We start from the raw sequence: 115,120 nt of genomic DNA, 5'->3' as shown, positions 1-115,120 counted from the left end.
TTTTTAATTCAGCTCAGCTCCAATCCACCCCTATTCATACTGTATTAAACTGTGAAAGCTTCCTGGTTTGGCTGTCAGTGGAGTTTGGGGTCAAACTTTCCTTCTTCAAATACGTCTTGCAGTTTGGTGGAAAGGGTGGCTTATAAACCTGATTTAGATACAAATCATCTTACAATTCTTGATTATATGGCCCTATTGCTTTGGAATATTTGGAAAGCAAGGGATGATTTTATTTTTAATCAAGTGCATTCAAATCCTTATACCGCAATTTTGTTCTCTAACAAGATGATGGCAGTAGTGTGGAGAGCTTCCCATCAACGATGCAAAGAATTTGTCCAAATGAAAATTCCTCCTAAAGGTCAAGTCTTGTGGTTTCCTCCAGTAGTTGGTATAGTCAAAGAAAATATGGATGCTAGTTTTGTCAAGAAGAATTATGGAGGATTTGGTTTAGTACTTAGAGATGCTTTGTGGTCTCTCTTGCTTGAAAAGAATGGTCCATGTTTTGCTCCTCTTGAATATGCTGAGCTTTTTGCAATTAGGGAATGATTGTTTGGCAAAAGATTATGAGTTCACTAACTTGCTCAAAGAATTTAATGTTAAATCTATGGTAAACTCTCTAGTAAACAGATCCTTTGATATGGATACACGTGACTAGCCTATCTTGTTGGATGTCTTAAACTGTTCAGGTCTGAATTTGAGTTTCCCTTTCATGAGAAGGGAGGGCATCCTTTGTTGGATGTTTTCAATTGTTCAGGTCTGAATTTGAGTTTCTCTTTCATGAGAAGGGAGGGCATCCTTTGTTGGATGTTTTCAATTGTTCAGGTCTGAATTTGAGTTTCTCTTTCATGAGAAGGGAGGGCAAATGTGTAGCCCATGTAGAGGTTTAAATTGGGATGTGCCGCCCAACACGATTTTGAGCCAGCCTGGCTTGATAGTTCATGGGCAGTGCTGCAGCCCGACAGAATTGTATGGGCCAATGGGTTGTATCGGGCTTGGGGTTTCAAGTCAATGGATCGGGCCAGCAGGGCCCGCATTGTCATTTCATTCCGCTTGTGGCCTACGGGCTGGCATGAATTTTATTTAATTATTGTATATATAAGTAATTGTATACATCAAAATTCATATAAATTTAAAATTTTAAGTTTTTCTTTCAATTTTTTAAATAAAAAACTTTGGTCCGGTCCACAGCTAGGCCCGATAGGGGCCCGCACGGGCTTGAGCCATAGGTCATGCCAAGCCAACCCAACGACCCAACCCACACTTTGCGCAGGTCGTGTCGTTCTGGCCTAGCACGGCCCGTTTTACACCTCTAAGTCCATGAATCAACAAGAAGGGGTGTTGATAGTTAGGAGTCTATATGGTCTGCTCATACTCTTGAGTGGCTTTTATCACCCCTAGAAAAGGATCAATCAAATTTTTTTATTAGTAGCAGCCTCTAACCTCCTTAAGAGTTGTTGGTTTATTTGTTTTTAGTTGTTTAGTTCTCTAGGTTGCTCCTTTTGGTTTTACTAGTAATTAAGTACATGCATTGCATGTGAGAATTTTTTCTTCATATTTACTTGAATTTTAGATACATCACAATTAAGATAGAAATTGAAAATTAACATAAGTAACAATATAATTAAAACTAAACTTAAATGCTTGTTGTAAATGTGCATGTGCATTGTACATGGAAATTTTAAATTATAATAACACTTATTATTATTATTATTATTATTATTATTATTATTATTATTATTATTATTATTGTTGTTGTTGTTGTTGTTGTTGTTGTTATTATTATTATTATTAAATTTTTGTATTCCATTTCTATCATAAATAAAAATAATTTTTATTTTAACAATTATGTTTATTTAATATCATGAATATAGAACATTAGAAATGTTTCCAAATGTCTTCAACAAAATTCTGCACTTTATTATTTTTTTTTTGTTTTATCCATTTTTTTAAATGTTTATTATTCAATTATGAAATCATGAGTTTCTTTCAAAAGTTGGACCATTGACCCACTATCTAAAAAAGAAAATAGCTTTTCTTTCAGATTAGTTTTAAGTTATATATTTCATCTACACTATGTAAATATTTTCTACTTATGATACTTAGTTTTTATTTGACATAATTAATATATAATTTTTATAAATTCTTTTGATTACTTGTATTTTTTATTTTTAAAGATTTAACTATTTAGCTATCATATCATCGATTAGTCCATTTGACCCAAACCACTAACCCACCACCCAAAAAAAATTGTTTGATTTCTATGTTGACATTAAATTTTGTATTACATTGCCATCATCGATAAAATAATTTCTTATCTATAATACTTATTTTTTTCAATATAATGAATGTATAATATTAGATATTATCCAATATTTTATTTTTTATAAATATATAACATTAGATATGTGCCCAAATGTTTCTCTATTTTTTATTTTTGTGATTCTTTGTATTTTTATTTTTAAAAACTTTATTATTTGACTATGACATCATTTCATTTCTAGGTTGATTTTAAATTTGGCATTCCATTTTCAACATTAATAAGATTACTTCTTACATTTCATACTTATTTTGTTTAGTATAATGAATATACAATATTAGATATATGTCCAATTTTTTTATTTTTATTTGTATTATACATTTCATTTATTTATTATTTAATTATGACATTATTTATTAACTCATTTAACCCCATGTGGTAGAATTGCTTACCCACCACCGGGAGAGAAGAAAATTGTTTTGTTTTTAAATTCCTTTTTTAAAGTATTGATTTTATACTATTAAAATTAATGTTATAGATTTAATTAGTAGAAATTAATGATGAGAAAAATATATCTTAAATATAGGGTTTAATGAGAGAATATACCTTAGATATGAAATTTAATGAGTGAAATTTAATTAGTAGAATTTAGTGATGAGAAAATATTCCTTTTTTACATTCCATCTCTATCATTAATAAAGCCATTTCTTATATATCATACTTATTTTTGTTTAATGTGCCAAATATATGATGTAAAAATGTTCTCATTTTTTTAATTTCCATATTTTTTGCATTTTATCTATTTTTTAATTTTATTATTTAATTGTGACAACATGGATTTTCCCATTTGAACCAAAATGATTTAATTTCTTACCACCACTTAGATCAAAACACTTTTTCAAGGTATATTTTAAAAGTATAAGTTTTGTGTTATTGAAATTATTAATTTATTATATATGGATTTAATTAATAGAATTTAATGATGAGAAGAAACAAAATGTCCAAAATGTATGATTCAATGAAGGTGAATGCAAGTTAGTACCTTAAATGTTGGATTTTATGAGAGGGTATTGAATGCATTGAATATCTCTTAAAATTACATATTTTCAAGTCATTTAATATCAATAATCAATTACCCTATTTTCCCTCATTTTATCAATAAATTTAAATTTGGAGGGGTAAATTTTTTTCTTAAAAAAATTCAAAAATATTATTGAGACTATTTGCACTTTTAGAGTAGTATCGATATAAATTTGCTATAGTTTTTTTTTTTCTTTTCTTGTCTTTTTTTGCTTTGCTTCTTGTGGTTGGTGTTGGTTTTCTATTCAAATGAATCTTTTCTTTACCAAAAAAAAAAAAGAATATTAAGGTGTTAAAAAATTGTTATACCTTAATGTCAAAATTGAACAGCATTTATAATAGGGTTTTTTATAGTTGAGTCCACCTTAGAAATCTCAGCCCCACAATGAATCCTATACGGGGGTGGGGAGTAGGGGGGGGGGGGGGCTACTAGTAGGCTAGGAGGGGGCTGTAATTTCATATTTCTAAGGTGAACTATAGTCTACTTATCCCTTTATATATAATAAGGGTGAGTCACGGTATCAAGTGGATGACTTGTCAAAATCAAGGGTAATGATTGGTTGTTTTCATATCATACAGTCAAAATTTCCCATGTATTCTATCATCTCTCTTAATACAATTGTTATCAAACACCTAATCAAGAATTAGGGATGATCATGGGTTGGGCTTTTCACAACTGACAAGGGCTATAGCTTGGGCCGGGGCACAGCTCAGCTGGAGTTCTAGGCCTGAAACATAAACTTATATATATATATATTAATATGAAACTTTATGCATAATATGTAATATATGTCACTTATATAAACTACTTGTATATACCTTATTGACCTTTCAAACGTTAAATCTAACAAAGTATAACAAATAAAATTTAAAGGACCAAAATGCCATTAATTGTTCATTAAATTTTTAGAACATGTCATATTCTTCTTCTTTTCTCCTTTCTCCCTTATTCTCTTCTCCCCTACTACAAACACTATATAGTGACAACAGTGGTGTTTCAACACCAAGGAACGAATGAACGATGATGGTGTTTCAGAGCAGTGATGGACCCCTTGTACTTCTTCTTTTTCTCTCCCTCTTCTTTGCTCTTGGATACACCATGGAACAATGATGGTAGTGTTTTTAAAGCAGTAATGGATGCCCTCCTTTGAAACTAGAACGAAGAGAGTTTTGCTTTTAAGGATGTGGTTATCAAAGAGATGAGCCATGTCGTTATCTAAAGATTGACAACGCCAACTTTTATTTGTTGAAGTCAAAACACTATTCATTTTGCCCCTTGTAAAAATTTCTATAAAATTTTCCATCAACTTGTTCTTTTAGGTGTGCCCCGTGTAAAACTTAATCAAAATTGATATCTCACCAATGGAGAGAGAAATAAAGGAGTACTTATGCGGGCACACACATGGAGAGAGAGAAGAAGAAGAAGCATGGAAGAAAATGGTAGGCTGTTGATGGATAAAAATGGGATTATGACAAAATTAATGGACATGCTAAATGACCCTAAACATTTTCTTAATGTTTTAAAAATGATCCGGAATTGGAACCATTCTGGCTTTGGTTTCTAGGTTGACGGTTCGAATAGATGGTCAATTTTGACAAAAAAATAAAATAAAAAAATGGCTAAAAACTATTGAACTAATCGATGATTTGATTGCTTGGGTCAACGGGTCATTGACCAATTCAACGGTTTTTTGCCAGGGATTGAGTTTGGGGTAAAATGGAACTGGTTGCCAACCAGTTCCAGGGCCGAACGGTCCAACCATCTAGGTCAACGGCAGTTCGAAAACCATGCATTTTCTTACTATCCATAATTTATAATACTATTTAATATAATTAATTAAGTAGTTATTATTTTAATTAATTAACATATTATTTATAATAAATAATTATTGGTTTCATTATAATATTATTATAATTGGAAAATAATATTCTACATAATTAATTATAATAATTAATATAAATGGTTATTAATGGCACTATAAGACGATAATTAATAATATAGTTGATTAACTATTATTATAATAGTATATATATGAATATTATAATATATTATAATAATATTATGGGAAGATGAAAGATCAATGGTGGGTCTTCATTTGAGACATTATAGGTTAATTGAACATTAGAGGGGCAATATGGGAAAAATCATTAAAATAATTAACCTCTTTAGCGCTGAAAGTGGTACGAAAGCACTTCAGCGCTAAGAGAGTGGAGGCACCGAACACCTTTTCCTTCCATTCCCTACTTTTCTTTCCTTCAAACCAAGCATAGCCTTGATCGTCCTTGGTGCTTTACTTCTTTTACTAACGGGCTGCCTCTTCGTGGCAAGGCTAATGATAGGAAAATGTGCAATGTAAAAGGTCATATTTAATTATAAACAAAACTATATAATTGCCAAACATCAAATTAGACCTCGCTAAAATAATACTAAACCAAAAGAAGTGATAATGTAAATTAGACCTCACAACTCTAACTGCATTACAACTTAACTAATATTAAAATAAGTTGTAATTATTATTATTATAAAGTAAATAGTTTATTTTATCATTTTTAAAAGTTTAAGTAATTGTTATTTAGCTTTTTGTTATTATTAAATAATTGTTGTAATTATTTAAATAGTTACCATAATTTTAATAATTAAGTAACTAATTTTGAACAATTAATTAATTTGATCATTCAAATTAAATAATTTAATTTAGTGATTTTAATTACAAAATAATTATTTTTCAATATTATTACTTTATTAATAAATAATAATTATTTTTCATTTTAATTTAATTTAACGATTGCCCTTCTTTGGTGGTAAAAGGAGATTATAACCAACGATGATAAGATTGCAAACCTAAGAGACAAAAATCAAAACGTTCCATGTTTCAAAACCAAGCATGATCAAACACTCACACGTCAAAACCTATTCTCCAAGTTTCTCTTTCCAAGGCTCTCTAACAAAGTCTCTTGGCGTTGGCAGAGTTTGTTAGCGAGGAGGGAAGTCCTCCTGAAAGGCATTTGCTGGAGTGTCTGCTTTGGCTAAAGTTAGGATTTAGGACGATCATTGGCTTCCCAGTGTGGATGGGTTTAAAATAGTGGGACCAAGGTTAGTAAATTAACATTGTTTGGGTCAAGAACCTCATGGTAGAAGGGAGAAGAGTGTGGAATGCTCCTCCCATACAATCAACTTTTCCTCCAGCCTCTGCAAACCTCATTCTAAAAAATAATCTTGCTAGAGGCCGGTGGGAGGACAAGCTTTACTGGACTCTAACCTCTAGTGGAAATTTTACTGTTAAATCAGTTTACTATGTGGTGAGACATTTAGCAGTGTGTTTTGGTCCTTGTAATGCTACTTCCCCCTTAATGGCTGAAACTTGAACTATTTGAAAGCTATTCATCTAATCAAAAGTTGTGGGTTTTCATCCTTTTGTGTGGGAGGGGATTGTCTCCCTCTCCTAAACCTTTTCACCGGGGCGAGTAGCAGTGTTCCAGTCAACATCCTTTTCTTGTTCAAGGACATTTCAGAGGAAATCCAAGGTTTAAATGTTCACTTTAATTTTGTTAAAAGACAAATGAAACATTCAGCCCATTATCTTGCTAAGAGAGGTCTGAGTGAATCGGGTTTCTTTGTGTTTAATTGCCATGAATGGATTTGTTGGGAAGGCATGTTGTTTGATTTCCTCTTTTTAATATATACTTCTTTATTACCGAAAAAAAAAAAAAGTCTCCATTATTTCTGAGATTTTTAATTCCAAAATTTCCCCTTGTCATACAACACTGCCGACCCAGAAACCACCACTCCCATCGCCGCCGGTCAACTACCACTGCCCATGACCACCGCTCACCACCATCGTCACCAACAACCATCACTGCCTCTCACCACAAGTTTAGGAAATAAAAAAGGGCAAAAACATAGCACATCAACCGAGGCAACAACCACCACCATCATCGAAGCTCGAGAGGTAACTATTCACATCCGTTCACATTTCATTAAATTTATAGGGAAGGAAAAAAATCAAAAAAGAGCTCGAGAGGTGACTCGTATAATTAGTGGTAAACTGGAGTTGCACTGAGAGAGAGAGAACCGCCATCTGCCGGTGGTGGGAGTTAATACGGACCAACAGGAGATGGAATGAGAAAGGCTGGGGAGACTAAAGAAAGGTTTTGGGACAGAGAAAAAGTAAAAATAAAATGCAAAATCAACACTTAATGCCCGACGATTTGAACGGACAATGATAAATTCCAAGGGCAGCCACGCGTTGGCCCAATAAGAATATGTAAATTCTTATTGCAAACTCATTTTGTCTCGTCCCGTCTCCTGCACTACTCATTTGCTCAATGACAATGAGATGGGTATCTTGTGAATGTAACAACGGCTGCTTTACATGTACAAAAGAAACTGACAATCCTTCAGTAACCAAAATTATATCCATGCATAACAAGTTTGTATCCAACGCCAACGCCAGATCAAAGTTTGTAGAATTCAGCGCTTGCACAAGGGCTAGGCAATATGATTCCATTATTATAGCTTCTTTCTTAAACATACTTATAACCTCCAAACTACTGAGAATTACCATTGCTTTGGCTTGGATGGGGGAGATATTGAGAATTTACCAAAAGCTAACACTACTATAAATCCTGAAGAATTTCTCAACACTGCACCAAACCCTGAACATCATGTATACAAAAAACTGCCATCAACATTAGGCTTCAACTGGTCTGGTTCTGGGGCTTCCCAAAATACACTAGTAATTTGTCTAGGATTCCGAGGTTGAAGAGAAGAAGAACTTTACTATTCTGCTTGGGAAATCTTCGCGCTCTCTCTCTCTCTCTCTCCCTCCACTTCCTGTAAGTCACAACAAGGGTAGAGTTTGGATTTGGATCAGTATTTTCAAAGACCTTTAGATTTCTTTCATGTCTTCCTTTCTTTCATGCAAAGATCAAGCTACGAAGATAACCAATGCTTAAAAGATACAAAATTGCATCCTCTTACAAACACAAAATTTTAAAGAGATTTTCTTTAACTGCAACAACATTTAAGCAGGATTTCCAAATGAAGATTTTTATCTTAGGTTCAATTTTTGCTTTCTACATTTCAGCCCATCCAGACTTCACAGTGTACTATCCACTTGAATGAAGAGTCCATCTAAGCTTATCTTCCCAAGAGCCCACAACCAAGTTTATGCTAAGGATATTTCTTGTTATAGTCTCCCCAAAATTTTCTTCTGTTAGTCTAACATTCCATCTTCTCCCATTTTCATCCATGAGGTCTTTTACCCAGCTTAATCCTAGAGAATTTGGCCTAGGTCCAATTATTCTAAAAGACTCGACCTGTTGAAGCCAAGAATCCTCCCAAATCTTGACTTTTGTTCTAGAGTCTAACAAGCCCCTTTCTGGAGGACTTCTCTTGCTACTAAAAGGCTTTGCTAGCCCCAAGAGCCCTGATTTAAGAGCTTAGCAGCTAGAAAATTTTTACCTTTCAGATATCTAGCCTTAATGAGTTTTACCCATAGGTTGTTCCCCTCATTGTAGATCCTCCATGCTTGTTTTGCTAATAAGGCTATGTTAAATTTGTATGCGTCCCTAAAACCCAAACCCCCTGCTAGTTTGTTTTTACTGAGAGCATCCTAACTAACCCAATGAGTTTTCCTTAACTCTTTTGAACCTCCCCACCAAAATCTAGTTTGGATTCTCCTCAATTCATTACAAACATCTTTAGGAAGCAAAAAACAGGACATGGTATAATTGGGGATAGCACTAGCAATAGCCTTTAAAAGTATTTCCTTTCTTGCTTGGGAGAGTAAAGATTCATGCTACTTGGACAATAATTTTCCTACTCTTAAGAAAATTGAATAAGGTTTTTTTTTTTATTTACCAATTTTTGTAGACAGTCGCAAATAGATAGATGGGGACACCACTTTTTTCACTTTAAGAAATCTGGCCATCATTCTTTGGATTTTAGGATGCAAGTTTCTGCTGAAAAATATCTCAAATTTTGAGAAATTTACCTATTGTCCAAAGGCCTCTTCATAGTGCTTGAGAGTATCCAAGAGAAACTGCCCCCCCCCCACCCCCCCAAGTCTGTTTTAGTAAGAGACAATTGGATAGTTTCTGGTGATTGAAATGCCAATAATCTTCTTTTAGGTAACAAGCTCAGTAAGTTTAGCAGACAAAGCTTCTAAACAAAGTAAAAATAGGTAAGGGGACAGTGGATCTCATTGCCTTTATGATAGAATTTATTACTACGATTTCCATTTACCAACACTCTATATGAGACTATGGTTACACAATGTAGAACCCAATTAATCCATTTATCACCAAACCCCAGCTTCAGTAGCACCTTCTCAAGAAAGATCCATTCTACCCTATATTGTCCTGGATGTATCTATGTGGAGTAAAAGCACTTTGATTCTCACTGATCAATTTTCCTAATAGATGTTTGACTCCATTTACCATGACTTTTGCAATGTTCTTGTACACTATGTTACATAGGCTTATAGGTCTATAATGAGAGGCAGAATCTAGATTCCTTTGCTTGGGTATCAGAGCTATGAATGTTTCATTGAATTCCCTAAGCATTTTACCAGTTATAAAAAATGTTTGACTATTTTAATCACATCACTACCTACTAACCCCAAAAATTTTTGGAAAAATAAATTTGTATACCCATTCGGACTAGGAGCCCTTCTTGGGGCCATTTGAAACAAAGCCTCCTTTATCTCTTCCTCAGATATGTCTTTTTCTAAATCTTCTCTATCCATCTCACTCAATTTGAGTTCTACACTGGATAGGATGTCTTCATGATGGGTGGGAGGTTTTGAATATACTTTTGAAATGGTCTTCCAACTCTTCTAAAGTCACCCACTCTCCATTGACTTTTTTAATGTGCACAATTTTATTTCAACTTTTCCTACCTGTTACTATTGAGTGGAAGAACTTAGTATTTCTATCACCATATTGCAACCAATTCACTCTTGATTTTTGGAGCCACAACAGTTCCTCCTTCTCAGCCAAACATTTAATTCTGACTCCAAATTCCTCACTATGTTTTGGTTAAAATCATATCATTTCTTACTTGACTCCCTACTTAGTTGAGCTTTTAGATCCGTGATCCTCTGCCGAACATTTCCAAATCTACACTTGTTCTAGGCCCTAAGACTTTCCTTCAGCTCCCTACATTTGGTCCCCAATTTAATTTGACTGGACCCCTTCTTTTCTGTTCTCCATGATTTCTCCAACAGGTCTGAAACTCCTCATGATCGCTCCACATCCCTTCAAATCCAGAATGGCTTCCTATTTTTAACTCTCTTAGCATTATTTTATAGAAGATTTAGCAAGTGATCAGATCCTAGAGAGAAAAGAACTCTTACTTGGAAGTTGTTAAATAGATTTTGCCATTGAGCATTGCATACCACTCTGTCTAATTTTGCTCTAATTAAATTATTCTCTTCCCTTTTGTTTGACCAAGTAAAGACATGTCCCTCACTTTGCAATTCCTACAACCCACAGCTATCAATAAATGATCTATAGTTATGTAATTGGATTTCATTAGAAGTCTTACCCATGTAGAATGAAATTTAGGTCACCCAAACAAACCCATGGGCCCTTAATCAGACTTTCCAAAATTTTCCATCTTTGTAGGAAGATTCTTCCTTTGGCTTTCTTTAGTTCACAATAAATGAAGGAGTAGTGCCAATCACCACTCCATTGATTAGCAAAACAAACATGGATTAGATTTCTATCAACATAGTAGACATTCACCTCAAATTCCTTTTTCCAAACAAGAGCTAAACCCCCACTAAGCCCAATTGCATCTACTCCCTAGCAATTCCAATCCTTAAACATTTTTAGTTTTTCTTACAGTTTAGCAGTGAAGTTTTTGTCTCCATTAAAAACACACAATCCACCCGCAAGCTTAAATAGGTCTCTCTCAAAGATCGAGGCTTGTTTCGGGGCAGGACCCCAAACCCACTTATTAACCGGGTCACCCAAACCAATACACACTAAGTTTCTTAAACCCACTTTTTTATTGATACAATCCTTAATAGCTATATAAGCAGGACCCAAGGGCTCTTTATTAGGTATATGAGTCTCATCATGTATTGGGTAATCTTTTCTTTTTTTTCTTTTTTTTTTTTTTGAATTTTGTATATGTAATTCTTATCCCCAAATACTTTAGTTTGAATTTAATGAGTCCCTATCTACAACCTTCTAGAATAGAATCCTTCATAAAAACACTCTTCTGCAGACTTTTTTCCTTGCTCAATATTATAAACAATTTTTTCCCTTATATTCCCTGTTCTAAAGCAATTCAAAATCTAAATATTTAAAAACTCATTGCTATTCAAAGCAACATTAGTAAATTTAAATAAATAACAGTGAGATAGAAAAAATTGTAGAATTTTGTCTTACCTCTTCATTGCCCAACTCATTGTGACAATTCCTCATAGCCAATTATGTTGTGTCGAACTCCATATCGTTAAGGCAAAGTCATCCCCTTTGTCTCCTACTCCTATACCCACTAGGTCTTCAGTGTTATCTTCTAGTAAATCATCTATGTCACTGACCGTCTGAACTTCCTTGTTTTCAAATTCTCTTTGACCCTCCCAATTTAGCCCAAACCAGTATGGTTCGCCCAATTGATAACCCCTTGATTTTTTGGTAGACTTACCAACTTGGTCTTCTGAATTAGGGTTCAAAGCTTCTAATTCTCTAATAATCATCCCATCCACTCTCCTTTTCTTTTGGGTACTGAAATAGTACACACCCTTCATCAGCTTAAATTCTCCCATGGCATCTTTTCCCTTCGCCTTTTTTCTTTCCTTCAAAATTATTTGGTCCAAATCCTCATATCCGAATCTATTTGTTGTAGCCTCCCCTACCGCCATGTCAATATTTTCTGTCAACTCCAACTGGTTCCGCTGACACCCACTCCTTGACTAATGTGCCCTCGTCATCATCATTTCTCTTTTTGAGCACCCTCCTTTAGCAAGCATCAAATCCGCCTCCGTACTGTCATCTTCCCCAACCTCAACCTGCCAACAAAATTTCTCTAGCGAGATGATCATACGAAAAAGTGCCCTCAGGTGGGAAGAAGCTCTGGAAACCAGGATTAAAACTGGATGCGTTTTGGAACAATTTCCTTCTACAAGATCCAATCAATCTGGGAAGCTCATTGCAATTTTGCACATGCTTGGATGAGGCCTTTTCAGTTTCTACAACCCCCATTGTATCTAGGTTTCCTTCCACTTCGAAGGCCGCTGACAATCTCTCTTGCTCATTGTCCCTCATCTCTCCTTCATTTGATTGTGTTGTCCACCACGTGGCCTTTCTCGTTCTTTCCTCTCCTCTAGACAAGTCGATGAACTTGAAGTCATTTCTCTCCAAGGAAGCCTTGAGCGATGGACCATAGGTTCCCATACCATCCTCTGAGTTTAAGTTCTGGCAAGCCATCATATTGGCTAACTCCGCCATTGCCTGAATGTTTGAAACCTTTTGGCAATTCAATTCTTTATGACCAATGATTCCACATCGATAACAAAATTTTGGTAATTTTAAATATTGAAAACCATACCATTCCTTTCCTCCGTTCTCATTGTCATCAAAGTTTCCAATTGCCAAAGGTTTACTTATGTCCAACCTTACTCTTATCCAAAAATATCTCTCTAAAAGAGGTTCTTCATCCCCTGTTTCTTCCTCTTCTTTTTCCTCAATAACTTCATCTTTAATTGCTTTCTCCTGCAACAACCACCATTTTTGCACCCCATTCCCAGCATCTTTTTTCAACCGTTGCTTTTAGGCCCCATTAGTTTTTCGGTAAGTTACTTATCCAGGGAAATGCAATTACCTGGGTAAGTTTTTCTTGGGAAACACTTACCCAGGTAAGTATGTTTATCCATGTTCTTTTATTTTCTAAGTAAAAAAAGGAAATGACTATTTTAACTATAAAAATTCATTATTAAAAGGAGTATTTTTATCCCATTAATATGTTGGAAACTTTTCTCTAAGTGAGAATGCTATTTAGCTCCACTTTGTTGAAGGATATGTTGGGTTCAATTTTTGCAGTAATATCGGATACCCATTCATTAAACAGGGTTCAGCACCGTGCAGCAGCTGCAGGAGGTATTTTGTCTTAAAAATAAAAAATAAAATAAACCTTTTAACCCGGTCGGACTTTTTGGCTCAATATCATATCTGGTTCTTTGATAATTCGGCGTTATTATAATGAGCTCATTGGTTACCTTACCACTTTTATATGGTTACACGTATCATAGTCGAACTCTTTAGAGTTTAGACAAACAAACGTGTCTGATTTTTTATTTTCTTATTTATTATTGGTAAAATTACAAAGATAGACCGAGAAGCAAAGAGTGTCCACTGCACAACCCTGGCCCTGGGCGTCTGCAATTGCAAACCTCCCTTATCCTTCACTTCCTCCCGCTCTTTCTTCTTTCTTCTTTCTTCGTCTTCTTTTTTAACTGATGCGGTGGTAACTATCTCCTTTTTTCTTTCTCTGTTGCACGCCATGGCAGTTGCCACCGTGTCTTCACGCTTTCCGCTCGATTTCCGAATGGTGTCGACTCCCCAATCAACAACAAGTACAAATTCGAAACGAACCCTAGCTTCTTCGGCTGGGGTTTCCGTCAAAGCATCTCTAACCAGCAATCTCACTGCCCCTCTCATCGGTGGGAGCGTTTCCGCAGATTTTTGTGGTCAGAAAATCCGTCCTGCGTCCCTCAACCCGTCGTTAACTTTCTCTTCTGGTTCTCGCGGCAAAAGAGGGGTCGTCACCATGGTAATTCGTTGAGCACATGCCTCTGTATTTATCATCTAGGGTTTCGAAGCTGTTATGATGGGATTCGTTGTTACCGAGAGTCCATGCTAATTGTTTCCCTGCATAGAATTTGCTCAATTGTGAACTGAACAATGATATGGATACCCAAAAGGTTGTCTTTCCATTCGTTCATTTCGATTGTATTGTTTATTGGTAAATTGGCAATTTTAAATGATTGAACGTTTTTTTTTTTTGCTTTTGGAATGGTGCCTCACATTGTACCTGGGTGGTAATTTGTATTTTCCTAATTTACTAGCAAATTGGATTGTCTCCCATGGGAGGTGCAATATCTACTCGGTGTTCCTTCTCATAGATGTAATTAAAGAGTTTCACTTCAGACTTTCTGGTTGTTTTCAATTCTATACTAGAATGTAGCTGCATATGATAATAAAATTGCTCCCAGCTTTCCTTATTGTCCATGTATTTTTCTTCTTTGTAAACAATAAAATCTATTTCTGTTGTTGGTTGTTTGGACTTGATGTGGCATTTGACTGGAATTTTCTTATTGGAATCTGAAGAGTTCTGTTTACCTGTCTTGACTTATTGAGGAACAAACCACATCTTTGCGATTGGTGTTGGTTCCTTACACTTATAGAAATTCTTTCTTAATATTTATTTGGAATGGTTCACATTCAAAGTTTACATTTACATCTATTGTACCAGTTATACTGTTCAGATGTTATATTACTTTGCCTTCTTGATTCTCACTGAGTTGTGGAAGGCAGCTTGTCTTTTCTGCTTCATTTTCTTGTTGGTTCCTGTTGCATGTAATTATATATCATGTTGTTTTATTTGTAGTTACAATCCTTTTTTAGGTTTTCCGAATGTTTTTGTCTGAAACAGGTCATTCCTTTCTTAAGAGGAAGTGCATGGGAGCAACCTCCTCCAGATTTAGCATCTTACTTGTATAAGAATCGAATTGTATATTTGGGCATGTCTCTTGTTCCTTCTGTCACAGAATTGATCCTAGCAGAATTCTTATACCTTCAGTATGAAGATGATCAGAAGCCAATTTACCTCTACATTAACTCCACTGGGACAACCAAGGTAGGTGGTGCCATAGTGGTCTTTATTCAGACAAATCAAAATTTTCTCTTCATATCTAATTCAGAATATTTAAAAAATTGTAATCTACTAAATGTCATCTACTCACATACCCAAAGAAGGATGCTTAGGGTGTTGGATGTTGGAGCAATTATTTAAATACAAATAGCATGACTAGGCATATAGACCATGAAATTTCATTGGCTGCATTAGGTGGCCTTCCTTGAGTCATTTTAACTACATAATATTTCCATCCATAAAGGTTCAAGATGCAGATATATTTCACGTGCAACAATCATATGATGCTTTTTATCCTTGAGTCATTCATATTATTACACATTACCACATGGGTTGTTGTGGTGGCGGTTTTTTCTCAAAAGCTTTTAATACAAAGTCTACCTCAACTTCATCAATCATCATAGCTTGCATAGAACTTTTCTCCATATGGTGCTGTTATATTTATTAGAGTCCTTTCTTTTATATTTTTTTCTCCAATTATTAGGACATCATTTCTTTCTTATGCATATGGGATTCCCTAAGCTTGTCAATATATTTCTTACCTTTGATATTTTTTTCCTATTTTTCCAGGGTGGGGAGAAGTTGGGTTATGAGACAGAGGCATTTGCAGTCTATGATGTAATGAGGTCATAAATCTTTACCTTTTCACTAAATTATGATGTTGGACACAAGGATCAAAGTATCGCTATCGGGTTTTGTATCAGATAGCTTGGATACAGTCATACAGATAAGCTTTGGTAATGCATGGATACAAACATAAGATATGGAAGCCCTTGGATACACTAGGGAAATGCATACAAGTCACATAACACCAAATCTAGAGCTGAATTATCTATACATACAGTATAAACACATTAGAAATGCACACTTTAATAGGTTATATGAAGAGAAGGCCTTAGCAAATCAGGGGTTTTTTCGACCCTACAACTTTCAGGTGGCCTAAGAAAAGAGGGAGGGTCTTATGGAGGTGTGTTAGGGCTGCTTTACTTTGGACAGTTTAGGAGGAAAGGAATAACAGAATTTTTAATGATATAGAGAGGCATGAGGATTCTGTGTGGGAATGTTTGCTGTTTAGGGCTATTAGCTAGGCTAAAGCTTTGGACCTTTTTTCACTTTTCTCCTTTGATGACATACGGAGAAATTGGGAATTAGTTGCTAAAGCTTCTTCGGTCAAGGGCAAACCTGTTATAACCTGGAAGCCTCTGGAAAAAAGCTTGACAAAACTAAACTTTGATGGAAGTAGCCTTGGTAATCCTGGGCCCTCTGGGGGAGTATTTAGGAATGCAGAGGGCCAGATGGTTGCTTTATTATCCAGTCCAATTGGAGTGGGAGATGCGGTTAGTGCAGAGGTCCAAGCTGTTTTACAAGGGGCTCAAATCGCTAAAGAGGTGAACATCAGAGATCTGATCATAGAAGGTGACTCTAAAGTGGTAATAGGGTGGCTGAAAGAACTGGAGACAGCAGCTTGGCCTTTAAGGGGAGTGTTGAAAAGATTCAAATGGCTAACTTCTAATATAACAGTCAGAGTTCAGTGGGAGAGAAGATCGGCAAATAGGCTGGCAGACCTACTAGCTAAATAAGGGGTGAATAGGGGTCAATTATTCTGGGCTACACTGTAATTTATATGGTTTTTGAGGCTGCATCTCACGGCTCTTGGGAAAACTAAATGCTGTATCAGTTGTAAACCCAACTTAAAAATTTTTAATGAAATGCTTTATTATTCACAAAAACAAAGTTATATGAAGAGAAACATTACAATCAACAATACAAACACTCTAGAACATGCAAACATTAGACAATGATTGCCACTCTATTTGGTTTTTAAAATTATAATTTTAATTATATTAATTTTTTGGGGAAATTTTATTTATTTAGTATTTTATACAAATAATAACTCTATTTATTTCAAATAATAAATATGTTTTCATTTGTAACATATAATTATTGTAAAATAAATCATATAAATCATTTAAGGTAGATAAAATAAATTGTTTTTATGATTTTTAGTTCTTTTTTTTTTTATTTTTGGGGAAAATTAAATCTTAAATTATTTGTTTCAGTTTTTATAATTATAATTTTCATTTTTACTAATTTTGTTTGTAAAATTTGTTTATTTAGTATTTTCATATAAATAATAATTCTATTTTTCAAATAATAAATATGTTTTCATTTTTTCATTGTACAAAGGACCAGTTATTAATATAATCATACTTTACCTTCTTTCAAAAAAAATATTTTTTCATTTTTAACATATAATTTATATGTAAAATAAAACTTATAGATAATTTAAGATATATAAACAAATTATTTTTATGGTTTTTAGTTTTTATTAATTTTTGGGAAAAATAAATCTTAAATTATTTATTTTAGTTTTTATAATTATAATTTTCAATTTTTATTAAAGTTCAAAAACAGCCCAAAAGTGGCCAATATTTCAAATTCGGCAAACTTAGCACCAATACACTTCCATATTGGTGCATATCAAATCGTATCCACTGATACAACGCGATATGGCCTGGTATAGAGGTGTATCATGTCAATACACACAACTTCTAGGATATGTACCCAATCATAGCATATCCTGTATCTGTGGCCATGGATACGGATACAATATGCCCCGTATCAGGAGTATTGTATTGATACTTTAATCCTTGGTTGCACATAGTTGTCAAGGCAACTTGGTGATTCTATGTGATAGTGGAGCGCCTAGTCACCTAGGCAAGTGCCTATGCCATCGAAATTTATAAAGAAAAAAAAAACTAAATTCTAGGTCAGTTCCCTAATTTTACATACCAATAACATGCATATAAATTAAAAAAAAAAAGAACAGCAATACACTTTCTTAATAACATTGATTTTCCACTCAAAACATAGCAAATCATTGCAAAATGACATTTTAAATAAATTTATTTTAATATATCAAGCATAACACTATATGTTATTAATCATTGTTTTTTGTGTCTTGAACTTGTCATACTTGTAACTATATGTAGTTGTATGGGAAATTTCTCTCTCAATTGCTTTCTGCAAATTAGAAAGCTTTACCCATTTTGAAATTTCTGACAAGTTTTCCCCCCATTTATTTTGCTTTTCAAGGATTGAAATCTTGCCAATTGAAATTAGAAACCCTGAATGGAAAATTAGAAGGGACAATGTTAATGCCTAGAGGAGCTTATTGATGACAAGCAAATACTTGGGGATGCTTTTCAGTTATTTATCAAAAAAGAAAAAAGCAAGTACCTGGGTATCAATATCCAAATTAAGGAGTACTGCACATCAAGACATAGGAAGATCTTGTCAAGATCATTAGAATACCATAAACTACCTTGCTCCCAAATCTTAAACCAATACCTTGAGGTCCTAAATGTCACATTGAACCTGATGTTTCAAAAATAGTGGAATGATGCTGACTATAATTTTACAAGGACAAGTTCTAGTAACTTTGTGTGCTTAGAATCCCAGTGTTTTAGATACAAACTTAGGGTCCGATTGGTTTGCAATTGGAATCGGAATTGGCTGGAATGGATCCTCACTCCCTACGCCCTAGGGATGGGGAGGGAATGGCCATTCCCTCAAATGGGAGATAGGATTCCAATTCCGCCCAACCAAATGGTTGGAATCGGACTGGACCATTCCAGTTCCGGTTCCAGACCCCTATTCCTGCAAACCAAACAGACCCTTGTTCCTGATAATTGAATACCATAAACTCTGTTTTGTTGGGGGAAAAAATGAAGCCACTTTCTTGGCAGAGCAACTTTTCTATTTTGAACTTTGCTCAAGCCAAAATCATCTCTTGCTTTCAAAAACTACCTGCCAAATAATCATATGATCCTTTTTAGGCATTCTGACTTGTCTTTTGATGATATATAGATTATAGAGTGCACAACCATATATGTATATAAAATCTAGGGTAAATTGCTGAAACCTCTGCCGAAGTTTCTGACTGTTGCTGAAACCTCCCCCAAAGTTTGGTAATTGCAATCACCTCCCCTGAACTTTCTAGCACAGTTGCAAATAGATCCCTTCTGTTAGAATCCTCTAGCAAAAGGCATGAAAATGCCCAAAATACCCATGCAGTTACTTTTGACCAAAATGTTTATTTTCCATATTTTCTCTTCATATCAATCGCTACCCAAAACCCTTCCAATCTCTTTTCCAAAATTGATCTATTTTCCAAATTTTCCCTTCATATCAATCACTCAAAGGTAAAGCTGCAACTTCAAACTCTCTTTTTTTGTTCATAAAATTTGTATTATTCTTTTTTCCATAGAAACCAGCCTCAATAGTAATTGCATGGGTATTTTGGACATTTTGTGCCTATTGTTAGAGGATTCAAATAGAGGGTGTCTACTTGCAACTGTATCAGAAAGTTCAGGGGAGGTTTTAGAAATTTACCCTAAAATTTATAGAATATGTAACTTTTGTGCAGGAGGGTTGCCCTTACATATTTCAGAAAATGCTAGTGTCCTGAGTTTGGTTAACATAGCCCTTAAATCAGAAAAGGAAAGATGTAACACTCCAAAACCTCCTTGAGTTTGAATGAAATCATGTATATGCTTTGTCCTTTTGTGATTTTAGGGTTGTGTGATGGGCAAGGCCTGTTGACATTGATCTACATATCAGAAGTTGGAAGAATCAATACCCTTACAAAAAGAGACAGAAACTGCCACATGAAGACTTCTAGAACAAATAAATAAATAAGAATAATGTCAATATACTTCTTTGCACAATAGTTTACTGATAATAGGAATTGCTTATCCACAAAGTCTAAAGCCTAGATGAGGATATTCTTTTGTATATTGGTTGCTGAGAAATACTAGTGTTTTACTTCGGGTTATAAGTGTATAACTTGTCAGGAGGTGGGGGCATAAAGCTTTATTGGAAGCCTGGAAAATCGTCATCATCATCTAAGCCTTATCCCAAATATATGGGGTCAGATACCTGAATCCTATTTTGCCATTCCATTCTGTTTAGTGCCATATCCATTGTCAAATTATGAGTGCTTAAATCATTTCTCTACTTCAATCCATGTCCTTTCTAGTCTGCCTCCAGCCCTTCTAGCCCCTTCAACTTGCAACAGATCACTTCTTTGTTACATATATTAAAATATCATTATGTCAATTCATATGTTATTTTTATATTTGTGAAGGATTAACCTTGTTGACTTGTGGGCTGATAAAAGCCGAGCTTCATTTCCCATTCCAGGTATGTTAAGCCACCCATTTTTACACTGTGTGTTGGTAATGCTTGGGGAGAGGCAGCTTTGCTTCTGGCTGCTGGAGCAAAGGGAAACCGTTCGGCTTTGCCCTCTTCTACAATAATGATTAAGCAGGTCTGCCCTCACAACTAGTGGGTGCTAACGTTTTAAACTTTGTTGTGTCATGTATGTATTGTTCTATAGCTTGGCTTTCCACTTTGACTATGCATTTGTTTCTATCTGGTTGATCTAGCTAAGTTGATTGGATATTAGCATGAAACAATTTATTTTTCCTCAACCAATCTGCAGCCAATTGCAAGATTTCAAGGTCAGGCAACAGATATTGATCTTGCAAGAAAAGAAGTGAAGAATGTGAAGGAGGAGTTGGTAAGTTTTGAACATCACTCCAACTACATTATGCAATTCTTCCCTTTGTATCTACTTTTTTCTTATTAGTAATATATTGACATGAATATGAAGAAAGATTTGCTATGATTTGGCTTTAGTTAATATTTTCTATTGGAAAAAGGATAAAAAGTTTATTTATGATTTAAAATCCTTCTGGTTATTTATTTTCATTCTCACAGCATAACGTATGATAACTTGTATTCTACCATTGCTTAAGGGTAGTACCTTGTTGAAATTACCTGAGGCAGATCTGATATAATTTTTATAAAAAAAATTCCTTGTTTAAGTTATCCAACTTAAGAAAAATCCCATCGTATAACAATTATAATTAGCATTGTGTTACAACCGCTTACATCAGGTTGCCCATTAGAATCAATTTAGCACACAGGTTGCACCTTTTGTCGCTAAAGGTTATACACTCAACTGGTTTTTTGCCTCCAATCTAAATTCACTAATACTTTAAACCTTATCCTGATAAAGGTAATAAATCTTCAAAAACTTCATTTTTCCTTTGTCCTAAACCCACCAATATCCTCCCTAAACATTACTAAAACCAATAAAATCAATTCTCAACCATTCACTTAATTTCTTCTATAGTCTACAAATTGTATTACTTATCCATCCTGCCTATCAGAGATTTTGATTTATGGTTTCAGATATGGTCTCGAAACCATATCTGTTGTATTACCAACCAGGCTGACAACTTGAATCCTTCTATTGAACCTGGTTTTTGCAAACATAGATTTTCTGTTTGACCAATGTCTTTATTGATCTATTATTGTAGATACAGGTGGGATTTGTGAAAAGCAACTTTAGCATTTACTTATCCAAACAACAAGGATTTAAATCTGTAGTTCTGCTAAACCTTTGTGCAAGCTTCTTATTTGAATTTGACATATATTTCAAGTTTTAACTCTGGTTTGAAATTGTATCATTGGCTGCAAGTACTTGCCTGTTAGTGAAGTTGGCTGACATTTTATTTACCGTACTTGGAAACAAAATTTTTTGGGATAAGTGGACTGCAATCCACCTCAGAAATCTGAATTGCAGCCTCCTCCTAGTCTACTAGTAGCCCCCCACACCCCCCTATAAACCGCATCCTGCCTGTGAATTTGGCATCAATCCACAGGCAGGATTCAGTCAACCCCTAGAAATCCTAGCTCCACCCTAGGGGTGGACTAAACTATAAAAACCCCTTTTTTTTTTTCCTTCCAAAGGTTTTCAATCAAGAATTCATTTATATGCAGAAATTCTATGATCAGTTAGGCCATAAGGAATGGCTTTGCTTGAGTGAGCAGTTAATTGATGAGTTTTGAAATAAATTTTGGATATTTCAAGAACACCTCCAAGAATGAAGTTTAACACACTATCCTTTTTTTTTTGGTAACTTAACATTATCCTATTTATTTGTCTATTTCAAGGTTAATCTCTACTCAAGGCATATAGGGAAATCGCCAGAGCAAATAGAAGAAGATATCAGGCGTCCAAAATATTTCAGCCCTAGTGAAGCGGTTGAATATGGTATTATTGACAAGGTATTCCATGAAGAACTTAGAAATGTTTTCTATTTTGTCTTTTTGTCGCATCAACATTTTCTAACATCATGTTTCTCTGTAGGTATTATATAATGAACGGGCAAGTGAAGATCGTGGTGTTGTTTCTGACCTGAAAAAAGCAAACCTTATTTAAGCAAATCTCAAAATCAGGTGGGAAATTGTATTTATACAAGCATTAATGCAACAATAAGGTTGAGGTCGTTGTCTGATTGTTGAATGATTTGGAAAAGAACTGCATTCATGTATGATAAATTAGGTTAGCTTAACTGTCCAATAATTAGCTCATTACTGGAATTCTGTTGAAAATAGTCTGCGTTTTTTGTCAGAACTCCTTTACAGGGTTTATGAATAGTTGGCATTATACCGTTAATACTGTTGAACAGATTTGAGAGCCCACACCACTAAGCTATCTGGTTTAGATAATTGGGACCAAATGATCTCACCAACCAGTTTTATCTCTCACTAGTGATTGTAGAATGATCATAACTATCTATTGTGGTTCCTTCTTTCCTCGATGTGGGACTTCAATAGACCTATAGTCACGCTCACCAAGTTGTTTTCCTCCAACAATCAATGACATCAGTTTTCCTTGAGGAACTTGTCCGATTGTCCTCAAGGTTCAAAGTATCGGAAACGCTAAGTGTATCAGAAAGATAATTTTAAGAGACATATCGAGATACGCTTTGGATACATATGTATCAGAGAAAACTAAGATGTGCATAAATATGCATGGAAACATTATAAATATTTTAATAAATTATAAAAACACATCAACAATACTAAATATAAGACTTCAATGAGGTGTATTTATATTATATTAATATATTTTATTGGTTTTATAAAAAAATATATTGTAGCTAATTATGATTTCATTAAAAATGTTATGTTTAACTATATATTATAAATTATAATTCTTAAGTTTTAGTGTTTTATGGGATGGAAAAAAAAAACCAACTCTCTTATTCAATCATAAAACATGCATTGTCACAATTTCTAAGTGGAAATATAATTAATAACTATTTATTATTTATTTCTAAAAATTATAAAAAATAAATAAATATTATATAATATATTCAAACAATAGTTATTAAAGAAGAAATTTCAATTGCTTTGTGGATATCATAGATCATCTATAGAATTATAATATATTCAATCATTGTGATCAAATGATAAAATATAATTAATTAATTATTTATTTTTTAACTCTAAAAATATAAAAATAAAAAATAATTATTAAACAAGAAATTTCAATTGGTCTATGGATATGATAGATCATCCATAGAATTATAATATATTCAATTGTTGTAATCAAATGATAAAATATAATTAATTATTATTTATTTTTTAATTTTAAAAATATAAAAAATAAAAAATATTAAAGAAGAAATTTCAATTGCTCTATGAATATGATAGATAAATCCAGTCCTAAAACATATTTATTTTTTATAGATAGAGAAAGAATTATATTTTCAATTTTTTGTTAATTTATATTTTCCCCAAATATCTCCATGAAATTTCCATAAATCTACTGATAACACAAAAAAAATTGTGATTTTGAATGTAAGAAATGTAGATCAACATAAATTTAAACATTCAAGAAAAAAAGAACTCACAAAATATTATAAAATTTTGAAAAAAATTTACTTATTTTTTCCATATTTTTTCAAAATTTGAAAAAACTTAAAAAAAAAATTAACGATTCACACTTGTGTTTTGCAAATTTTTGCAAATCTAACATTTTAGGAATGAGATTTCGAGTTTTAGAGTCATTTGGGGGTGAAAGAAACACTATTTCGGGAAAAATAAGCTTAATTTCCTTCATTTTTTTTAATTTTTGGTTGTATCTTTTTCATCGATACGCTACCGATATGCCCTGATACACCTCCGATACGGGTCCGATATACATAAAAAAATGAAACACCCGATTTCTATGTATATCCCGTATCTATTTTTCAAAGATATGATATAAGGCGTATCGTATCGAAATTTTAAACCTTGGTTGTCCCTCAAATAATTTCCCATGTCGAGCATGCCAAAAAAGATTGAAAAACAATTGCAACTCCCCCCCACCCCCTCTCAACTCATTTTTGTCTCCAACTTTGATAATAGGGCAATTTTCGTTGTTGCCAATCCTGAAGAATTAAGTGAGAAGAGTGAACATTAGTCTCAAAATGTACATGTAAAGCCAGCCACAGCTTGAGCAGAAGTACAGGTGGTGAACTGATTTTGTTGTGTCCACGTAAAAAGAGCCTATCGCACTTGCATCAGGTGGACCGATCGGTCCATGACTAACACGGACCATCCAATCATATTTTTCCATGTCGATTATAAACTTAGAGTGAAACTTAATAGCAGTTAAGACCCTTGGAAATATAGATGGTGAAGGGCGGTTTCGATGCCAATGTAGAGCAGCAACAGTAACCTCTTCTTCCCCCTTCTCTTTTTCTTCTTTCTCCCCTTTTCTTTCTTTCCTTTTCTTCCACTCCCTCTCCAATGCTACAGGATAGCCACTGGTCATCGTCTTCACCACTCCTGAACCAGAAATCGCTGCTACACCATCCTTCTCTCTCTCTCTCCCCACTACACCTACTTGTAACCCGTTTCTCCCTTGATCTTCTGTATACAAACCAGTCTAGTGTGTTTTCATTCCTCGTCAATAAATTGCCATTAAACAACATTGGAGAAGTATCATGTGGTCCTGCTTGGAAGCTTGAATCATCCCGTGTGAAGGTGCTCCTTCATCGAGAACTTAATCCTGAATTTTCCATCCCTTTCCATGAATCCATGCTAGAGGACTAATATTGCTCCTCCCATCAGATGCTAGCTCAATCCAATTGAACCCAACTTACATTTCAAACTAACAAATCCGGGTTGACCTTTGTTTCTGTTTCTGCTTGATTGGGATTAAAGAGGGAGAAAGAGAGCGATAGAAAGGGAAAGAGTAGAAGGAGATGGACTGAATGATCTGCCGGCCTGATGTGAACATCCCAATATAATTTTTAAAGAAAAACTTGAAAATGAAAGTAGATCTTCAGCTTCTATATGCTATACGAAAGCAGGGGTAAATTCGAGTCAAGCTAAATATCTAACTATTCAAGCTTGACTCACCAAAAAACTATGAAGTCGTGCTCGAGCTCGACATAGATTTGAACTAGAGACTTAGAATTACAATTCGGAAGGTTGACTCAAAAGCTTGACTTGAATTCAACTATGAGCTTGAGCCAAGCTTCCTGTATACTATATAAAAAATTATGCTCGATTATACTCACGAGTCGAATTTGAATAACTCGTGAAAAACTCCATCTACTCGTATTCCAAGAAACCTGAATAGAATTCAGAAATTAGATTTGGTCCTCACAAGACTCTGCTTACACCATATGCAGTCATTTACAGCGTGCATTAAAAATATCTTCTCATGAAAATAAACATATGTTCCCAATACACGGATGTAAAAAGCTGTGAGTACAGTGTGAGATCAGTTCTGCGAGGACTGAATCCCAAAATCGGTTGGTTGATAGGCAGAAGTGCCAATAGGAGTGCACGCATTCCATTTGTTGCGTGATACAGTATCCATGAGGCAGATGTGCAATAGCATCAGAATTCATAACTCTTCAGTACAATAATTCGTTCCTAATTCTGAGCTCCACTTCAACCTAGCATATTTCATTCCATCTCTGAGAAACTTGCTTACCTGATGACAACTAAACTTATTAGCTCCTTGCAAACAATGCTAAAGCAAATACGTACGAAAAGGTAAAAGGAGGGCCCTAAACGAGTTCATGGCTCTATGCCGCATAAGGTAGGATCAGTTAAAAGAGTTGTTCAACTTTTGATTTACATTATGTCTTTTTATAAGGAAAATATATATGATGCCAGAAAGATGATACGTTTAGGCTTATATTTATATATTATATCTTTTTATAACAAAAAAAAAATCTATAATGCCAGAAAGATATGATACTGGAAAGACTTTGACCAATCATAGGGGTGTGTTAGGTGTGGTTTAAAGTAGATCTCAGACTTAACTGGCAAAATACACCTCGAGAATTTCTGAGACCAAACCAAACCATTTTACTATAGTTTGGTGTGGTTTAGATTATGCTTTGGGTCATCCTATTAGACTTAACCCAATAAAAAGCCCAAACAACATATATGCTTGCATAAATAATTAATATTGTCTTTTAGCCACCATAAAATCATCGAATCATTGTAATTGATATGCTATGTAAGCATCAATTGTTTAGATTGACACTTCCTTTCTTATCGGTTAGCTATTTTTGCTTTCTGTTACAACAGTCAAATAGGCATTCCCAATCCTTTGAAAGTGATTTGAAGTCTGAGTTTTGAAGAAAACTACTTCATAGTAGTCTAACTGCTTCTAGTAGGTGCTAACTCAGTAAAATGGGGTTTTTGGGTGGGAACCCCTTAGGGACTATGAAACAACAATACTTTGTTTTCCAACCAAAAACCAAACTTGGCTATCCAAGTATCATCCACAAGATTGTTGCAACAATATCAGGAAATATAACAAGATGAGGAACTCTAAGATAATTAAAATGTAGATGCTGCAGTGGTAACCCATACAGAAAAAAGCTGCAATATGCACACAAAGAATTAGCTTTTAGGTGTCTTTTGTCTGGTTAAGGTTATATGTACAGGAATGCTCCAGTCGTAGTTTGAAGAAATATGCAACAACTACTAACCAACCCACTTCTTTAGGATTATAGGCTAACTGGGAATAAAAAATATATCTCTAGTCAAATGGATCGATCCGAGGATCATGCTCACTTGCCATTGCCATCCCTGTACAGAGGCATGTAGGACACATGACCTGCAAAATGAGGTTAAAGGTAGTTTTATAATCTTATTTCTATTTAATAACTAGGGGATAGCTACTCCCTACTCTCCAGTAACCGTGTTCTATCATCACCTTCAGTTCTAGAAAAAATGCTATCAATTAAAGAATTGGGCAATCTTATGTACACGCAGACAGATTTTACGTCAGCCACCAAATATAGCCTTTCTAATGTGAGTCATATGGCAGAAGTCACATGAACAAGCTAGATTTACCAAATAGCAGGTGATGAAGGGTGATTTGGCACGACCTAGTAAGAAAGGGACACGTAGACGTGATATATTCGAGGAGTGACAACTCAGCCAAATGAACCCATTTCACAACATTCGGAGCTTGAGTATTCAGCCACCTCATCCTAAAAAACCACCTCGGCATAGAGACACCTCAACACCTAATACAGTTCGGGAATAAAGAATCGAAGTGCTAGTTTGGAGCTAATGAGCTGAAACGCCACATAACCGACTCCAAAGGCCTCCCCAACAGACCCTGAATTTTTCAAGATCACGATGAGACTCGTAAGGTCCACGACCAGAGATCCCGGAGCTCTTTCATAAGGCCCACAACTACATTATATGAGGACAAGAAACCTCAAGGCAAAGGTACGCGTGATTATTTTACTCACTAGCATTCAAGCATTCAAGATTCAGCTCGCATTTATAGTATAAGTATTGACTTAAGCATCGAAGCGACCTCGCAGGGTCAACTACCCTGGCTAGGTTCTTTGATCTACTATTCTATAGATCAGTCCAGCTCACCGCCCAACCAGAGTTCGGATCGTCTTCCAGCCAGGAGTATTTAGATCGCACACCATCAATTGGTGCCGTTTGTGGGAAACGATCGAAAGGTCGTCCCAGCTTTAGTCGTAGATTTATCTATCCCAATGGACTCTACTAGCAACACCGAAAAAAGTATCGAGATGAACGTTACTGGGGGGCAGGATCAGCAATCAACCTTCCCCCAAGGCCCTACGTATGCATTAGCCAGTTCACTATTCCTCTTACCGTGACCGGAGTCCCGTCACTGTCCGTGCCGCAAGGCGCTACGCAACCGAGCGTCCCGCTTCCCCTAGTGGGCGCAGCTTTCTCTGAGCCATCTGTGGTCCCTATTAGAATCGGGCACTCCCAATTCCATGACCTTGTCTAATGCGTTCGAGCAATACAAATCCAGATGTAGCAGGTCCAACAATTTCAGCAATACTATCTGTACCAGCAATATTAGCACTAGTTCCCACCACTGCAGCAGCAGCCGATTCCACCTCGGCACACAGGACTGCGTCAGGGCCAAAATCTGAATCGACCTGGAACCAGCCAAAACGTCAACCGATCCTCTCATCGGGGTGAGGGAACCTCGCAAGTACCAATTCCTCCCAGGGATCAGGTTTCGTCCCGTAGGAGGAGAAACGGTTAGCGCACTCCTCCAGTCTCGTAGGGAAATTTTAGGAGCAGGTCCAAGGATAGCCAACTCAACAGGGCCAATCCGCCTTGGCACTCCCAGCAGGAAAATGATGGCTTGCGAGGAGATAATAACCAGCTCGGAGTTCGGGGCGCGAACTCGAGGCAGGACCCCCTGTCCCTCGCGATAGCCAGTACGAACCCCACAACCAAGAGAACCTAGCGAGAAAGAACCAGGATCCACCTCGCAATAATGCCGAAATACCAGACCAGATTGAAGTCAGTAGCACCAACGCCAAGCCGGTGAAGAAGCAGCAGCGACGACGTCGCAAGACACGTCGCCCCTCAGCCAGGAACAGCCCGCCAGCGAAGCCAGGCCAGCAAGCAGAGCAAGCTAAAGAAAATGAAGAAGTGAGATCGGTGGCTACGAAGACTGCGCCTCCACTACTTTGTTGGTCATCCCCACTGTCTCCCGAGCTCTTGGCAATTCAATGCTGAAAGATTTCAAGGTGCCCCCGTTAGACAAATATGACGGGTCATTCGACCCCAATGACCATATGGATTCCTTCCAATCTCAGATGCACCTAGCTGGGGATGATGAGTCTTGCATGTGTGTGGCTTTCTCCACTACGTTTAGGTGGGTAGTCCGAACTTGGTATCGGAACCTCGCGCCAGGCTCCATCAAAAGCTGGTCCCAATTTGCCGACCTATTTACTATGCACTTCATTACCAATAAGTGCCCGAAATCGCAAGAAAGCCTTCTAAACGTGGTTCAGAGGGAAGGAGAATCAATTTGAAACTATATAAAGTGCTTCAACGATACTTGCTTGTAGATACCGGACCTCGATCCAGCGATGCGACTCCATGCGGAAAGAAAGGAATCACCCATAAAAAGTTTAAGTGGCACGTGGTAGCTAACAAACCGAAAGATATCACCGAATTCCTTAGGTTGGCATATCAGTTCATCGGTACCGAGGAGGAGATCAACCAAAAGATCGACAATCTACCATCGGAAAAGAGGAAGAGAGAGAATGAAGGAACAAGCAATGGTGGGCAGAAAAGAAGGAAAAGCAAGTCCTCGAGCAGGGGAAGAAGCAAGTCAAGGGGAAGAAGCAAGTCAAGAAGTCGGTCCCCCTCGCGCACCTGCAAGTCAAGTTGGCGTTCTAGGACCCCACCTATGGATAGAACGAGCTATACGCCTTTGAATGCTAAGCGAGGGGAGATCTTAATGGCTATTAAGGATTCCTCCTTCATCAAATGGCCTCCCAGGTTAAGGGGAGACTCGGCAACAAGAAACCCGAATGTCTACTGCCATTTCCACCGAGATCATGGACACAACACGGAGAATTGCAAGAATCTCTGTAACAAGATCGAGGAACTTATCCGCCGTGGGTACCTGAAGAACTTCATATTGCAAGAAGAGAGAGGACAAGCAGACCGACAGGCAGATCGACAAGGGTACCAGAGGAGGAATGGCCCCAAGGTCAGCAGGTAGAATGAGCAATCACCACGAAAGTTGCCAGAGGAAAGACCAGTCCGCAGGGTAATTAACATGATCACCGGCGAGTCCATCATCGCCAGATATACATCAGCAGCTGGGAGGGCCTCGGTCCACAAATTGGAGAACGAAGAGGAAAACCCACCAAAGCGACCTTGGCTCGAAAAACCGATATACTTCATTGAGGACGATGCGCGCGGGATCCAGTACCCTCACGATGATGCCCTAGTGGTGAAGTTAAGAATCAACGAGTTCGAGGTAAAACGCATCTTGGTGGACTCAGGCAACTTAGCAGATATACTCTTCAAGGAGACCTTTGACAAACTACGGTTACAACAGAGCAACCTGAAACCGACAAATATGCCTCTGATAGGGTTCAACGGCGAGGAGGTCAGACCTCTTGATCAAATCACAGTACCCGTGGAAGTGGCACATGGCCAAACATCATGCGATTCGAGCACACGTTCCTGGTAGTCGCGACTCCCTCCCCCTATCACGCATGTTTTACGTGCGATAGTATCCACTTACTATTTAGCAATGAAATTCCCAACTGATTACAGAGTGGGAGTCATGCAAGGTGACCAGCTCGAATCCCGCAAGTGCTACGTGCTTGCTTTGAAAGGGAAAGCAAAGCTAGCAAAGGATGTCAAGCTCGAGCGACTAGTGGAGTATCCTGACGAACAAGCTGCCCCAAAAGAAGAGACAGTCCACATACCAGTCTCTACCATCAAACCAGTCAAGACCCTTCAGACAAGTGCCTCGATCAACGAACCACTCCAAACCCAGCTAGTAAGTTTTTATTTGAAAATTTAGATATTTTTGCTTGGTCGATGGTAGAGATGCCCGGGATTAATCAAAAAATTACAACTCACAAACTTAATATTGACCCTTTAGTCAGGCCAGTAAGGCAGAAGAAACGCAACCTCGCCCCAGAACGTTGGAGGGTAGTCGATGAAGAGGTTGAGAAGTTCCTCACGACAGACTTCATCAAGGAAGTCCACTACCCGAGCTGGGTGGCTAACCTGGTTCTGGTGAAAAAAGCCAATGGCAAGTGGCACATGTGCGTCGATTACATCGACCTAAACAAAGTCTGCTTGAAAGATTGCTTCCCGCAACCCAAGATCGACCGCCTAGTGGACGCGACCTCAGGGCATGAGTTGCTGAGCTTCTTGCACACCTATTCCAGTTACAACCAGATTAGGATGGATCCTACTGACAAAGAGAAGACCGCTTTCATAACTGAGCTCGGGTTATATCGTTACAAGGTCATGCCCTTCAGATTGAAAAATGATGGGACAACATTCCAGCGCCTTGTAAATAAGATTTTTGAGCCGTTAATCGGCAACAAAGTAGAATGTTATGTTGATGACATGGTCGTGAAGACCAAATTTTCAAATTCTTTGTTGAATGATTTAAAAGATGTTTTTCAAATTTTATGAAGATAATAGCATGAAGTTGAATTCGAATAAATGCATCTTCGGAGTCACTTCGGGTAAATTTCTAGGCTATATAGTCAACCGACATAGCATAAAGGCCAACCTGGACAAAATAAAAGTGATTTTAGATATGATAATACCCCGAAAAATAAAAGAGGTCCAGAGGCTGACGAGCCAGATAGCCACCCTGAGTCGTTTCATGTCTAAATCGGTAGACCGATACATACCCTTTTTTAAACCTATAAAAAAGAGTAAGAACTTCGAATGGACTGAAGAATGGCAGCTCGCTTTTGACGAGCTGAAAAGATACTTAGGTACCGCCCCAATTTTAACTTGACCCGAAGAAGGGGACGTGTTAAAGCTATACCTCTCTGCAAGCGACGAAGTGGTTAGTTCGGTACTGATCAAAGAAGTAGATCGGGTCCAACGACCCACTACTATGTTAGCAAAATTATGCAGGATGCAAAAACTAGATATCCGGAGATCGAGAAACTAGCATGTGCACTAATCATAGCAGCCCGAAAATTTCGCCCGTGCTTCCAGGCCCATACTATCGCCGTTCTCACCAATAAACCCTTGAGGCAGATTCTGCTCAAGCCCGGAGTGACTGGGAGATTAACGAAGTGGTCCATCGAACTAAGCGAATACGATATCCGGTATGAGCCCCGGCCAGCAATCAAAGCTCAGGTCTTGGCCGATTTTATAGTAGAGTGCACGTTCAGCACAGCGACCCCCAAGTTGATGAAGGGTGATTTGGCACAACCTAGTAAGAAGATGACACGTAGACGCGATCTGCTCGATGAGTGACAACTCAGTCAAATAAACCCATTTCGCAACATTCGGAGCTTGAGTATCCAGCCACCTCGTCCTAAAAATCCACCTCAACATAGAGACACCTCGACACCCAATACAGTTTGGGAATAAAGAACCGAAGTGCTAATTCAGAGCTAATGAGCCGAAACGCCACATAACCGACTCCAAAGGCCTCCCCAACAGACCCCGAATTTCTCGAGATCACGATGAGACTTGTCCTAGCTCCACCTGAATCAGAGGTAAATGATAAACCTTATCAACATACTGCTCTCCTTCAAAAATGGAACAAACCTTATCTGGACAGCCCAGAGATCCCAGAGCTCTTTCGTAAGGCCCACGACTATTCCATTATATACGGACAAGAAACCTTAAGGCAAAGGTACGCGTGATTATTTTACTCACTAGCATTCAAGCATTCAAGATTCAGCTCGCATTTATAGTTTAAGTACTGACTTAAGCATCGGAGCGACCTTGCCGAGTCAGCTACCCCGGGTTCTCTGATCTATAATTCTGCAGATCGGTCCAGCTCGCCGCCCAACCAAAGTTTGGATCATCTTCCAGCTAAGAGTATTTAGATTGCACACCATCAACAAGCATCAAAAGTTAAATCGATTGCTCTTTCTTTCTCAAAATTTTGGACACAGAACTAGTTTCTAACAATATCATAAACTGATAAATCTCTAAACTTGTATTTTCTATGATGCCAATTGACAAGCCCAACTATGATGACATTGATCGTCTCTAACTGGATCTTCCTGGAAGAAACAAAAAATAAAATAAAAAATTCTTTCATTTTTCTCCTCACACTGCCCATGTATAGGAAGACCCAAAGATCCACCATATAAAAACTTGTTGGGAATAGTGCCTTGAATTCCATGGCCCATTAGGGACAGAAATATAAGACAGCCTACCATCTTGCATCAATTAGTCTCATCCTACCTAACACATGTCTACCATATGAATGGAAGAGGAAGAAAAAAGATTTACCTTACCATTTTGATGTAAGACTTCCTCATATAAGACATTTGAAATAAAAAGGAAAGAAAAGAAAATGCATTTGCAGGTTTCCTACTTTCCTGCACCTGAACAGTTTGAACAGCGTTCAGTTCTAGGTGGGAGTAGAGGCTGATCTCCCCCCTTTACTGTTGCAACTGGCTGAATAAGAACAACAGACCCTGTACTTGAGCAGCGAGCACAAGCAAGATAGCCTGCATCAACAAGTTAACCAGTTCTAAATAAAACTAAAGTCTGCTCTTCTCTAATTAAAACTGATAAATAAAAATCTACAGTTAAGCTCATCTATGTTTGTTATTGCTTCCAGAACTTGAAAATAGGCAAGACCACTATGGTTTCAACAATTTATTAACATCACTTTCCAGAACTATAATTACAATGACATGCTGAAGAATGATATGAAGTGTTCTAGAGAATAATGAATCAAGAGAAACATGTGACTGGAAGCAGGAAGATGTATGCAGTTTGGGGCACCAAAGCATTTAATGCCCTTGAGATTATCTCCACTCTGGGGAAAATCCTTCTTTCCTCAAAGTGAATATTTTCTTGTTATACATGCAGAGCTGATGTGGTGCCCTTAATACCACCTAATAAAGTCCCCCCCCCCTCCATGCCAAAAGTCTCCTTCTCCACTTCTGACCAAACCCAAGCAAATGCAACATAAACAGATATTGAAACTAAGGCTCAGTTTGGGACAACACAAATATGTACAGTGCAAATACAAGGTTTAGAAATACAATACATGGTTTTGCACTATACATATTTGTATTTGCACTCTTCCCAAATAGAGACTAAAGCATTTCAAACATGCTGCAAAAATGGGTTGCATGCCTAATAATACCAGTTCCAAGGCAATATTTGCATCTTTTATGCTCCTGTTGTTTGGCATTGTTTATTTCAACCACCATCAGAGCCGAGATGACTCCAACTGCTCCTCCTGAGAATGATGCCACTATAGGATCAACTTCACTGCACATTTGAAACATAGAAAGCGGTAACATGGTATATTATATCAATTAAATGGCAAAAACTAACAGCAATATCAACCGTTTGATATGATGGAAAACAAAAAGAGAAAGCAAAACATTTTTTTTCTGGGATAAGCAATCCAACTTGAAGTTGCTTCTTTATACCTCAACTGTATGGGCAGATGCAAACTACGAATGAAATCTTCATATGATGAACCACCTAGTCCCAATTTAAGCTCTAGCTGAGATTGAGGACAGAGAACAAGTATAAAATAAGATGATGTTCATGTCTCAAAAAGAAAGGACTATATCCAATAAATAAGTTATTCCACAATCTTGCAGTTTGGTTCCTCAATCTTTACGAGATGACCTAATAACTTGATTCCTTGTGATCTTGACTACCCAAAAAACTGATTCCTTGTGATCTCTAGAACTACTCACTAGAGAAGAAACTAACAGACTTCAATATTTTATTTTATTTTTGATAATTCTGACTTCTTCCAACTATTAAATGGAAAAGCACACAGTTCAGTATTTGCTTCTTGAAACCTACCATGCATGCAGCATACACGCAGGAAAGAGGGTGAAAATATTGAACATTCAAATAGGAGCATAGCTATATGGGTGCAAGTGCAATTTGAATTGCCTTAGGTTGAGAACCTAACAAGTTTTCAATGGACCATAGCCCGATGCGGTTACAATTCTTCAAATCAGGCATCCCAACTCGCACCTCTACTCAGTTGGCATCTATCAGTCCCTTCCCCATGCATGTGTCCTACATGGTACAAATGGGATAGTAATGAATTGAGATACACCACATTATGAAATAAGCTTGATCAGATACAAGCACATTAAGACCCATTAGTTTTACCATCTGCAGTGACTCTATCTATTTGAAGACTTTTACATATCTGTAAAATAAAATGTAATCAAGCATGAATTAACGAAATAGGTACCTAATAATAACAGCCTAGGTATTAACATGAAGAATCATCTTAATATCTAATTCATTCTTGCATTATTTTTCCTTTTTTTTTGTTTCCTTTCTTTATACCAGAAATGTATTCTATATAAAAGGAACAATGAAGATGCCATTTTGCTATGAAATATGACTCCAGAAGCATATTTATATGGAAATAATGAAAAATATACTAATTCTTCATGTGCAAGTAAAATGAAAGTGAGACATCATAAAGTTGCCTCAGAACAAAGAAGACAATTTATAGAACACTGTAAAATATTTAAAACAAAAAGAAAAATACAAAGAAAAGAAAGAAAATAGAGCTAGGAAAAAATTCCAACTGCCCGGTGTCTTAATTAACTAGTGATTTGGAGTAAGAAACCTTACAGTAGGTGCAAGAAAGCCACCAAAAATCATTATCCCAGCAATGAGAGAGAAACAAGTAGCATAATACTGTTTTAAGTTTGCTGAGCCCTGCATGCAACATAATGATTTAAGAGTTATTTAGAGAAAAGAAAAGTTTTAATTTCACATGATACAAATCAGCAAATGAAATAGATGCCTTCCATTGATACATTGTAGTCCTAACAAGAAGATTAGTTCATTACTATAAGGCTTACCAATGGAGGCAAAAATGGGATGAATGAGGGAAAATTAGGAAGCTCATTTTCTTGTTCCTCCTTTAGAATTCCTAGTTCAGCACTTTTAATCCTCTGCTGTATCCTTAGCCTACGAACCTATTAAAAGATACCAATTAAATGAATATCAAGAATATGATGGAAGAAAAGTGAAAATGAATAAAAGTCACACAAGCAATGAATGCATTGATGGTCATTTGACAACAATTTGGTCACAGGGTTATGAATATCTATCAATTCTTTAGCCTAGAGAAGTCTATTAAGACCTTTAGGTTTACAATGCCTGATAAATTTTTTAAGACATACCAAAATAAGATTAAGGGCGTATGAATTATGAAGGAGAGGATCCATATTCCAGAACATTTCAACTAAATACAAACAGATAGAGGTTCTGCTACTACTATTAGTTACCTAACCCTGGGCCATAAACATCCTTTATTGGTTTGGACTATAACATATTTTCTAACCAAACTTGTCTAATCATGAACAAAATAGAGAATATGTTTGAGAGTTGGACCTGAGTCAAGATTAGAACTATCTCCAAAACCATGCAGTTAGAACTCATCTGTTATTTGAAATACAAATGTTAGAATTCATCCTCTCACTGCTTTGGACCTGTAAATTGTATATCAGCATATTGAGGGATCTTCTTTTTTTTTTTTTTTTTTTTTTTGTGGGGAGGGGTGGGGGGGAGGAGTTTAATATAGATATTTATTGCCTTTATTAATCTGACATTTATTAGTTTTTTAGTTCTCCCTGGTTTAATCCTTGGGAAGTGGCAATTGCACATAACTATTGTTTTCCAGAGGTGAGGTTAGGTCCATATCCTTTCCACCCCTCCCAAGGCCCCAGATATCTGGGCCCAACATTAGGTAATGGCCTTTTAAAGTGTTCCAAATCATTTGAACCCATACATAGGACTTCAGGATCTTCTTGCATATCAGATGTCCCTATCATCTATATCATAATTAATTAAGTAATTCCAGTATTTAATTGTCATATACAATGTCATACTCATCCATTTGGTTAGATTTTTTGCACCTTGTGTATAACAGCACTTGTTATTCACATCATATCAAGTATAGTAGCAGATCATCTAATACTGTAATGGCTCATCTTGTGCTCCACATATGAAGTGATTTGCTTCCTCTGAATTTATTGGGTTCCTTCACACCTAAGATTGTTGCTTCCCATTTAGATCTCGACTGCTGTGTTTGTTGTATATACTTTGCTTGGAACTGGATTTTACAGAATTATTCTATTTCACCTGAATAGATTTTGATATTCAAGATAGCAGAAATTTAAAGTTTTAAACTTCTGGTGGCCATTTATCTCAATTCTGAATTTAATGATTATATCTTCCTATAATCCTATTTAATATGTTTGGTCCACCGCTTCATTTTTGAAACACAATTCTCCAAATCAGATTTATCTGTTACTCTTTCCTAAGTTGTTCATCACTTATCGTTTACGATCTAATGCCCTTATTATCTGAATCATTGAGCATGTTATTGATGCTGATTTATTTTCCTCTAGCTTTATATTATTTCCTCTATTTTATTCAGTCTTCCTTAGACCTGATTTCCTGTCATTCCATGTATTTATTTAGCTATACATGTTTAGATTTCTTTGGTTCCCTTTTCTGTAGTCTCATTTGCTGTTTTATCCCATATTGCATATATTATTCTCTATATTTGATATTTGTTTACTTGTTGTAATTTCATCCCCTACTAGTTGTTTGCTGTATTTCCTTGCGCATACCATTTCTTCTTTATTCCTCCCTTTCCTTTAGACCTCTTGTAGTCAGTATATTCCATGTTCCCTGTTCATTTAATTTTCAGTGATTTCACAGATTTCATAATAATGATCTAAAACTTCTAATACAAATTAGTGTATAATGAAGAGCACCTCCTCCATGTGCAGGAAGATTTTGTTTCTTCGACTTCGAATATTGTCCTGAAGTTCTTCCAGTTGCAATTTAGCGAAGTCTTGCACCGTCTCGGGTCATTCTATGATACAAAAGCTGCATTTAGAAGCACATAACATGAGAAAATTTAGTCTATGAGATCTAAGTTCGAGTGTATCTAAAATCACATCTGCATATTAATAAGGTTGACCCTCTTTTTTAATTTCAAAGTAGAACCAAAGTTTCATAAATGAGCAACTCCTAAAATTGCGCATCACAGGTTAATCGAAAAGACACGGAATATTGTGCCTAAAGAAATATATCATGCCAAAAAGGAGATAGAATAATAAAATATAGAGGGGGAAAATAAAGAGAGCCAATAATGAAGTTTAGTTGAAATTAGAGGAAAGAAGAGCATAATCGAGCAGTCGAGTAACATATTGTCCAATCAAGGTATAAAATTAAAGGCATGAGAAATAATACCCAGCTGCATTTTTGTCCGCGGAATTGGCATCGATGGACGTAGCAGGGGAAGAGGACTGAGGGTCAGTTACCATTAATCTCCGTTTGAGGTCGGATTTAAGCTCTACAGAATGAAATCTGGAGTTAGAAAATGGTGAATTGTGAGGAATGACGAAAGGGGTGAGAGGAGGCGAAAGCGCCAGAACTCTCCCCGTGCAGAGCATATTTGTTTCAAAACCCTAGAATTATATATGTTCGTTAATAAGCAAAAATGTAGAGACAGAGTCCTCCCCTCTCTCTCTCTCGCAGTGTAACTCTGCTCTGCGGTGCGCTGTTCTGTTAACGGAGTATCATCATAGCATGTCACAACTCACAACTCACAACTCACAACTAAAGGGTGAAGATTATTAGTTAAGGCCTCATTTGTTTTTGCAGCTATGACGACGACATTTGCTACGTGTCACTGCAACATAATTTTTAACTTCAAAGGATAAAAGCAAACCGTAGAGAATTTTGAGTGGAGAGTCAGAAAACGTTATCGTCGTGGGAAGTGAGATACCACCAGCAGTCCAGCACCATAATAGCAATCTTTTTCTTTCAAGTACAGACACGTTGACCACAAATGGCATCGGGCATGGGGTTCAGGCCGGGCCTGGCACGGCCTACTTGCTACAGTGACCGGATCGTGCCGGGCCGTGCCCGGTTTTATGTAGGTGGCCCGGCCCACAGATCTCACGCAACTGCGGACTCACTCCTTTCTTTGTGGATGGTTTTCAACATGGTTTTTAAAACCGATCCGGAGACCGAACCGGTCAGGGGTCTGGTTATCGGGTTGAATGGTCCAATCGTTCAAACGGCCAGCCCGTTTTGACAACAAAAATAAAAAAAATGACCAAACAGTTCGAATGGTTAATCGCTCAAGTCAACAATTTGCTAACCAAAATCAACGTTTTTTAAGAAGTTCTAGTTTTGGGGAAAACCAAAATCGGTCACCTGACCGGTTCCCAGTTTTTCTACTCTGGTCCGGTTTGAAAACCATGGTTTTCAATGTTTCTTTCACTAGTAAGTGTATATGCTTGCACATGACAATTCTAGATGATGATAATTATAATAATAATAATAATAATAATAATAATATATCTAAATTTTTTTATAAATTTTATGAATTTTTATTTTTTATGCTTTTTGTTTTTTGTTATTAATCAGATGTAGATTGCAAAATCCAAATTTGATTATATAAACGTCTCATCCAAACATGTGTTAATCAAATCAAATTATAAAGTATCAAATATTTAGATTTAAAAAGAAGGAATGGAATGATGTGAAATGTAGTAGTTCAATTTACAATTTAAACCTTATAATCAAATAAGGAGACTAAATAAAAAATGAGTATTTTAGTCATTGTTTTAAAAACTAGATCAGACTAGATGATTGAACCGTTTGGCCCAGGAATCGGTCAGGTCACCAATTTTGTTTTGGTCTTGAACCACTATTTAAAAAAAAAAAATCGAAATGTTAGAGAGTTGCTGACCTAGACGTTTTAACTGTTAAAATTTTTTGACCCGTTTAACAGTTCTCGGGTTGCTTTTAAACTAATTATAAATTCTTTATTTATTTTAAAATAGAAATTATAAAATAAAAACATTGAAAAATAAACTTTCATATCTCATAGTCTTGTTTGGTTATTCCCAATGGCCAAAATTAATTAGGGTTTTTAATTCTTCCATTTTGATTTTGAGTTTTCTCATTTTTGCGGTTCTTTTTAAGTTGTAATAGCTAAAAAAAAGTTTTTTAGTTTTTCTATTTTGATTATGAGTTTTCTCATTTTTGTGATTCTTTTTAAGTTATAAGTTGTAACATAAAAAAAAAAGGTTTTAGTTTTCCATTTTGATTTTGAGTTTTCTCATTTTTGTGATTCTTTTTAAGTAGTATCAGCAAACAAAAATGCAACTCTTATGAAGAAATCAAAAAACTCGATTCAAGAGATGAGAAATTAACATCGATCTTATATTAAAATTTTGAGATACACCAATGAAGCAAACAATTTGGGATCTAAGAGAGATATAGAGAGACGATAGAGATGTAAGAAGAGGGAAAATGATGTTGTAGCAACAATGATGATGAGCATGGAGATAGCCGCTGACATCAGTTCCCTTCTTCTTCTTCTTCTTCTTCTTCTTCCTCACTTTTCAATTTTAACAAGTTGCTTCCTTCTCAAAGTCTCAACACTCCCATCTCATAATGTGGACTTTAACCTAATCCTAATATAACATTCAAAATTAAAAGTTACATTGTATTTTACATCTTATTAGTTTGACCCACTCAAACTGAACAATTGAACCATTGACCCGAAAACTAAAAGTCAAAGTGGTTCCGTTTCTGGGTCAGTTTTTAAAATCTTAATTCTAGTCAAAAGAAAATTCCACAATCTTATTCATATTTTTAATAGTTATATAAATATAGAATTATATATGTGTTTAATTTTTCTATCTTTTTTTTTGTATTTTTGTGTGTAAAAATAATTATGATATGTGACATTTACTTTTTGTTTAATATGATAAATATATGACATTATACATGTGCCTAAATGCTTTTTTTGCAATGCATTTTTTTAATTTTTAATTTTTATTATTTATTTATGATATTAAAGGTTAACACATTTAACCCAAAAGTTGAACTATTTATTATTAATATTTATATTTCATTTTTAGTCAATTCTAAATTATGTATTTCATTTTTATTATCAATAAAAATATTCTTGTTCATTACGCTTATTTTTTCAATTTGATTAATGAAAATATCATAAATATGTCTAATTTTCTATATTTTTTTGTAATTTTCTATATTTATTTATATTTTAAATTTTTTATTACCTAACTATGACTTCATAGGTTTCAATTTGATTCTGATGGTAGAATTGCTTAACCTAACTATGACTTGAATAAAGAATGGTTTTATTTTTTAGTCAATTTTAAAATATATGGGTTTATATTGTTAAAAATTTTGATATAAATCTAATTAATAGCATTTAATAGTGAAAAATAACTTAAAAATACTGAATTTAATAAGATAAAATGAGATTTAATACCTTGAGTATAAGACTTAATGAGAGAAAATTAAATAAATTAGAAAGTAATAATTAAAGTTACATTTTCAACCTTTACAATTAGAGATGGATTAAATACACAAATATGGCCATCTGAATAGATATCAAAGCTAGCATTAATGTTATAATAAAATGACTTTTATAACCTTTCTCTAACAAAAAGATAAAAATTAATTTTAATCCAAAAGAAATTTTACAATGCATTCACACTTTTTATATAATATATAGATATTATATATTTTTGAAAGAACTACCAGCAATAATGTAAGCCTTGTGACAAGACTGTTAGCTGTTTGTTTGGGCCTTGGACGTGGGGTTGATAGTTTATTGATTGGGCTCTAGTGAGTGTAAATTGGCTGTGTTTGTCCTCACTCCGCGTCAACCCAAACTTGGTTCAAGTTGCAATGTTGCATTGGCTTCTATCGGAATTGAGCTCGTCCTAGTGATAAGATACAATATTAAGTTAAACCCGACCACAGCATGAATCAAGATTGTACATGAACGATAAGAACCCGTTGGATCAGAATCTTTTCTTTCTGCACAATCTCCACATTTTAACGTCACGCGTGAGCCCACCGCCCACGCCTCTTGTAACCCTAAAATTAAAAGCCCGGAACCAAAGTCCTCGACCCTAAAATCGATCACCCATCAAACAAACCCTAAAATCAATCACTATAAATACAATACCTATCTCAAGCAATCTCGAGCAATCTGAGCATATGGGAGTAATTGGGGAGGGCTGAACTGCCAGGCTCCTGAATTTAGACGTTTTCTCACTGTAGTTAGGGTTTTGGAAGTGGCATGTATTTGTGAGATGTTTATGGGTTAATTGAAAGAAGATTGCAGTGATGACTCAGAAATTTCAAGCTCAACAGACCGGAATGCAGGCTTCTCTCTTTCAGAAGAAGCTTGCGTGTCGACTACCCCGCTGAACTGAGCGATCTTCTAATCCTTCTTTTTTTTTTTTTTCAGTTTTTCTCTTTCTCTTCATTGAAACGTCTTAGATTTAGGGTTTTCGCTTATGGGTCTCTTTATCTAATTCATTCAATTTTTCTGACTTTTCTTTTGTTTATTTTTATTGTTTTTAATTGGGGGAAAGGGGAATGAGGAGGTTGCGATGAGGATAACGAGCTCCCTCTTCTGAAATCAAGTTGAGGTCAAACGCTGGCAGAATCGAACCAATTAATCATAAGCCACCACTGAGTAATCTGTTTCTTCCCCAGACCCCCTCGTTTTGCATTCATCTTTTCTTTCGAATTAATTTGACGGTAGATGAGGATCCGAGTGGTTTATCTCCTGCTCAATCCGAGCTTTTTTTTTGTAGTGTCCTCATCTTCTTTTATATAATTTTAATGTATACAAATATCTTTTCTGCATTCTTTTTTTCCTGGGAAAATAAGGGTTTGCGTTCATCAGGTGATGAAATCTGGAAATAAATCTTAGGACACCTTCCTACACAGCTAGAAAGCTCTAGCTGTGGATGAGAAAGACATTTCTACTCTGATGATGAACCATACTTTTTTTTTTATTTACTTATCATCTCTTCGTTAATTGTACGAGGTTAATCCAACAACTTCGAATCAAAATCCATTTTCGCTACATTCTGGTGATTACAGGAGTTGTATGTGAAAAGAGAACACAAAATGAAAATGGATTTTTTTCACCAAGGCTAATCTTTGGTTTGACCGAAAATGACAGATTAAGAAATTTCAGAAGAAAAAAACAATTGTTTTCGGAGGTGGAAATTCTTTCTTCGTCTTGTTGTTAAGAAATTTGGGTTGAAGTGACCCTGCGTCTACACATTTCTGAAACTGTGGTTGAATTGTATACGTGTGTGGAACTGCAAATGAAGAATTCAAATTTTGGTTTATTTATGCTTCAGACTTGCTTCGAGTTCGAACAAAACAAATTAAAATCCAAAACAAAGTAAATCAGAATGCTTTTAGTTTCTTTACTGCAAACAAAACCAAGCCAAAACAATTTGGTTTGTATGCTATATGTAGATGGTCAGAACCTTGTTTGTTGAAATCAGAGTGAATCTCGATCAATATTGCACTGAATCAGCCGATCACCCAATAACTGAGATGGGTCACAGCCTCACATTGTTTGTAACGTGTAATACGAAAAGATCGGAATTGAAGTGAATCCCTGTCAAAAGCGTGAAACTATCCAACACAATTCCCCGTTAGTGGGTGCAGTGGGTATAAAATTTAAAAAATATATGGGTATTATATGCATTCTAGATAATCTCAAATTCCCAATACGTGGATTTTGCTTAAAAGTTCAAAACTTAATGTCTTAAGAAAAATCTTTTTATAATTATAACAAAAAATTATTTTGAATGGAATTCAAATTTTATCTAACATCATTTTATAAAGTTAAGAAAAAATTAAAAGGTTCAAATATATATATATATATATATGAAATATTAGCGGTCCTGGGATGAAAATTAAAAATTAATGCTCTATTGGGTTATACAACCTGCGGGTATTATATTAAGCATATAATATTATTTATGTTATATCAAAATATACTTAAATATTATTTGAATTTTATTTTTTTTTCTATTTTAAATAAATGTTTGTTTAAAAACAATTTTTTAATTAAAAAACAAAGGTTTGGATCCCCAATGGGGGAACTTGTCTTCGGGAACCAGGGATCCCCAATGGGGAACTTGGTGTATAGACGGTTCAGTCCAGGGTCAGAATTTTTAGGCCCAAAGTACAGTTGGGGTGACTTGTGTATAGAATGAGGGTTTTTTGACATTTTGAATGTTTATAGCTCTGCAGTGGAAAGTAGAAATTTGAACTGGGCCTGTTTGTACTTCTCTGAAAGTTTTTCTTCAATGGTGATCGGTCTCAAGAATAGGTATTAATTTAAAACTTGGGATCCTGGATGAGGAGTATGATTCTCGCCTCAGACCCACTTGTTGCAATTCCTATAGGGGAATCATCCCCCAAACCCATAAATATAGTTCCAATAATCATCATAATTATAAATGTAGTATCCAATAATTATGGAAATTATTAAAATTTTCCAATTATGTATTTAATAATTGAAAATTTTATGATTTAACTTTCACTAAATTAAATTACCAAAACTAGTAATGGTTAGAAATTAAATTACCAAAATCACTAATTACTACTCAAAAATTATAATAAATATCAAAATTTCAGAAAATGTAAAAAATAAATTGACCAAAATGATTGAAAATGCAAAATAAAATTTATATTTATTTAAATAAAATTTCCAATGAAAAATACTCATATTTTTTAATTATTAAATTGATATTTATTAATATTTTAATTAATTCTTCACTTTTATTATTATTTATTTCAATAATTAATTTTCAAAAGTTTCTGGAATTAAACTACCAAAACATTTGAAGCTAAATTATCAAAATCAATAAGTTTCAGCAAGTAATTATCAGTAATTAAATTTTCCAATTACCAAAATTACAGAAAGTTATCATCTAAGTGTTGATATTTACTGAATAATATTCAATAATATCAGTAATTATTGGAATTATAAAAATATTTCATAAATGAATTTAATTATCCAAATTAATTTAACTAATTTAATAATTACCAAATTTGTTTTTAAAAATTACAAACATTTAATGTAGTGATTATTAATAAATAATAATTGTTTAAAAACAAATAATAATTTTTTGAAATGGTAAATAATAATCACTAATAATTTATAAATATTTGTACAGTAATTTTAATTTAATTGCAATAATTCGGTTAATTATTTAATGTTAACAATAATTCCTAATCCATGTTTAGTTAATTAATCTACCAAAATTGAATGAATAATAATCCGATTATTTAGTAATTTATATATTAATTAATTATAAACATTTTGGGAATCGGGTGTTAGATGGGTGAGGGTCGAATCTGGTTTGGATCTGAACCTCTATTATCATCTTCTTAATCCGTCAATAATTGTGCAACCGTCCCAGAACCAGATCAAGATGATTGAAAACAATCCTCTACTGCCAGGGTGACCTAAATCATGGGATCCTAGTTGCTGAGTTGCAAACCATCGTCAACACAAAATATTCACTAACTCGACCTGATAGCAATATAATACGAAAATTTAGTAGTATAAACACCTTCATTACATCTACAACTTGAATAAACCACCTCATTACCATTTACGTTAAGTTTTAAAATTCAAGGGGTTCTTTTTCTGGATTTTAGGAGGGAGAAAGTTGGTCAATGAGATTTTGATTCTCATTGTCCAAGAATCCCATTTTCTTTTTTCAGATTTATGTGTGGACAAGAGAATGTTTATTTTCCTAAGTATCACTTACCCAGGTAAGTGGCACCCATCTCCTAGTCCTAGGTGGGTAAATGACTTCTCCACCTTAAGGAAAAGTTACCAACACTTGAATGGGACAAAAATGCCCCTTGTAATAATGGAATTTTATGGCCAAAATGGTTATTGTCTTGCTTGCACGGGAAATAAAAGAACATGGGTAAATGCACTTTCCTGGGTAAGTGTTTCCTAGGTAAATGCATTTACCCAGGTAAATGCACTTAAAAAAAAGTGCATGGGTATCTCCAAGAACTCCTTTCCACCTACGCTACTTCAATCAAGGCAACTGATTATACTTTTTCCATGTATAGCACAATGGTTATGGAATTGAGAGTGAGTGAATGGGTGATGACATGGTAGATTAGCAGTGGTAGAAAGGGGAGGAGAGAGAGAGAGAGAGACAAGGAGAATTAGGGTGGTGTAATGGAGGAAAGAGAAGCATGATGAAGTGGAACATCTTGTTATATATACACAATGGTTATGGAACGTCTTGTGTTTGTTATATATAAATTTATACATAAATAAATAAAGTCAAATACACATCAATAAAATACAATTGTGTGTGAGACATAGACAATAATTACAAAATAGATGAAAAATACAGAAAAACTAAAATAGCTAAGGTATATAGGGAGAAAAAAACGAAAACGAATTTTGATATGGAAAGAGTTTTGACCAATCAAAACCCACTCATGAATTTTGATAAATAATACTTAATTTGCTACCAAGTTTATGATTCCGGTTGATTTATAAGATGCTTTTCGGATATCATATATTTTCTATATCACCAGATGGCATTCCATCTGATGGGTGGAGTTTGGCTTCTGTCAAGGCAATTCAGTGCTCGCACCGTTTGAGCAACCCCTTATAACATTGCATTGGGAATATCTCCTCTGAAATAAATGACATAATTAAGGAGATAACCTAAGGCTGTAAAGCTTGTTGGAACGGGTTTGTCCTGACCCAAACCGGATTCGGATGGGTGTGCTTCCTGTTTCCTGTTTCAAACTTTGACAAATGACAAAGCCTTTATGAAGAAGTAATGATAAGACCCAGAACTTGAATAAGAGAAGGAGAATAATTGATGGAATCTCCCACCAGGAATAGAAAATATCCAGTTATATATATGTACGAGATTTGAATCCCTCAAGCTGGCATTATCTCAAAGTGTCGCATGAGCATGAAAATGGATGCCATTCATTAATTCATTCATGCGTGTCAAATCAATTAACGTGTGCACAAATGAATTAATGAAGGGTCTCATTGTCTTGCCGTTGGAGATGGAGTCATGGACCCTCTGTCCACTGTAATCTGTATAAACCTAGCAAGCTAATGCGCAACAGCATTAAGCATGCATGGAACGAGACGTATGCCTCTAGGTTTGCTTTCTCCCTAAAAGCAGAAGAAGGCCAGAAGCACCTACCCCAGTCCTCAGATTGAGCGCTCAAGGCTTCTCGACCAAGTGGTATGGTGGTGATTGATGACTCTGGCATTACGCAACAAACGAGGCTGAATTCTTCAATTAATCACTTTGTTCGTGGTTGCTCTTGCTCATATATACTTTGGGGTTTTGGGATTGATGATTCTTAATTTGATTTCCACGTTATTCATTTTGTTCTGAAGGGAAGGGAAGGGAAGGGGACCCAACTCCCAAGAGAAGCTTCCTCCGCACATGGGGTTGGGTTGGTATCAGCTGGAGTGCGATTTTGAACTTAAGGAGGACTTGGGCCCAAGCAGGACTTTGGGCTGACACAACTTAGCTGGAACTGGAAGGAGCACAACACAAAGTTGTCATTAAGGTAGGGCATGATCGAACATGTGAAGAATTGCTCAAAGAGACTTAGGTCCAGCCCATTGTTTTGTGGGCCAAGCCAAGGATGGAATACAAACTTGTATTGTGCAGATGCAGATAGAACTAACTCAGCACCTGACCTATGCCCATGCCCATGCCCATGCCCATGCCAATGCCATCCGTCGTACTCTGCTCTACCAGAGGGAAGAGAACCACAATTGGTGGTGGTGAAGTGAAAGTCATTGAGCTAGAGGCCTCTACTACTACTCCATTGTGGCGGTCCTCAAACCCACGATTCATTTGTGGGTGAGTTATGGTGTCCTTGTTCCACAATCTACAATTCTACATAGATATATATGGTTCCTTTCACCCCAATAACTAAAGAATGAAGACTGAATACCCCTTTTCCTATCTAGATTCTTTCTCTAGGCAACTTGAATTTAGGCACGTGTATGTGTAATTTGCTTGTAGTTAAGAGGAATCAATTAATTAGACAATGCCAAATATCTCGGAACATGCCCCTAATTAGACCTTTATCACACCATTCTAATATTGTTTCTTGCCCTTCTGCAATTACAAATAGCCAATATGGTTTCTTAGTTCAGTAAATGGAAACCCCTTCGAGTAAAACTGATCACTACTCCACAATGTCCAAACCACACTGATTCATTGATTAATGAATCTGCTTCCTCCATTTGGCAATATAATTGTCTTTTGGGCCGGGGAGCTCTGTTATGCCATTTATTCCCTCCTCATCACTATATGTTGCTGACTTAAACCAAACCAACAAATGGGTAAGTAAGCAGCTTCAATTGCTTCTGTTCTCAGCAAATTCTTATTCTTCTAACAACGTACAGGTTTTATTTTTGGAAGGGTAGAATCACTGTGGTGGTTCTTTAGTGATGAATCTGGCAGCCATTCTGCTGCTCCTGTAGGCTGTAGCTCCCCACAAGAAAGATATTTACCAAATCTAGATATTTGGTGAGCACCGACTGCGTTAGAATGGGACTAGACTAGACTCTCATGAACCATGGCAAATTGGCAACAGATCCTTTTGTCTGTCTGTCAGGTAAATCATAAATGGATATTGGAAAACCCACCGAGATACCTTGTTGGGACAGTTCCGATCTCTCTCTCTCTCTCTGGTTCAAGCAACTTGGATGATTTTATTGGAAATCACATGTGAAGTTCTACGAGATTCCACGCTATATATGATGACTTATAAGCATGTATGCTCCTGCTCTTACACCAAGCAGTAAATATGGGACCTGCCCTACAGGCCCAAAGTAGGAGATGAAGAGTTTGGATTTGGACACGTCGGAAAGGTGAAAATGATTTTCATGAGGAACTCCGAAGTCCGAACCAAGGGTACGTGCTATGTGGAAATCGAATTCATCAACAACTTTATTCCCAGGTCCCACCCAACTATAGCTATCAATTACCAACCAAAAGCAATATCCACGAACACGTGCTTTTCTTGCCACGTGTCTCTTTGTGGCATGGACGGTTAAAGTGACGACCTATAAACGTGATATATTGACCCCACTCGATCACTCGTCCATCCATCATCACTGTAACAAGGTAAAAAAAAAATCATGAAATACCCAATTGAAGTGCTTCCCCTGATTTCCTAAAATATTCCTACAGTCCTACTTCAAGTAAATGACCAAAAACCACTTGCTAGTGGTAGTTTTGTAATTCCATTTACCCAATTAAATATTATATAGGAGTGGACCGGTGTCAGTTGTCACGGGAGGAGGAGCCCAATATCATCCATCACCCAGGAACTAGCTGATACTAATAAATGGAGGGTCCAAGCAAGCCCATTGTGTGATACCAACATTTTAATTCCGAATTCCAATCTGAGAGTCGGAGACGAGACACTTCGTAGTTTGTAGTCAAGTTTAGTAGAGAGAAAAGGAAGCAAGAAGAAGAAGATGAAGCCCAACAAGAAGAATCCATTCACCCTCCATCTCCTCCTCTTCCTCTTTTTGCTTGCCTACCCTTCTGAGGCATACAACACTGGCACTTTTGGAAGAAAAGCATTCTCTAGGGAGATGCCGGGGACTCCCGGCGGTGGAACCGGAGCCCCAACTGGGGGTAGTGGCTCTGGGTCCGGTCATGGTAGCAACTGGGACTACAGTTGGGGTTGGGGGTCCAGTCCTGGAAGTGGATGGGGGTATGGTTCTGGGTCTGCCCGGTCTCCAGGTGGGAATGGGAGGGGCTTTGGCTATGGTTATGGTACTGGGTCTGGCTCTGGCTCTGGCTCTGGCTCTGGGTATGGTTCTGGTTATGGTGGTGATGGTGGTGGTTGGGCTCGTGGCGTTGGTTACGGCTCTGGAAGTGGTCGAGGTGCGTCAGGTGGTGGTGCCGGTGGTTCAGGCGGCCTAGGCAGCCAAAACGGTCGTTCCCCGTCGGTTTCTGGGGCTACAAACAATCAAGGAAACTGATGAGCCGGTTCGTTAGTATAACAGATATATATAGTAAGCGTAACATACCCTGAATGATCCATTGATTCGTCTGCACTCAATCCACTAAGGGCCTGTTTTTGGGTCTGAGCAACAGTACCAGAGTTGCTTTGTCATTTATGCTTTTCTCTATTTTGAAGGCTTGCTTGACTCTTAAGGAGTACGAATACAAATATGTAGAGTGCAAAATCTTATATTTTGTATTATTTTGTATATATTTGTATTCGTATTCCTTTCAAACCTATTATTTTGTATATATTTATATTGTACATATTTGTATTTGTACTCCTTCCAAACTGAACCTAAGGAACGGATGGATAAATGTCATATTGAAAGATCAATAAAATAGTAATGGCTTGCGCATAAGATTAATCAAAATGGGTCTCAGATGCAAGGGTGCACACTACAATTTTCTAGTAGCAGCTTCAAATTGAGTCTGGATATGACAAGCATACTAAGGGAGTGTTCTTCAATGTGAACTGTTTCTCTTGTTTTGAGTTCCAAAAACAAATAAAATCATCTATCTTGAAAACAAAATTTTTCTTAAAACAAAAATATGAAAAATGTTGCATTTTTATTCACAACTAACCAAAACACATTCTTGCTTTTTTTCGTTAATTTGATATCAAAATGATATCTCATCATCTCATAAAGCATATAATATCTGTACTCCAGAACTTGCCCTTTTTAAAACCATAATCTTAATAGTTTCAAAAACCTGAATCCCTTTTCTAAAACAAAACCACCTTGTTTTTTTTTTCTTCTCAAAACAAAATTAATTTCCTTGCTGATGTGACAAATTCAGAAACAAATGAAAGTAAAAGCCTTCACATTGTAAAATACCCCCTAAGTAAGCACACAATCAGTGCACAAACAGCCTATGCCTCAGCCCACCTATACAATGACAAACTCATAAGAACAGGTGTTGTACCCATGAATACGTGGACCAAAGGGTCCAAAAGTTAGTCCTGGGTAGGGGTGGCCATGAGCCGAGTTCATTATGAGCTATTCGAGCTCGGCTCAGCTCGGTTTCAAACGAGCTCCAAGCCGAGCTCGAGCCTAATAAAGCTTGGCTCATGAGGCTCGCATGCCAAGCTCGAATAGCTACATACATACATACATATAATAATAATAATAATAATAATAATATAAAATTATAGAAAATAATATATAATAAAAATATTATATATAGTATTTTTATTTTTATATATAATAATAACTAATTATTATAATTCTTAATTTTTTAAATATTAAATAAAAAATATTTTTTATATATAATTTTTCTTTTTTATAAAACATTTTTCTCAAGTCGAGCTTGAGTCGAGCCGATCTTGAGCTTACGAGCTTTTGACTCGAGCCGAGCTCAAGCTCAAGGTTCTAGCTCGAACCGAGCTTGAGCCTTGTACTACCTTGGCAAGTCGAGCTCGAATATCTAGCTATTTGGTTCAGCTCGGCTCGAATCTACCCCTAGTCTTAGGTAGTACTTAGTAGGTTTCTCATAGAAACTTTTCTTGACCGAGTCCAGATGGGCTAGATTAGGCCCGTCAGCCTCACGAGCCAAGCTTTACTAAATTCGAGCTTGCCTCTATTAGAAAATGATTCTATGTTTCAAGCTCGAACTCATCTTGAAGCTCGATTTAAACCAAGACGATTCTAGCTATTCATGAGCTGAACTCCAATAGCTCATGAAAAGCTCAATTCGTTTCCACCCCTAGCTGTTAATAAAGTGGGCTAGGCAAGACTGAACATGCCAATGTTTCATACACATGGACTTACGGGGGGGTCCATATTGGCTTGTTCATCCTTGATAGGTTGCCTATCCCTAGGGTCTATACACCAGTCAGTTTGATTCAGTTGCATATAATTTTGTCAACAGAACTGAATAGCTCAGGTTGACTGCTATTCCAACAGAATCAGACTGGAAGAGACATAAAACTGACTTGTAATAGTGATTATTGGGGGGTCAGTTTGTTCGATTTCAACCCAACTGAGACCTTTTTGTCTTGGTTGGATTTAAGCCCATAACTAAAGGAGCTTTTATGTACTTGTATTTATTATTTATGGGAAAATATTGTTAATACAGGATGGGATGTAATTGTAAGTTGGTGTGAAAGTGCACTTTTTGAGGAGCAGATCCCAATTCAAGTTAAACCTCACAGTTGGCATAAATAATTGCTAGTACAGTTGCCTCGAAAACCTAAATCCTGTATCACTATGGCCTTTGGCAACTGAGGCATTACTAATTTTGGAAGATGCCATATCCTTAGAATCAAACATGTATCCGTGATTTCTTGGTTTGTTAAAATCATCACAATCGTAAATGGCTAACTCGAGTCATATTTGTAAATCAAAAGGCCGATATTGAATATGTAGGAGTGCAACAAAACCGAGTCAAGCCAAATTTCAGCATGTTATTATTGATGTGGGTTCGCATGTTGATGTTGATTTATGTTTTATTGGTGTGGTATGGGTCTTGCATGTTTCCATTACACATCTACTAATGAGTATTGTATCTATAATAATTAATGATATTATTATTTTGGTTGATAAAAAATTGAAAGAAAATGAAATTTGTGACAAAAAGGTCCAAAATTTATTTTCATTATTGCCACAAAATATACATATATACATATAATATCAAGAACAACACAATAATATGTCATGATATTTTAACCTTGATGGTCATCCCTCAAAAATTAACTAGCCGAAGTCCAAAAACCAGGTTGCTGGCGGATCGAAAGCCCAGCCAACTGATTACAGACCCCTTCCCTTGGAATTTGGAGTTTGCCCAATGATATTAAAGCATTTGACAGAAAATACAGGGGAGGTTTAATTAATTTACCCTAAAAAAATAAACCAGTTCATAAAGCATTAATCATTGTTAAATTTCTACATATATTACCAACTCACCCGTGGTATATAGGAGTTTTATGCTGAGCAAGCATTAATCCCAACAACCCAAAAGCTTCGATTCAATGAAAACTTACATGCATGCAGAATTATCATCATCAGAATCCTTTGCATCGCCAAAGGATAGAGGGCTTTCCGGTGTTGTCGGTGAAAACTGATTCAAATCCATTTCTTGAGTTTGTCCTTCCGCTGCTTGCTTTTCAATTGACAGAACCGTAACAATTCAGCACTGTCTTCGTGGGTCAAAGATGCATCTTTCCTACTAAAGTTCCCAATAACAACCACAGGATTTTTCAGCTTTGACCAAATGATGTGGAGACGCATTGAGATTGACTATTAGGTGATAATGAGGCTTTAGACGATTGCCCATAGAATTCCCCTTCGGATGGTTTTAGCTGGTCCCTCAAATTTTCGTCCCTTTGTGTTGTTTGAAGTCAGACATTCATCGGCAGGTTTTCTGCGTATCTACAGAGATTGAGATGTAAAACGATAAAGAAATCAACTTAGATGCAGAATGGTTCTAATTTCTAAACAAGAGTTTCCAAATAAAAGTGAAGACTTTAGTACCCAGCTGAACAACTTGAGATGACCAATTGGAGAGTCTAGCCCCTAAATGCATACAAAGGTTAGGGCTATTCCCAATCTACCTCTTCCAAGATCCCAGATAGCTGGGACCAATATTGGATAATGGCTTACTATATTTTCTAATTGAGAAGCTGGTCTTAAACCTGAAAACCCAAAAATTCACTTCTTTAGTAAACAAAGTTCAAACAAACATGATAATGAGGCTTTAGACGATTGCCCATAGAATTCCCCTTCGGATGGTTTTAGCTGGTCCCTCAAATTTTCGTCCCTTTGTGTTGTTTGAAGTCAGACATCCATCGGCAGGTTTTCTGCGTATCTACAGAGATTGAGATGTAAAACGATAAAGAAATCAACTTAGATGCAGAATGGTTCTAATTTCTAAACAAGAGTTTCCAAATAAAAGTGAAGACTTTAGTACCCAGCTGAACAACTTGAGATGACCAATTGGAGAATCTAGCCCCTAAATGCATACAAAGGTTAGGGCTATTCCCAATCTACCTCTCTTCCAAGATCCCAGATAGCTGGGACCAATATTGGATAATGGCTTACTATATTTTCTAATTGAGAGGCTGGTCTTAAACCTGAAAACCCAAAAATTCACTTCTTTAGTAAACAAAGTTCAAACAAACATGGTTTCAGAACTTTCTGAGTTCAACGAAATGCTCTGTAACTCCACCTTGATCAGCATATGACAATTTGTAAATGGGGTATTGCAAACCAGCCACTGTGGATCTTGGAATGCGAACCACAAAAGTATCATTATCCAGAGCAGAATATTGAAATTAAACAAAAATGAAAATTAACACCCGTTTAGCGGAAACCCACTTGGGTTTACAAGGAGATTTTGCATAGAGGAGATACCTGCAAAATAAGTTGATTGCAGGGAATTAATACCAACCGGTTCAGCAAATTTAAGCTGCAACAGAAACATGTATCTTAGGTTATGTCAACGGGAGGAACAGAAAACAAACACAAGCAAAACAATAAATTAATATATTTAGATATGTAAGCATGAACTACTAAGCAGTTAGCATACTTGCTCAAAGAAACCCATGTATAAGAAAACAAGATAGAAATTGAAATCATACCACAGAGCACACTTGAGCTCCAAACCCATCTTCTGGAAGTGAAGTAACCATGAATTGAAGAAACGGCAATAGTTCAGAGAGTCCTCAATAACTGGTTTGGTTGTCACACGGAGAGGAGATGACAAGCAAAGCCGGGGAGAAGAAAACCAATAGTGGTTGTGTACTATTGGTTGGTTCAGTAATTATTCAGGATAAATTATTTAAACCTCCCTTGTGTTTTCTGGTAAATGCTTGAAGACACTCCAAATATTGTAATATCTATGGGAAAACTGGGAATTTTAAAGTGCTTAAAAGCACGGCATTATCATTTTCAGTTATGTTCTTAACATCAAACTAACGGAAGGGGTCTCTGCCCAACTTCCTATCCTCCCATGCAACTCAGTCTTGGGAATTCCATCTTCCCTAGCTTGGCTGCTATTTGTTTAATTTTTTCCAAAATGCCGAGGGAGATATTTGGGGAAGTTATAGTAAGGAAAGGTTAAAACATCTGTCACAAAACACGGGAGGTTTATGAAAGTTACCCAAAATTTCCTCTTTGAACCCTCATAACTCTATATCAGTCATATTAATTTTCATCTCTAAACATTCCTAATATCTGTCCAACTGTTCCTACGATAGAAATTTTTTCCTTTTTTATCTCTCTTGCCTGTTTATTTTAAGGCTTTCTTGATTCTTTCAATCCATTTTCTCTAAATTCTAATCCATGCTTCCATTTTTTTGTCGACATGCTTTTATTTCTCCAATCAGTCCAACTCTTTTATTAATCTCTTAAAAATTAACCCTCCAGAATCATTAGAACTGTTGTTTTCCCTTTTAACATGTGCAGCCACTAAAGCATCTGTTTCAATGAACAGTACTGGGATGATATGTTTCCAACCTGATTGTCTGTGGTGTAGAGAACCTTAAAATAAACAGGCAACAGTATTGGCTTCCCCCTGATTGTCTGGAAGGTGTATTTAGCTCTCGGCCTCTCACCTTTTCAACTGCCCTAAAAGAAGAGACAGAATTATGTGGAGATGCACTAGAGAAGCAGTGATCTGGACCAAGGATTAAAATATCATTAGAGTATCGTATCGGACAACTTGGATATAAATACACTTTGGAAACGCATCGATACGGATGAAAAATATGGATACACTAGGGTAATACATAAAAGTTTCATAATACATTAATAATATTAAGTCTAAGGTCAAATAATCATAAATAATGTATAAATACATAGAGTCCAAAATGCAAAACATATTTTACTATTATATTTTAATTAATATATCAATTATTTTCGATTTTACTATTTTTACTTTTTGACATTAACAAAGAGGTCAACCAAATATTAAATTCTCTATGTAAATTAAAATATCCATTAATAATTTATAAAATGTATAATCTCAACTTAAAATATATCAAATCTATTAAAACTTCTAAGATACAGATCATATGAAAATTCATAATTTTTAATTTTTAAAATGATTATTCCATTATTATATTTTTATTCCTATAATTTTCTAATTAAAAATCTTTTTTGGTATAAATGTAGATTAATAGATTTGATAGATTTAATTTAAGATTATATTCTTGAGCATTTTGTAAACAATTTTTTTTTCTGAATAATAAATATGATTTTATGTGATCTAAATTATATATCATGTGCAAATTTATAAATCTTAAGTACTAAAACAACTATTCTCTTATTAATATTATATTTTTATAAATTTTTGATATTCAAAAAATATTTTGGTATAAATGTGGATTTGATATATTATTTATTTCTATTATTTTATAAAATACTGATTTTAAATATTACTTTTTAATTTTTAGTTGGAGTTAACTGTAATATGTATTATTTATTTGAATTGCATTTAAGTAATAAAGAAATAAAATCTATAATCATTTACACATAAACACAAAAGATGGAGTGGCATATTGGTTTACAGGTGCGGACGTTAAGCTCTCCCTTAACTCTTGATTCGAGTTTGAATCCTTGCAACTTTCTTTTTCAGTAGAAGAGTATGTGCATGTGCATTCGCGTCCCGCGGGTAGTGTATCGCTCTATATTGACCCATATCAATATGTATCGTCCGATACAATGCGATACTGACTGATACACACCCATATCGGCCCAATATACACGACTGACAAGATACATCTCCAGTCGTAGTGTATCCCATGCCGAGCACTAATGATACCAATACGATACGCCTCATATTGAACGTATCGTATCGATATTTCAATCCTTGATCTAGACAATTTAGGAGGAAAGGAATCCAAGAATCTTTGAAAACAAGGAAAGAATTAAGGAAGTTGTGATTGGGGTGATTACTCTATGAGTAGCGCATTGGGTGAGCACTTTAAAGCTCTTTGCTGACTTTAAGGTTGAAGGCTTCTTCAGATCGTGGGAATAATTGCAGGTTCTTCGTCCAGAAGACAAATAGTTCATGAGGCCCGGTCACCTCCATGTGTTGTATGGGCAATCCTGGACCATCAAGTATTGGTGGGGTAATTAGGGAAGAAAATGGAAACATTCTAGCTTTGTACTCAGGTCCTATTCAGCATGGAGATGTGGTGAGCAGACCTGTTCACAGGTCGGGCTTCGGACCCAATTTTACACTGTCTCGGGCTTGGGCTTCGGACCAGGTTCATTAGAATTTTGACAAAAGCCAAGCCCGAGCCCAGCCCATGCACAGGTCTAGTGGTGAGTGAGATCAAAATTATCTGCAGCAGTCTATGGAGTAGAGAAAGCTAAAGAAATGGGGATTACTAAGCTGATTATTGAAGGTGATTCAAAAGTAGTTGTGGGCTGGCTGAAAAAGGGGGAAGGAATCATATGGAAGTTAAGGAATGAATTCAGGAGATTCAAGTAGATTTCTAAAGACATGAGCCAAATAAGGCGGATTAGGAGATCTGCAAACAGTTTGGCTGATGGTCTTGCAAAGCAATGAATTCAAAGATAATCTTTGTTCTGGGCAATTCTGTAAATGGTGAATAGTTTCTGTTTGGGCTTTGTTTTGTGCCCACAACTCTTTGTTGTATCTCTATTTTTTAATCTAATGAATCAATTTTGTGTTGCTGATATTCTTATCCTTTTTTCTCTGTCCCCCTACCTTCTCTTTGTATTTTCTCCTCTAATGGTTTATTAATAAATTTTATTTGAAAAAAAAGGTATATTGAAGATGACATGAAGTTAAGACAATAGGAAAAAGAGTTTGTCCCAAAGCAACTCAAGTGACAAAGCAAGAACTGGTAATCCTACATTGTTTAGCAAAAGTACATACTCTTTATAGGGAGCATTAGATACTTCTTGGGTAAGAAACCTTAAGTAGTATAACAAATTATACAAAGAAAGAATTGTAAAGTGTCTTGAAATAAGAATACCACACTAGCTTCCCCACTCTTTCCCCCCTAGACTGGGCTTCTTGGAATAAACTGCTTGCAAGGCTAATCCTAGCGAGGATTCACAGGCTTGGCCTATTAATATACACTTCAATGCCTCCAAATTAGTTGCATCAAATACCTGTTTTGATGAAAATGAAATAGTTAAAACTCTAGCATAGATCCCAACATGATATCATCTAGAAAGCTCTATTAGTTGTCATAAAATAGACCAAATAACAAAGTAAATTAATTGTGAAGCATTCCTTTGCATCTATCTTTTAACCAAAGCCAATAAACAAGAACTGGAACCATACCATGTGATGTATGTTTTCAGATCACAATTTTGTTGCAATTTGAACCATTCATAAAAGACAGAAGCTACTTTATATATATATATATATATATATATTACTTTTAGCATGTATAACAAGAAGCTCTACACAGGGATTAATCACATGATATTGGAAAAACTTGTAACCAATGAACCAGTATCACAAAGTGGCAACCAATCAGGTGGTATTAATCAAAATTCATGGGGGTTGTTTGATTGGTCAAATACCTTCTGGTATCATGTATTTCTAATGAGCATAGATTTTCCCTTAATTAAATTGATTCTACTGAGCATAGTTGTTAGGTGACAGTACAGTGCCTGCCAACCTAGGCAATAGAATCAGAGTAAACTAAATTCTAGGTTAGTTCCTTAGTTTTTTTTTCTTTTTTCGATAATAGGTAAAGTAAAATTCATTATAGAAGGAAATCATGTACAACAAGAAGCCGTACACAGGATTGACAAAATACTGCCCAAGCAGCCCTATACCCTCTGGCCCTGATTTACAAAATGATTTTCAACAGCAAAAAGAGAATTGTAATTTCTATCCGAACACTTTGTTTACAGTGCTTACAGAAAGCCAAGAACAAATTTTCCCACAATTTTCTGAAAAACTGAATCTGAAGACTTTGTTTAAGCTTGAAGATTCTCTCATTTCTCTCCTGCCAGGTGCACCAAAACACTGCTGCAGAGGTCAGATTCCAGGCAAGCTTTCCTTTCTTGGATAGTCCCCTTAAATACAAGCTATTCACAAAATCTGCTACTGATTCCAGGCAGCAACCTTTCACCTCAAAAAGGCTCCAAGACCACACCTCAAAAGAAAACTTACAATGAAGCATCAGGTACTCACAGATTCCTTATGCTCCTCACGAAGCACACAGTTAGTGGAGTCCAACTGCATACCCTTCCTCACCAAATTGTCCTTGGTTAGGATTCTATTCAAATAGGTAGTGCACATAAAGAAAGACACCTTTGTGAGTACATTTTGAAATATTCTGACCTTCCAACCTGGATAAATAATTGTAGAAGGATTTAACTAAAAAGATTCCAGATTTGTCCCAAACCCAAAGCCTTCTATCCTCTCTTCCCAAGTCCACTTGGATGCTATACAGCCTCTGCAGCAAATCAACCATTGCCTCTACCTCCCAGTCATTCAAATGCTTCCTGACCTGAGGGGCCCAGACCACTTCTCCATTATGCACCTGCATATTCTCAGCCACACTTGCTTCTTTGTTTGATGCTACCTCATAAAGGGAATTATAAACTTCCTTCAAAGGTCTGTCTCCACACCACACATCTTCCCAGAATTTTACTCTAAAGTCGTCTCCAGTTTTGAACCGTACCCCTTTTGAGAAAAGGTGTTGCACTTTCTCAACCACCCACACTGAGCACCCATAATTTTGATTTGAAATGCCCAGCTCCCACATTGAACTACTAGAGCCATACTTTGCCTCCACCACACTTCTCCAAAGACTTCCCTGATTATTACCAAACCTCCAGAACCACTTGCTCATGAAGGCCATATTGACATCTCCCACCCTATGCACACCTAAACCTCCATGCAATTTGGATTTACATGCCTTAATCCAGTTTACTAGATTGTATTTTTTCTTCTCATCCTTCCACTCTCTCCACAAAAAATCTCATTTTCTTTTCTATACAGTTTGCCACACTAGTCAGAATTGGGTACAAACTACAAAGACAATAGGTAAAATGGTAATGAAGAAAGCACACTTTTTAGCAAAGTTATTTTGCCTCCATATGACAGACACTTAGCTTTTCAAGAGGCCAATCTCTTAATTCTTTTCTATTCTCTCCACAATAGGCTCCCATATTGTCTTGGAGTTACATCTTGCTCCTAGCAGCATTCCCAAATACTTAGATGGAAACCTGCACACATTGCAGCCCCACTCTGCCCAACTTTCCAGCTCTAGAACTTCTCCCACAGCCACCAGCTTACTTTTGTGAATGTTCATATGTAGACCTGAAACTACCTCAAACCATTTGAGAAGTGCCATTATGTAGCCAATCTGTTTGCTAGATGCATCACCAAAGATCAGAGTATCATCGGAAAACTGCAAAAAAGGAACCTCCACCCTCTCACTCCCTACTGCAAAAGCCTTCAACAAAACCTCCCAAGACAGCCCTTCTAATCATTCTACTCAGGGCTTCTGTTACACAAATAAACAAGGGGAAAGAGGGGCCCCTTGCCTTAGTCCCCTTGAACTTTTGAATCTCCCACAAGATGTTCCATTCACCAAAACTGAAAAGGTTGGAGTGGTCGTACAAACCTTCATCCAGTTTCTCCATTTTGTACCAAAATTCAATCTTTCCAGCACATAATCCAAGAAGTGCCAATTGATGAAGTCTAATTTACATAATAAGCCAGCCCTCCCACTTCTTAGCCTAGAGTCAATTAACTCATATACTACCAACGTCCCATCCACCATAAGACATCCTTCTACAAAAGTTCCTTGATTATCTGCAACTATGCTCTGCAACTGACTTTAGTCTCTTTGCTAACATTTTGGCAAGTATGTTGTAAATACTACCTATCAAGCTTATTGGCCTATAATCCTTGAGCTCTTCAGCCCCTTTCCTTTTTGGAATGAGAGTGATAAAATTTCAGTTCAGACTTCTTTTAAGTGTTGCTGGATGATAAAATTCCTTCACCTCATGAAATCCCAGCATTGTTTAAAAAAGGCCATAGTGAAGCCATCAGGACCCAAAATCTTGTCCCCTTCCATCTCTTTAATTGCACCCATACCTCCTCTTCCCTGAATTCCCTCTCTAAACCTCTAGCTTGCTCTTCTGAAATGGTATCAAAATCAAGCCCATCAAGTTTGGGCCTGTCTTATCAGTTCTCTTTATACCGGTTTTCATAAAAGCTCACAATATGATCCTTGATCCTGCTTTCCTCCTCAACCACTTCCCCGTTCACTATCAATCTCTTATGGAATTTTCCCTCTTTTTAGCGCTAGCCATTTTATGGAAGAACTTCATTTTTTTTTTATCAATAACACCAGCTTCAATAAATTAAAAGAAAAGAGGGAATATGGATACAAGGGGGGAGATAAAATATCTTAAAACCCCAAAAATAGAAAACAAAGGGAGTACAAAGAGAAAAGATTAAAAACTAGCCCAAAAAACAGACTCCCTATTCACTCCTTGCTCGGCCAACCCATCCGCAAATGAGTTGGCACTCCTCTTCACCCAGCTGTACTGAATCTCAATGTCCCTACCCAGCCATAAGAACTGTTTTTTTTTCATTGTTAAAGTTCCACAAACCACTGTCCTCTGTCTTCAACCAACTAACCATCACTTTCGAATCACCTTCTAGGATCAAACGGCTAATATTTAATTGCTTTGCTCTTCGAATTCCTTCAAGCACTGCAAGGATCTCAGCCCTAAGAGAGTCACCTTCTCCAATAGAGCCAGAGAATAAAGCAATAACAATCCCTTCCTCATTCCTGAAAACTCCTCCAATCCCACAGGGCCCAAGATTCCTTACACTGCTGCCATCAAAATTCAGCTTTATAAAGCCCGAGGGAAGAGGGAACCGAAACAGACAAAGAGTCCTCTTGCATCTAGCAATGGAAGCAATCTCTTCCCAACTTCTTAGCAAGTTATCCACAGGAAAATCTTAAAACAACTCCAAAGATTTTAGCCAGTGGACAGCCCTTAAAAGGATTCAATCTAACAATTCTTCCAACGTTCCTTCCTTGTCGGAAAAAATATGTGAGTTTCTTTCTTCCCACAATGACCAGCATACTGCTCCCCTAATACTCCTCCACATAGTCTTCCCTCGCTTCTTAGGCCAACTGAAAAAAAGGAGAAAGCAAACCTTGGACAATCTCTAGAGGATACCAAGAACACCCAAAGCGGGAGAAAACCCACTCCCATACAGTTTTAACAGCCTTACAAGAGACCATGAGGTGGTAACCAGATTCCCCATCAGTTTTACAAAGAGCACATCTATTAGGAAATAGACAATAGTTGGGTCTCTTTCTCTGAAGTAAGTCTAAAGTGTTGATTCTTTCGAGGAAAATTTCCCAACAAGAAAAACCAACCCGATGAAGAATAAGCTACTCCAAATTTCCTTAACCGGAAAGGACAACCAAAAAGGAATAGGAGGCTGAGTTAAGGTTTCAAAGAATAAAGCACAAGAAAAGGTACCAAAGCTAGAAGGGGTCCAAAATCTGTTGTCTTCCTTAGCAGGGTTTTGGAAGACAATCTCAAGGGAGGCTAGCAAAGTTACCAAGCTATCCATGTCTGTATCCCTAATTGCCCTACGCAGGCCCAGGTTCCACCCAAAGCCAGAAGTGGAGTCTGAAGGGACCAAAAAAGAAGATATGGATTCATTTTTCAAGTTTGATAGAGCATAGAAGGAAGGAAACTGTTCCTTCAGAGGAGAATCCCCGACCCAAAGTTGTTCCCAGAATTTTATTTGGTTACTAGAGTTTAGACCATACCTGATCCAAGGGGAGAAAATTGGAAACAGATTGTGAATGGATTTCCAAGGAGAAGCAACTGAGGCCCTTGCTAAGATCCTAGCCATTGTCTTCCAGCCCATGTAGGCTAGCCACAATCTTAGTCCACAATTTATCCATTTCCAATGAAAACCTCCACAACCATTTCCCCAACAAAGCCATATTCCTTTTCTTGAAATTACCAATCCCAAGACCTCTTAGTTTTTTACACCTAGTGACCACCTCCCAACTCACCTTATGATCTCTCTTCTCCTCTCCAGGCTCCCACAGAAAGTTCCTTATTAATTTTTCCAAAAGATTGGAAACCTTTGAGGGGATCTTAAACACTGATAGATTGTAAACAGGAAGGTTAGCTAGGGTGGAGCTAATGACAATGACTCTCCCACCTAAAGAAAGATAATTTCTCTTCCAGGCCGCCAGACTCTTCTCAAACCTCTCCACTACCGGAGTCCAAAAGCTAACTCTCTTAGGATTATCTCCTAATGGGAGGCCCAAGTATGTCAGGGGCCAGTCCAAAATTGCAAAACCTAACTCACCTGCAAATTCCCTTAGGTCCCTTTCATTCGCATTCACTCCCGCCACACAACTCTTATCAAAGTTCACCTTAAGGTTAGATATCTGCTCAGAGTTGTATTGTAAATTTTAGATTCCGGATCCAATTGAAGTTCCCTCCTTCATAGAACAGGATAGTATCATCTGCAAACTATAGAAGTGTTAAGGGAACCTCCTCCCTTCCTACTCTCCACCCTCTTATCAAATTCCTCAAGTCTGCTCTATGGATCAACCTCCCAAGCACATCAACAATCAGGGTGAAAAGAAAAGGGGAAAGAGGATCTCCTTGTCTTAGACCTCTCAACACAAGAAAGAAAACCACAGTCCAACATAGCCCCAAATCCACTTACACCACCTGTCTCCAAAACCAAAACTCCTCAACACCTCCATCAAGAAAAACCAACCAACCAACCAAGTCATAAGCCTTCTCCAAATCCAATTTGCAAATCACTCCCTTCTTCTTTGACTTCCTAAAGCTCTCCAAGCTCTCATTTGCAATGAGAATCTGATCGGTGATCTATCTTCCCTCCACAAAAGCACCTTGGTTGGGTGCAATAATAGAGGGAAGCACCTTTATCCTGAGAGACAACACCTTTGCAATGATTTTGTACAAGCTAGTCACCAGACTGATAGGTCTAAAATCCTTTGGTTGTGATGCATCTTTCTTCTTTGGGACCAAAGCAATGAAAGTTGAGTTCAAGCCCGGATTTATTACTCCCCTTCTGGGGAACTCCTCAAAAACTGATCTAAGATCATTCTCCAAAATATCCCAACAATCCTAGTAGAAGGCCATTGTGAAAACATCTGGACCCGAAGCTTTTGTCCTATCCATTGAGAACATTGCTTCCTTTATCTCCTCCATATCAAAACTTTTTTTCTAGCCACTCTCTCTTCTCTGCACTTAGAGTCAGCCAATCCAATCCTTCCAATCACACTCTCCCATTCATAGGCCTACTAAAAATAGATTCGAAGTGGTTTACTAGAGCCTCTACAATTTCTGCCGGGTGGGGACAACACTGCTCCATCAACTTCCAAATTAGAGATGAAATTCTTCTTTCTCCTCCCATTTGGCACTGAATGGAAAAACCTTGTGTTTCTGCCCTCCTTTAGCCACCTACACCTGGATTTTTGCCTCCAACTGATTTCCTCCTAAACCAAGATGTCCTCCATCTGCCACCTCAAAACCCAACTCAACTTCATTTCTTCATCTCCAAAGGAACCTCTCTTCCTTCATGTCCAAATCATCAATTTGCTCCACCAGAACTTGTTTTCTCTCTTCTAATCTTCGAAACTCCAGCCTATTCCACTTATTTAATTGTGATTTTAAGTATTAGAGTTTCTTGTGGAACCTCATTCCGTCCCAGTCAACTACCGGATTAGCTTGCTCCCACCACACTCTGATCTTCTTAATGAAACCCGGATGAGTCAACCACATGTTTTCAAACCTAAAAGGGGTAGGTCCAACTCCTCTTATTTCCTCCTTGACCAACACTATAGGCCGGTGGTCTGAAGTAAGTCTTGGGAGGAGAACCCTAGAAGTAATATTGCCCCAATGTTCCTGTCAATCTGTTGAGAACAAAAAACTGTCCAACTTAGAGCAAATTGGCCTTGATTGAAGGTTGGACCAAGTGAAGTTATTATTTAGGAAAGAAAGTTCTTTAAGTTCAAAAGAGTCCACAAATTGGCTGAACTTCCTCATACTTGTTGTCACTCTCTGTCTGGGGTTGTTGGTTTCCTCTGTAAATCTCACTACATTAAAATCCCCTCCCACACACCAAGGTTCATCCCATAGGCCTCTAATGTCACTCAATTCTTCCCATAATTTCTCCCTCTTCCTATAGTCATTTGGGGCCATACACTTTTTTTTTTTGATAAATAACATCAATTCCATTAAAATAATGAATAGAGACAAGAAGATCCCCTTAGAGGCGCGAGGAGCAGCCTCTCCAAGCAACAAATACACAAACTACAGCAGAGAAAACATGAATGTTGAAATTAAAACAATAGTTACAATTGTGCCCAAAACAATGTTTCCCTATTTATCCCTTGTTTTGCCAAGACATCAGCAAAAGCATTAGCTGATCTCCCAACCCATTGTACTGTTATAGACATATTTCTTGTCATCCATTTGAATTTCTTTAACTCATTTTTGTAGCCCCAAGTGGCATCCTCCGAATTATTTAACCAGTCCACCACTGTCTTAGAGTCTCCTCCAATCAGAAGCTGCTCCACGCCCACTTCTTTTGCAAGAAGTATTCCTTGTATTGCAGCTAGCAGTTCTGCCCGAATAGAGTTCCCAACTCCTAAAGGGCCAGAGTAGATTAAGACAACCTCTCCAGCCTCATTCCTCAGTACACCTCCCATCCCAGAGGGACTCGAGTTACCCTGGCTACTCCCATCAAAATTCAGCTTCAAAGAACCAAGAAGAGGGGGGACCCAGCTAGTTATTGCCCTTCCCTTGTAGGAGGAACAACTTGCTACCAACTTCCAATCCTTCCAACAATCAGTAAAAGTAAAATGGTTAAATAATTCTAGTCTCTTTAACCAATGTAAAGACCTAGACAAAATGCAGTCCTTTAAGGTTTGACTGCTTCTTCCTTTTTCTTGGAAGATTCTGGCCATACACATTTGTTAGTACCCATTCATACCCATCGTCCACTTGTCTGAACTTTAGGGAGACAGAATGATCTCCAATTAGCTCCTCCACACCTATGAGTAAATCTTCTTTCCACAAGGTCACAATCCCTCCCGAGGAACCCCACGAGGGAGCAGCCACCCACTTTATACCCCTAGAACTCCACACACTCCTTGCCCATCTGCAATCAAAATCTATTCTTTTGGACTCCTGAAGCATTACCACATCCAGATTAAACTTCTTAATTATCTCTTTAATTGTCGCTCTCTTCCTAATGTTGCCCAACCCCCTCACATTCCAACTTAGGATTCTCATTGAAAACTCTTAGCCTTAACCCTAACTCCTCTAAGATCTAGTTAGACCCTTTTCTTCTATCCCCTTTCACCTCAAACTTCTTGTCCCCCTCAATATCTCTTTTCAATCTCTCCACTTCACTCAGCTTTCTCTTCTTCATCTTGTTGTCCTCTTTCTTTTGCATGTAGGCTTTTAGACCATTCGGGTTCTTCAGCTTGCACACTTTTTCACAAACTCTGCAACTGACTCTTCCCAACTAGTTTCCTCTTTTTCTGAAGTTGCACTCTCCTCACTCCTAGGAAACTTCTCATTCCTTCTCACATTACCTCCAACAACAGCCCTTTTTGTCCCCTCCATGCTCCCTCTCTGCACTTCCTTCCTCTCCACTTCACCCAAAAGGCTCTCTATGATTTCCCATATTTTTGTCTCTCTGCAAGTTTTCTCACCCACTCCCCCCCCCCCTTGTGGACACACTGTGGCTTCCAAACCAAGGGCTTCCAACTCTTGGTTGGGAGGAGAATCTGGAACAAGGGACACAGAGCGCTCATCAGTAGCCAAAACTGAATCGACAGAGTTGAGGGATTTACCTGAGGCAGAGATGTGAGGAGAGAGCGTAGGCGGAGTGGTAGTCACTTCCTTTTTTGAGAAATTAGAGCACTATGTCTCCCCAAGTTAGGGGAAGAAAATCCCTGACACTGTATCAACGCCCTTTCTGTACCCAAGTATGTACCTCTCTGTGAGGTACCCTTGTTCAGCTCTGAGATGACCCAAGCTACCTCCTTTTTGGCCTCTTGCAAAGCACTAGAACTAGGGAAGGGCTCAACCAAATTTGGGTTAAGATCATTCACCCGCTCCTCCCCCTCCTCCTTTCCCTCCCCCACCAAATCAAACAATCCAGGCTAAAAGAATCCCTATTCAGTTTTTCAAATAGAGCTTCGTTTGCCGCATTGCCTAAACTCCCACAGGCTTCCGATCTTTCATCATAGTCAACATCTGAGCCGCAACTTATCCAACCTTGGTCAGCCTCTTCCTTCTCTTCTGTTCTAACTCTCAAATAGCACAAGTTCGAGCGATCGAAAACGTTGTGTTTTTGCGCATCACCGGCCAGCCATTGAACCCAGCACAGAGGACGGCGTCCTTTTGCCTTGCTCGCCATCTGAGCCCCTCCAAAGTCAAGAGGGCGAGACCTAGACGATGATAGATGAATGTTGCCATCTATCATCGCCCCATGCCTACCCCGCCCCACGTGATGACTTAAGTTGTCACATGGGCTTTTAAAAAAACCACCCGATGCCTGCCCCGCCCCATGTGAAGGCTCACCCACTGACCATCTGGCCCAGCCTTCCTTAAAGCCGATTCAGACAATGACTTTGAGCTCACCTGAACCTTACCCCTTTTAGCCACGTCAACATAGGAGAGACCACCCTCTTTAAGCAACCAAACTTCAAAAAAACTTGAATTAGAAGCCTTAATAGGAAAGCTTCGAGACTTGGGGCACCCCTGTGACTATTCCCCTTCCTCTGTAGTTCACCCACACGCACCAGGCTTTCCTACCAGCCCCTGAAGGCCACGTGTACACCAACCTGCAGTCTCGTCAACTCCTTCAACCTTTGTTCATCTTCCCCAGAGCGAGCTTCATCTTTTGAAGCTAACCAAACCTTGTACCAACCATCTTCTGAGAGAACTTCGAAGGCGCGAGGCAAGTACTCCGGCTTGATCCCAGCAACCTTTAAGTTCCACAGCTCTCAAGTTTCTTAAGTTAACCTCCAACAGAACTACACCCAACTCTCTGACAATTTTCCTCAGTATTTGATCGTTCCAAAGGTTGAAAGGAAGACCAAGAAGTTTGATCAAGAAGCTGCCGACTCAAACTTCCCTCTACAAGGAATGTACTGAAATTCAGTTTCTTATCGCCAATATCTAATAAAGCTTTCTTTTTAGCAAAAGTCAACAACACTACATCTTTATCTAAGCCCAACCTCTTTGCAACTACTTCTAAAACCTTCGTCCAATCTTCTATCACCCTATCTGCCACTAGGACCATCCTCTTCTTCCAGTTCCCACTCCCGTCTTCCAAAGCTACTCGTCGGAGGACAGTCGAGCTAGACACCAAAACTTCAGGGTAATGCTTAAAGCAAGGCACCTGATTACAGAGGACGGAAGGATTACAATCCTTCAAGCCAGAGACTTCTTCCACTCTCCCTTCAACCTCCAGAAGAAAAGCCTGAAGATTAAAAGCGAAGGAAGCCCACCTCTCCGCTTCTAGCCTTCCGGAATACACAACACTTGCCTTTTGTTATTACCAAAGAGTTCGGTAACCATTATAAACCACCTGTTTTCATTCCTCTTTAGCACAATTTCAAACCTCTTATGCCCACAAGTCAACGAGTTTCTCCAACCTTCTTCCCGTAAAGAAATGACAGTTCCATCTACAAAACCTTTCAACCACACACACGCCTCCTCCAGTAGGAGAATTGTCGCCCTGCTCCCTTCTCTGATTTTCAAGTGAACCTTCCCCTTTGTCCTTCCCTACTCGAATAGAAAAGATTTGGCTTCATGATCAACTCCAGTCTCCATTTCTCTGCCAGTTTGAACTTCCTCTCCTCTCCCATGGTACAAGTGAGATTAGAATACCAATGTCAACCCTGCAAAACTCATCAGAATATAAAGCCATTCTCGGTCATACGTAGTATAATCTTTCATAAATGGCAAGCCAACTCGAATTGATTGATTTGGGTTTCTGTTATTTAACTTCATATAGATTGAGTTTTTCTTTTTTTCCTCAAAGATTTGAAGAACTTCATATTTTTATCTCCCTCCTTCAGCCAGAAACACTTAAGAGCATTGCCTCCATCTCACTTCTTGAAAAGCAATTTTATCAAACTCCAATTTTGCATCCAATCTTTTCCTCCGCTCCTCCTATGAGTTGTCTTTCTTCCTCTGCTTTGTCAATCCCTGAAATTGGTTCTAGAAAAAACTTCTTTTGATCCACCCCTTTAAAAGTTTCTTTTTTCTAAGTTTTAATTTGATCCTCTAATTATTTCAGCTTTTTGGTGATCACATGGCTGGCTCACCCTTCCACCTGTAAATCCTCCCACCACTTTCTCAGCTAATCCACAAAACCTTCCTCCTTGAGCCACAAATTTTCAAACCTAAAGGGTGAATGCTTAGGCTATAAACCACTACAGTCTAGACAAATGAGGGTGTGATCAGAAAGAGGTCCTTTTTTTTTTAAATAAGCAAGACTTCATTAATCAATAGAGTAAGTCAGTTCAGTTACAAGCTTCCCATGGAAAGGCGCAAGCTGTGTCCTCTCCAAACTACGTGAATAATTCAGAATATATAGAGAACAGATTAAAACTACAGTTAGGCCCAGTACAATTGTTCCCTGTTTGTACCATCAGTCATGTCGTTTGCTGATCTCCCCACCCACTGTATTCTCACAACCAAACTCCTAGTCAGCCAATTGAACATTTTAATTTCATTCTTAAAATACCAGACTACAGAGTCTGGATCTTGTAGCCAGCTCACTACCACCTTGGAGTCCCCCTCTATTATCAGTTGTTCCACTCCTATCTGAATTGCTAGTTGTACACCCTGGATAGCAGCTAGGAGTTCTGCACTAGTAGAGTTTCCAACTCTTAGGGGACCAAATAAATGAGAACCGCATTACCTCTCTCATTCCTCAGTACTCCCACCACTGATGAGCCTGGATTACCAAGGCTACTGCTATCAAAATTCAGCTTCAAAAATCTTTCAGGAGGGAGTTCCCAATCCACACTTACTCTAGACTTTAAAGATGAGCAATTTGCTACTGCTAACCAATTCCTACGAATATCATTAAATGAGAATTGGTGGAATAAGTCCAATGATTTTATCCACAAGATCACCCTATTTAGAATGCACTCCTTCAGCTCTTCTAGGCTTCTCTCCTCTTGGAAAATTCTGGGCTTCTCTCTTCTATGATGCCAAGGGAAGAAAGAAGGATCAAAAATCAAACTTACATTAGCTGGCCTAGGCAACCTGCACCCAAATAACGAGAGAAGCCACTCCCATAACTCTGCAGTAAAGGGCAACAAGATATTAGTAAATAGTGACAATCCTCACCATGAGACCTGCAAAGAATACATCAAGTAGGTGAGAGACAAAGAAAAGGCCTTCTTTTTGTAGAATATCCAAGGTGTTTATTTTCCGGTTATACACTTCCCTGCGAAAAGCTATAACCTTAGGGGGAGCGGGACTGCACCAGATTTCCTTGATCGGAAAAGGACGGTTGGGGGAGATTGAGTAAGGGACTTAAAGAATGAAGACAAGAGAAAGACCCATTCAGCCAGTGTGTCCAAATCCGTTTGTCAAGTTCAAAAGGGTCCAAACAAACTTTATCAAGTAGGCTTATCAAATTTGTTAGACACTCAATTTCCTCTTCCCTTAAACCTCTACGGAAACAGAAATTCCGGTTAGGTGCCAATGGATTTGTCAAAGGGGAGTAAAATTTTGAAACAAAATCCTTTTTATACTGAGAGACAGAGAATAGAGAAGGAAAGGGGGCCTTCAAAGGGGCCTCTCCAATCCAAATATTCTCCCAAAAAAGGACAAAGATACCATCACAAACATCATACCTAATAAAACTGAGAAATTGAGGAAGAATACCATGAATTGCTTTTTGCCAAAGTTGCCCGCTGAGCTACACCAACATCCCATCCGTTTTCTCAGCGACCATGAATACTACCTACCACCTCATGCCATAGTTGACCATGAATAATACTACCTACCACTCCACAGCCACTTCCCCAATAATGCCTTATTTTTCTTATCAAGTTCCCTAACCGCAAGCCCTCTCCTCTTTGTTCTGGCAAACAACTTTATATCAAAAAATACTTAAATTTGATATATTTAAAACATTATTTTCAAAAAAAAATTATTGTTATCTAAAATAAATTTTGGGGAATCAGGTCCCCGCAGAGAACCCATCCCCGTCGGGGATTGGGGATGGAGGACAAATTTTATCGAGACAATGACGGTTCAGCTCAGGGTCAGAATTTGTAGGCCCAAAGTACTGTTGGGGTAGGTGCCAGCTCGGAATTGATGCCAATTCATGGAGGGGTGTTGGTGCATAGAGTGTGGGTTGTTGACATTTTGAATGTTTATAGCTCTGCAGTGGAAATCAGAAATCTGCATTGGGCCTGTCCGTACTTTTCCGAATTTTATCCCCAGCGGGGATCAGGGATGGGGATGGGGGTTAATTTCAGAATAGGGGTCGGGGATAAAGAATATGATCCCCACCCTGAACCCGCCTCATTGCCATTCCTATCTCCATGTTGACACTAGCTACACAACTCTTTCCAAAATTAATACTCAAGTTGGATGACCTCTCAAAGCTTCAACATTTCTATTGGCAAAACCTCAAGAGAAAGGTTGAAGAGCTTCTCTTCCCATTCTGTAGACACCACAACCAACCCAATTTTACCAAGGTCGCATCCTCCTAATTGTTTGTCCAAGTATATTTGGCACCCAACAAAAGTAAATCCACCAATTCCCACCTTCCCATGAAATCTGTAAAACCCCTCATTCCTCTACTTAATTTGTTCATCCTTTTTTCTCATAATTGAAGAGAACACTACTGAAATCTCCTCCTATCACCCACGGTCTGTCCCAATCCTCCTTTATTGCATCTAGTTCAGCCCAAAATTCAGCCCTTTGTATTATCATTTGAGCCATAAACTGAGAAAAGAACAAACTCCCAACCTTCTTCCAGGATCCAAAACAAAATTGAGGTTGAGAACCACCCCACCTCCTTACCCTTTGCCTCTAATGAATTTACATCCTAGATCACCACCATGCCTCCTACTATGCCAATAGATGGAAGAAACTCCCAATCACAATCACACTCTCCCCAAACATTCCTTATTGTCTGAGCTTCCATTACTTCCAGTTTGGTTTCTTGGAGACAGAGAATATCCATTTTCCATGATCTTAAATGGGATCCTACCACTATACTCCTTCGTCCTGAATTTAGGACTTTTATTCCATGATACTAACTTCATTTAAAAGGATAAAGGTTTAGGTGTGCTGCCCTAGCCCTTGCTTCACCCCCATCAGTCTCTGCCGCTTCTTCCTTCCTTCCCACTCTAACTGCTGACCCTACATTGTCATTGAGGGCCCAAGAGAACCTAAACAATTCCCTCTCTATTCTCCTCCCCTTTCTTCCTCTCCCCTCTAGCACCCTCCTCTCTACCTCTATTAGATACACCTTCATTAACCCCTCCATACCTTTTAAAGATACCCCCAAGAAAGCCCCAAACTACAAATATTGCAAGAGAACCCAAGCAGAAGGTTCCTCAACCCAGATTCTATCCTCAAGTGGCATCCCTGACCCTTCATTTGTACCTATTTTCCTTGCAGCTGAAAGCCTGAAACAAAGACCTCACCAACCGACAGCCACTCCTTCGTTGGTAAAAAAGTAATAGGGCTCACATCCGGCAACTCTTCTACAACTTCCAATGAATCTTCATCCTCCCCTTGCATGGCCTTCACCATCTCTGAATCAGTGAGAGCCACCCCAACTTCTTCATCTACTGAGTTAGTCTCCTGGTCCTCTGACCTTTGTTGATCATACCTAGTTGAAGGGCATTCGATGGCATCAAAAGGAGCCACTAACTCCATCTTGAGTTGTCTTTTCTCCTGAAACCCCAGCTTGAGAGCCCTTGTGGCTGAGGAAGCATTCAATGACGTAAGGAGTTCAGCTGGAGGGTTTTAAGGCAATTTTTATTGAATCAGTTTGCTCTTGGGCCGGGTTCAAAAATGAAAATGGCTCACTAGACAAATGGGTTAGTTCCTTAGTTTAATGTACCTACATATAAATTGAAAAAAACATAGCAATTATCTTTACTAATAACATAAAATTTCCTCTTAAAACATGGGAAATCATCATATCTAAAAGGCAAGAGTATTTTAAATCTATTAATTTCAATATTTTGAAAATAACACTATAGTAAAATAAGTATTTCATAAAGCAAATCCATATCAAATAAGCAACTAAAAAACTATAATTTTACAAAAGAGAAAAAGAAAAATGAACAAAGCAGCTATTTTATTTAATATCAGAGAGAGAGAGAGAAAGAGTTTGTAGAAAAGAATAAAACTCTTTTATCCTTCTTTCCTTCTCTTCTCATAACCCTTGGATCTTTATAAATTTCAATAGTAAACATTAAAACAAAGCATAAGTGATACATATAATATATGACAGAATGCATCAACACACATACTGAAAAGATCCAGCTATAGTAATAATGTTATAGTAAGGCATCTGTCTTGTGATTTTTTTTGCACAGACAGGTACCTTTTTGATATAAATCAAGGCATTCAAACTACGCACCCAACCAAGGATGCCTAGTCACCTAGGCAATATTGATGAGTAAACTCCACAGTGCATTTATTGCATGTACAAACTTTACTATATTTTTTGTATACCTTACAATGGTCAACATCCTCCAGATTACAGCTGGTCTATTTTATGTGAAAACAATATTTTTGGGGAGAGTAGCACTGGGAATAGCTCTCATTTACACAATTGGGGATGGGAAAATGATTGTGTTCTCCTTGTACTTTATTCATTCTGATTCTTTATTAATAAATTTCATTGATCCAACCAAAAATTGTCAAACAATATATAAATCCAAATATATTTTGGCTTACACAAACATTAAAGGAAGTTTTATTTAGCATATCTTATAATATGTTGAAATTTGAAATGAACTTTGTAAGGCACAATTCAAGCTATAAATTTTGCAATGCAAAAGTTCACTAACAAGAATTTCACGGGTGTAAATGAAAACTTACAGTGAAAGATCAGCAAGGATAAAATCAGCCTCAGTAAATCCTCCAAGTGCAATGCGAACCACAGTAGCAATTTTTCTTCTTAATGTTTCCATTAGAATCATGAATCTTGTCTATCATATAATTGTACTGGTAATGTCAACTCTTGTAAGGGAGGAATATTCTCAGCAGCAAAGAGCATTATGTGAGGCATTCTCTTGTCATCATGATCATAAAGGACATTTTGTGCATGAAGGTTAGGTGAGCAACTACGGTTGATGAATCTCCCTACATTCCCATATTGTGCTGCATCAATGGTGAAGCCCACATCCTCCACAACTTTACTAGGACTTGTTTGCAAATCTGGTACCAAAGTTGAGAGTTGATCCCAAAGAGTGTGGTCATTGTAATTGTGCCTAATATCAAATAAATACTCATCATTTTTGGTTCTTTTCTTAGTCTCCTTATCCTCAAGCAACTTTCCTATATACTCACATATAAAACTTCCAGATGGAATGGAAGTTAAGGATCTGACACCCCAACCCCTGGATTCGGATTTGAAGATCTCTAACTGGAACTTGATGCCATGTTGGCTAACTCTGTTATGGCAAGATGAAGGGCACTTGCATGAAGAACCACACTCATAAACAAGGGGTTTTACTTCCACAATAGCACCATTATAGTTGAAAGGGATTTCTCCTCCATTCTTGGCTGCACATGAACACTTCTCCGAATCTGAGCACCCATCTGTACAATCACAACCCCTAGGAGGAGATGGGTTGTACCAGTTAGGGTATATCATCTTGGTTATGTACTTGAATGGAAGAGGTTTCTCATCATCTATGGTGTTCACAGCACATATTGGAATCTTCTCTTTCCTATAAGAAATGTCATGCACACAAAGACCATCACGTGCTTTTAATTCCTTCAACTTCTTCACTTCTTTCAAAGCAAGCTCTGGCTGACCTTGAATTCTTCTCAGTTGATATTTAAATACAGAAGAGCCATAACGTCCTTTTTCCTGCCAAAATTTTTCAACCTTGTACAGCCCATCATAGGTGTATGTTGCAACAAACTTACCCCTGGTGTCCAAGGAATCAGAGGCCTTCATTTCTTTATAGCCACGAATAACCCTTACAACAGTTCCTGCATCCATGCTATTCTTCAGTGACAGGTTTCCTCGCTCAAGCTTTTGATCTTCGGCTTGCTTATCTCCAGTTGCTGGCTTTCCTCCTGAGCCAGAATATACCAAGACATCGGAGCTGTCCATGTCATCTGCATAACCACCAGAAGCCATAGCAACAATACTTGTTGCAAGGATTTTTCCACCTTGATTTATATAATCTATACCACCTTGAAATGGTCGATGAAGGCCAACAATAGCAAGTTCCACCCTGTAATGAAACTCATCACCAACTTCAACCCCGGGGACAGGTCCCAAGATCTTCCCAGTGTTAACCCATTTGTTTTTATCCTTGAGAAAACCTGAAGCTGCAAGGTCAATTCGCTTGGAAGGATTTCCTTGATCCTTTGACTTTGATTCCTCTTCATGCAAGAGCTTTCTAAATATCACTTGGAAGAGACGTAGAGTCTCCCTGACTTTGTTACGGGCACTTTTATCACTTGAAGTACTAGGACCAAAGGGAATCAAGCTCAGCTCCAAGTCCTGTGATCTTTTAACTATGGGAACATTTTCAGCTTCTTCTCCATGCTCTAGGAAATCTTCCTTGTCCCTGAGAACCATTTGATCCATCTCTTCATAAGAAGTCTCCCTGGCAACCATTTCACCCATCTCGTCGTAAGCAGTCTCCCTGACAACCATTTGGCCCATCTCTTCATGAGCAGTCTCGTGTGTGGGTGAGAACTTCTTCTTCGAAGATTTTCCTTCTGAATCTCTTGATCTGTCTTTCCTTTTCCTGGAAGCAGAAGCAGATTTATCCTGCTCCCCATTTCCACTTTTCTTCGCTTTATTCTTGGGTGTACCAGTGGTTGGGGTAGATTGAAAAGCCCGTCTTCCCTGCCTCCATGGACAGTTTGGCGCAGCCATCAGAGCCTGCACAATAACCCTGTTATCATACGAACCAGAAGAATCTTCCAGTTGAGATTGACTTGTAGCCCGACTTCCATCTTTAGACTCCACCACAAGCTTTAGCTTATGACTTTTGTCCTTATCATGTTTTGCTGATTCCTTACCCTCTTTTCCTTCCAAAGCTCCAACCCCTCTCTCAACTTTTTTACTGACTGATGAGAACTTGTTCAACATACTCTCTCTCAAAGGTTTCATGTTAGTTTCTTTTGTATCTTCATGTTTCAACTTACTCTGGGAAGCTGTTCTGACTCGAGCCCTCTCAATTTCTTTATTTACATTCCCTTTCATTTTGTTGTTTTGATCATCTCCATCCCGAATTTTATCTTTGCATTTTTTGGCATCATTCCTGATCTCAGAAGGTGCTTTCTCTTCAAACTGCTCAGTCATTTCTCTGTTTACATCCCTTTTGTATTTATCTTGAGCTTCTCCCTTAACTTCATTGGTAATATCACCTTTCAATTTGCTATTGATATCGTTTTTACCTTGAATTTTATCTCCAATTTGTTCCCTGCTGGAGTTTTCATCAACCAAAGACTTGCCTTTGGATGAAGAAATGACTCTCAAGTGTATTTCCTTACTTACAAACAGAGCATTTCTCCCACAACCTGGTGGGAAATCTCGATTGGCTGAGATTCTTCTCCGAGGAGGATACTTCTTTAACAACTTCTCATTCTTATCTTCAACAACAGGACTGGATGGTCGAGTCTGATCTGAGAAATTCTTAGATGATTGCAATTCCAAAATACTGGTTGCTTGTGGTTCTGAATTTTTTAGTGTGTTCAACGGTTCTGGCTGATCCAAAGCATTTGGCAGAGGCTCTACCCCTTGTGTTGGTTCACCCTCTTCTGCCTGACCTGAACCATTCGACAAATCAGGAGCTTCAAAATTCTCAGTAAAACCAACATGTATGGCAGGGCTAGGTTCTAAGACAGCAGCACTCTCAACCCCATATTTTGAGTCTACAGCAGAAACAACTGCAATAGGATCTCCTTCTGTTTGACTGTCATCAGTTCCCGGTGCAATTCCTCCATATCCTTTGGCAAAATCCGAATCAGCAGGCATAGGCTCCAAAACAGCAGAACTGTCCAACCCAATTTGTGAGTCTTTGATGACAATATTTACAACAGCATTTCCTTCTCCTGAACTGGCAATAGTTCTAGGCACAAATCGTCCACATCCTTTGGGAAAATCTCGGTTTGCTGAGATCTTCCGCCTCCTATACTTGGGAGGAAAATTGTTAAGCACATGAAAACCGTTTTCCAAGGGATGTTTTTGCGACATCTCAGCATTACTGCTACTACCATTAACTAAAGCACCAATTTTGGATGGTTCTGTGGCAGTTTCTACTTCCTTCATTTCAATCTCCACCATATTAAGGGTACGCGTATGGCTAATAACAAAAGAAAAAGATCAATCAGAACAGAGATGGTACTAGAGAACAGCAAAGAGTTTCAAAATTGAACTACAACGAACCTAAACAGATAAAAAAGAATTCATATTTGGAGATTCAATCTACGCAATTTGTTTATTAATTTTTAGGTGTTCTACACATCCATGCTTGAGCATTCATACGATCTAATATGCTACCTACGGTGACAACCCGGAATTCATCAAACTTGAAAAAAAAAATAGTGAACACACAGAAAGAACAAGACAATCACTAAAAATAACAACCAAGGCAATCCAAAATTGCACCTATCTGACCACACTACGCCGTGGAAACGATAACCGACAAACCCTAATCCATGAAAGGGGCAATAATCTCATCAAGGAGATGAAATTTGAAGACAGAATAAAAGAAAGGGCAATTACCAGAATCTTCGATGCCGCGAAAACGCGAAAGGTGCGACGAAGGTTACCGTGAGGAGAGAAGTAAAGGAATGGTCCGGTGGTTCCAGCAGTGCGAGATGCGAAGGCGAGAGAATCCGTTATAGACTGACCATAGGAGAAACAATCGTTTGCATAATAGCTACTTCGGAACGTCTGCATTTTGACACGCCATAAAATTCCGGCGACTCCACACCATGATTCGCCACGTTATTAGTATTTTTCTCTTTTTTTTTTTTTTGGGTAAAATGCAAAATCCTCTCCTGAAGCTTAGTTTGTGACAATTATAAAAACTCCTTTTAACAAAATCCTTCTCTAAATTTTTAAAAGATCAAACAAAAACTTCACTTTCATCACTAATTCCGACGAAAAACATTAAACCGATGCGTCAACTTTTCCAAATACCCATTTGACTCTAATAAAGTCGCCAACACACCCCCAACAAGCTAGCTTTCTTCTTTCTTCTTCACTCAACACATCCCCCAAGCGAGCTAGCTTTCCAAATACCCATTTTACTCTAACAAACGTTAAACAATCATCACGTTCTGCATAGTCGACAATGGCAACATGTCTATCTAGAGACCAGCTTCAGTCAGTGCAAGGCCAGTTCGAACATTGTTTGAACAGTTTTTTCGAACATTGTTTGAACAGTTTTTACAGCTTTGCATCGGGAACATTTTCCATACTTCTATGCTTTATTTCATAGGGAAAATATTCCCAATACAAGGCCATGATGGTTGTTTGAACGGGCTTTGCATTGACTGAATCCCATTTTCGTCCATATGACCTTTTGTCGAAGCACCTCTCCATCTACACCATCAAATTATCAAAAACATCCTATCCCTTCACATTCTCCTATATTATTTTAGTGCATAGAAGTTGCATCAAATTACAAACCGTGTGGTCTTGACTGCCACCATGTTCCAAGCCACTAGCTCCACCCAGCTCTTCTGGCTCCCTCAACATCATCGATCTCAAAGGCGGTAAGGTCTGCTTTGATGCCGAATCCAACCACAACAACCTAGACACCACCTTCGTCAAATCTATAGAGGAGATCCCATACAACATCTCCAACACCAGTGCTCAAGGTTGCTCAGTCTCCCAAAGCACCGAAGCATGCGCCACCATTGGTACTAGAGTCATCCATGTCCCCGGATGGTGAACTGTCTGATCAAACGATGGTTGACAACAACAGCATTGTTAGATTTACAGTGAGAGATGGATGGTAGCAATTTTGGATGTGTTGCTGCTGTCTTTTTTAGGGTAAAATAGGTATTTGGAAAATCTAAGGGAGGATTTTGTGAAAAAAGGGAGTTTTTTTGTCGAGTTCTTTAAAATTCTAAGGGGGGATTTTGTTGAAGTGAAACTAAAGGGGAGGTTTTTATGATTGTCATAATCTTTTAAGGGAGGTTTCTGTATTTTACTATTTTTTTGAATGCAATGAATGGCTGTACAAATAAAATTTCTTAAAATATCTATGCAGTATGTTTTAGAAAATTGACCAACTACTGTGTGTATATTATCTTAAACTTAAAATATTCTTAAGTTGTTAAATAACTATGTGTTTGGTTTGAAGGGAAAGGTAGGTAGGGAAACCTTTACATACATTGTATAGGTTTCTCTTCTTTTCCCTACTTTTTCCTTCAAACCAAACATAGCCTATTGTCTAAAATCTCTCTTTTAACTTTTTGTCATATTCTAATTATATGTGACAACACGTGATTGATATATTTTTTAAAATTTTTTAAATATCCTTTTATGGTTACGATTACATTAAACAACAAGAAAAATCAACTTCTAGTGAACATTCCAAGCTAATGTTGTTTATTGGTTTAGATATAGAAAAAAAAAACTAAAAAATGAAAAAAAAAACGTAGAATTATTAACAGCTATTATGCTGAGCCCGAGTTGGGAAATTGGCAAGCTTACTTGACTGAATGCGATTTGCTAGATCTTAATGGCGGGGGAAGATTTTCAATATCTAAGTGTTGATTTTCTGAGCAATTACAATTTCGTATGTATTTGTATTTATACTCTTTCCAAACTGAACTTCAATATCAACGGGAAAGGGGTTTTACAGAAGTAATACATCAGAGAATACAACAAGAATGGTAAATTAACTCCTTTCAACTACCCAAATGTCTAAAAATTAAGAGAATAAATAACCACCTGGGTAGCTGCCAAAGAAAAACCACTTAGATTGTGCACGGTAATATATATTATGTTGTTACATGAAATGAAGGAGAAATTCTACAAATGAAATCAATTCTTTCACTAAAAAAGTGATCGTAGCTATTATCTCTCGAAAAATGGGTGTTACATGTCTCAAGTTAAATCGCAGCCATAGGTATAACCACCCCAAGTATAGAGAATTGAGATATCATCTATTAGCTGTTTTTTCTATAAAAAGTGGGCCAAATAGCTTATAACTGAACATTGGAAGAATTCTGTTGAGTGCTCCAATACATACATACAAACACACAAACAAAGGTGAGTAATGAATCTGTTGAGGTCATTAAGAAGTTTCATCTTCTATCCAATACCCATTGCACGACCACATAAACCCTATGCTCAAAGGTAGCAAATCTCCTTCATTATTACAATAACTTTGTTCATATTGAATGCATTCACTGATTCACGCCACCTGGTTAAGTCGAGTTTGGATTTTTTTCTCATAGAGTAAGCCTTACACCACCTCCACAACATGTATTATTGGCCACACATTGAGAACATTTCCTGTATTTATATTTATTATTCATGGAGAGATGTTCCCATTACAAGATGGGATGTGGCTGAGGTTGATGTGAGGTACACTCTGTGAGGACTGAGTAGCAGATCCCAATTCAGTCAAGTATTAGGGGCCCTGAGTCTGTAAAGGGGTTACTCGGTTTCAAGTTCGAGTCCATTCTTGAGGGTCTTCTACCCTCTATTATCGGTGCCTCAAGGACCTATCATCCCCCTGTGACTCTACAAGGACGACCCTGCTTAGTCCCCTTTTGCGGAGAGAGAATGAGGCATCATAGTAGTTTACAATAGTCACCTATTCTGAGATTAGTAGAATTAGAAGATTACATAGACGGTCTGAAGCCAAATAAACCTCACAAGAATTGCAACGTGCTTTGTCATTGAGAGGTTTTACCGTCTCTTAAACATCATTGTTGAAGCCGCGATATGCTTTCTCATCTTAAAATTTTTCATCAGCTATGTTTTATTTTGAAAAATTGATAAATAGTGGAAGGCAAATTTGATATTTCTTTTTTTTCTATTGGTGCTTAATAACAATGTCAATTGTTAGAAAACTTGGGGATAATTTAAGACAGTATGTAAATAGTAAGTGTAGAGTTAGTTAATTTCCTAAACTATAGGGGATCTTTAAGAAAGTTTCCATCCTTTTTATTTAGATAAAAAAAAACTAGTTGGGACTTGTGCGATGTATATGTTTTATTAAAAAAAAATGATAAAATAGCTTTATAGCATTTCCAATTACACAATGCTTATCTAAGTCCAATTCAAGCATTTTTTTGTTATGTCTAATTTATTTGCTCACAATTCAAGTTGTACTTTAGTGAGAGTGACTAATTTTCCATGTTCTAGATAAATTTGTATTTTTTTTATAAATTTTTAGGATTTTGTGGTTTGTAATTATTTTTGTATTACTTTTAGGTAAAAATATTTTTTTGGTTTATAATTATTTCTTAATAAAGTTAGTTAAGGATAAATTTGGTATTTAAAGAAAATTAAATGGATTACATCAACATTTTCTATTTCAAATGCTAATGTAAGCTTTTTTTTCAAAACAATACGAGAGGTTTTTGTTAAGGTCAAAACATATATAGGGGAAGTTCATAGGGTTGTTAGAAAATTCAAGGAGATTTTTATAATTTTTATATTTTTAAATAAAATTTAAGTTGATTTTAAATTAATTAAAACTATATTTAAGGTTAATAAACTTTTATTAATTTTACTTTTTATTAATTCTTATTATGTTTATTTAATCATATTAATTTTTTTTTCAATGGGAGTTAAGTCCGTTAGTAAAAATTAATTGTAAAACTAATAATTGTTAGATAATTTTGTATTAATTTTATTAATTTACTTGTTTTATTATAATAGTAAAAAACCGAAAAACTGGAGAACCAAACTGATCAAAAACCTCTACAAAAACCGGTAGTACCATTAGGTTTCAAAAAATACCCCACCCTGACCCTGAGCACCGTACAAGTTATAGATGATCCAGATTCTACAAAATGATAACAGGCATTATAATGCCTTGGACCAGGATTAGGAGCCCTTCAATAGCGGCTGAAGAGGCCAAATTGAATGACTTGTTATTTTGTCTTTCAGTTAATAAGCATTAGGTATGCTATAGGCTTTTTAAAGGATGAATAGGATAGTAATAAGTCATTTATTCAGCCACTTCAGCCATTAAGAGGGTATTCAGTAAATACCCCAAAGTTATTTTTAAATTACCGCTATGTGCTCTTCAGCTTCCTATAGGTGTGCAATTAGGGGTATCAATGGGCTGGTTTTGGGTTGGATTTCGTCCAAATCAAAATTAATTTGGACGGATTGGATGGACCAACAAGAAATATTGAATTTGGAAGGACTGGATGGACTAATATGACATATTGGATTGGATCTGGTCCGTCCATAATGAATTTATATTGGATTGAGCCAATATCTGATCCATTGATAGAAGATAAGAACATAGGTGTCAATGGATCAGGTTTAAATTGAAACCAATCTAAATTAATAGGAATTTGAACAGATTGGACAGTCTTTGGACCAGTCCAAAATGATCCAAAATATACATTGAACTGGATTGAATAAGGTCCATTTGTAATGGACTTACATTGGACTGGATCGGATTGAACCAAATCCAGTCCAATTGACACCCCTATGTGCAACTCAGAGGGTTAGGCTGGGTTGAAGGCCCAATTATAAAATATGGGCATTTTGGGCTTAGGTCCAGCCCAGCACCATGTGAAAGCTTGAGCAGGCCACCCCAAGCTAAAACTAGGAAAACGCAGATTGGGTTCGGGCTTAGGTGGGTCGGGTCTAATGGTGTTTTTGTTCACGTTTGGGCCCTCGTTGATGATGTTCAAAATAATCAAGTTTTGATTGACATGGAAATCAGTAATGGGTGGGTCTCAAATCCAGTAGCCATGATTAGGGGTGTCAACAGTTCGGTTAACTGAATTATTATGGGATTTTTTTTTTTTTTGAATCGGACCGGTATCGATTGGTTTCGATTTGATTTTTCAGTTTTTATTTTTTAAATTATAATATATGTTATAAATAAATATATAATTATATAATATATTATATTATAAATAATAAATAATGTATTATATATTAAAAGTATATGTATATATATATACCAATCGATTTGATTAACTGCTGGTTTTTTTATATGGATTAATCGAAACAAAATCGATATCCTTGATTTTTTGAACACCGATGACTGAACCAATCGATTCAATTATCCAGGTTTTTTTATTCGTTTTCATCGGTCCATTTTTTTTTTTTTGGGGGGGGGGGGGGGTTTGGGTTATCCATGACACATGCAACACAAATGTCATAACTTTGTACATAAGGACTAGTTGTGTATTTGAATTTGACTACTCAAGCACGAAAAAAACAGCTATTAATTGTAATTCCCAAAGGACTTGTTGGGCAAGGATGAAGCTTAAGTTGTTCTGATGCAGAGGAGGGATAAAAGCATCAGACGTGAAGTTGGGAAGCCATGAAATGGTGTGGATCGGTATTTGATGATTGTTGGCTTATGCAAATATATAGCTATATAGGTTCGGCTACAGAAATGCAAGTAGCCAAGTACTCACTTGACTGAATTAGCAGCTGAATAATAAATCAGTGGATTCAGTGCCCTCTGCTAATGAGGAAACTAAACTATATTCCAATCATTTCTTGCTTAACAGACCAAATTTGGAGAGAACATGGGAACTAACACCATAGTTTCAGAAAACTATATTTGTAAGTTCTTAAAATTTGGGTGAATTTTGTGATAAAATTTTGTTCATTTAGTAATATTTGTATTAGTTCAATAATATTCTCAAAGTTTGGGCGGATTAATATCATAATCCTGAAATTTCAGACAAAGTATATCCACCTCAGACATTTTATATTTCATGTTGTTGACTTTGTTCGGAAGCAGAATTTTTTAACATTTCAGTTCACCCACATTTAAATACCATGGCCACAACCATGCTTCTGAATATAGACAAAATTTTGCAAAATTTTAGAATATTTTAATCCTGGTTAGCAATGCAAAAATGTTGAACTGTGTTTGTCCCCAAAATAGAAATTTTGAATTACCTTGAGATTTAATGGAACTTTATCTACATAATTCAGTTTTGAATAAATGAGTACTTTTTAACACATTCATTTAAAAAAAATATATATCACTGGTGTTTTTTTTATGGCATAAATAGTGAAATTTTGATTTATTTAGGCGGTGTCTGGCATCAATGCCATTGCTCCAAAAAACAATGACACATCAGTGCCACGCTGGAAAAATCGGTGTTCTAGAAAACAGTAACATGTTTGGAATCATTTTTTCACAAAAAAACAGTACTCCAAATTACACCTTAGAAATCAAGAAGGCGGGGAAATGCCGAATTCAGCATTCAATTTGGAACTTGTTGCTGTCAATAAGGGCATGATGTGGCAGTAATGTGGACTTCCTACAATGGGCATGTATTGAAAACATATATGGAGCACTAGTATCAAACAGAAAATGTTGCTATTGTCCCAGGAAACGTCCTATCGAACAACAACATTTCCAAACAAAAGAAAAATCACCATTACTTCAAAAAACGGTACTTCCAACCCACACATATACAATAACAGTACTGTAAAAAAATGGTGCTGTATATCCAGCATAGATGTCAAACATATACTAAGTTTTGGTCTCACCAACCAAATAACTTAACTTTTCCTTAAAAAGAGAGGGAAAAGAACTTGGCTGCAACTACAAAGTTAAACTGTAAAGGGTTGTCACTTGGGCATGCTTTTTGTATAGGAGTTGGTAGTAGTGGTGCTAGGTCTGGTCCTAAAGAACCATCTTTCAGTGTCAGTCCTCGGCATCTAATTTTCTACACGAAACTTGCCACGAGATCTGACTGATGAAGTTACAGTCCGAAGGTATGTTTTGGTTGCTTAGGTACTAGCAATGAGAACCAAACAAAGGCCATCAGAACCGTCCAACTGACCTAGCGTTTCCCTTCAACAAGACAAATTAAGCTAAACTTCACCATCTATATAGTTCTATAGTTTAGAGCTATAGAAAATTTATTCAAGGAGTAAGAAATATATTCGGATGATCATAAATTCCAATAATGCATTTCTTCATTCGTTAACGTTGCCATGCCCATCCCTACATTTAGGGTGTCAATGGATTGTTTTAGGGTTGAACCCTGTTCAAATCAAAATCAATTTAAATAGATTGGATGGATCAATAAAACATTGGATTGGGTTGGTTTGAAACAATATTTGGTCCATTAAAAATAAATATACAAGTATTAATCAATTAGATTTGAATTTGAATCAATTTAATTTAAAACCAATTTGAATAAATTGGAAGGTCTAAACATTGAAATGGGCCTATCTAAAATGATCTAAAATATACAACCAAATTGAATTGGACCCGGTCCATCTATAATGGATTCATATTGGAATGGATTGGATTGGACCAAATCCGGTCCAATTTACACCCCTGCCCAAACTGCCATTATCCCTTGCCATATACATCTAGTAATTAACTGGCACCATATAAAGAGTAAAGATCAGGATTTGACAGAAAATGAGAGAAACATAAATTTAGGGGCAGTTCAAGTAATTTCATAAATTTTGCTAATAACTTTTCCCCAACTTTCTATTTCTCTCTTATTTCCTATTCAAATCAAACATAGCCCTACTATTGATAAAAAGGAATCTGAATTGCCTATTGTTCCCCCGAAAAATTAAGTTAATGAAATCCACCATAAGCTAAGGCCTAAGACTTTTTTTTTTTCTTTTTTTGAATCCAAACTAGGCAGATATTACCACTTCACTTGGTAAGATCACAACTCTCCCTCTGTATAGTGTCCCCTTGGCTGTCCATGGCAGCACATGTATAGTGTCCCCTCATGAGAATCTGGACAAATATCTTCAAGAGAAGAAGGTTCTCTCTTTATCTAACTTATCCAAACAAGCAACTTTCCCTCTGCCAAACACTTTTGTCATCTACCAGGTTCACCAAACACAACTTTTCACTCACTATTTATCTTTTCCAAGATTACTTGCAATGAACTACCCAATAACACAGCGCCACCTGTCCGGGTTAGTAATAAATCCAACAAAAAGGAAAGTCTAATGGAGGAAATAAAAAAAAAAAAAAAGCAAGTTAACAGAGTTTGTTAGCCAACCAGACTGTAAAGAAGAATTCCCCTTCTGTATATTGAAAGTTCCAGGAACCCAAATGGAAAGCTTGAAGAAGAGAAAACTACAAAAGAAAGTTGATTCAATACACAAGGTCATGGGTTCAATCTTCAGCCCTTAGAGGGGAAAACAAGAGAGAGAGAGAGAGAGAGAGAGAGAGGATCTCTAGCTATCTCGAACATGAACATTAATTCATAAAACCTTATACAGCCAGCTGCTGTTGTTGATGGGTGGGATCATCTTCATTAAAACAACAGTGGAGCTTTAGGGGAGATTCAATGTACATCTCTCTTTGGATGTAGGAGCAGTAGGTGTGGAAGGTGCTGGGTGTCACATTTAAATGGAAGCTCAATCCAAATAGGAAATCCACTTCGAGATAGTTCATCTCTGTTGTGCTAATACCTCCAACTTTAGCATAATAGGCATTGTTGTAATACCTGTAAATTCCCACAAGACAGAGAGAAATTAGAATTTAGCTCTCTATCAGAGCCAACAGGGAAATTCCCAAAGAATAAAAACAAGAGAAACCATTTTTTGTCTTGATCTTTGAAAATACTAAATGACCCCTCAAGTCAACAACAGTGGTACATATCAGGGAAGTAAGGCTAGGTGGGTTTCACAGGGCAATATCGGAAAAGAAAAAGAAAAAGAGAATCAATATAGAAAGGCTTTTGTATTGATTTCAACTCCATGGAATGTAGAGGACAGCAATGTATAGACAGCATTACCGCATCTTAGGTGGCTGTCTGATAAAAGATGGTGAGGTTCACAACCTCACATGGTTGTATTTTATGTCCTCTTCCGGCTCTGGCGGTGGTTGTTTTTGTTCCATAAACGGTGCGTCTAACATGCGCCGGATTTTCTCCGGTACATTTTAGTTAATTTCAGATTCTTTGGTTGTCCATGGCTCCATGCTAAAGCTAAACTAAGCTATTTGGGTTTTGTCAACTCAAATCTTAGAACTCATTTTCATAAAAATACAATGGTAAAGAAAATCAAAAGACCCAAAATATATAACCTGGAATTCTGAGTTTTCAACCTAAAAAATCCCAGCAAATTCAAACAGGTTTCAATTCGAATCAACTCAAATCCTTTCGTGAACATTTATCTCAACATGGATCCAAAAGCCTCCTAGTTACAGAAAAAGCAGAGCAGAAGAAGCTACACCTAGATGAAGAAAACACAATCATGATAGAGAGGGGTAATCATCAAATTTGAATCCAATTATGAGAATCGTAACTACTAGAAAAAACCATTGAGATCAAACGAAGAAAGAAACCAAAATTTGAGATCAATACATAAAAGGGGACCCAAGAATTTGAACATAATTGGTAACTTACATATCGTCCATGAATTTGGCGGCAACCATGACGCTGGTGATGAGCAATCGATGAACGTTGAAAGAATTGATGGGCAAAGACGGTTGCTTCTGAGCGAAGCGATCAAGATAAATATAAGCGACGACGAAGCAAGAAGGGCTACAATTTGCGTACTTGAAGATTCTCTCAAGGTAGCTCTGAATTGAGATGGTCGGCCGGGTGAGGCCATGAAAGACGGAGATCTTCTGAGGCTCGAATCGGCGGCTGACGTCGTTGGATTCCGACACTCTCTGCAGCATAGACGAGAGGAAGGTGATGACCTTCGGCATCACATGCGGTCTCTCGAGCTCCGTCATTGATGAGTTGTTGTTGTTATTGATTGTTACTGCTGTTTCTGCTCCAGAGCTGCGGATGCGACTGCTTTGAAACTCTCTCTTTCTCTCTCTTCTTTCCTTCTTAGCTGTCTTGACAAAGTTGACGAGAGGCGGGTTTCGAGTATATAATGGCCGCTATTTACTGGATTGTCATCGTGGTCGTTGGTAGTTAAATCTATTTACTAAAATTTCCTTATCCATTTCAAGTATGACCAGGATATCCCCATGTATGATTATGTTCTTATTTAAATATTACCCTTGTTTTTTTTAACTTAAGCCTTTATTTAGAAAATATAAAATAAATCTAATGGGTTCGTCTAATTTGGCTAACTCTGTCTTTTCTTGTAGAGATGGCGATTATACCAAGAAGACAATGATGTAGTTTTGCAAAGGATCGGGGTATTTTAGGAAAATGGTAAAAGAAAAGATAGTAAGAAATTACCAGACTTTACGGCAAATTGCAAGCGTGATCGGCTTCTGTCAGGCAAGCCCGTACCTACACCGTTCCAACTATACCTTTTTCAATCTTGGATTGGGAATTTCTCTCCATGAAATAAAACACCTTAATTCCGAGATATTCTCAATATGGGCTTTGCCCCTGAGCTCTTAACATGCTGGTAAGATACAGATAACCTCCCTATTATCCATGATTGCGTTCTCTCAAATGCTCCTGCTCGCTTATAAAATTACTTTAATACCATTTTCCTCGAATTTACTTACAAACTCACTTAACTCTGCTGAGTTATGTAACTCGTCCGAGTTTACAAATGGGTTAGTGGTGGTGTAAAAACTAGTGGAGACTGAAGAGGTGAGTGGAGTCTCTCTCTCTCTCTATCGATCGACAAGACAACAATGGGACAGGAACAGGGACAGAACGATGACTGCCCCAGGTAGCGACGATATGGTGCTACAGTTGTGAAGTTTAAGGTGTTGTCGGAGTGAACATGGTTCTCAATGTGATAAGGATTGTACTGAGACGATTGATTGATGCTAATGCTATTTCCCCACTTTTCCCTCTTCCCGGAGTTCCAACCGTCTAGGTCTAGCTTTTCTACCTATAACACTGACCCAACCACGATGCACCACATGTCAGTCCCCTACACGTGGATGTGGGAGCCATCAATCAGGCTGATGTGGTATGTCGTAATTCACCCTTTGGAGGATTTGGAATCCCCTCCCACTCCCCTCTACTTCCTCTTCGATACTTTTTATCTTTTTACTTCTTAGATTCAATGTTTCTTTCATTTTTATGTGAATGGAATCAATTGAACTGACATATAAGAAACAATTTAAGCCTCAACCATACTTAAATTTCAGACCAATTGATCCACCATTAGAATTAGAATTGCATCCTGCATAATTTTGTTCATCCCGGCGGTTAGTAATAAGGTTTAAAGTATCGATGCTTATCATGCTGGTGGTTTTCCAATATATCCCTTCAAGGGTTCTATCGGATCGATCACTGGTTCAAAGGGTAATTGGGTATTAAACCGGTTTTTTTGAATTGATTTTGAAAAAAATAAATAAAACATAAAAAAAAAATACCAACTCGGGCTGATATGCCGTTGATATTTAGAACCCTGGTTAACAATATAATAAATAATGAACAAATCTTCAGAATTATAAGAAAAGTAGCACATTTAATACCGCATTATTACTATATTACACCTTATTATCCTCATTTGTTATAATTTTACCTTCATGCAACCTTTCTCTACACCTTTTATGTTGGACGACGGTGTTTAGTGTCTTTTAGTCATTACAGATAATCCCCACAAAGAAAATGAAGTTTATTAAGGAGTCAATGCTAGTCAATGCCTCTAAATCTGAAATTCTGAATCATCTGGAAGAAAAAAAAAAAAAAACTGATAGTTCTAGGTAATTTAAGCTAGTGCTTGGGATCGATCCCAATTTTCTATAAACTGGTGTCACATCAGCGATTTCAAAATCACTGATTATCTTGTTCTTTAGTTGGCCCATTTTTGAAAAATTGGAAAATTGATTATTAAAATCAGGTTGAAAAGAAGAATCATGATTCCTCTTTTTAGGCTGTTTAAAATTATTTTTGGATGATGTGGCATCTGATATGGATAGGAGAGATAGTTCCCATAAGCATCAAAATCACTGATAATTACTACAAAAGAAACTCATAACCGATTTCTCAAAGATCGTCTCACAAGACAATAATGGTATCAAACAAGCAATTTTACTGATTTCTAAGAAATCAGTGATTTTTGAAAAATTTAAATAGAGGGATCAAGGTCGATCCCAAACACCACCTTAAATTTGTGGTGGTTGGGTAGATGGAAGGAGGTGATATTGAACATACCAGTAAAGGGGCCAATCATTTATTATTAAATAATACATGAGATTAAAAGGCAAAAGGCGTACTATAATGTATTGAACTTATAAAGAGGCTAGGGGAATTTGTTTTCACACCTGGAATATTCCCAAGTTGATCAATAATCTTTTAAAGAGGGTAGGGAAAATTAGTCATCTTATTAATTGAAACCAGAATTTTTAGTTCATATTAAACCAATAATAATCAGTTTCTGCTGAAAATAGGTTATCTTCATGCTAGAGACATGCGTATAGATTGTTTAGATGCCACATTTAATGGAATTGTTTCATTTTAGTTTTACATAACATTTGATCTCAAGTAGAATGAATCCATTTCTTTTTTTGGGTACAAAAAGGGAGAGCACTAACAAAGACGAGGTAGTGCGACTCCAGAATCCTCCCACATAATTCCCCAAATTCTTGATTTATCTCAGGAGATTTCCATCTAACATAGATGACATTTCTCCTTTTCTCCCCTGGGTATATGAGATCTCACCTATTATTTTCTATGATATTTATAGGGGAGGGAATCTGAGAGTTAAATAGCAAATTATTTCTTTGTTTCCATATGCTCCAAATAATATATGCCAAAATTTCTCTTGTTTCTATCGCCCTTAGGCCTTTAGAGATTCTGACCCACCAATCCAGAAAAAAATTCATTAGGCTTGGGGCCCATTTGAGAAGGATTCATGCATTAGAAGCCAGATTTGAGTAGAGAATGTGCAATTTACAAGTAGATAGTTGAAAAATCCAAAGTTTATTTGGGGCCAATGTTTAATCCTAAATTAGCAAGTCTCGACCTTGTAGGTTTTTTCTCTATGCTCAATAACCAAAGAAACAGCTTCGCTTTTGGCTGAAATTTCAATTTTCTAGCAAAAAACTTCATAGCTAAAACTTGCTCATTCTCCTTGCCAAGTACTAACATTAGCTTGAAGCTAGGTTGCCGAATTGATGGTGAATTCCTCATTACTACTTAGACCCCATTCAATTCATCATGTATATTAATCTTTGAGAGAAAAGAACTTTTCAGGATATTTTTGTTTTGGAAAGAATATTCACCGGGATACTAGTTTTTTCCACCCTCAACATTACCCGTTTTCTATATGTATAAATTTCAATTTACTTCAAATTACCGACGCCTTGAAACCTTTTAAATCGCCCCAAGTCAGATTCATAATACTGAGTATACGATATATCTTTTTCAATATTATATTTTCACATAGAGTAACCCTTCTATGGATGTGTTGAGTATTTCTTTCTCAAGTAAAACACATGCCGGGTCTTTTTTAAATGATGTGATACTATACATGCTTTGAGAAAGATAAATCGCTTGAGGGGTCATCCTGATTGATCCCCTATATATTAATACTAAACTTTGTGAAGCAAAACAAGCTTGTAGGTGTGTTAGTGCCTGTTTGGGAGGGATATCATGCAGCGGCTTTTGGTGTTGCAAGGTAGGTTTCACATAACAATCCATCAAGTTATATTTTGTGAAAAACCCAGAACCCAAAAATGCTTAAATTGAGCTGATCAAAAATCAATTTTCCGGTGAAGTAAATTTTGGTAGTTTCTTTGAAGCATCGCAATGAACACTAAAGGCCTCCCGAACGGGCCCTAAAATTAATATGAAATGCTTACACATGACTACTGATCAGTTAGCTAGAGGTGGAGCCTGAAATGGGTGGGTCCTCTTGTTCAAATATATATAAACAGCTGTTATATTTTATCTTTGTGGTGGAGAATGCTTTACTTGCATGAAGAAATTCATTTTGAAGGGACATTCCTAGATTGCATAAGATCAAGTTCACTTGAACAAATAATGCACCGTTTTAAGAGGAATCACCATCTGATGACAATAACGGAATTAGAAATGAAGTCATTTTAGGATTTTTAAATCTTGTCATATGTGCCTCTTAACATTAGGTAGCTAGACCTTGGGTTTGAATATATCAATGATAAACATTACACAGAAACTACAGAAGATCATTTACGCAAAAACCAACCCAATTGAATGATGAGAAAAGAATTGAAGGGTGTAATGATGCAAACTAGGTTGTTTTTCTTTTATTGTCAATCCAAATTAAGATGAAGCTAACATGGAGAAGGATACTACACGTGGCTAACCAGACCGGTGGTTGCCTATCAGCGCAGAAATCATCCTGAACAAGTAATTAAAGAAAAGTTGAACCTTAATTAATTAGGCTCAATATCATCACACTCTCACGTTTTTACCTAACTTTGAATTGAACCCTAAATGTTATGTCATGCATCATTAATACATTTTTAGTAGATTAGTGACCATGCATGCACGACACTCAAATTAAGAGAGATTATTGAACCTTTTGAGTAGTAGGACTGAAGAAGAAAGAATGCGTAAGCTATTCATTTATCAATGCTTGTTTGGATGATTTGATGGACCAATCTGTGTAAGTCCTTCCTAATCTTGTCTTTTCATTTTAGAAGCAGCTGGAACTCTACCCGTGATGTTACTTAATGTCTTAACCTCATAAACAAATAAATGATGCTTTCTGATCTTCATTCACCAGTCTAACTGATATACCCTGATTGATGATCACAATTTTTTCAACGTCCAACCCCAGTTTTGGACCCACCAACTAAGTTGAGAAATCTAGTCAATAAATGAATGGTCATGATCTACATTTTCACATTGTATATTGATGATCATACATGTGAAGGAATTGAGCAATTTGAGGTAAGAGATGGGGGCAGTTGAGGCAATTTGAGAAATCTAAACTCCAGAGTAGACTGTAAAGAGTGTCGTGACTCATGAGGAGGAGCTTCTGAATGTGTTGTCCATGTGAAGCCTCCCTCTATAAAGATCCGCATAGTTCGCTCCCACATTTAAATACACTTATAAATGAAGAAAGTAGGGCAAAGGGGGGGGGGGGGGGGCTCCCGCCTCCTATGACCCTATAAAAATGATATGTCCATATGAATAAAAAATTATAAGCATCTATATGCCCTTAACATGGACAAGAAGTCAAGGGCCCTAGGTTCTCCATTTAGATCAATTGGGTTAAAATTTTTCCACCTGGCAAACCTGCAACCCTTCGCCGAGGGTCTCAATCACTTGGACGTCCAACACATGCTAATGGGTAGGTATCAATCAATGAATCTGTTGCTCTTAAGTAGAGCCCCTTTCTTTTCATTATTATTATTATTTTTAATAAATGGTTCACTAAGTTGCTTAAAATTTAACGAATCAAGTTCAACGCAGAGAATATGAAAAAAAGCTTTAACACAACACTTGGAGGGGCAACACACAACTAGACACATCACATTGACCCACATTAATGGGTGTTGCCATGTTCATTCTTTAAGACAAAATCAAGTTGTCCTAACCATTTGATCTGTACTAATAATCACTTGGTGGGCTATCTTCTTTACGTAATTAAAGGGGGGAAGGGGGTCGAACCCACAGGAGTCAGATCTTAATGAAAATATAATACCATGTGCCTGGGTGTTTGCATTTCTGACTTGGCAACTACCAAGTACAATTGTGGCAAGATTGTAATTTGAAGGATGGCTCCCAATGAGTAATCCATTTCAGTAGTACGTTTTTGTTTGCAGTTTCACGTACTCATGCTTCTTGTTTTGTGAGGAGGATACATTCAATTAAAGCTTGCACTGTGTTTGATAATATATGTCCCTGTTATAGAGAGAGATAGCATGGTTTTTAAAACTGATCCGGTGATAGAACCGGTCAGGGGTCCGGTTACTGGGTCGAATATGTTCAAATGGTCAGTCTGTTTTAATAAAAAATAATAAAATATTAAAAAAATGATCAATACCGTTCAAACGATTAACTGGTCGGTGCAACGACTTGTTGACCAAAATCAATAATTTTGGAAAAAAAGCGGTTTTAGGAAAAAACAGAATTAATCAAGTGACTGGTTCCTGATTTTTCTGGTCTAACTGTCCGGTCCAATTCGGTTTTGAAAATCATGAGAGAGAGAATATTTTGCACAAATTTGTTTCTCCATTGTTATTTCATGCCCATTAAACTAATATCCTTCCACCGACGGAGCAAATGAGTTGTTGCTGAATGAATCTTAGTGAATTAGAGAAACCTAATTACTACTACCTTGAAAAGAGCTCATTTTAGATTTTGGGCATCCAAGACTCTTTCAGTCAGTGACCCACTTGGGCTTCTTCCATTAATACCGACCACAGAAAACATAAAACAAGACCTAGCCTGGTGTCCCTCACTTGGAATGCTCCCAGTATGTTTTTGGAATGCAGACACACGGCCAAAGAGTACTGCAAGCGTGCCTAGAGTCGGTTGAGCTCCATCACTACTATCTCACCTATATCTATTCATGTAGCAGTTTAATATCAAATCTCTCCACCATTGGTTGAATTAATTAATAAGAACCAAGAACCCACCCAAATTCGATTCGATTTTTGTGTATTTGGGACCCAATATATGGTTGGGATTGAATGTAGAGCTGATCTGCCTATGGATTCTCTTTTCAGACTTTTTTTTTTTTTTTTTTGCCACAGAACGTGAGGGAATGATGGACATTCGATAGGGGACCCTCTGAACTTTCAATGTGATTCCAGTTCACATCATCGCCATACATACTTCCTTTTGTTTTGAAAGCACTCCGCAAGTTATATAGGGGTTCACAAATTCAGCATTTAATTCAAAAATTCCCAGACATAAGTGAAAGAGTTTTGGGGGTTTTGCCTTTATGTACCATGGATAGGAGTTCAAATCTGCCCCCCACAATAAAGATTTTTACAATATCCCACAGCACATCCCCACTGTGTATTTGAAACATTTTTTCGATGATAACACTAGAGATGATAAAGCATCATTATGAGATATTTTCAATACACGGAAGGAATGTGCTGTGGGACGTTGTGGGAAATTATTTTGTGGGGGGATTTCAACTCCTTGAATATATAAAGCATTTTAGGATAAGTTAGTTTGTTATTTTAACAAGGATGCAAACAAGTGATAACTATTGTCTTTAGGGTTTCAAATGGACCGGATCATGATCTGATCTAATCCTGGCCGAATTCATATAATCCCTAGTCGGATTGATTCAGGCCACCCTTTATCTGATCCGATGTGTTATACATGTGTTATTTATTTATAAATATATTATTTGTATAAATTGATTATATTATTTATTGTTTTATAAAAACCATGTATATATATGACGAAAGCAATTAAAAAATACTTGTATTTTTTGTTTTTTCTTTATTTAAATTGATATTTTTATTTTTTAATAATGTATTAATTTTTAAAGAAAAATAAGTTGGATCAAATTAGATTAGAAGATCCGGTAGGATTCGAATTCAGATCGAGTCCTATCAGATCCGACATGAACAGTGTCAAATTGGATACAAATGTACCCAAATTTGAATACGATCTAATCCGTTTACAAGATTTGCAAAGGTTTTCCTACCTTTCCCTTACCTTCCCTACTTTTTCCTTCAAACCAAACATAGCTTTAGACTCCTTTTGGAAGGAATACAAATACAAATATGTAGAGCACAAAACCTTATATTTTGTATGAATTTGTACTATATATATTTGTATTTATACTCCTTTTAAAACTGAGCCTCAATTTGGAAAGAGTACAAATACAAATATATAGAGTGCAAAACCTTATATTTTGTACTCCTTCCAAACTGAGCCTAAGAGATAATTTAAGGGCTCAAAAAATTTAATGATGAACTTGATATCTGAAAATAAGCATGAAACAATATGGAAAACAAAAGATGTAGCCACATTATCAAAACTGCTGAGTTCTACTCCTCCGGTAAGGATGTAATGTAAGATGTAACTGCCGGGGAAAAGTTGTGAATTCGAATCATATGGTTTTATTGGTCAGGCGTTTTTCAGATATCTTATCTTTTCCATATCATAATCGAACCCAATTAAACGTGGGAGGGCCCAGATAATTTAATTATCTGGGCCCAGATAATTTAATTAGGACTAAAATTCATTTGAACTTGTCCTACAGCCAAAAATGAAGCCCACTATCAGTAAACTGACAATCATCTAGAGCCCAATTTGTTTTACAAATGGACCTTAAATTAGGGTGGGCTAACTCATAAGTTTGAAAATTTAAATAACCAGGCTGGAATGTCTGTCTTGCCTTTTGATCAATCAAACCACTTTTGCTACGACAGTATTGTCGTGCTAACATAATCAAAACTTTTCATATATTGCTTTGGCTCCACTTTGAATTAGATGAAAGTGACGTTTTGATTGGGCCACAGCAATATATTTAAGGCCCTGACTCTCAGCATTACCTTGTGCTGCCGCATTGTCATTGCAAACATGAATTCTTGACCTATGTGTCTTTTCTTTGTATATTAATTAGGGGTACAATTCGAGTTGGTCTGAATTAGCATTTTACATTTCTTCGATTTGGGTTAGGTCCATTTGAATTTTGAAGAAAAAAAAAAGTTTAATCTGATCCCACTCAAGTTGTACCTTTATTTATACATGTTTTTTTTTAAATTTTTGAATAAAATAATATTAAACAGCAAAAAATATTAAATAGTATGTCCATTGCTTTTTACCCTCTTGACCCTCCTGAAAAAAAAAATTAAGCTTTTAAGATTCGCTCTATTCGTTTCAATTTCAATTGTTAAACGGATGGAAATTTTTGGTATGGAGGTGTGTTAGATATCACGAGTAAGCAAAAGTTATTTCATGATAAAAATAAAAAAGAAAAAAAATCCTGATAGGGGTGTCAATGAGTTGAGTCTGACACCGATTTGACCCAACCTGAGCCCCACTCAGCATGAATCCAACCCGATCTTAGCTTCTGCAGCAAAACACAATTGGTAAAATATAGCATCATTGTCTAAAATAAGTTGTAGAGAGGGACTATTATTACTTATGAGACTTCCTAACTTGAATCGAAGGTGCTGGCTAACTTGCTGGTAAGGGAGCAGGAATTGGAATCAGGATCGGAATCAAAATCCCTTACAAATGAAATCTGAATCATTTATTCCTCTTGTCTGAGAATCAGAATTGGATTCTATTTGGTTTAGAGAGAAATCGGAATTGAATTCTATAAGATATGCACCATTGTAGGAAGGTTGGCATAACCGCATAAGGCAAATGAAAATAAAATTTGGGGGCTTTTTTCTAAAATCGGGGAGTCTGGAATGACCATTCTCTCAAATGGGAAAATGGGCTATACGCCTATATCAATTATAATTTCAGTGCCTTATTCTCATCAGCCATACGGACCCTAAGATCATACCATACCTCCTCTACTATTCTGCTGATCAGGGAAATGTAAATTTCGTCTTCAAGACATCTCACTTGCCTTAAAACTTCAATTACATCCCTGTTATAGCTGTTTCGCCTTCTTCCTCACTAAGAGAAAGAAAGGCAATACACAATTTTGAGATTTGGTCCATCATCCATGATCTTCTTCCGTGGACCCATGGTTACACAGGATGACAAATGGCTAGGAATACACATCTAAGGGTACTTTCTTCTCCATCATCTCGGTGGTCATTGAATAGGCTTCGTCATGTAGTATGAGGTTCATGTATAGAGTCATCATGACATTATAAGTTGGTGGATAGCATATCCTTCTCATGTCCCTCATGTCTAGGGATAGATTCGAGCCTAACTGAGTTGAATGTCTGGTTATTCAAGTTGGACTCGCAAAAAAAAAAAAAAAAATGTTGGCTCGAGCTCAATTCTAGTTAGAGGCTTGACCTTGAATTCGATTTGGCCAAAAGTTTGTATATTTAAGCTCGGTTCGACAAAAACAATGTTAGGCTTGAGCTAGAGGCTTAAAATCAAATTCAACTAGCCAAAAAGCTTGTACGTTCAAGCTTGAACTCGACTGTGAGCCTAAGTTCCTATAAAAAATAAAAATTATACATAGAAAATTTATTCTTTTACATACAAAAAAGTAAGAATTAAAAAAATTATTTATTATCATAGATATAAAAATAAAAAAAAATTATGTGTATATATAATATTACTATTATACATATAAAAATATAAATACTATATATATAATATTATTATACATAGTATGTATTTATGTATGTATGTATATATATGTATGTATGTATGTATGTATGTATATATGTATTAGTCTCGATTAAACTTGCAAGCCTCACGAAACGAGTTTCACTGGGCTCGAGTTTGGCTCGAAGCTCGATTTAAACAAAGCCAAATTGAGTTTTTCATTAACCAAGCTTGAATAGCTTGTGAAAAGCTCAATTCGTCTCCACCCCTACCCATGTCTACTATGCATTCTCTGACTTTTCTCTCATTTTAACCCAAATATAGTGTTTATATTGTAAAGTTGGTTTGAATGTTGTATTTTTTACTAAAAAGTCATTTGTTTATGATATGAAATATCAAAGTCATTTTCAGTTTATTAATATTATGGGGGAAAATCTATGTTGGTGGAAAGACATGAAACTAAAATTGTTTTGACCAACCAAAACCCTCCCATCATGAATTCGATAAATATCTCTGATTGGATGTCATTTTTATGATATTAATTGATTAGTTTCGAATACTTTTGGTATCATGTCTTTCCAATATCATAGTTGAACCCATACTACTAATATATCATATTAGAATCTAAATTTGATTTGATTCTAATATATATCCAAAACTAGGGGTGTTAATAATATTTGAAAATCCGATTTTAAATTCAATATTCGATATAATCGAGTCGAATTTGGATAATTTGAATATCTAATCGGTCGAATTTGGATATCCGATTCATATCAAATAGTTAATCAGATTCAAATTCGGATATGATCTGATTTAATTCGATAAATATATGAATTCGATCAATTATTTAATTCTTACTTATAATATATAAAATATTTAAATGTTTTATATAATTTATATATAAAATAATTAAATTATATAAATAATTTATATATTTATATAAATAAAATATTTATTTTATATATTTATTAATTACCTAAATTAAATATTTAATTAAATTCAAATATTAAATTTTAATATCTATCAAATATTAAATCAAATTCGAATATCAAATTTTCTAATCGGATTCGAATTCGAATATTAGCTAGTCCGATTTGAACAAAGATTTAATTCGAACCCGCATATAAATGAATGAAATGAACTTCCGTGAGATTTCAACCTATGATTTGTTAATAAATATAAAATATTCAAACAACTCTGTATATATGGGGTGGGTCCACTTTAGAAGCCAATTATTGTTTATTAACGATTGAATTAAGATAGGAATACTTTTGACCCAAGTTAGTATATTAAACACTTCATATTCAGCTAAATAGATGATGGTTGCCCATCAATTGGCAAATTTTTGTCTCTTCTGTGTTGAAAACAGACTTGAGGAATCTGCAATCTGCACAGCATCTCTTCTATTGAGAGCCAAAGCCAAAGGGAGAAAGTATATGCACAAAGCATACAATTTTGATTGTTACAAAAATGTAAATTAAACTCAGTTTAATCCCTTTAAAGTCCGAAAATATCTACAGTACTAAGCACTCCCAGGATCCAAAACTCAGTATTATATATTCACCCACGAAGATCATTATCCCTTGCTAGTAAAATAGCATGAGTAAGAATTATGGGTAATCCAATGGCGACGGAAGCAAGGAAATGAACGAGGGCGTGAGTGAGGATGAGCTCGACCACGGTCAAGATGAGCAGCAAGGCCACAAGGATGTAGAGCATGGCCTGAGTGAGGACCAGAACCATGGCAATGAGGATGAGGGTCGGAACAAAGATGACTTCAATAACTGCTGGAGATTTTGGCTCAGCGTTGGGGGATGTCATCACCTCTGAAATGCGTAATGCCACCAACAGCAGCAAGAAGATGCCGGCGAGGGCCGTCACCACAAGTAAGAAGATCAACGCAACCCGGCGTCGGGGCAGGAGGCTTGCAAAAAGTATTGCCCACATGATGAGAGCGTAATAGGCCCAGAAGCAGCGGAAGTTCTTGATGATTCGACTGAACGGGACGCCGAAGCAGTGGAGCAGCTGGGATTCTCTCCGACTGCTACCTGGGTCGGATTTCGCTTCACCACAAGTCATCACGGAGGCCGGCCGGAGCAATTGAATAGTTGTGCGGAAAATATGCTTCAAGTTCAAGCAATGGCAGGGGCCGAGTCCCGGAGGAGAGTCGGAAGGAAGACAGTGGAGCGACCTGTGACACGGACTGGAATAGAAGTTTTTGCAATTGCAGCCGCAGGTGTTGGTCAGTACTCAGCCGTCAGCGCGCGCGCAGGTGATAAGGTCGACTGGCAGTTTTATATTGTATTATTAAATTAAAAGAAAAGCCCTGAAAACCCAAAAGAGTCCTTGTGGGAGGAATTTTGCGATTACTCTACGAGGGTAATTTTGGATTATCACCACAAGAACCTTTTCGAAAAAAACAAGGGGTGGCCAAAACCGGGTGCCTTGGATATTTTGTTAGGCATGTTTATCTTCTGAGAAATGGTAGGGCCAAAACTTATTTACAAGAGTTTACCCATTTGGTGACTTTATGGTGATAGGATCATAGGATATAGATATATAGGACAAATCACTGGGTCTACGCCAAAACTTATTTACAAGAGTACACGACTACAAATCTGTTAACATCTTTACCATTAACCCATTTGGGAAGGAGTAAGATTAATTGATGGACCAATGAGAAATACTGAATTGGATCATCAGCTCACACTTAATAGTCAAAGTACATTTTTTTTATTGGATTGAATTGTCCTGGTCCATCCATGATGGATTTATATTAGATTGAGTCGAACTAAATCGATATCTTAGAAGATAAAAATATAGGTGTGATTTCGGTTTGGGTTGAAATCAATATAAATTAAAATTAATTTGAATAGATTGGATGGTCTAAACATTGAATTGGATCGCATCTAAAATAATTTAATGTATTAATTAGATTGGACCTGATCCATCTGTAATGAATTGAACTAAATCTGATCCAATTGACACTCTTAGCGTTATCATTATATCCACAGCCGACATACAGCTATTATGTTCAGCTAATCCAAATTATTTCAGAGATAAAGTGCATTGGCTTCTGGCTACTGACTTTTAAAGGTGGGCTCTGCATGGATAGCCTAAGTTATGTTTGGTGAAGAATCCTTGAGCCCAAATTGACTGTTGGTCAATCATTTCTCTTTATAACTTACCCTGAGTGCCTCAAAGCATTTATGTCCTAGTTATAAGCATTAAACCATAATATTTTAATAACATCATATAATGTTAATACTTGTAAAAGATTAAAATTTTTAAATATTTTAAATTTTAATTTAACAAATATAATAAATTTTGACATTTTTACCCTTTTATGTTTACTTGTTCATCACTGAATATCACATGCTCTTGCACTAGTACCCAAGAAATACCCAAAAAATTAATGCAGAAGCAATTGAAGCCTTAAGGCTAGGTTTGGTTTGAAGGAAAAGATAGGAAAAGGAAGGGAAAAGTAGAGAAACCTATACAAGGTTTTTAAAGGTTTCCCTACCTTTCCCTTTCTTTCCCTACTTTGCCCTTCAAACCAAACACAAAACACAACCTATGGGAAAGGAAATAGTTGCCCTAAACTAGATATAGATTTCTTAGCAAAAGAAATTAAATCTAGATTATTAAGCATGCCCATGGCAAAGGAATCATTTTACACATTAATATATCAATTGTACTAGCAATTTGGCACGTGCAATAGGCGAGGGCGAGGACCAAGTTTTAATAATAAATCTTTTAACTAGGAAAAGTATAACGCTAAATAATTCATATTTTTGTTTTGTTCAAACTTGAAACATTGGTAGGATCGAATAATGTATTGGCATGAGGTGCAAACAACCAGGGGCAGAGCCAGAAAATTTTTATAAGGGGGGCCAAAACCTAAATGAAGTATGGATGGACCCATAAGGGAGGCAACCATTGAGGTAAAGAGTGGGGGGAGAGGAAAATTTACATAGGAAGTAGAGATTTTTTGACCCATAGGGGGGGGGGGGTGGGCATGGCTTAGTCCCCCTGGCTCCGCTCCTGCAAACAACATCATCTCTTCTATAGGGATGCCTCCAATTTACAACTCATCAACTATTGATTTGTTTTAATGATGGATTGGTTAGTTTTGAATATGTATTTAATTTTCATTATCAATAAAAATAATTCTTATTTTTTACTTGATTAATAAAAATAACCAATTGGTCTATTAGGTTGGACCAATTAGATGATGGGTGGGCCGTTGTACTTTAAATATGGGTCAGGTGGCATTAACAAGCTTTAGTTGGATCCACCTTCCCTCCAAAATAAAATAAAATAAAATGCCATCTTTCCTATGTTCCCATGTTTGGGGATTTTGCATCCACAATTAGCTAAACCTCCCATATAACTCCTTTTAAATAGACTAGTAAGTAGGTACGTGCCTTGCACGTGACATTGCACGTGACAATTCTAGATGATGAAAATTATAGTAATAATATATCCAAAATTTCTATAAACTTTATATATATTTTATTTTTTGTTTAATTTTATTATTAATAAGATGTAGATTACAAAATCTATATCTGATTGTATAAAAAACTTTATGTGATATTCAAATCGAACTATGAATTTCAAGTATCATTGATAGGCTTACTTGATTGGCTAGACTCTTCTTTTTGTAATGCTTTATCTTTTTGATGTATTTTTTCTTTTATTCATTTATAAAAAAATGTAAGATTTAAATAGTGGGAATTGAATGAAGTAAAAAGTAGTATTTCAATTTACAATTTAAATTTGCAATTAAATAGGGACTAAATTCAAAAATGAGTATTTTAGTCAATGTTTTAAAATTCGGACCAGACTAGAGGTCGAACTGTTTGGCCCAAGAACCAGTCAAGGCACCGGTTCCATTTTTGCCCTAATCCGCTGCTTAACAAAAACTTGTTGCAATGGTTAGAGAATCGTTGACCCGAATGGTTTAATTGTTAAAATGTAACCCGTTTAACGGTTTTCAGGTTGCTTCCAAAGTAATTATAAAATTTTTATTTATTTTAAAATAGAAATTATAAAATAAAAAAATTGAAAAAGAAAATTTCAAATCTCATAATCTTGTTCGGTTGTTCCCAATGGCCAAAATTACTGAGGGTTTTTAATTTTTCCATTTTGATTTTGAGTTTCTCATTTATATGATTGTTTTTAAGTTGTAACAACAAAAAAATTGCAACTCTAATGAATAAATTGAGAAAATGATGCAGGAGATGAGAGATTAAACAATAATCTTATATTAAAATCTAAGATGCACTATTAAAACAAACAATTTGGGATTTGAGAGAGACTTAGAGAGATGAAAGAGATGTAAGAAGAAGGCAAACAATGTTGTTGTGGCAGTAATGATGAATTTATTTCTCTTCTTCTTCTTCTTTTTCTTTTTCTTCTTCTTCTTCTTCTTCTTCTTCTTCTTCTTCTTCTCAACTTTAACCAACTGTCTCCTTCTCAAAGTTCCACACTCCCCTCTCATAATAATGTATATATGTAGTGGGCTTTAACCTAATCCTAATCTAACGATCAAAATAAAAAGTTACATTATATTTTATATCTTATCAATTTGACCAATTTAAACTGGATGGTTGAACCGTTGACTAAAAAATTGGAAGCCAAAGCGATTTTGTTTCTCGGTTGATTTTTAAAACCTTGATTTTAGTAAAAAAAAGATCCACAATCTTATTCATATTTTTAATAGTAGTGTATATATAGAATTATATATGTGTTCATTTTTTTGATAATTTTTTTTTTGTATTTTTGTGTATAAAAATAACTTTGATATATCACACTTTTTTTTACCCAAAGCTTTTGACACAGCGTAGAAGCAAGAAACCGGGCTGGCTATGCAAGCACCGGGCGAACGCAAGGCTTCGTTGTGAAGCCGAAGATAATTCTACATGAATCTCTAGAGGAGAGAGAAAAGTTGGCGAGAAAACTTGAGTGTCTATTAGCTTGGAAATAACTGTATTTATAATACATCTTGGAAAATTGTAGAGAAACTAGGAAAGAAAATTGTAGATGATCTAAACAACTAATCTTCTAGCTAGGATCGAAGTCTTCTTGGAGGTTACCTCGATCTCCATCGTCCGATCTCCCTCTCCATCGTCCGATCTCCCTGGATCTGCCTTTTTGTAATTATCTTGAATTATCTTGAAATTTGGATCTTGGATCTTGGAAGTTATCCTTATCCTACATGTGACTTATCCCATGAGTTGCTGCCTAGATGATGAGATGGGCCTCCATCATTCTCCCCCACTTGGAAAGAACTCGACCCCGAGTCGTGACTGGGATATGCAAGTGTCGTCTCGGGTAGGTATCAATGAAGGTCAATAACATTAAATGTCTTAGAGATACCCATGTGATCTGGCAAGTCCACGACATAAGCATTGTCGTTGATTTTCCTCATGATCTTGTGTGGACCATACTTCTGAGGCTGTAGCTTGTTATACTTCCCTACGGGAATCCGTTCCTTTCTCAAGAACACCATAACTTCATCACCGACGTTAAATACTTAGTGTCGGCGATGCTTGCCTACCGCCATCTTGTATTTTGCGTTGGTTTGCTCTAGTTTCTGCCTTACGGCGTCTTGGACGGACTGGATCTGTTCTGCCAGCTGTTTTGCCGAGGCACTGGGTACTCTGGGTAGCTTCACTAAGTCCAGTGCATGATTAGGAACCTTCATATAGACAATGGAGAATGGAGATCTACCTGTAGAGCTGTGGACTGCATTATTGTAGGCGAACTTGGCTTGTGCTATGGCTAAATCTCACTGCTTCGGTCTCTCCCTATAGATACTGCGAATCAAATTACCAAGAGTTCGATTCACCACTTCTATCTGTCCGTCCATCCGCGGATGGGTTGTATTGTTGAAATTCAATGATGAGTTAAATAGCCTCCACAGGGTCATCCAAAAATGACTTAGGAACCTTGTATCTCGATCTGATGTGATGGTCTTAGGTACCCCATGTAAACGGACAATTTCTCTGAAAAATAACTTGGCTGTCGTTGTTGCATCTGCTGTCTTCTTGCATGGAAGGAAATGAGCCATCTTTGAGAACCGGTCAACAACTACGAAGATGAAATCCATATTTCTGGGAGTTTTGGGCAAACCCAACACGAAATCCATGGACAAGTCTTCCCAAATCGCAATAGGAAGAGGTAGAGGCATGTAGAGACCAGTATTCTAGGTCTGTCCCTCGGCTGTCTGACAGATATAGCATCTATTCATAATAGTAGTCACATCCCTTCTTAATTTTGGCCAATAGTAACGCCTCTTGACTGCTTCAATTGTTTTGTCTCTTCCAAGTTGGCCTGCCAATCCTCCCCCATGCAGATCCCTGATGATCTTTTCGCGGAGGGAAGTGCAAGGGGTGCACAGTTGTTCCCCTTTCATAAGGAACCCATCAAGAAGGTAAAAATCACCTGCTGGCTGTCGATTTATACATTTTTCCCGTGCCTGTTGGGAGTCCCCATCTTGGGCGTAGAGGTCTTTCAAGCACTAAAAGCCCACAATTTCAATACTGAGAGTCTTGATGAGGGCGACACATCTACTAAGAGCATCGACCACTGTATTTTGCTACCCAGCTTTGTACATAATTTTGTATGGGAATTTATCAAGGAAAGCAGACCATCTTGCATGTAGATCACTCCTCAATTGTTTCTGCTTACTGAGATACTTAAGAGCTTGGTGGTCAGTGTAAAGAACAAATTCTTTTGCAATTAAATAATGTTCCCCTGTTTTCAAGGCTCTAACTATGCCATAGAATTCCTTGTCATAGGTGGACCACTTCTTCCTAGTTTCGCAAAGCTTTTCACTAAAGAAGGCAATGGGTCTCTTTTCTTGGGACAATACCACCCCTATGCCAACTCCACTGGCATCACATTCTACTTCAAATAGTTTATCAAAACTGGCAAGGCAAGGATAGGAGCAATACATAATTTTTCTTTTATGAGGGCAAAACTCTGCTCTTGTGCTTCTCCCCATTGAAACTTCCCCTTTTTCAAACACTCAGTGATGTGAGCTACAATACTACTAAAGTGTTTGATAAATCGCCTGTAGAAAGTTGCTAACCCATGGAAACGTCTTTCATCCATGACGTTTGATGGGGTTGGCCACTCCCTAATGGCTTTCACCTTCTCTTCATCCACCTTAATTCCATCATTGCTTATAATGAATCCTAGGAACAACAAATTATCGCTCATGAAAGTGCATTTCTTTAAATTAGCATATAATTTGCTTTCCCTTAATGCTTTTAATACCTCTCTGATATGTCCCATGTGTTTAGTGATAGATTTGCTATAAATCAAAATGTCATCAAAATATACTACAACATTTTTTCCAATAAAAGGACGCAGTACCTGATTCATTAGCCTCATGAAGGTGCTGGGGGCATTGGTTTGTTCAAAGGGCATGACTAACCATTCGAACAGTCCATCTCTAGTTTTGAAGGTTGTCTTTCATTCGTCTCCGGAATGGATCATGATCTGATGGTAATCACTCCTAAGATCAATTTTTGAAAATACGATAGCTCCATCAAGATGATCTAGCATGTCGTCCAGCCTGGGAATGGGGAATTTGTAGCCAATAGTGATTTTATTAATAGCCCTGCTGTCGACACACATCCTCCAACTTCCATCATTTTTTGGTGTTAACAATGCTGGTACTATGCAAGGACTCGTACTGACTTGAATATGCCCTTTTTTCAACAATTCTTCTACCTTTTTCCATAAGATTTTATTTTCTTGGGGCTCATCCTTTAATGTGGTAGATTAGGCAGGCTAGCACCAGGAACAAAATCAATATGGTGTTGTATATCTTGCATGGGTGGGAGTCCTTTAGGTAACTCCTCCGGAACTACATCATGGAGCTCATCAAGTAGTCCCTGCACTTCCACTGGCATTTATTTCCTTCCAGTGTCTCATTCTCACTTTCTCCCTTCACTACCAACAAGTGGGCCTCGCGGGTATCCTTACATTCTTTTACAAATTCAGCATGGTGATGTTTAATAGTAAGGATATTTTTCCCTCTCTACCACGTTAACTGCCTTCCGTCTAGGACAATCATTGGACCTATGCCCGACTTCATTGCACTTAAAGCATTTAAAAGGAGTAGGTTTGTCATAGGGATTACTGGGTTTAGGAGGGTTGGAAGGGTTACCTCGAGTATTTCCTTCCGTGAGGGCCTTACCGGCGTTAGCTGTACTCGCCGGGTGAGGAGGTTGTACTCCTGGGTCTGATTTGTTCTTGTCGACTATTGCCAGTCTGTTGTCACTTCCACTGTACCGACGATAAGTATCACATCGGGTCCTCTCTTGGAACATTAATTCAGCCTTCAAAGCTAGGTTCCTTGCTTCATGTACACTAAGAACCATTTGGACGCCAATTTTGTCTCTGATAGCCGGTCTCAAACCTCTTAGATAATGGGCTGCCTGCTGGTTATCACTTTCAGATAGTTGATTTCGTTCAGCCAATCTTAAAAATTCGGATGTATATTCATTGACACTCCTTGAACCCTGCGCACATCGTTGATATGATTCAAACATATATTGTTCATAATCTAGGTGTAAAAATCTGCCTCTTATAAGCTGTTTCATGCACCTCCAGGTTCAAACAGGACCTCTTCCTTCTCTTATCCGGGTCTCTCTCATTCATTCCCACCAGATAGATGCACCTCCCTTCAGTCGAAAGGCTACCAATTTCACCCTTCGTTCTTCCAGGAGCTTCATGTATTCGAAGAAACGATCGACCTCTGTGATCCAATCTAGAAAGCCCTCTATATCCAGATCCCCACTAAAAGTAGGAATATCTACCTTGAGTTTAAATTCATCATTATTCTGACAGGGGTTGAAATTACCTGGGTTGTGCCAATCTCTACCATTCCTACCGTCGCCAGGATTGACTGGAGCAACGCCGAAGTCTAACTCGTCGTCACTATCATCATCAAGAACAGGATGCCGGGGTACATGATTGATGTGATCGTCTCCTTTGATTGGGTACACGTTCTCCCGGTTCCTGGGAATGTCCTCCCATAACAAGGTCCGCAGTTGTCCAGCGATCTCTGCCAACTGCTACTCGATGTTACGCGTGGCTGTGCATTGCTCTTTTATTGATCTCCAAACAACTTGTAACCCCTGATCTTCCTCATGGGGTGGGTTGCGACTGCTACCGTCTGAGTTGGCCATCTAACTAGGTGAACTCCCTGCTCTGATACCACCTAACGCAGTGTAGAAGCAAGAAACTGGGCTGGCCATGCAAGCACCAGGCGAACGCAAGGTTTCATAGTGAAGCCGAAGAGAATTCTACGTGAATCTCTAGAGGAGAGAGAAAAGTTGGCGAGAAAACTTGAATGTCTATTAGCTTGGAAATAATTGTATTTATAATACATCTTGGAAAATTGTAGAGAAACTAGGAAAGAAAATTGTAGATAATCTAAACAACTAATCTTCTAGCTAGGATCAAAGTCTTCTTGGAGGTTGCCTCGATCTCCATCGTCCGATCTCCCAGGATCTGCCTTCTTGTAATTATCTTGAATTATCTTGAATTTTGGATCTTGGAAGTTATCCTTATCCCGCATGTGACTCTTATCCCATGAGTTGCCACCTAGATGATGAGATGGGCCTTGAGATGGGCCTCCATCAGTTTTACTCCAGGTGGAGGGGTGGCCACCTTAAGATTTTATTAACCATTTTCAAAAAGCAGAAATATGGATAAAAGAGGGGAGGACATGTCTCGCCTTACCCCATACCCAGAATAAAAATTACTCTCAACCTACCGCACAAATACATAAGAAAAAAGAAAAGCAAGAGAGAGGCAAAACATACCAAAGAAAGGCACTTAGAGAATCAGACATGACAAGAAGTTATGAAAATCTTCAAAAAGGAGTTGCCGAATGTCCCTTGGAGTGTTATAGATGGATGTGTATTGGGTCTATCTCGCTTCGTCATTACCTATGTTGGCGAAAAAATCATTGAATAGTCATGGAAGAAAGTAAGGATTTTATCCCCTTTATATCAATGATATAAGTTGCTGCCCAGGGGATGCTGGCACTACCTTTCAATATGTCCACAAAAGTCTTATTGTCACTCTCAACTTCAATCTCTAGAATGTCATGGTCAAAACAACATTTTAGGCCATCAAAAGGAGCCATGGGGTTACTAACTTTGGATAGGGGTTTCTCAGTGATGGCATCAATGTCCCTTTGCCACTTTTTGACTTTGTTTATCAAGGAGGTAGCGGATTCACCTTTCCCTTCATACGTGCGCTTACACCTTTCATTCCAAAGAACCCATAAGATAATTAATGGAATGACACGAATAACTTGATTTATTTCTTGCAATACTCCACCAATATTTTATCCTGTCCCAAATCAATTGAGTAGGGTATATGGGGAATATCTAGAAGAGAGCTGAAATGGTTCTAAACCTTGCTAGCCATGGCTCCAGAAGCAAAGAGATGATGAAAACTCTCGACTTTATGATCAGCACAGCAACAACATTTTGAAACAAGGGCTACACCTTTCTTAATGATAAGCTCATCAATAGGAAGAGTTGCATGCATAAATCTCCAAAAGAAAAAAACAATTCTGGTTGGGAGATTAGAGTTCCAAACAAAGGTATGCCAATTTACTGTTGGCAACCAATCCCTAATAAGATTCCAAGCTGAGGTAATAGAGAAATCACCACTTGAGTTAGGCTTCCAAATTAATTTATAATCTTCAGCACTGAGGGAGCAATGAGAGTTAAGAGCTAGATATTTTATGTTCTCAGGGGTTGTCTCCAGAAATTGGGTATTCCACGTACCGTACCATCTTGCAAAAGAACTTCATTAACTTCAAAATTGGAAATGCCGGATTCATAGTAAATGGGGCTGTACCCGCTCCAGTTATCGTACCAAAAAGAGATATTTCCCTTACCAATGATCCATTGATTTTGAGTGGTGGCAATTTGTTTGAACATAAAGGAGGCTTTTCAATGAGAGGAATGGGGGTTGATTTAATATATTTGGATGATATGAATTCCTCCCAAAGACCTTCACATTGGAGGAAATTGAACCATGATTTGATCCTGAATGCTCGAATGACTTCATAAATGGATCTGATACCAAGGCTCCTTTCCTGCATAGATTTGCAAATTAACTTTGGGCCAGTTAACCCAATGAGTTCTTTGTCCACGCTCAGTGGAACCCCAAAGAAAGTTTTGTTGATGACAGCCTTGGGATGAGCAACAACACTAAGGATGTTATGCAGGACGTGCTTAAGAAGGATCAATTTGGCCCCAAATGACAAAATTTTGGTCATCCAACCTTCAGTTTTATTTTTGATTTTTTGAATGATTTGATCAAAATCGGGGACTTTCAAGCGTTTGTTTCCAATAGGAGCTCCAAGGTAAGTAAATGGAAAGTACTTTTGAGTGAAGCCTGTGATATTCTTAATCATATTAATATATGGTAGTGGATAACACATTTTGATGAACAATGAAGCAAGACTTTTCCTTGTTTACCAATTGACCAGAGGCCTTTTCATATACAAGAATAAATTCCATGAGGTTTTTAAGAAACATAGTGTCATCGGCAAAGACACTGTGAGTGATTCTTGTGCATCCCCTTGGAAGAGCATAATAAGAAACATAGCCATTAAGGAAGATAGTATAGTAAGCCCTCTACTTAGAACCTCTTGAGCAATTATAAAAAGGCTAGGAGAAAGTGGGTCTCCTTGCCTGAGGCCTCTTGTAGACTTGAAATAGCCTACTGGAGAGCTGTTTATAACTACAGAAAACCAATAGTTGCAAAGACATAAATGAACTAGCTCAATCCAAACTTTTGTTTTATCGAAAGCTTTTGCCATGTCTATTTTGAAAATGATGTTTCTTTCTTGACCTTTTCTGTTAAGCTCACAAGTCATCTTGAACTAGACCTATATTTGTCACATGCATATACTTCTCCCTTTTACGAAATCTCCTTGTTTAGGAGAGATGGTTTTAGGGAGCAGAATAGATAATCTGTCTGCTAGAATTTTAGAAGAAAATATTTTGTAATAGCAGTGGCACAAACTTATAGGTCTGTAATTAGCAAAAGAAGAGGGGATTTCTTTCTTTGGGATTAAAACTATGAATGTAGAAGTGTAGTATTTTGGTAGTGATTTAGTGCAAAAAATTTCTTTTATATATAGCATTGCAAGCATCACCACCAATGATATCCCAACAAAAGGTAAAGAACGTACCATCAAAGTTGTCTGGTCCAGGAGTATTGTCAGGATTCATGGCAAAGACAGTGTTCTTGAGGGAACTCTAGTCAAAACAGTATTGTCATCATTTGATATTAACTGAGGAATAGTTTGAAACAAGTACTCATGCGATTCACAACCTTCTTCAGAGGGAATATTTTCAAATTAAAATATTCAATTGCTTTAGTTTTTATAGCTTCAGCATGGTTGAGCTCCACACCATTGTCCATAATCCTGCTTAAGATAGAAAGTTTTGACTTGATTTTGAGAGCTATATGAAAATACCTTGTATTCTTTTCACCTTCTTCCAACCATTTCTCACGGGATTTTTGCATGAGAAACATTTCTTCTTAAGCGAGGACTTCATGAAGATAAGAGTTGGCTTCACGCATCAATTGAATGTTGGATTCTGAATTTTTGTTTTCCACCCTTGCTTCAGCCTCTAGAAACATTTTTGTTGAGCAATTTTTACATTTTCGAAGATATCACCAAAGATATTAGCTAGAGTTCCAGCCCTTCAAGTTTTGCTTTAACTGATTCAGCTTTTCAGAAAGATTGTAGAGAGAGTTCCCTTGAATATTCACTGCACAGCAACTTTTAACAACACGCAGAAAATCAGGATGTAGAGAGTCCACATTTTTTTGGAATTTAAAGTATTTCAGACCATAGGAGCAGCCATTATTTATCACCACAAGAAGAGGACAATGATCTGAGCATGAGCGACTGAGGTGGGAAATTTCAATGTGTTGAACGATAAGTCTAGCAGGGCATTCCCATTAGTCCAAGTGAACCTACTTCCATTATAACCCAAGTCAATTGGACCCAGGTCAAGGGACTCTTCACCCACATTAAAATCTCCTCCAAGGATCCAACGAGTAGCTTGAGAGAGAGATTGTTTAGGTGGTTCCAAAGATCACGACGCTCCATGTAGTTACAGCTGGCGTAAATGGCAGAGAGATAACATGAGGAGAACAGATGATGATAACCAAGGAGATATTATGGATTTTTATAAGATTCTTGAGCTGTCGAACAGATTTACAATTACCTATTCCACGAATATTCCAAGAAATCATAATTAAAAAGATGGAGAAAATCATAATTCCAAAAGAGGCAGGAAACCATTATCTTCTTCACATTGAAAGCGTAGAAGCAAATAAGTATGATCGATGACGGAAATAACTTCTTTTTGTTGCTTAAACGGTTCAGAAGAAGGGAACGGGTTTCAGGGATAGGTGGTCGGCCATAAGAGCATTTGGCAACGAGAGCAAACTTGAAAGGTTCACAAGCCTTTTGAACTTCTTCATTCGGAAAAGAAAATATATATTGCGGTTTCCCCAAGCCTTTTTGAACTTCTTCAAAAAATAGTTTCATACTACATTCATTGGTTATACACGGGAAAAACGTGTGAAAATTTATATTGCGGTTTGCAAGAAGATTTGGATAGGATGAAAAATGATGGGATGGGATGGGATGAGAAAGTGTGAAAATTTTACTTTCCATCATTTGGTTATACACGGGAAAAACGTGAGAAAATTATTTTTCTCATGTTTATTTTGTGGGAAAATCATGCAAGGAAAAATCACTACTACATCTCCAAATATTAACAAATGATATGTAGCATCATACTCTGCTAGATGGCCCTTGTCCAAATTCAAAGATCTCCAGGTAAGAAGAATCTGATGGACAATAAATATAATTTTTATATGCATTAACCACGCAAAACAAAGAACATGATTGGCTATTGTTACTATCAACTTATAAGTTTGAGGCTTAACATCTTCAAAAATACATCCCCAAATGAGAAAATTTGATTTCAAGAAATCAATGTATAGTCCATGAGTTTGTCATGGGTTTATCATAAATTTCTACAACTTTGCAGCCTCCATTGCTCTATAATGCCAAGTGTTCCTGCAACACAAGAAAAATAGCAAACATATAAAAAAGTGATTATATTTGCCAAAAAAAATAAAAGAAAGTGGTAAACTGAATTAAGTTTTATCTCAAATACAAAGTGGGTTGACACAGAAATCATCCAACTATTTGGCCTTTTGGGCCACAAGGTGAGTAGGCCAACAAACTAGGTGAAGAGAAGCAATTAGGCATTCAGTCTTCTAACTTCCACTGAATCAGAATTCACAAAGCATCCTATAAAGCAAGCTTTCAAAAAATCAAAATGGCATCATAAAATAACGGTAGACTCACAAAGCATCCTATAAAGCAAGCTTTCAAAAAATCAAAATGGCATCATAAAATAACGGTAGACTCACAAAGCATCCTAAAGCAAGCTTTCAAAAAAAAAAAAAAACGCACGAATGAGAACATTTACCATACTCTACATAGTTTATTTATTTACTAAAGAAGGTAGACTCACAATGTTTTTACTTCATGCTTTAGCATTTCAGAACAGTTGTTCGTTTTCTCCCTATATATGTAATAATTTGACTTTGCCAAGCCTAACCATAACAAAAGATATACAAATGTAAAAAGGTTAACAGAACTTGGATCGGTATTGCCCGGGCACTAGAGTAAGTATTCCATATTGTTGTGTGCTGAAACTTCTTTGGAAGAGTTATTCCCTCAATTATTTCGACTAGACAAGAATAAGGATGCCTCAGTTGCGGAGTTTTATGAGATTATTGGGGGGAAATGTGATTTGGAGTTCCAGATTCAGGAGAAGTTTCCGGGATTGGGTTGTTGGGCTGCTTCAGTTGTTGAAGGATCAGTCTGTTGAGGTAAATCAGATGGACAAGTGGAGAATCTGGAGATAGAGATGGAATTATGATGGGCATTTTTCTGTTAAATCATCTGTGTGTGGGTCGAATGGGTCAAACTAAATGTGCTTTCCAACCAAGCAGGTCTGGAACCCAATGTCCCTTTGAAGCTGAATTTCTTGGTTTGGGCTGCAGCCTTTGTAAGTGTCTTACCAAGACTTTTATTTTGAGATGCAATTTGCTGATCCAGGACTTAAAGCTTGGCCTTTGTGGCTGGGAGACTGAGTCTGTTGACCATCTTTGCATCCATTTCCTGGTAATTTATTGAGATCTGGTAGCACTTCATCAAAGCTACTGGTCTGAATTGGTCGATGCCTTGCTCAGTAAAGGGTTGCTGCTAGACTAGAGATTACCTGGCCTAGTAAGAAGGTGACTGTGTGGGAAGAAAGGAATAGTAGACTCTCTAACATTAAAAGAAAAGGCATTGTAGATGACTTCAAGCACCAGAATTGTGAACAGTCGAAAATCACTGAAAAGTCGCAAGTGTTGATTTTCGACTCGTTGCTTGGGCAAAACGGCTGGAACACTGTTCTCAATTATTTTCTTAGAGATCCTGGAATGCCTGGGCAAAACGACTTGAACAGAGAAAAGGTAACCAGGGGAAAACGGCTTTTTAACTTGTTTATTTCCTTCATCAATAAAAATCTTTAAA

At 37.0% G+C, this 115,120-nt stretch overlaps 4 protein-coding genes, 3 non-coding genes and 1 pseudogene across 8 annotated transcripts; 5 read left to right on the top strand and 3 right to left on the bottom strand.

Annotated features, from left to right (window-relative positions):
• The first annotated feature begins 13,580 nt into the window (after positions 1-13,580).
• Positions 13,581-22,752, top strand: CLPR4 (CLP protease R subunit 4). Its single transcript, XM_088951217.1, has 7 exons — positions 13,581-14,120; positions 15,003-15,206; positions 15,792-15,847; positions 20,427-20,553; positions 20,728-20,805; positions 22,248-22,361; positions 22,444-22,752. Exons 1-7 carry the CDS (start codon positions 13,851-13,853, stop codon positions 22,513-22,515), a joined length of 921 nt encoding a protein of 306 aa, XP_088807343.1. The 5' UTR covers positions 13,581-13,850; the 3' UTR covers positions 22,516-22,752.
• A 4,158-nt stretch (positions 22,753-26,910) lies between these two features.
• On the bottom strand, positions 26,911-38,699 carry LOC148848377 (protein ORANGE, chloroplastic-like; annotated as a pseudogene). The gene is made up of 8 exons (XR_016101043.1): positions 38,346-38,699; positions 37,865-37,979; positions 35,939-36,055; positions 35,706-35,792; positions 34,523-34,599; positions 34,231-34,358; positions 33,449-33,583; positions 26,911-27,215 (listed from the first exon to the last, which is right to left on the bottom strand). The product of XR_016101043.1 is annotated as a protein ORANGE, chloroplastic-like (transcript).
• A 3,569-nt stretch (positions 38,700-42,268) lies between these two features.
• Positions 42,269-42,373, top strand: LOC148848376 (small nucleolar RNA Z107/R87). Its single transcript, XR_016101636.1, has one exon. It is a non-coding gene; the product is annotated as a small nucleolar RNA Z107/R87 (small nucleolar RNA).
• Positions 42,374-42,537: 164 nt separating this feature from the next.
• LOC148848375 (small nucleolar RNA R30/Z108) lies at positions 42,538-42,637 on the top strand. The gene has a single exon (XR_016101631.1). It is a non-coding gene; the product is annotated as a small nucleolar RNA R30/Z108 (small nucleolar RNA).
• Positions 42,638-42,838: 201 nt separating this feature from the next.
• On the top strand, positions 42,839-42,941 carry LOC148848374 (small nucleolar RNA snoR31/Z110/Z27). Its single transcript, XR_016101626.1, has one exon. It is a non-coding gene; the product is annotated as a small nucleolar RNA snoR31/Z110/Z27 (small nucleolar RNA).
• Positions 42,942-49,289: 6,348 nt separating this feature from the next.
• On the top strand, positions 49,290-50,034 carry LOC148848373 (uncharacterized). The gene has a single exon (XM_088951216.1). The coding sequence runs from the start codon at positions 49,483-49,485 to the stop codon at positions 49,993-49,995; it is 513 nt and encodes a 170-aa protein (XP_088807342.1). The 5' UTR covers positions 49,290-49,482; the 3' UTR covers positions 49,996-50,034.
• A 2,784-nt stretch (positions 50,035-52,818) lies between these two features.
• LOC148848372 (uncharacterized) lies at positions 52,819-78,435 on the bottom strand. The gene is given in 7 exon segments (XM_088951215.1): positions 52,819-53,388; positions 53,700-53,824; positions 54,370-54,424; positions 57,966-58,104; positions 74,104-74,235; positions 74,237-77,558; positions 77,981-78,435. Coding segments are annotated over 2 exon segments (3,405 nt in total). The 5' UTR covers positions 77,540-77,558; positions 77,981-78,435; the 3' UTR covers positions 52,819-53,388; positions 53,700-53,824; positions 54,370-54,424; positions 57,966-58,104; positions 74,104-74,133.
• Positions 78,436-86,426: 7,991 nt separating this feature from the next.
• On the bottom strand, positions 86,427-88,337 carry LOC148848371 (cyclin-U4-1-like). Its single transcript, XM_088948019.1, has 2 exons — positions 87,775-88,337; positions 86,427-86,871 (listed from the first exon to the last, which is right to left on the bottom strand). Exons 1-2 carry the CDS (start codon positions 88,107-88,109, stop codon positions 86,637-86,639), a joined length of 570 nt encoding a protein of 189 aa, XP_088804145.1. The 5' UTR covers positions 88,110-88,337; the 3' UTR covers positions 86,427-86,636.
• Positions 88,338-115,120: the final 26,783 nt, after the last annotated feature.

The sequence above is a fragment of the Nelumbo lutea genome, chromosome 6 (genome assembly GCF_056320005.1).
Source record: "Nelumbo lutea isolate HS-2025 chromosome 6, American lotus-T2T, whole genome shotgun sequence".
NCBI classification, from domain to species: Eukaryota; Viridiplantae; Streptophyta; class Magnoliopsida; order Proteales; family Nelumbonaceae; genus Nelumbo; species Nelumbo lutea.
This window is presented reverse-complemented; position numbering and strand designations above follow the sequence as displayed.

Coding starts and splice junctions, on each gene's coding strand:
- CLPR4 (XM_088951217.1), top strand. CDS start 13,851: ATGGCAGTTGCCACCGTGTCTTCACGCTTTCCGCTCGATTTCCGAATG. Junction 15,848..20,426: donor GCAGTCTATGATGTAATGAG/GTCATAAATCTT, acceptor TTCCCATTCCAG/GTATGTTAAGCCACCCATTT. Junction 22,362..22,443: donor AATATGGTATTATTGACAAG/GTATTCCATGAA, acceptor GTTTCTCTGTAG/GTATTATATAATGAACGGGC.
- LOC148848373 (XM_088951216.1), top strand. CDS start 49,483: ATGAAGCCCAACAAGAAGAATCCATTCACCCTCCATCTCCTCCTCTTC.
- LOC148848371 (XM_088948019.1), bottom strand. CDS start 88,109: ATGACGGAGCTCGAGAGACCGCATGTGATGCCGAAGGTCATCACCTTC. Junction 86,872..87,774: donor GCCAAATTCATGGACGATAT/GTAAGTTACCAA, acceptor GGGAATTTACAG/GTATTACAACAATGCCTATT.